The 144,179-nt window shown below is 46.0% G+C and overlaps 1 protein-coding gene and 1 pseudogene across 2 annotated transcripts; one reads left to right on the top strand and one right to left on the bottom strand.

The window, feature by feature from the left end:
* Positions 1 to 24,970: 24,970 nt before the first annotated feature.
* On the bottom strand, positions 24,971 to 25,566 carry LOC142586118 (uncharacterized; annotated as a pseudogene).
* Positions 25,567 to 74,895: 49,329 nt separating this feature from the next.
* On the top strand, positions 74,896 to 135,456 carry LOC142584157 (uncharacterized). Of its 2 annotated transcripts, none has more exons than XM_075694325.1 (5): positions 74,896 to 75,032; positions 114,484 to 114,635; positions 125,962 to 126,035; positions 133,438 to 133,524; positions 135,310 to 135,456. In XM_075694325.1, the coding sequence occupies exons 1-5, from the start codon at positions 74,910 to 74,912 to the stop codon at positions 135,429 to 135,431; spliced, it is 558 nt and encodes a 185-aa protein (XP_075550440.1). In that variant the 5' UTR covers positions 74,896 to 74,909; the 3' UTR covers positions 135,432 to 135,456. The 2 variants fall into 2 exon arrangements, with proteins under 2 accessions (XP_075550440.1, XP_075550441.1); XM_075694326.1 differs by lacking the exon at positions 74,896 to 75,032 and adding an exon at positions 108,188 to 108,301.
* The last annotated feature ends 8,723 nt before the right edge of the window (positions 135,457 to 144,179 follow it).

Raw genomic sequence — 144,179 nt, 5'->3', positions numbered from 1 at the left:
TATCTTCTTAGGATTGTTAATAGAACGCAGGAGCAAACATAATTAGCTGATGTGGTATTGCGCTGCTAAGCACGGGATCGCGGGATGAAATCCCAGCAGCGGCGGCCGCATTTCGATGGAGGCGAAATGCAAGCAGGGCGTGCCCATGCATTTGGGGCATGTAAAATATCACTTGGTGCTCAAAATTATTCCGGAGTACCCCAATTACGAAGTTTCTGATAATAAAATCGGGGTTGTGCCACTGAAAATCACAGAATTCAATCTAATTCACACGCGCGCACGCACGCACCAATTTACATACACAAATATATACGTACGCAAATACAACCAACGCAAACCTTCAAAACTTAAAATCTGAAGTTTAAAATGATTATTTTGAAGCGTACACGAATGCTTTCCGTATTAAAAAGGCTCATTTTTCTCATATGTTCGACCATTCGTCTTAGTCATGTAACGGATCTTTCCTTTTAGCACGCGTGGGTCTTAGTACTTAGTAAATATTGATGATAACGGACGGGAGGCAATGGGAGTTACTTTAGAAACAACGGAATTTTTTCGGAAAAAGGCAATGAGGAAGGTTTGGAAGCAGTTATGAGGTCCTTCCTTGGCGTTTAAATGGGCCGTCATCGGGCGATATAGCAAATTCCGCTTATACACTTGAAGTCATAATGTACCCTGTAGGGATCGCACTACCGCAAGAAGCTTTCAAATTGCTTTTCAAATTGGCCAATAACCCACGATTCAGGGGGGCGAGTGTCACCTCCAACATAGACACTCTCTTTGGTTGTCTCCGCGTAGTCTCCACAAACGAGATTCCTCCACTGAATTCACCCATGCCGGAGCTGACGAACGCGTTACGCAGACGACACATGACCCGCCTTCTTTTTTTTTTCTCGCTTTTTTGCCGTCTGCTGCGCGTCTGCTTACCGTCTCGCTCGCGAGATGTTGCGGTTGTCTCATTTCGTGCAGAGTACGATTTTGGGTGCCATGTACGAAAACACGTGACCAGCGGTACAGGAACGTGCTACACAAACATTGAGGCAGACACAAGTGGATCGCAGAGCAGGATCTCGCGCTGCAATATTGCAGAAAATTGCGTAACTATGCCCTGTGCGCGTGCGACTGCATTACGCGGGAATGAGGAGACAAACCATCTATCTTGCTACGCTACGAAGTAAACAAAAACATGCACAAATTCAGTTTGTATGTTTTTTTATTAATTTAAGCTTTATTCGTCTATTGAAACGACTGATAAAACAAATAACTGATGCTGCCGGGAATAATTATCGAGGGCACGTGTCACTGAGAGTGACGACAAAGCATGGCGACGTAAGTAGTGTACTTGTCCAATTGACGTCCCTCTACGGAGTGCGACGCCCGAGGAGGAGAAGGGTGAACGGTGTTGTGGTTGATATTTCGGCTCCTTCCGCGGCACCTAGCGATTTAATATTTAGCAGACACGATCGTTAGGGCGTTGTATGCACTGCTCTTGACAGCTCAAAATGGACTTTGTTGGTACAACAAAACAAGCGGCGAGAACTGCTAATGAATCACTCGATCATTCACGCGATCAGTAATTCTTCGTTCCATCACGGGGCACCGAGTCGTGCTCACCGAAGGGTTGGTTCAGAATCACTCACTGTCGCTCATGAGACGATAGGATGCCGATGACCGTGATCACAAAGCCAGAGTGCCGCGAGAATCGTCGCAGTCGGCAACTTGTACCATCGCCAACTTACAGAAAATGATTGCACCCGACATGCCGTCCGAGCACGCTCGTGCGCTCTACCGCGTTCTGATTTCCTACCAAGATATTTTTGACTTTAACGATCGTCCTTTGGCCCAAACAACAGCTGTTAAACATCGCATTGATACCGGCGATGCCCCTCCTATTCTTCGCCGTCCGTATCGAGTATCACCGGCTGAGCGTCAAGTTATTCACACCGAAGTTCGCAAAATGCTTGCCAAGAACATTATTGAACCGTTATGTAGTCCATGGGCGTCACCTGTTGTGCTGGTAAAAAAGAAGGATGGCTCATGGCGCTTTTGCGTGGATTATCGGCACCTTAACAGGGTAACCAAAAAGGACGTGTATCCCCTACCTCGGATTGATGACGCCCTTGACTGCCTCCACGGTGCTCGCCATTTCTCCTGTATTGACCTTCGCTCCGGCTACTGGCAGATTGCCGTGGACAATCTTCACCGCGAGAACACTGCCTTTGTAACAGCCGACGGTCTTTATCAATTCAAGGTGATGCCGTTCGGCCTATGTAACGCTCCTGCCACTTTTGAACGCATGATGGACTGCCTTCTTCACGGTTTCAAATTGTCCACGTGCCTGTGCTACTTGGACGACGTTATACTATTCTCCCCAACATTCGCTACGCACCTCGAGCGCCTCTCAGCATTCCTGGAAGTTTTTCGGCGAGCCGGTCTGCAACTCAATGCATCGAAGTGCCAATTCGGCCGTCGCCAGATTACCGTCCTTGGACATCTCGTTGATGCGAACGGAGTGCAACCGGACCGAGGCAAGATCCATGCTCTTACGCACTTCCCTGTTCCGAAGTGTGTCAAGGATGTGCGCAGCTTCATCGGCCTTTTCTCGTACTTTTTTTCTTTTTTCTCGTACTTCGTTTCGTGGGAAATTTCGTGGCCATAGCACGACCACTAACCGAGCTTTTGAAAAAAGACGCCCCTTTCCAGTGGGGCGATAACGAGGCCTCTGCATTCTCGCTTCTAATCGACCTTCTCACAACGCCTCCCGTTCTGGCCCATTTCGATCCTTCTGCGCCAACCGAAGTCCGTACTGATGCCAGCGGTCACGGAATTGGCGCAGTAATGGCACAACGCCAGCGTGGCCATGACCGTGTTATCGCTTACGCCAGCAGGCTCCTCTCTCCCGCGGAGCGCAACTATTCCATCACTGAACGTGAGTGTCTGGCCCTAGTTTGGGCGGTTGCGAAGTTCTGCCCATACTTATATGGCCGACCCTTTTCCGTTATCACAGACCATCACGCGCTTTGTTGGCTCTGCTCATTGAAAGATTCTACAACAACACTTGGTCGCTGGGCCTTACGCCTCCAAGAATATTCGTTCTGTCACCTACAAATCTGGCCGAATACACAAAGACGCTGACTGCCTGTCTCGCTACCCGGTAGACGAGCCTCACGACGCCGACAGTAGTAGCGCCAACGGCATTTTCTCTGTGTCTGCCTTCTCTAACATCGCCGTTGAGCAGTACCGAGACCTATCGCTGCGAGCACTCATCGAGCGTCTGCGCTCTAAACTTACCGACGCATCCATTCGCCGCTATGTCCTCCAGGGCGGCGTTCTGTACCGAAGGACCTTCCTCCTTGATGGCCCTGATCTTCTTCTTGTCGTGGCAAAACATCTACGACAGACTGTGCTCTTTGAGATGCATGACGCACCCACTGCAGGACATCTTGGGGTAACCCACACGTACGACCGCGTCCGCCGCCGCGTCTATTGGCCTGGTCTCGCTCGCGCCGTCCGACGCTATGCTGCTCCCTGTGATCCCTGCCAGCGTCGGAAAACACCTCAGGTGCTACCTTCTGGTCATCTCCAGCCGATCACCGTCCCTGTGGAACCGTTCTTTCGTGTTGGATTAGACCTCCTCGGTCCCTTTCCCACGTTATCCTCTGGGAACAAATGGGTAGCCGTCGCAACTGATTACGCCACCCGATACGCTATCACGCGGGCTCTCTCTACCAGTTGCGCCACTGACCTCGCGGACTTTCTTTTGCGTGACATTATCTTAGTGCATGGCGCCCCGCGACAGCTGCTTACTGACCGTGGTCGTAACTTCCTCTCGAAAGTTATCGCCGACATTATGCGTTCCTGCTCTATTCATCACAAGCTGACTACCTCATACCACCCTCAAGCCAATGGCCTGACAGAGCGGTTAAACCGTACTCTTGCCGACATGCTCTCCAAGTACGTTTCGGAGGACCACCACGACTAGGACGTTGCCCTTCCTTACGTGACATTTGCTTATAATTCTTCCCGGCACGACACCGCCGGATTTCCTCCATTTTATCTACTCTACGGTCGCGAACCGACCTTGCCCCTTGACACGGTACTTCCTCCTGCTGCGGCCTCAACAACCGAGTATGCGCGCGACGCCATCGCCCTCGCCGACCATGCATGCCAGCTTGCCCGTGCTCGACTGACGGACTCGCAAACCACACAGCAGCGTCTGTACAACGCCCGCCACCGTGACGTACAGTTTTCGCCTGGTGCACTCATGCTCCGGTGGTCGCCCTCTCGTCACGTCGGACTTTCAGAAAAGCTCCTTTCGCGATACACAGGGCCCTACCGCGGGCTGCGCCAGGTGACGCCTGTGACGTACGAAATGGCTCCTGTGAGCTCAACCTTGTCATCTACTCTGGCATCTAGTGATGTCGTGCACGTCAGTAGGCTAAAAGGCTACTACATTGCTTCAGAGTCCGGCCTTTAGTCGCTCCGGGACGGCGCTTTTGCCGCCGGGGGTTGTATTACGGGATAGTATTTCCAATGACGAAGAGCCGAGCAGTAAGAAGACGACGACGACGATTGGAAGCTAGCGCGGGCTGTTGCCTCTTGGCTAACTGCGGCGTATTGCCTTGTAAATATACATGTAAATAGCTTTTCGTCGGTGTCTTCCTACGTAACATTATTTACAAAATGGGAGATCTCGGTGCATAGCCTCTCCTTCTACTTCCAACACCAGAACTGCGGCATTGAAATCCCAGAATGACCTGCCCTTGCCGAGACTGTTTCCGCGATGTTGCCCCTCGCGTAGGAAAAGCCTGCCTTTGCCTTCAACACAGGCTTCCTTCTCGCAAAAGGGCGTTCATCACCCGAGCCCAGCGCAACCTCAAGACCAGCCACGTGAACGAGAACTACTCGTCATGCTCTTGTTCAACCACGTTTCAACGTTTCACATTTTTTCTACAGACTGCTGGACACTTAATGCTATCATGAAACCTCATCTAATTTCGTTTATTTCCAAATTCTTTTTAGATTAGCAAGCATTACGACGAAACCAACCTCTACCAGCGCCAGCCTCTTTTTGCAACCTTTGATTTATAGTGCTCGTAAAGTTAAACAGTCACAGTCCCGGCCATCGATTGCAATAACAAATAATTAGATAGATATACGAAGTAAGAAAAGTAGTTTTAACGGCCGCATCGACTTTAAACATTCGCTCAGTGACTAATTAACGAGCATGGTGTCACGCGTGCACAGGAAAACGGGAACGCATCTCATTTCAAACGTGGCTTCTGGCGTGAGGAAGAGCGGCAGCAGCAGTGAGCGACTTGACGTTCGTGCTGCCTCTCTCTTCAACGTGAAATAAGCGGTGAGAATCGCAAATACAATCAGGAACACCTTACACTTCTGTCAACCAAAGGCCAGGCAGGATTCCCTAAAGACTACTCAACAATAGACCATATTCACACTATCAATCAGGTCATAGAGAAATGTGCGGAATATAACCAACCTTTACATATATCATCATACCTTGCTGGTGAAGCAGCGCGCTGACGCGGCCACATAAAAGACACCCAAGACGACACTTGCTGCGTCTTGTGTGTCTTCTCTGTGTCCTTGTCCGTGCGCTGCTTCACCAGCAAGGTATGTTGATCGATCACTAACTAGCCCAACTTTCTGCATTACTCACCCTAGATATAGCTTTCATTGATTACCAGAAAGGGTTTGATTCAGTCGAAACCTCAGCAGTCATGGAAGCATTACGGAATCAGGGTGAATCAGGGAATTGCAATGGATGCTCACTGACCTGCAGAGGCAAAGCAGGAGAGTGGGTCTAAAAATTAATCTGCACTAAACTAATGTTTAACAGTCTCGGAAGAGAACAGCAATTTACAATAGGTAGCGAGGCACTGGAAGTAGAAAGGGAATTCATCTACTTAGGGCAGGTAGTGACGGCGGATCTGTATCATGAGACTGGAATAAGCAGAAGAATAAGAATGGGCTGGGGTGCGTTTGGCACACATTCTCAGATCATGAATAGCAGGTTCCCATTATCCCTCAAGAGAAAAGTGTATAACGGCTGTGTCTTACCAGTACTAACGTACGGGGCAGAAACCTGGAGGCTTAAAAAAGGGTTTTACTCAAATTGAGGACGACGCAACGAACTATCGAAAGAATGATGGGTGTAACGTTAAGGAATAATAAAAGAGCAGGTTGGGTGAGGGCACAAACGCTAGTTATAGACATCTTAGTTATAATCAAGAAAACGAAATGGGGGGGGGGCGCATGGGCGGGACATGTAAATAGGAGGAAAGATAACCGATGGTCATTAAAGGTTGCGGACTGGATTCCAAGGGAAAGGAAGCGTAGCAGGGGGCGGCAGAAAAATAGTTGGGCGGATGAGATTAAGAAGTTTGCGTGGACAACTTGGCCAGAATTAGTATATGACCGGGGTAGTTCGAGAAGTATGGGAGCGGCCTTTGCCCTGCAGCGGGCCTAACGAGGCTGATGATGATGAAGCGGCGAGAACACAGTGTGCACGATGCTATCAGCTATCGGCGCTCCTGGAGTTTTAACCCATCGCTGATCGCGTTCAACATAAGACGTGCGAGGATATGGTCAGCCACGCCATACGTCGCCATCGCCGGACCTGAACGGCCCCCACAAAGCCTTACGCGGGACGAAAGACGATGCGTTGCGCTGCCTAACCGCCTTCCTCTATTGCGCGCGCGAGATCGAGCCACCATCCTCGGCTCCCACTCGCACACTTTCACTCGCCCCTACAGTACAGGATTTGAGGCCACAATGTTTTAGCCCTTGGACTGTATACAAAACATCACCGCGACGCCGGCGACTCTGATGCACCTGGACTGTCCATATAATTTCTATCGCATTAAAATTATCCGCAGATAATTCATTGCAGATAAAAATAAGTTAAACATGTGTTGTAGGGTTGATGGGTCGGCGCTTAATTTGAATCTGCTTAAGGTCAATATAAAGGGCAAACGCAATCGTAGAAATCAGGTCCGGACGTATCGTGAAATGGTTTGATGGCACCCAGTCAAGCGCTGCCAAAGCATCCAGCATGTCTGTTACTCGTGGGGTGATTTGGTGCTTCTTGGCCACGTCGTGTTCACTCAGCTTACCGAATCAGAGATTCTCTCATCTGTGAGAATTTTGTTACCCAGTGATGCATATGGAAGCTTTCGTGGCTGCTACTGCGTTATTCTTTTTCCGTTATGGGTATGAACCATTCTAGGATTAAAAAAAATTGCGCTCGAATCCAAGCTGTAAAGGCTGTCGGCCAGCTAAGCCATGGTATCACCTGATCGGATAGGCCAATGTGACATTGCGTTGAACAATGCAAAAATACACGATATGAAATTATGGACAAAAAGACAATTGAATGTGCTTTGCCTAACTAATAGGTACACTGTGATAGGCGTCCTAACTGAGCGTGGTTTGATTTTGGTGGGAACAACGCGTCCAGCCTCGCCTGATCACGACGTTCTTCCGCATATTGACGTCGCGGTTTCCGACGCCGCTGATCATGTTTACGCTGCTCTTCGGGAGTTCTAACTATGCATGCCTTACCACAGAGCTATCACAACAAAGATGAAACCAATTTCAAGGCGTGTTCTTCTTTTACACATAAAGGCTTAGTGACCTCACTCACTAAGGTCCAGTTTACGCTTACTGGGAACTGCAGCTCACGCAACCGTAATCTCTACTCGTAAACGCATGCGGTGAAAACTACGTGCTTCACATCGTTGGAATGCGCCTTATCATAAATCATGTCGTTTTAACACTTGTTTCGCCCCTTATTGAAACGAATACTGGGGTGTATCAGGCATGCGTAATTTCAAAGGACATAAGCACGTTTCCCTTCTATTCATGGAATATTTTTCTGATGACGGAGACGAAGAGACTCCAGGATCAGATTCATATTCAGTTCCGTCAACAAGCCGTACATACATTTGTTTTTGGAAGCTTACCTGAATATTGGTCTAAAACGTTGTACAAAGATTATCCTCCAAAAAGCCTGTGGATATCTGAGGCAGTTAGTGGTGCAACCTTTACTTGCAGAGTAAGAGGCTGCCCTAGCCTGTCGTCAGAAAAGTTCTTTTTATGAAGGAAAGAAATTGGCTCACTTATAAAAAGTTGCATGCTAATCATGATAGATGTGTTTGAAACGATGGCGATTCTGTTGCCATAAAACGGTTTATTATTGACATGATTTTTGCACGCAGGGGTTCTTTCCATGTAAGATGGGTTCTACGAAGGAGACATCCTCACGGGAATACCTCAGGAGACTGGCGTGAGCCTATTTCTTAGAACAATTAGTAAGCAGCCGTACCAGGACGTTCGTCATTATTATTTCGCGTCCGTTAAATATTCATTCCATTGATTGGCTGCTCCAAGTTTCTTTTATGGCGAGACACAAAATAAACATGCACGTATATTACATAAGTAATATTCTCCAACCCACGCTGGGAAGGTGGTTGGGCCGTGGAGCTCTAAACGAGATGTAGAACGATTACCAACTGCGACATCAGCTGAAATTATTCCCGTGGAAATTCACCTAAGCATTAGCCTGAGACGTTTTGCCGGCCTGCGACTTGGTTTGCGCCGCTACTTTGAGCAGCCACAAAGAGTGGGCCAGAGAGAAGAGAAATTTGCTGCGCCTCGTACGCACGCTGTTCTTCAGGAGTCTTCACTACACGTGGCCTTCTCATAGAACTTTCACACTAATCCTTCACTGATTCATTTTAACGCACGCAGTCTACGAAAGAATCACGAGGGGATAAATAATTTTCTATCTTCGCTTGATCATAATTTCTCTTTCATTTGTGTTTCCGAAACGTGGCTTTCTAGCGATGATGGTAACATGTATGGGTTTCAGTCTTATAGTCCTGAATACTGTCACCGTTTAAACAGTAGGCATGGTGGGGCTGCCATCTTTGTTTCTCCGCGCATCAGCTACACTCGCCGAAATGATTTAAACTTTCACGTCGATTGCTGCGAAACGGTATGGGTGGAAACTAACGAGCCCATCGAGGCATGTAGCACTAAAAGGTTTGTTCTCGGTTGTGTTTATAGGTCACCAGGTTCTAACGTTTCAGATTTCATCTATGCTCTTGATAACGCACTTAGCAAACTACTATCAGAAAATAAGAGTGTAATGATTGTGGGAGATATAAACATCAACTTGCTGGATGTTAATTCTAGCTTGTATACAGCCTACACTGACTGCTTCAGTGGCTACGGCCTTGAATCCCTCATTAAATCACCTACAAGATGCGTTGGTGAGGGTTCTCATTCACTAATTGATCATGTTTTAACAAACCTAGACGTACCCATTTCGGCGGGCGTTCTCAACACTGACCTCACTGATCACTTTCCGGTTTTTGCAATCTTCGAAACACGTTTAGCCAACATTGCCACCTCTTACTTCGCTACAGTACTTGACACAGATAAATTAATTTCTACCATTAGTTCCACGGACTGGTCAGATATGAATTTTATTGAAGACCCTATAGAAGCTCTTAATTTCTTCTGCAATTTATTCACTAAAGCTATCAGTACTTGCTCTCGAACTGTGCGCTGTAAAAATAGATTTAAACGCCCCAATAATCCCTGGATGCCTGATGGTCTGCTGAAGAGTTTGCGCAAAAAAGATAATTTGTATAGGAAGACTAAAAGACAACCATTTAACTGTTCTCTGAGAAATCGGTACAAAATATACTGCAACGTTCTTAACAGGACTCTCAGAGAAGCCAAAAGGCTTTACTATGAAACAGCATTCTTGCAGAATAAAAACAACCCTAAAAAACAATGGCAGTTGCTGAATGACTTTTTCAACAATGAATCGCCTAAGTTTATCTCCAAAATTGTACGCGACAATCTTACTTTTTGTCAGCCTTCTCAGATAGCAAACGCTTTTTCTGATCATTTCGCCTTGCCCGAGGGAAACAAACTAACAACTTTTCAGCCTAAAATAGAACGCATGCGCCACTCATTTTTCCTTCATCCTGTCACGCCGCATGAAGTGCTTTCTATTATACGTAATCTTCGTAACCCAAGTCCAGGATTAGATGGTATTGCAGTGCGCCACCTAAAGCTAGTCGCTGGTGCCATATGTGAACCCTTGAGTGTAGTAATTAACCTGATCTTTAAATCTGGTGTATTTCCGCCATTGCTAAAGCGTGCGAAGGTTATCCCAGTTTTTAAAAAAGGTAGTAAAGAATTAATTTCAAATTACCGTCCTATCTCGATTCTTTCTTCCCTAAGTAAAATAATTGAAAAATTATTTTTGATGAGATTAAGCAAGTACTTGGATAAATTCCATATAACTAAATCCTGCCAGTTCGGTTTTCGGTCTGGAAGCTCCACCAACTTAGCTCTACTTTGCTTAACTGATTTTATTAAGAATAGTCTTGACAATAATGAATTCATTGGTTCAGTTTTCTTAGACCTTACTAAGGCATTTGATACTATTAATCACATAATTTTATTTCGCAAACTGGAAGCATATGGAATAACTGGCCCTGCCCTGGCCTTCTTAAAAAGTTATTTGTCTGATAGGGAATTTATTGTTCATGCGTGTGAAACTTTTTCCAGTTCTAAAAAACTTAACCAAGGGGTACCACAAGGCTCAATACTGGGGCCTGTGCTTTTTTCTCTTTATATTAATGATATGCCAGACGTCACTGACTTAAGTCATTATGTTCTATATGCTGACGATACAACTATATCTATAGCTGATAAGTGTGTCTCTTCTCTAGAAATCAAACTAAATAAAACTCTTGACCACCTAATGAATTGGTGTAATGACAACGATCTAGTCATTAATCCATCTAAAACGAAATTTTTAGTATTTCATTCGCACCAAAAATCACTTATTATTCCTCCTTCATTAACCTTAGGCAATCATTCTATTCCCATTAGCGACTCCGTTTCATTTCTAGGGGTTATCCTAGACAGCCATCTGAAGTTTCACCTGCACATCAATCACGTCAAGCTGAAGTGCGCTTTTGGTATCCGTGCACTTATCAAGGCACGACACTATTTTTCTCCTTCTGCTTTGCTTGCACTCTACTTTGCATTCATTCATTCACACATTAACTACGGATTAATCGTTTGGGGTAATACATATCTATGTCATCTGTCTTCAGTTCAGCATATACAAAATCGAGCAATACGTATCATCACCCACAGTTCACCGCGCTCTAATGCCATCGGCCTGCTTGAGCAGTACAAAATTTTATGTATAAAAAGATTATTCAACTACAATTTAGCAATAATGTTTTATAAATTGCTTGATTCCCAGCTGACCTTTCAATATATTCAAAACAGCTCCCTTAGAAATACAAACCCTACTAGGTTCGCTTCTAATTATAATTTTCTGTTACCATCAGTTCGTACTAACTATGGTAAAAAAACATCTACATTCGCTACCATTACACTTTGGAATCGTTTGCCTGCTTCGCTTAAAATACTACCTACATTTCAACGTTTCAAAGCTTCGCTAAAAGATTTTTTGCTAACCTCTGATAATTTTTCCTAATAAATATCTGTGTTTTCATAGTCAGCTAGCTGATAAGTATCACCCACTCTTTTTTTTTCCTTTTTTTGCAGTGTTCACATTGCGCCACATTTTTTCGTTCTCTTTGTTCGTACTTTCTTTTTCGCTTTTTGCCTTTAACAATTGTATAAATTTTGTCACTCCCGTTGTTATTTCTGTTACACTATATCGATTAGAGCATAGTTTGTTTGATTTTTTCTTTCTTCTTTCTTCTTTTTTTTCGTTATCATTTGCTTTTCTTGCAACTAATTTATTATTATACTATCCACTGTTACGCTGCCAACTATGTTACAATTCTGTTGTAGTTACTAACCGAGGGTCCCGTTTTCAGTATGATTACTTTGGGACCCTCGTCTGTATATTACATTTATGTACCTATGTTTTTTCATATGAATAAACTTCAACTCCAACTTCAACTTCAACAAAACGAATCACTTGCTAGACAGGTTCTTCTTCAACGCACGAAAATTTAATTAGGTCACTACCTGCTTTGTATGGTACAGTCAAGCTGCCGTCACGGCCGCGTCCGGCACAACGGTACTCTTTACCGGGAAATGTATGTGGAGAGCGCTACGTACTTCTCATTGCATGTAGGCGCAAGAGCACCTTATCATCAAATACGTGGTTCAGATGTTTGGTTTCACTTTGTCCTTTAGTTAAACGTACGCTGTTCTGTGTGTTGCATTAGTGAGGAGGAAGAATAAACTATATATGAGGACAGCAGATTTCAGACTTATGCCTGTCTGCCTAGGTGGCGGCCTCTAGCCCTTGGGGCCCGGCGGCATCTTCAGCATCCTTGATTGCCGTAAGCTGCTTATCCGGTGCACAGCTGAGCAACGCCGTCTCCCACTGCTCCCTGGTGTTGTGTGTTTTATTCTGTGTGGGTGTCAGAGGACAATCCCCAAACATATGTTGCAGGTCCGCCCTTTCTTGACAGAATTTACATCTATCCGTGTAAAGGTCCGGGTAGTAGGGCTGGTAGGCCACCGAGTTCGAATATTTATCTGTTTGCAAGAGGCGCCATGCCGTCGCTTGCCGTGTACTTAGCGAGGAGCGTGCCAGGGCGAAATGGGCCCTTTTCAATGCATAGTGTTTGGGGATCTCGTTAAAGCTGGTCGTTCGGGCTCCCTCCATTCCCAGTATTTGCATGTCACCTGTTTGGCCTGTCAGTTCTCGAGCTAGGTAGGCTCCAGTTCTGTGCCAGCACGGAGGACAAGTTCCCGTTCGCGTGTGTCCCGCTCTGTAGCTTTTTCAGGCTGCGGCTGCTTTATGTTAGTGGCCGTTTTCCTAACGCACATTGAACAAGATTTCATTACCGCCGACTAAGCAACATTACACGCAAGGATGTCTATCCGCTACCACATTTTGACGACGCCCTGGATTGCCTTCAAGGAGCCGAATATTTCTCATCTCTGGATCTGCGCTCCGGCTACTGGCAAGTTCCCGTGGCTGAATCCGACTGCCGAAAAACGGGTTTTGTCAAGTGTGACGGTTTGTATGAACTTAATGCGATGCCTTTCGGTCTTTGCCACGCGCCTGCAACTTTCGAAAAGATGATCGAATCTATTCTCAGAGGATTGAAATGGCAGACGCCTATGTGCTACTTAGACGATATAGTAGTATTTTTGCAGATTTTCCTCTCACATCACTCGCCTTGAACAAGTTCCCGAGTGTATGACTGCCGCCGGATTAGAGCTGAACTTGAAAAAATGTAATTTGGCACCCATAAACTTACCATCTTAGGCCACGTAGTCTGGAAAGAAGAAATGGCCGTTATAGCGTAAAACCGTTCTAAAATTTTCTATTTCAATTCTCCAATCAGCTCCCTGCGATTGGTGAAAATCTTTTTTCGACCGAAGCTACTTCACGTGTCTGTCACGCGACGTCACAAAAACCACGATGGCTTCTCATCTGATATGACGCGCACACTGATTATGCATGATTTGACCGAACAAAAGAAAATAGCTACTTGTGATTGGGCGCCATTTCACCATTAGCCCTCGGCTATTGGTCAAAAGTTTTCGGGCTGCACCCATTTCACCTGCCTGTCACTCGACGTCATAAAACCGCAAAAACTCACCGCTTCAAAGTGACGTGTACGTGTTAAAAATGCATTAATAAGCTAAACAAAACTGAATTTTCTTGTGCATAGCCGTAGGCTGCCCCATTCCAAAAGGAATAAAAGATGGCTGCCGCCGATCGCTCAGGCGCTGGCTACTCACACCTCGGTTTATTTCACACCTCGGATCGGTTTATTTGCGTGTAATAAAACTTTTTGCGTGGCCATGTAACGTTTTCGAGCACTTTCGGCACATTCACGACCTCGTTCTGCCAACTGTTGTTTGCTGAGGATCCGTTTTAGCGTGATTCTTAAGCTTCCGTTGCATACCGCCGCGATTGTCGACGAGCCACCTCAAGTTAAGCTAAAGCGCACGAATCGCAGACGCCGGCAGCACCCTCTTCATCCAGTTATCAATTTTCACAGCAGTGGCTCGGCGTCATCGAAACCCTCTCCACTTGAGCGCGCGGCTCGCCTCTTGTCTGCCAATTAGATAAGACAAGCCGCTCAGTGTAGGCAATGTTATTCGCTTTTCAATCAAACATAAAGACCAGCTATAAACGAGGAGAGCGTTTGATTGGTCTGTTCAGACAACCCTGCGGGTAACCACCCGATACTTTCGTCGGCGGTTACGCAAATTTGACGTCAGGCGATCGGAATAAAAACATATTAGAATAGTTTTACGTTATAGGGTCCTTGTTACGGGATCCGGCGAAGCTTCGTGTGGTTGCCGACTACCGTAGGCCCTGGCTTCTAAAGGAGCTCCCTAGCTTCTTCAGCTTGTGCGCGTCTTTCAGGTGTTTCATCCACAATTTCTCCTCCATTATCGGCCCCTTGGCGCAGCTTCTTGCCGGCACCACTGACCTCTCGACTTGCGATTCTGAGTGTGATGAGTCATATACAACGCTTCGCTGACTCTTCACTCCCCTGCACTACGGCTTCACTTTGACCATACTGCACCTACTGAAATACATCAGGACGCTAGTGGTACCGGACTTGGTGCCGTATTTGCTCAGCGCAAGCATGGAATTGACAAGTATGTTGTGGCATATGCCAGCTGTACACTAACAAAGTCAGAGTCCAATTGCTCCGTAACGGAAAAGGAAAGCTTGGCCATTGTTTGCGGAATCGGTAAATTTCGTACATACCTGTACGGTCGCCATTTTGACGTTGTCACCGACCGCCATGCTCTGTGTTGGTTATCGTCGTTGGAAGATCCCACTGCATGCCTTAAAGAATATGATGTTTGTGTCATTTATCGCTCAGCAAAAAAAAAAAAAAACACTCGGACGCTCACGCCCTGTCCCGTTCGGCACTGCCTTCTGAACATGTCTACTAAATAGCTGCTACCTGCGATTGGTCATCCCTTACTATCACCTACATACCGGCTGAAAAGCGCAAATATTCCTGGATTGCTTCGCTACTTGACCATATATCTCGATCTTCACCTGAATCACCCTCCCGCGCCCTTCGTCGCCAAGCTCCACGCGTTGCCGTTCGCGAAGACTTGTTGTACCGCCGCAATTAGTTAAACAACGGCCACAAGTGGCTCCTTGTTATGCCTAGTCATCCGCTCTCGGACATGTACCGCGTTTACTACGACGGCCCTCAATGCAGTCACGCTGGTCCAATCAAAACGTGCTACAATTTTCGCCTGCGGTACTCCTGGCGCGGCATGTATTGCTACCCAGAATGGTTTGGGTGCGAGCTAGTTGGTACGGATCATTCATATTTAAAACAGCGCCAAAATACACGGACAAGGGAGGACACAGGACGAGCGCTGACTGCCAACAACACCTTTATTGGAACCTGCGCAAATATATACAATTTGCAACAGGCATAAAGAGTGAAAGAAGGGGAGGGGAAGGCGAGTCATCGTCGGTCAACTACTGCTGCGCATGCGTCAAAAACAATAAACAATATAAAAGAAACCATAACATGGTGGACACGGCCAAACTGCTTAACTTCTAAGGAACTTAAGTTCTTTATCGCAAAGTGCTATGGAAGGAGACCTAACACAGGTTGCTATTAACGGACACATTGAAGATGCCTGTAAGGTCGCTCTGATTGTTCGTGTTCTTAAGTGTCACGAATCGGCCACGTGCTGTGTGTATAGAGAGGGGGTGCATTTCCCCCCCCCCATGTCAGTGGGGCAACCATTTCCGTGTTATGTGGGGTCACGGACCGCGCGGTGTTGGGTGACGCGTCGCGGCAGGCGCCAGGAGGGCGAGTGCCGATTCCGGGAAGTCGGTATTGTGCGCACGGTGTTGGCAGTCCGCCCACGGTCTCACGAGTCCACACAGACCAGCCTTGAAAGGGACCGCTGTACACGGTATTGTGGGTCTGGCGCCCGAGTACCTGACTAATTGGAGGCGCCGCCGAGGTCAAGAAGGGCTTAGCAACTCTGACCCCGTGCCGCATGCAGTGAGCATGGACCTAATCTTCTACGCGTCCGGAACGCAATCGCCAGCCTTGTTGTTGGGTGCGACTGCCTGCTCGGTGTCGAAGGCCAGCTTACAGTGCACGCTGTAGGAATGCGGTGCACACGTAAAGAGTGCATTCGGACGACGGCGTCTTGGAAACACGCACTTGGAGAACTTTGTCTTGTAGACAATAAGTTTGAAGGACAAGGAGGGCCATCAGTCTCCCACGCGGACAAACTTTGAGTACGGCCGCACTACGTGGTATCGATGCCCCTGCTTCCGAGACAGTTGCGGCCCAGAGACACCCTTGGGATTTGAGGCGGCCTAGCGATAACTTGTTCGGGCCTGGCGTGTTTTGCTGAGCCCGTCACTAACTACGAAGAAATGAGAGGGCATCGGAGCTTTAGGGAAGAAGGAAAAGAGCTTTGTTTTCCAATATGTTTATTTTGAAGAGTAAGCCCATCCCTGTGGTTTGTGGCTTAACAAACGGTTGACTCTGATTGGCAACTGAACCTGTGGGACGGGCCAACGGCCCTACCGCCTTTTTTTCTTTGTGTAATTGTGCTATAAAAATTGGGACGACATGCTGTCCCTCAGACTTGGCTGAAATCAGGATTGCTGATAGATCAGTGAGCCTCCGTACTATGTGCGTTAAAAGGAGTCTGGGCTCTAACAGTCATTGAGACAGTCGAAGAGTGAGACTTTGTTTCTCAATTGTTCAAGTTTGTAATGTATTTGTTTTACCTGCCATGTATATAGAAAAGTTTACCTATAAATATTTCTTGTACATCTGATCTCATCACTTCCTGCCTGCGTTTGATCAACAACTGCCGATCATCGTCCTAGAAGCTTCACGTTCCAGCGGTGAAGCGAGGACAGAGAACGAACGAAACTTTACTGGCGCAGCACGACAGGATCGGCAAGCCCCACAACGAGCAGCGAGCCAGGCGCAAGGCATCAGAGGGCCACCAGCCAATTCCGCAAGGGTTGCAATTCATCTGGACAAGGACGTCAGGCGGCGCCCCCAGCAGCAACGGGTGAGCGGGATTCCTTGCGTTTTGTCTAGTTTGGCATGGCTGTTGTTCAGTGAAGTTAATGGTGTTCACGCGCAGAACAGCAAATGTGATTGAGGCTAACGTAAACATCGATACTGCATCTGAACAAACAGAGGGTCAGAGACGGCAGGAGCTGCAACGCGTCGGAGAGACCGAGTCTGAGACGTCGGATACTGAAATGGATAGTGAGGCGCAAGGCGCTGCGCAGGCTCCGAGCACGACGGATCCAGAAGCCATGGCGGTGAGACGCCTGGAGCTGGAGTTGGAAAAGGTGCGCCTACAGCTAGAGTGCGAACGCATTGCTCTACGGAGAGTGGAGCTTGAGCAGTCGGGCAGGCCGCGTTCGGTGTCGGAAGGAAGCGATCGGCGCGGTGCCATCACGGATGGAATAGCACAATGTGCTAAAGTGCTTAAGGCATACCGGTTGCCGTGTGACGCTGACGTTCCGATATGGTTTGATGAGGTCGAAAAGTTGTTTGCATCTTTTCAAGTACCAGCACATAGCCGTGTACATTTGATCATGCCTGCGCTGGCCGAGCGGGTTCGTTATCTGTTGCGTGGCCTCAATGACGAGGAATGCACAGATTATGAGACTGTAAAGAAGGCAGTATTAGATGAACTTAAGCTCACGCCAGCTAAATACTTGGAGAGGTTTGAAAAGGCATCTAAACGAAAGGAGGAAACTTGGGCTCAGTTCGCGTCTCGCGGGAGAACTTATTTGGCCTATTACCTTCAATCTCGAAATGCAAACACCAAAGAAGCAATGACGGAGCTTATGGTCGCTGACCGTATGAAAGCCAGTCTAAGCTCAGAAGCCCTTGAATATGTTCTTTTGCGGGAGGGCGAAGATTGGTTTAAGCCAGTGGAGGTGGCGAAAGTGCTCGAGACTTTCGAGCAAGCTAAAGGGAAAGGACGAGCAACTAAGCCAGCCGCAACAGCATCACTGCTGCAGCACGTAAAACTAGCTAGCCCGCACAGGACACATTTAAAATGCCACATGGGTCATGTACAGGGTCACCTAGCCAGAGACTGCCCAAAAGCTTCAAATAAAGAACAGCAGGGGAAGGCGCCGACTGTGCAAAAACAAAGGGTACAGAAGGTTGCTGTAGTAAGTGAAGAACCTCCACCAGAGCAAGAAAGGGTGCTAAGCGCTAGAGTGCAAGTGTTAGCTCAAAATGCTAGTTCAGGGAGGTCAAAGCTGGACCTTATCCCTATCATGTGCGGGGGTATAGCAACAGTAGCTGTGTTGGACACAGGTAGTGAGATAACGGTGGTCCGTAAATGTATGTTGCCCGTCGTGTTACAGGAGCCATCACGAACAGTAAGACTCGAGTCGGCATTCGGAAACACCATTCGAGCTAACCTAGCTACGCTGCCCGTAGGCAAGCATCACCCGGGGGCTGTGATACAACCGCAGAGGATCGATCTGGTGTGCGCGGTTACAGACGAACTTGCAAACGGGGTTGACTGCCTGCTGTCAAAGGAAGATTGGGAACTACTACAGGCGCACGAAAAAGAGGAGTTTGGAGGAGAAAATATTCCGTGGGTAGCCAATTCCGTTGGGGTTCGATCAGTTGAAATGGTCGATAATACCGAGCCAGACTGCGGTCTAAGTTGCGAGGAAACGACAGATGAAATCCCTAAATTGCAAGGGAACAGTTTGATACAAGATGTCAATGAGGTGCCCAGTCAGCGGGAGGAATTTCGAGCTGCTCAGCTGGCCGATGAAAGCCTGGAAAAGGCCTGGAATAATGCTAGAAATGGCAAAGCTGACAAGTTCGTGTCAGACGTACTTTTGTGCCATTGGGATTCCCTAGTGGGAGTCAAAGTCAGACAACTGGTCCTACCAGAAGAAAGACGCAATGAGGCAGTGCCGCTCCGATCCCTGACAGCGAGGGCCACATGCGAGGCTTTACTGGAAATTTTCAGTCGTACTGGAGTGCCGGAAACGATCTGTTCAGACCAAGGAACTAACTTTAAATCTCTACTGACACATTTAATGTTAGAAAAACTGGGCTGTGCACCTAGGTTCTCCACTGCCGAACACCCTGAGAGCAACGGAGTGGTTGAGAGATGGAACAGAGTCCTCAAAAATATGTTGTATCATGTAATGGAACGGGACCGAAGAAAGTGGGACAAGCTGATCCCATTTGTTCTGTGGGCGTATCACGAAGTGCCGCATGATACCACCGGGGTGGCGCCGTTCAGGCCATTGTACGGTAGAAACCCAAATGGGTCCCTATCAATGTTGCAGCAAACTTGGACGGGTGAAATTGCGGTGCCGTCAACTCTGAGAGAGAACTACGCCGATGCGGGGAGCCCGCTTACAGCTTTGACAAGGCGAGGGGTTGCTAATTCAATTCCATGGTTGGAAGATGCACAGTGCGCGTTCGAAAGTCAAAAGTTAACTCTCTGTCTGGCTGTCGCCATGAACACTCCTGAGCCTCATCAGCCGTACCGGCTATTCACTGATGCGTCGGCGACGGTGGCTGGTGCCTGTTTAGCTCAAATGTCAGCGGACGGAAAAGAAAAGCCGATCGCTCTTGCTAACCATCGCTTTATCCCGACACAGGCGCGCTGGTCGACTATAGAGAGAGAAGCCTTTGCTATTATTTGGGCACTCAAGAAATTTGACTACTGGCTTTTCGGAGCAGTGGTGAATGTTGTCTCTGATCATAACCCATTGCCATATTTGACAACCAGCACCCCGCAGGGGGCCAAGTTAGCAAGATGGGCACTTTCACTACAGAGCTACAATGTAACGGTGCGTCACCGGAAAGGAACATGTAACGCCAATGCTGATGCATTGTCAAGGTTCTCAAACCGTTCATGGGAGCCAATCGAGTAAAGAGCAGAAAACAAAGGATAGACAGAAACAGCCATGCCAGCTGGGACAGGCGTGAATGTTCCCGTTCACCCGAAGGATGTGTGCGTGGAACTTTCTGTGGCTGTTGTTGTCCATGTGTGTGAGGGTTATAAGACTGTGGACATACTATGTATATAACCTGCATATGTTACTTTGCTGCTGTTGTGCCGTACAGTGCGTTGGAGTGTTCCTGTGCATACATGAGCGTTTCTTTTGCATGCTCACTGCCATGAATGTGTTGAGCTTTCGCCCTTTTCTTTTATCGCTGTGAGAAAAGTTTTTTTTTCGTGGTCCTTTCAGTTCATTTTCCTGTTCCTTACGGACTCCGCAGCACCCGTGTTGGGCAGCGTATGTCAATTTTCTTTGACGGAACTTTCAGAGCCTGAATTCTAGGATACAGCGCCCTTTGGCTCTTGTAGTATAGCTGGGCACATTGTGAGCCCAGTATACTCTTTAGGGGGGACGTGTAAGGTCGCTCTGATTGTTCGTGTTCTTAAGTGTCACGAATCGGCCACGTGCTGTGTGTATAGAGAGGGGGTGCATTTCCCCGCCCCCCCCATGTCAGCGGGGCAACCATTTCTGTGTTATGTGGGGTCACGGACCGCGCGACGGGTGACGCGTCGCGGCAGGCGCCAGGAGGGCGAGTGCCGATTCCGGGTAGTCGTATTGTGCGCACGGTGTTGGCAGTCCGCCGACGGTCTCACGAGTCCACACAGACCAGCCTTGAAACGACCACTGTACACGGTATTGTGAGTCTGGCGCCCGAGTACCTGACTAATTGGAGGCGCCGCCGAGGTCAAGAAGGGCTTAGCAACTCTGACCCCGTGCCGCATGCAGTGAGCATGGACCTAATCTTCTACGCGTCCGGAACGCAATCGCCAGCCTTGTTGTTGGGTGCGACTGCCTGCTCGGTGTCGAAGGCCAGCTTACATTGCACGCTGTAGGAATGCGTTGCACATGTAAAGAGTGCATTCGGACGACGGCGTCTTGGAAACACGCACTTGGAGAACTTTGTCTTGTAGACAATAAGTTTGAAGGACAAGGAGGGCCATCAGTCTCCCACGCGGACAAACTTTGGGTACGGCCGCACTACGTGGTATCGATGCCCCTGCTTCCGAGACAGTTGCGGCCCAGAGACGCCCTTGGGATTTGAGGCGGCCTAGCGATAACTTGTTTGGGCCTGGCGTGTTTTGCTGAGCCCGTCACTAACTACGAAGAAATGAGAGGGCATCGGAGTTTTAGGGAAGAAGGAAAAGAGCTTTGTTTTCCAATATGTTTATTTTCAAGAGTAAGTTATCCCTGTGGGTTGTGGCTTAACAAATGGTTGACTCTGATTGGCAACTGAACCTGTGGGACGGGCCAACGGCCCTACCGCCTTTTTTTCTTTGTGTAATTGTGCTATAAAAATCGGGACGACATGCTGTACCTCAGACTTGGCTGAAATCAGGATTACTGATAGATCAGTGAGGCTCCGTACCATGTACGTTAGACGTGGCTGAAATCAGGATTGCTGATAGATCAGTGAGCCTCCGTACTATGTACGTTAAAACGAGTCTGGGCTCTAACAGTCATTGAGACGGTCGAAGAGTGAGACTTTGTTTCTCAGTTGTTCAAGTTTGTAATGTATTTGTTTTGCCTGCCTTGTATATAGAAAAGTTTACGTATAAATATTTCTTGTACATCTGATCTGCATCGCTTCCTGTCTGCGTTTGATCAACAACTGCCGATCATCGTCCGAGAAGCTTCAAGTTCCAGCGGTGAAGCGAGGACAGAGAACGAACGAAACTTTACTATGCCTCAAAGATTTCTCTGGCCATGTGATTGCTGTACCTTTTCAACACACGTGTGTCGTCAAGGAGTAGAGAACAGCCACACTTGGCACAGTGAACAGCCATATTAATGCCAATCTTAATCTTGATACAGTGCGCATGCTCACGCAAACGTTCATTGATACAGCGTCCTGTTTGCCCGATGTAAGTGCAGCCGCAAGAGGTGGGAATGGAATACACCACATTGGTACGGCAATCCACAGGCTTGGCGACATGTTGCTTATTGCACGGTCCAGGTGTTCCGCGGCTTTCGTTTATTTTTTTGCACATCCTTCCCTACTTGTTAGGCGCAGTGAACACGACCTTTATACCAGCCCGGCTTGCGACTTTCTTGATGCGATGGGATACACCATGTATATACGGGATCGCAACAGTCTTGGTTAAGACATCACCCGCTTCGCGCTGTTTCTTGGGGGAACGAGCCTCTTGGAATAAAACTTCCGCCAAAGATGACAGCGGTTGTTCAGGATAGCCACTTGATTTAATCCGCTGGACTTGATTGGAGAGGCTGCTGGACATCGAGTGGTGGCAAGAGCAAACGACCGCATTTCTAAGTGCCCCTAGGGCGATGGAACGCGTCACCACATTACAATGGTTCTGCCGTTGACCACTTGACATGGCATGCTGAAACATCGGTGCTGCTTACTGCCACAGTGAAAGACGTTGCTTACTTCTTTGTTCCTCATGTCATTGTACCACATGCTCCACCACGTGAATTACTAAGCGACCGTGGCCAGGTGTTTCTCTCAAACGTCATCGAAGCCCTTTTAAAGGAATATGAGATTCTACATCGCGCGAGCTCAGCCCATCATCCTTAAACTAAGGGCATCACGGAACGTTTCAATCGTACCCTTGCCGACATGCTGGTGATGTACGAGCCCGACGATCCCACGAATTGGAACCGGGTGCTTCCACTCATGACTTACACTTATAACTCAGCGGCCCAAGCTACCCTTGGTTTCTCCCCTTTCTTTATTCTCTATGGACGTGAATCATCGTACTCCATAGATACAATTCTGTCATACCGACCTGACGTTTCTGAAGCGTAGAGCACGTGATAGTAGAAATTATACCGAAGAAGAAAAGAAAGAGGGGCAGTATCTTTATTGTAAATGCACACAGCCTCCCGAAACAAAGGAAAGCAAAATTTTACGAGCATTTCCACGGCGCACGCAAACTAGCGAAAGACAACACGCTAATCTCCCTAGGAGACTTTATCGCCATGGACAAAAGCTGGGGATGCCAAACAGCAAACCCAAAAGGCAAAACGCTAGCGGAGGCAGCAGAGAACACCGAGTGCAACCTCCTCACAGAACCAGACACTCCAACCAGAATTGGAAACAGCATTAGTACCGACACCTGCCCAACCGCACGTTCATACGAGGAGCGGAACAAGCAGTGTGGGAGAACCTGTTACAGAACCTGGGTGGTGGCCACTACATACTCAAGCCGCAAGTAACCTCGGACAGGCTAAACGTCAGCTGGTATCGGCAAAAGTTACGGACTGGAGCGCTTTTGGAGAGGCATGCGATGGGAATCTCGCCGAGAACGGCATCCAGTCGATATAAGAGAGGGGAAACATGCTCAATACAAAACAACGCAAGTACACCAACGACATCGTGCGAAAGACGCAGACACTCGAGATAAATCCCAGGCTGAACAAGCTGTGTGAAGCTAGACGCGAGCTCACCAAGAGGTGGGAGAAACGAAAATAGAACAAGAAGCTAAAGCTTCAGATCGCAGTAGTCAGAGCGAAAACAGAGGAGTACGTGACGCAATTGGCAAGGCAAAATGGGCCGCAATTCAGCGACTCCCTCAATGGAGCTTTGAGCACAGATAGGACGTGGCATATCCTCAAGGGTCTCATAGACCCGACCAAGATCAGGGCGGAAAACAATAAAGCGATCTACCCGTTCATCCACCAGTTCGAGCGACCAGATTCGGAATTCCCGGAGAAAGCACGCGTTAAGTGTTTCATGGACACAAACCCAGCAGCTTACGCATAGCGCTACCGGGGTAGAGGAAACGATAACCTGGACAGACCCATCACGCGAGAAGAGGTCTACTCAGCGATTCGAAACAGAACCAGAAACACGGCCGCGGGTGCAGACAAGATCAATAACGCATTCATCTGCAACCGCAGTGATTCGTTAGTCGCAGAATTAACCGACTTTCTCAACAAACACTGGGAAGCGGAGGCCATCCTGGAGGAGTGGAAGCATGCGGAGGTAGTTATGATTCCTAAACCGGGCAAGTAACTGCAATTTGAGAACTTCCTACCGATCTCGCTCACATCGTGCCTGGGAAAACTGTACGAACGAGTGGTGACGCTGCGACTACAACAGTACATGGAGGATGACGAACTGCATCCCCAACGCATGTTCGGCTTTTGAGCAAAATTATCGACTCAAGACGTACTGCTTCAAATCAGAAAAAGTACTCGGGAACGTCCCCAGGAGCAGGGATAATTTAATAATGACATTGGATATCAAAAGGGCTTTTGACAATGTAAGCCGCGAGGCTATCCTCACGGGTATGAAGGACCTGAACTGCGGGAGGAGAGTCTACGGCTACGTCAAAGCCTTCGTTTCAAACAGAACGGGAACGATTGGCCTGGGAGAGCTCCGATCAGAGAAGTTCCTTACTCCAAACAAAGGGATGCCTCAAGGGTCGGTCATCTCCCCCACGTTTTTCAACATAGCCATGATTGGCTTGGCAAAACAGTTAAACGAAGTCGACGGCATGCACCATGCCATGTATGCCAACGACATCACCATCTCGGTTAACAGAGGCTCGCTCACAGAGAAAGAGAAGTCACAAGAGGCAGCCACTTGCGTAGAAGACTACGTCAGAGCAAGAGGGCTAGTGTGCTCCACTGAGAAGTTCGAGCTCCGGACAGTTCGGAGAGGAAAGCAAAACCAGAGGACAGAGGACCTAAACAATTCCAGACGAGTATCGCAACACACTAAAAGTAGAACCCATACCCAGGAGCATGGATCCCAACCTACACAAAGCACGCAGAGAAGCGAGGGCTGAATGCCTTCAAAAGACGCGGCGCGTGGCACTTGCACTCCAGTAAAGTTTTTAAAACTTCCTTGCATGGAAAGCACGAACCAATTTTACGATGCACGTACTGCGTTTGGAAAATGTATTGTTACAAGACTTACAAAAATCGATGTGTTGCTAAAATCGGTGATGAGAGGTTTGTGAAGCCTGCAGCTATTATAACTGTGCTCGATGGGATTCTTGTTGACAGCACTTTGAATATTTTCATTTGCTGCATAGCAAGGTCTACATGAACTCTTGCTGAATCGATCTTTTGTGCTCTAAGTGCATCGCCCTTTGACATCTGATTTTGTTTTCTGAATGGAGGCCTGATTAACTCAATTAAGTTGTCCGCAGAAATGTCATTGATAAGAAAGCCATGGTCCACCATTATGGTATCTGATATCGGGTCTAGTTGCTTGATGAGGCAGCTTCGCAAAAAACGGCCTTGTCTGAGGTGCGGCCTCCAAATCCTTGGAATATATGGGCAATAAGACAACTTGGTGTCACAGTAACCATATACTTAACAGTGAAACCTCTCTTGTAGAAGGAGTAGGTCTGTAATGCACATCGCAAACCGTTCGGCTGGCAAATAGGAAGTTCGGTGCAATCTACAATGGCACGCACGTTACTGAAGTGTTTAAAACAGACAGGCAAATGTTCAACAACATTTTTTGGTGGCACAGCCACAGTTGCTTTTAAAAGTTCAGACATCAACTGAACAGTCTCTGCAACTATGTTGCTACATGTAGTTAGAAAATAGTTAAACAGGTGACTCAAGAATGCAGTGGAAACATTATGCTTCAATTTCACCAATGTCGATGCAATTTTTTCTTTTGAACAAAACTAGTGCCGTCCTGAAAGTGGATGAATTTTTTCTACAGCACGTCACAAGAGCATTCGGAACATCGACTGAACATATTTACTTGGCTACTACTTATCGTGTCCGCAAACTACTGTGGAGAAGAAGCCGATATCACTTAGCCTTGCTTTTTGTAAGCTTTGTTCCTGAAGCCATTTCTAGGAGGAAATTTGCCATATCTTTTGCTTCTCGTGAGTACTCTGCCATTAATATCCAGGGGCCAGGTTGGCAAGCACATTCCTGTCCCAAAACAAAAGCAAGAGTTATAATGTCTGACATAACTGATGCGAGATGCAGCTTCTTTTTGCCATTCAAATGATGCACATCAATGTGTTAAATTCATTGTTGGAAGTTGGAAACCCAGGGTTTGTGCATCAGATAATTTGCACCCATCACTCGCCCCAACGCTTTCGCGAAGTAAATCCAGAAAGCATGCCGCCGTCTTGGTAAAGACCGCTACCACAACACATACACCCCCCCCCCCCCCATATACAGCAAGAAATTACCATATTTTATTTGTCACTTATATAGTCCATGCTATTGCTTTCAGGGGATGGCAGATCGTCTTGCAATGTCAGACATTGTTTAATCCCGAGGAACTAGTGGTTAAGCAATCTGTGCAGAAGCTTCATGCAGCCAATTTACCATAGTGGTCGTGCTGACAGGTGCATGGGGCAACGACTTTGATTCTAAAGGGGAGGCTTCAGTTTCTTTGTTTGATTCATTCAGTAATCCATTAAAAAGTGTTGACACTATTTATTGCATGCTTGTAGCCATGGTGTAGGTACCATAAGCATATAAGTGTTGCACTATGCAGTCAAATTAACTTACTCTGGCTGACCAATACGCACGTCAGCGAAGTCTTGCCAGTGAAAGCTCTTTCATACTAGCATCGTTATTCTGATCATAACATGACGTCCTTGCCAGGTTTTTAGTTGGTATTGCATTTTTTTTCAGCGCCCGTCTTTGACTTGCAGCATCTGGTAAAATAAACGAATTTTTACGCGTTATTTTGTCTCAATATGTGCTGCACCCAGAATTTTTATCTTTTTACTTAAGAAACAAGGTCGCCATATTTATCTAAAAGCATTTGCAAGGAAATGAAGCACAGGTACGAGTGTGCATGGTTATGCAACGTTGTACACCGAATGTAGCATCTGCAAAATGTCGTTGCAAGCTGCTCATAACACAAAGTACCCAGGTGGAAGCACCACCACATGACCAAGCTATTTTTGCCACTGACTTGGGGGTGATTTAATAATCCAGATAATGCTAGTTTAGGTACTGATACTGCACACACATATATGGGACACGTCAGTAGAGGGCGGACGCCGTAAATTTCCCTCGCAACTAGCAAACGGGTGTAAAATTGACGTGTGGCTGTCGCGTAAGTGGCAAACTTCTGCAATGAACGTGACAGGCTCACCGTCGGTGCGAAATACCGATGCCATATGGGCACTTTTGAGTGCGACGGATATTCCCAAGTGCAAGAGACAAATTCGTAATCAGTCGCGCTGGGAAGTGCCCGTGTGCAGTGCGCCTGTGCTGCAAGTTCATCTGCGCCACGCATGATATTTATTGCGCTTTAGCGTGCCACATACGTACCACGTTTACACTCAACACTTCCCGAACTTGCTGGTACATCATTGGTAAACATTTGAATGTCTGACGCCCGTATAAGTTGCGCGAGACGTGCTTGGCATCAAAAGCCTCCCGAGTTACAGACAAGTGTAGTCAACGAGTGCAGAGGAGACGTTCGTCGAAGAACCCGCTGTGAAACGTCAAACATGAGTTCTAATTACAGCCAATGTGATGAACGAGTGCAGAGGTGACGTTCTTCAGAGAAATTACGTTGACAGGTCGAACCTCTCCTGTGCTCGAATTTCGCGTTGCAGCTAACGTATGCAGCAAATAATGTACAGCCCAATCGCAAGTCCTCGCAATGTTAAACGTGTTTACATAAGGTGCCGCAGCGACATGTATAATGGCCATGCACAATGGTCATGTATTAGGTTCGAGTTCACAAGTTCACAATAGTGTCTCACCTGGTAAATAGAAATTATCCCATGCAAAATGCCGTGAGCAAACAGTCATTGTCAGCATCAGAGTCTTGCCGATGCGGAGGTTAGCGATCCACCTGGTTCTTTTGCTTCGGTCTTTCGAGTCGGAGGCAAATGCGTTAAAGGAAATATCGCTGTCTTTCCATTTCACTGACACGCACTGAGGAACACAGCAGAACTGCTTGGCCGTTCGTTTTTTTTTTTTGCTAGCAGCTCCATTTTTCAGTCCGTGAAAGCAGCCTCTACGGCACACACGGTGGCTGGACCTATGTATGGCGTTTCTCCGTACTGCTGCTAGGTGTCGTAATATTTGCTGGAGTTGCGATTTACCCGTTTAAGGCAACCTCCTCCGCCACCTCCGCTTTTCTTGTTTTTATAGAGCAAATAACTGTGGACTCACCCTTTAGACTCGTACCAGCTATCAACACACTGTGTCTATTTGCGTACTCCACCGCGTTCACATAGACCACGTCTCTGGCACTACGGATAATTTTGTGGAGAGCTCTCGCTCTTGCGGTTCTTCTATCTTGGCGAAACTCCAGGTTCATGTTTCTGGGGACGGGGGTATTGAGAGATGTTCGCTCACTTTCCTTGGGATATCTCTCCGAAGACCGTGCTGTGCGTTGTAGGTTATTCCTATGTCGTCTAAAATGTGTCTCCCCGTCTAACTCTGTGTAAGGCTTTCATACTGCGCTACTCTCTGGGCATCAATAAATTCGTCTAGTATGTTGTGCACGCCGAGCGCAAGGAACTTCTCGTTTGACCTATTTGCCGGAAGTACCAATGCTTGCTCATACGGCCTTCTAATTCTGCATTCTATCTTGGCTTTCTGCGAAGCGTAGAGCTTGAATTAAGGGACCACATATAGAACACGACTGGTTACGAATGTTTCTATTAATCGCATGAGATCGTGCTCTTTTATGCCATAGTGCCCACTGAATATCTGCTCAATTGGTCCTATTGTTTGTTGAACACTATATTCTCAAGTAGTCGAATGGTGTCGCTATTATGGCCGTTACCGCATATCCGGAGTTCCAGTATTCTCAGGCTCTTCCCTATATGTATCCTGGTCACTTCTACGCTGACCACAGTGCCCGGCCTTTCCTTTATGCTTTTTAGGTCCTTGCATGTGGGTCTATTTAACCGAAGTTCTGATTTTCTGAGGAACCATATCAGTCCCTTTTCTCTGATGTAGTCTTCTACCGTGTTTACTGCTGTTTGGAGAATCTCTTCCACATGTCCATCGCTTTCAGCCGCCATGCAGCGGCTGTTTTCATACTCATATATGCTGTGTCCGAGACCTTCTACCTTTACGGGTCTCGCAGAAAGACCTATCATTGGCACGTTGAGCAGAAAGGGAGATAGGACTGAACCCTGTGGCGTGCGTTATGCAAAAAAGAAGTGAGGCGTGCAGACCGGACACAAGAGTAGAGAAGTGGACAACACGAACGCCTCTGCTCTCTACTCTTGTGTCCTGTCTGCACGCCTGACTTCTTTTTTGCATAATGAATCTTTACCAACTAGCTCAGCTTTCTGTCGTCCTGTGGGGTGCCACTATTACCTAGTGTGATGGCCTCCGATTTGGTTTCTCCATTTGAAATTTTCGCCGTACGATCCGTCAAGAAGTCTTTGATGCACGCGTATGTTTTACGTCCTAGATCTAACTCTTGGAGATTTTGTAGTGTTGCCTTGTCCCTGACAGTGTCAAAGGCCTTAGTTAGATCGAGAAGTAGTAACGCATTCATGAATAGAGTTTTCTCACGCGCATCTATGATGTGATGTTTTAGTTTGAACATAATATCCTGCGTCGATAACTTGGGTCAATATCCAACCATGGTATGTGGGTGAAGTCCTCCATCATCCATGTATCTCTTGAGGCGTCTGAGAACCACATGTTCCATGAGTTTACCGAGGCAGGACGTTCGCGATATGAGCCTTAAGTTCTTCAGTTATGGTTTCTTTCCAAGCTTCGGTATGAAATGATTTTATTAGGGGCGGGTGTGTTGATTTCCATTGACTTGAAATGCCTCCTTGCTACCAGTAGTTATTCATGTAGTCCGTGAGAGCTCGGATGGATACATTGTCGAGGTTCCTGATTGTTTTTTTTTGCTTATCCCATCAGGTCCTACTGCAGATTTAGGGTTGAACCTGGTTACTTCATATCTGACTTCTGCCTCCGTAATGCGGGTATCGAGATCAGGATTCTCACTACGTAGGTAATACGGGAGTCGTTCTTTATCCGCATCTCCAACGTACATCTTTGGGAGCTCTCGAAAGAGCTCTTCTTCTGTACCGTCGTAGCTGTGCATAACTTTCTGTAGGTTGCGTCTTTGTATCACATGTGTACTCTCTGGGTCCAAGAGGCATCGGAGAATGTTCCAGGTCCTGAAAATTTTCATCTGCCTTTCCTTCAAATTCCACGTGGATTACTACTTCTGTCGGGTTACCCTATTTCCATATATCGCGATTTCCTTGCTTATTCCGCTATTCCTTAATTTCCGATCATGTTTTTGCTTTTTCCATCATATCAGCATACTAACTTTCGCTTCCCACATGTGCATAAATCTGCTATTTATCTCCTATATTCCTGCCTCCTCTGGAACAATTTTGCTAGCTTGTTTAACGCTTTCTTGTTGTTTCTCTGCCCATTTCTCGGTTTCCGCTAGAGGGCCTTCCGCATGTGTTTGTTGGATTTTTCGAAAAGAGTCCTATTCTACAAGTTTTAGTTTTGTATACCCCTCTTTTTTCTTGGTTCTGCTTGTACCGTTTGCCGACGATGTAGTGGGCACTACCTAAGCTTTCCTGCATGTTTGTCTATTGAGAAGCCGCTACATTCTTCGCTAATGTGAGATCTGGTGTCGTGTCGTTGGTTACGCTGTTTCCTATTCTGGTTGGTGCCTTAGGGTCAGTTATGAGCGCTAGTCCTTCGTTCTAAGCAGCCGCCCATAGGATTCTGCCCTTAATCTTCTCTATGCTGTATCCCCAAGCCGCATGTGGCGCGATAAAATTGCCTACCATGACATACGGCTGTTTGTGCGCTACGCTCAACGCTTTGCGGAGAGTGGACCGAATTTGGCCTCTAGTCGCGGTGGACTGTATATATTAAGAGTAGATAGACTTCCCTCTTCTTTAAGGGAGAGGATTATTTCAACCAGCATGTGGTCTATGCCCCGCATGCCGGTATCGTGCCCGAAAGCTGAGAAGTATCCGTGTATCAGCGTCGTGACAGTTATCTTGTCGCCCGAAGTACTGTAAGATTTATACCTCGATAATTTTGCCATCCCTCCGGTCTCCTGCAGGGCGATCATGCCTGGCGTCTCCTTATTTGTTACGAGCTTCTGCAGCTTTCCTCGCTTCCTACGATACTCGCGCCGGTTCCATTGCCAAATCGCGTATTGGTTATGCGGCGCCATATTGATTTGTCTGTTCTTCCCCGGTGGCCTTGCTATTTTCTGCCACATTCGGTCTGCTATAAAGGTTCCTTTTAAGCGACCTTGCACCGGCTGGCCTAATATCCTTTGGTGTTCTTTCTAGTGAGGCTGCTCTATTCTCGAATCCATCGAATCGTTGTTTAATATCTACATGCATATTTGTAATTTGTAGCTGTAACCCATCGAACAGCTCTTTAAACCTTCCCATAACCTCCCTGATTGCAAAGGCAGTTTTTTCCTCAACGGTTTCTTGCGCGCTCCTTTGTTGTGGTAGTGTTTCCCTGTTCGCTCTTGTGAGAACGGGTGTTAGAGCTTGACTAGGCGTCGGCGTCATACTGGTGGCGTGTGTGTTGCTATTATTTCTTTGTTGCTGTGGCTTCATGCTTCCTGCATTAAGCTGCTTGATCTCACCTTTAAGCGTTGCATTCTCTCATGTAATCTGTTCTAACATGCTTCTTATCTGCGTCATTTCCTGTTCTTGGGCGCACCCCTTAGCTTTAGGCGATTGAGTAGCAGTACCGGTGACCATGCTTGCCCAGCTCACTTGTGCTTTGTCCAGTCTACCCCTTGATTAGTATGGTTAGTATGAGTGATTTAAAAGATTATATGCATCAGTCGCTTCACTCTGCTGAGTGCTTGTAGCCACTGCTACACGGGGGTATAAACTATTGATGATGACAGTTCTCCGTCGACGTTACGCCACGGATAAATCCCGGGATCCTATGGGCTGCTAAGCACGAGGTCGCGGGATCGAATCCCTGCCACGGCGGCTGCATTTCAATGTGGCCGAAATGCGGAAACAACCGTGTACATAGATTTGGGTGCATGTCAAAGAACCCCAGGCGGTCGAAATTTCCGAAGTCCCCCACTACGGCGTGCCTGATAATCAGAAATTGGTTATGGCATGTAAAACCGCATAATTTAATTTTTAATCCCGGGATCTTAACCCCTCCCCAATAGACAGCTTCACTTTAAAAATAAAAGGGGAGCCACTTTGTAGGCTGTACATGGTGTAAATGCTTTGTAACTTTATGTATGGCAACTTGGTGTACTTAGTTATTGCTACATAGATACTGAATTTCTTTTCACTGAGAAATCGGGGAATTTGAACGCCTATATTGAGATCTTCGATACCAGTGATAAATAGGCTGTTCGAGGCCGTATGAAACTATCTAATATGCGCAGCGATCTGCAACCTCTAACGGTACGAGACTGTGGCCTGAAAGAGTCATATCGTACACCACGGATTCGACACTTGGTGAGTTCCGCGAGCCCCTGTGCATGAGATAAAGTCTTAGCCACGTTTAGCATGCTGATGCAGCGACATCAGTATCGAGATTTTAAGGCACTAAGATATGTTTCAATATTGAGAAACGATATTACTTTTTCATTATATAAAATTTACATTTGAACTTTTGCATAATAACTGCTAGTCCAGTTACAAGAAAAAGTAGAACAGATGAAACGCAATGTTAAAATATAGATGGCGTGGCGTTTGCTTGAGTAAGTGGTGTATCAGCGATTAAGGATGACACGAGTGAGACCGTTCTTCACTATGTGCGACGAACGCCGTGAACCCAGGGACGTCCAGTCGAGAAAGCCGCATCGCCTCAGCAGCACGCGCAATTTCGGCCCACTTCCTAACTCTGTCACAAAGTGCGTTTGACTTCCTAATTCCGTCACAATGTACGTTCCAGTTCCGTTTATCTTAATGCAAAATTGCATGAGGGAAGGTTTTGTTAAGTCGGTGTTCCCTATATGGTGCCACTGCATTTCTGCGTATGTTTTAATTTACATACATGCATACATACATGCCCATACATATGTGTATGTATGTATGTATGTATGTATGTATGTATGTATGTATGTATGTATGTATGTATGTATGTATGTATGTATGTATGTATGTATGTATGTATGGATATGTATACATATATGTTGTGTATTTAGGTATGTATATTCTAAATAGAAGCTACCCAAAAGTACTTCCCTGAGGGAATCCTTATTCGATAGATATAGTTGTGTGTGTGTGTGCTATCGCAAGCCATAAGAGCATAAGATTAGAAAAGTAATTTTCTGCAAAATAGTACAGCAGGCTTCGGTGAAGTTGACCAGAAAACTGAAATCAACCTGTTAGTTTCAATTTATTTTTTCAATGAATTCTTTTCGCTTTAGTAGTGCTAGTTCTGCGAGAGGTGCGTATTAGTGAAAATGCCGTGTTTAACAGCAAAAAGCCTGGAGTATAGACAGAATATTTTTTTCCTTTACAGACAACAGCGAGTCTAGAAAGAGGGCGACAATTGCCAAGCCAATTTTTATTTCCTTGTTGGAATATAGAAAGAACTTAGGCAACCTGCTTGTGACAAGCGAAGGCTGCGTTCTCTAAGCCAAGATTAAAAATAAATGATAGAGCAGGCGCGATAAATATGAGGGCGTGTTATGCTTGCAGTATTTGTGTATCGTCCGGTTTGCATGCGGAACTATTCATTGAGTTGCTCTGCACATCTATCCCTTCATTGGTAGCAATAGAGTAAAGAAAGTTGGTGCAACAAATGTGGTTCTTGACGTATTCACAGTTATCTGAGTAGTCATCTATATCACATCTATTCAGAAAATGTTCGCTAGTGTAATGTCGGGGATGACATCGTTATTTGATGTTCTGGAGTAATCTGCATGGAATCGCGCATGATTTACTCGATTTAGAAACTGGTTTAAAAGAATCCATATTCAATCAATTTTCACCTCACGCGAAGATGTTATTGTAATTGCTATTTTATGCTTCTTCAGTTAGTTGTGAAGCTTGTATCCACGTTTTGAACTCGTGCATTGTGCTAGTACCTTTGGCAGAATTATAATTTCTGAACAGGCAATTTTATTTTGGTTTATCCGAAACTTTTAATAACGGATTCATATTTGCCTGTTTTTCTGCTGTCAGCTTTGTACGGACGTGATGAATTTGATAGACAGATCTTTGAAAATGTTAAAACCGCCATCTTTAGACATTCTGGGAAGCAATACTCGGATAAACGCATTACTAATCTGCCTCAGCATTCATTACGCTGTACGACGATAAGGCTCTTGTGTTATTTTGTCGACTAAGGGTCCATGGCATTCAATCAATTTCAGAGTTCGGCCATGATGTTTCAATGAAAATCAGTGTGGCTAGATGGTCGTTAATATTCGTGAAAAATGTGCCAGAGATTAGGAGAAAGCAATGCTTAAGCTATACTCAGTTCATACATAGCAGTCAACGGTGTGGTAGCTTGAGGGACTCCTTGCACTGGCTACGTTCGTACTAGGATGTAGACGGACGTTTTATAACCGCAATTGTTGGCAAGTGTTTTTTATATAGGCTCAGTATTCGATGAGACAATATTTATTCTTTAGAAAGAAAGACACTGTGGTATACGGCTCCTAATGGGTTGTTTTAGATCTTTTTTATTTTTGCTCTGCTTTTCGTGTTCTTTATTTGCAACTCGACGCGAGGAGCCTCCCCGTTAGCGAAAAGTGGACGGAAAGCGCGGAGTGATAACTTTTCTCCAACGAAGACATTGCTCGGCGTTCGCATGGAGCGGACGCCTCTCTCTCGAGCTCTGCCAAAGTTAGTTCTTATCCTGGTCGATGTGGTGTTCGACCTTCCATTTTGGGAAAGGGCATTTTAAACGCTGATCGACACCGGCTGAGCAAGAAACCCGACCATTCGCAGGAATCGAAATTCCTTTAATCACCACTTTCTGCGTCACCGACCTTGAGCCCCGCCGGCGGCTCCACCACGTCGGCGGCTGCGCACTACACCAAGGAGGCGATGCCAGCTGGGATTGAAGTTGAAGGAGACAAGCTCACGGTGGAGGAGATGGCACGCTGGAGCAAACAACGGATATTCTGCGCCGACAAGGCCTCCTCCGCAATTGCTTTATCTTTGCAGCCGAGACGACCTGGGAAGAGGGCGTGTCCCAGGAAGCCACTGCCGCCGGATGATTCCTACACCGTCGTCGTAAGAATACCAGGGGGCGTACACTACTCGAAATGTCACCTGATCTACCTGAACAGCCTGAAGAAAGCGGGTGCCCGACTTGCAGAAGACATCGACAGCGCACAGGTAATTACACTAAATAACACTTTATTGATCACCTCTACCAGCATGAACAGCACTGACGCCTACCTTTGCGTCAAAAGCCTAACCATCGCTGGCAAGACTCACAAAGTGCTGGTGCACCACACCTATCCACAAGGCTCCTCTGAAGCCATTTTCGTCTTACCCGTCGACATTAAGAAAGCCGAAATCTTGCCCCATCTTGGGCAAGCTAACCCGGAACCACCGGTGCTCTACGCCCTCCGAATAGGACATGCAAAAACAATATTACTGACTTTCCTCGGGAAGAAGGTATCTGTCTACGTCAACTGCACCCCTTTTCGACAGAAGGTAGAAGCTTGTGTCAAGACCAAGTAAATTTGACACCGACCGGATGTGTGCCCGGCCCTGTGTGTACCAACTTGTGAGAAGAGTTTAGAGGTTAGCCCCGACGCGAACCACATCTGCAACCCTAAATATGTGGTACCTGCGACAGAACACATCACGAGTTAGGCGCTGTGTCGTCAGTGCTACATGCCCAAGAGGACCCCTCCTCCTCCAAAGGAAAATACATTTGAAAATAAGCATTCAAACCAGAAGCCCTCGACGCCCCTGAAGGGAAATAACACTAGCCGGCAGTACGGTCACAATCGATCTCACCATGAGGTCCCCCCCCCCTGTGGTGTTTCCGCCCTAGCCGGGCGCCGAGCGCAGCCGGGCAGCGGGCAGGAAGGAACTGAGCCTGGCTCCGATCTCGCCACGATAACAACAACCCTTATTTCACGCAAGCAGCATAACTATATAACAAGCACTCATGTGACAAGTGACGTCACGGACAGACAACGTTTCAGACATCAGGGTGAGAGCGCGCGATAACGCGGGCACATGACACGCGACACAGGCGCTATCAGCCCACCCGCAAAGCCAGGTGAGCTGGGATGGAGTGGCTTCTCCCGCGTCCTAACTTCCCAGTTCCCCTCCAAACCTGACAAACGCCAATCAATCGTTCTTGCTTGCTCCAGAAAGCACAATGTTAAGATTCAAAGTAGCGCAGATTGAAGCTCAAATCAAATCGCTTAACTCCCCTATCCGTAGCACGTGCAATACATTAGAGGGCAAGAAGTTTCTAACAACATACAGAGGAATCCAGTGGTGGCACCTCCCACTCCAAATACGGGAGGACCTCCACCCGCCAAGCGCAGGAGCTCCGATGAATCTGAAATGCGTTTAGACACCGACGCCTACATGGTCCTGAACGACAAAATCACAACTCTAGAAACGAAAACTGATCAGATTTCAAGCCCTAGATGCGCGCTATACACACTTCGAGACTCGCATAATCAATATTGAGAGCAAAATTTATTAACTCAAAAGCAAGCTTGCTACGATCATCCCCCTCATTCCAGCACAGTATATTGTCCAGTACTAATAAAAAAGATTTCATTGTCTGGTAAAGGAAATGCCAGAAGTCCAAAAACATGCTAATTTCCCACGCAGTGTAGGCAATAGCCCAGCCCTACCACCAGTAATAGCATTACAAGAAGTGTACTGTCCAGTAAAACTAGCAGATTATAATACTCACCAATCGCATCGATCCGCTGCAGGGTCGTACACGGCAATCCTTTGACATCACCTCACAGTTACACACACCAAATTTGCCGAGGTTGACATAGAACACGACTTTTATTAAATTCTCCCACAATGTTAAAAATTTCCTGCCATATCGGTTCTCAATGTTTATAGCAAACCAAAGGACAAAAAACAAATTCGACATTGTTTTATTCCGTCCACAAACAAGGTGGCCACCACGCTTTAATTATCGTGACTGATTTCAAAGCGCCGCATCCAACTTCGGTCTACACAAACAGCTCTCCAAGGTTAGGAAAATGTGGGAACTCATCAAGACTCGCACCTTACCGTACATAATAACATAGATACAACGACGAGACTAGATAATAGTGTCGCCATGTATAGGACACCTCACCTTATGGCCTGCCGTCACGCCAAAACTGTAGATTGGCTGCAATTAGGCGAGAATCTAGGTAGGGATGATTAAGTTGTTCAAGCTTCCCTTAGCTTCTAAGAAAAATTATTTCGTAACAGTCAACTGAGTATCAGAGACACAGAATTCCGAGAATACAGGGGAGGGCAGCTTTCAGCCAACATTCTTGACATAGAACGATGGGTTCAGCAGTAATGGAAGACGCGCTCTAATATACCACTACCCTACCGGAGGAGGCACAGATGCAGGAAATTGACGCGAAACACCTGCACGTGTGGACGGCGAAGAGCCCGCTCTTACCAAGGTGGAGAGGACAACGCTATAATAGGAAGCTGCGGCGCCAGGTAGCGAAGCTTGACCTGGAAATCCAGCACTATGCTGAGCAACTGGCTAGACAGCAATGGGGACAAATATGTGAAAGGATAAGTGGGTGACTGAGCAATAGGTGAACGTGGCGTCTATTGAGGCACCTTGTTGATCCGAATTAATCCATAACTGTGTATGGTTATCAGATCAATGAATGAATGCACGAGCGAAAAGATGATCTTGCAAGCTGTTTCCAAGAGTTACACGATAAGCACCTCCCCTCAAAGACAAAAGCACGCCACGTAAATTACATACCATCTCGCAACCCAGATCTGGACGCCCCGATTACGAAGCTGAGGTAGCACACTCTATGGCCAACCTCAAAGCTACTTCGGCATCGGGGCTGTATAAGCTATCTAATAAAATGTTCCGTAACTGCGATAGACAAGCGCTTGCTGTGCTCACAAGATACTTTACCGCATGCTTGGAGACTGGAGCCCTCCCGAAGCAATGGCGTGACGCCAAGCTCATCTTTATTCCAAAACCAGGCAAACTAATGCACCCCAATAACTCACGCCCCATCTCCCTTACATCATGCCTATGCAACTTGCTAGGTATGACGTATGACGTGCTATGTACGACGTTATCCTCAACCTACTGACGGTATACGTAGATGAAACAGGGATCTTTCTAACCGAAATGATTGGTTTTCGTAACCGTTTATCTACCCTGGAAGTCATGCTCCCACTTGAGAAGGATATCTTTAAACAGCTGGCAGGTCTCGACACCAACTGACTTGACCCTCGTGGGGCCTACAATAACGTAAGCCATGCAGCCATATTGAAGGAACCTAATAGTCTAGTCATTGGAGAATGTACCTTTAAGTACATCTCCAATTTTCTCACAGATAGAACGGCCACCATTTGCATGAGTGCAGAGCACTCCTTGGAATTCAACCTGGACTGCTTTGGAACGCCCAAAGTGTTGGTGCTATCCCCCTTCATCTTTAACTGTACGATGCTAAACATCGCGCGCTAACTTCAGGCAATCTGAAGTATCTCCTTCGCCTTATACGCGGACGACATTACCATATGAATCAGGGCTGGTGGTTCGGACGCTGCGCTGCAGGTACTCCTGCTGAAAGCCACGGACCGGGTCAACGAATGCACACAGCAGCTCAAGCTGGCGTGCGCTTGAAGACAATCAGAGCTCCATCTTTTCACCGCACACAAACTAGCCGAAAAACATATGTCCTCAATTTATGTCACATTAGATGCCACTGCCATTCTTTCCGTTGATAAAATTCGGATGTTAGGTCTGACCATACAGAGAAGGGGCTTGCGAGAGCTAGAGCTTCTCCAATTTGTTCAACCCTACTTCATTACTCACATTAGATATACTGTGCATTACTTCACTCTCACTAAAGGGGAGGACGAGGAGATCAATTCACACATTCACAATGCTGATAAATTCGGCCTCCGTCTAACCATGATAACGTCCACGGAACGATTTCTTGCCCGTGGAGCACAAACACGGTCTCAGAGTTGATTGAAGCCTACCTGAATGCACAGTATTGTCGACTCGCAAAATCCACTAACGAAATATACATACTTGGCAGCCTTGTCTCTAACCCTAGCTTCCTACTTGCAAACAAACTTCGTCTGCGGAGTGAGGTCCGAGCCAAACTGTGTGTAGCACCGCTTCCCCGGAACATGCACAACCTGTATAACCATATGCGGACAGTGGTTCGGGTGTGAGCGCTACACCGCCATGACAACAAACTACCCGGTACATTATATGTAGACGCCGCATAATGCCCCTCACACCCCCATAAATTCGCGCTCACGACATTTACTCCACAAGGCCAGCTCGTGGCTGCGGCCTCTATATGCACTCTTGGCACACAGCAGGCAGAAGAAGTAGCCATAGCGCTGGCTTTCCCTATTCCCTCAGCCACCACTGTCATCAGCGATTCTAAACCATCCATGTACGACTATGACGCTGGGTTTATCGACGGGCTGGCTGGAATCATCACACGCAAAATCACAGTTCAATCAGACGTCACACTCATTTGGGCTCCTGCGCACAAGGGCCTGACAGACAGCGAAGCCGCCCATGCCTGTGCCCGATGTTTCACGAAACAGGCGCAGACAACACAAGGGCTGGCTGAGGCCAGCGCCTGGCGTGATAGGGTAATTACATACGACGACATATGTCAACATCATCTCGGCGCATTTGACCCGCTCTCATTCGTCCCCGCTCGAGAAAATTGGAAATCCTATGGGGGCAACTGCAGACGCAAGCAATCACCTCGGCATCATCATCAGCACTCCAGAACTCCGGCACTCCTGTATAAGTTAAACCCCGACTGATTTCTCGTTTCCGGCTGCTATCGTTGCGCTGCCCTTTATGATAACTACAACGGCATACTTCTAGAATTCCCACCCCACCGTCGTGTCCCACAACTTAAGATTTTGGAGCTTGGGAGGGGGGGCTACCCTTGGCAGCTCCGAGCCTCGCCTACAGGATGACCACTTGCGCTGTGCCATAGAGGTGGTCGAGCTCTACCGCGAGTAGATCTGTCCAACGCCTCCCACCCCGGCAGGTGCTGTTGGGTTTTAATCCTGTCAAATAAAGTTACGCATTCATTCTCTCTGGACCGAACTTCTTCCGTAGCTTCCACAGCGTTGACTGCTATATATGGAACGGGCTATAGTGATTAGAAGATCAATTTGTGGTTTGACGCGTTCGGAAGCGGAGAAGTAGAAATTTCCAACCGCGCCGGACGTATTCTCCATGATACGCGTATCCGGAGAGCAAGTGTTTCAACGCATCTGAAGGGAATATCGGTTCGTCTATGCTTAGACGTTGCTGCTCACGCAGGGGTTTATGCGCAATCTAGCGTACGAGAAGTTTAGAAAATAGACCCTAGATTCCTGATACACGCTGCAACAGCAAGTATGCCCTGCATTTATGGGCAAGTGTGGAAACGTGTCGCGCATTCCGAGAGGCGCGTTAGTGGCTGCGTTTGTGCTCTATGTGCTGTATAGTTCAAAGTAACAATGGGCGCCGCGCTTCCCACGAGTGATCGTTTAAGAGAGAACCGACCGATAAATGCGGAGGCTACGACATGAAGACGTGCAGCCGTCGTTCAAACAGGACATCAAGAAGCACCGCATGTTCGTTCAAGAGCTCGATGAAAGCGTCGACCTTTTTCGATATTAGTGGGTCCATCTCCACCGAGCTAAGCGCGCGCATCAACATGGTCTTTAACCAGTCTTCCATATATTCCGTAAAGTACATTACCTGCCATTAGGCCATGCTCGCGGCCCTGCCCAGAGACCCCCTTTCCAGAATCGGGAAAGCAGACGGCATATGGTCGTCCGATATGTCCGACACACTCCGCAAAAGGACCACGCAAGCATTGATTTCAAACCTTTAGTCAGTACATTTCTCATCACTCCGCACAAGACGGGAACGTACAATAGAGTCGACAAGGTGTAAATTCACGTTAACGCATTACTATCCTCATTGACCCCGTTAATTTTTACGCTGCATAGGAAAGTTCCTTTAATGTTTGTCGATCTACGTATGCAAATAATGTACAATAGAACAGTGAGATGGTTTACCTAGGCAATCGTGTCTTCGCCTTGGGTACATGCGTAATATCCCCACCTGATGCACACAAACCCGCATAAAGCCGTGTGAAACCAATTCTTAGTTATAAGCCGCCACGAGCATACTCTCCCTCCTTTCACAAGCACGGAGTTTAATGCCAACCTGATCAGCAATGCCATGAACTGGATCGAGAAGAAGACGTGTGTACGCTTTGTTAAACGGGCCAACCAGACAGACTACGTCCACCTAGTGTCCGGGGAAGGGTAAGCGCCGATGTCACTCGGCATTTCATTTTTCTTTAAGTAGATCCTTCTTGAAATAAAGCAAACAAAATACGCTTGCCGTGACTCTTTGCTATTTTCAAAACTGAACCTATAACATGAACTTTAGTAGTGATTCACCTATACTCATCGACCAAGGCGCAGCGATGAGTAAACGGCATTCCGTCTATATTGTTCATTCGTTATTCTTGCCACTCACACATGTTACCGTATGCCGTAGCAGGCCGTTGCCCAGTCAGATCCGAAGTTTCACAAATGTGCCTCAAGATAAGTGGTCAATTTATTGACGCGAAATCGCGGCATGTGCAGTTGAAAACTGTTTCCTGTACTTTCTAGGCTGTGTGTTGTATGGTGCTACTACGGGCTAGCGGAATTTTAGTGCCGGTTGCCCATAAACGTTTCGATTTCTCAATAGCCAGATGGCGCAGCAAGAAGCATGCATGCTACTTGTACCTTCTTGGTTCGGATCCGAGTACAACATTTACATATCTTTGCATAAGTGGGCTCAAACGTGAGGATATAACTGCACGGAGAAGAAAGCTGGCGTTAATGCAAGGAACAGAAGTAGAAGCAAGAAACCGGATTACGATGATGGCTGTGATGGTAATTATTATGATGATTATTATTGTTTCTATTGAAAACGCTGCGGTGACAAATAGTCACGAGCCTGCTTAAGCTATAATCAGGTATTTTATACAAGCCAAGCGGCCAAGCATTCTTCCTATCTCATTTAATATTTCTCTCTTAATTTGTACCTCTATCTCTAGAGCATATGCCTGTAACGGCTCCGGTTCTATCAATCTTATTCCTGCACCCCCCCCCCCCCCCCCCCCCCGCCCACAGTACTTAAACTCATACCTATTGAGACTGCTCAAGATTTAACGTTTTGAATCCCGGGGCTTCTAAAGCGTCCATATTCTGTATGTTCTTTGCTGAATGAATATCTTGGCAGTCAGTTGCGATGTGATAATTAGTTTCCTTACTTTTGCTGCAGCAGATGCATGCCTGACCTTGTTACGAATGGTTGCGGCAGTATGTTTTCGTCATCACCAGACAGCTCGAACCTCACATAGCGATGCACGGCCCGTTGTGTTATCGTACAGACATTCCCATTGATTTATTTTGGCCACATTTGTAAATTTCCAGTCTTTCTTGTTTCCGCCATTTGAAACCAATTTACGGTCTTTGTTTCTATCACTTTCTTTCTGACGACTCCGGGTAGTTCATTCACACTATGAATTGTCCTGCCCTTGATTGTAAACTTTCTTGACCACTGCTTTTCCTTTACCATCTTAAACTCTGCTGCTCTCACGACCCGTCGTGTACAACAAATTTTGTAGAACACATAATAAGCACGTCTCACTTCAAACGTAATATTTCATTTCCCAGCCACACTAAGAAGCTAGCATTCGGTGAAAAAATAAAGACAAAAGGACATTCAATAAAATTATCTGGAGGAAAACTTGAGGTAAAGAACGTTTCCTTTTTGTTTCTGTTAACCGCACGATAGAGAAATTTAGGCCGTGCATATAGGCATTACAATTTATGGTCTAAGACTACAGCAGGCGTCAGCGTGATCACCAGCACTCGTTGCTCGTCTTGCGACGCCGAGAGCAAGATGTTATTACAAACTCCATTTGCAAGAAGGAGTGCGATACATAGGCGCTGGTACAAAGACGTGGAAAGGATTAAATGAATTATGCAACAGTGGAGCTTCCTTTTGACGACAGCTTCCATTCAATAGAAAAATGTTTGTAACATATTGTCACGTGGTGGCTACGTTGAAGAACACAGTAGCAATACTGTGAACGACAAAACTAAATTTTATTGGGCGAACTTGTGTCCACAAGACAGGCTGCACTTATAGCACAATGATAGCGGCGAACACGGTCGGCGATCGTTGGAAATCTGATCAACGGGTCAAGCGCGTTGGCTTTTATACATCAATGGTCGGATGTTCCAGACTAATCATTGGGACCCGCGTGCATTCCACAAAGTTCTACACCATTCGCGTCAGGCGATGAAATCAAATAACATAAGGTTCGGCGACAACTGACAGCGGATAGAAGCACCGATAACTTTCCACAAACGTCAGATACATGCAGGCGCGTCCCGCGCTGTGCAATAACATTTGTTAGGCGGCGAAACGTGGTCGCCCGTTAAGGACAAGTACACGTGTAATTAACGCCCCTTAAAAAGCATCGACCCGATGCTGCAAACAAACGAAAGTAATAAACACAAGCACTCTTAGCAAAGAAAACAACAAAAGAAGGAAGTTCTTCAGTGTTCGTAAAAGGGTTTATGGCGCACCACGTGGACTACTTGAGATCGTGCGCAGTGCCGCTGTGAATGCGAAATGCCGTCTGACACGACCTCATTGTCCAGTGCGCCCATACGTCGGATAACCTTGTAGGGTCCGAAATAGCATCGCAGTAGCTTCTCACTGAGTCCTCGTCGGCGTATCGGGGTCCATACCCAAACACGGTCGCCGGGCTGGTACTCGACGAAGCGTCGTCGGAAGTTGTAGTGTCGGCTGTCGGTCCTGTGCTGGCTCTCGATCCGCAGGCGGGCTAGCTGTCGGGCTTCTTCGGCGCACTGGAGATAGGTAGCGACGTCAAGATTTTCCTCGTAAGTGATGTGTGCCACCATGGCATCGAGCGCCATCATCAGGTTCCTGCCATAAACCAGCTTAAATGGCGTGATCTTTGTTGTTTCTTGCATCGCCGTGTTGTATGCGAATGTTACGTACGGCAGGACCGCATGCCACGTCATGTGCTCGACGTCGACGTACACTGCTAGCATGTCGCCGAGGGTCTTGTTCAGGCACTCCGTGAGACCATTCGTCTGCGGATGGTAGGCAGTTGTCCTCCTGTGACTTGTCTGGCTCTTTTGCAGAATGGCTTGCGTGATATCTGCTGTAAAAGCCGTTCCTCTGTCGGTGATGAGGGCTTCTGGAGCACCACGTCGCAGCAGGATGTTCTCGACGAAAAATTTCACCACTTCGGCTGCACTGCCTTTCGGTAGAGCTTCAGTTTCAGCGAAGCGGGTGAGATAGTCTGTCGCCACGACGATCCACTTATTTCCGGAAGTTGATGTCGGAAACGGTCCCAACAAGTCTATCCCGATCTGCTGAAAAGATCGGTAAGGCGGCTTGATCGGCTGTAGTAATCCCGCTGGCCTTGTCGGTGGTGTCTTGCGTCGATGACACTCTCGGCTTGTCTTGACGTAACGGGCGACGTCGGTGGTTAGGTGTGGCCAGTAATACCTTTCGTGTATCCTCGACAGCGTCCGGCAGAAACCGAGGTGCCCAGCGGTCGGATCGTCATGTAGGGCGTGCAGTACTTCTGGACGCAGCGCCGACTGAACAACAAGAAGGTAGTTGGCAGAGACTGGTGAGAAGTTCTTCTTCACGAGTAGGTTGTTTTAAAGCGTGAACGAAGATAATACACGCTTAAATGCCCTCGGGACAACGTCGGTGTGCACTTCCAAATACTCGACTAGGGATTTTAGCTCCGGATCTCCTCGTTGCTGTTTCTCGAAGTCTTCCGCGCTTATTATGCCAAGGAAGGCGTCGTCATCTTCGTCATCTTGCGGCGGTGGGCCAATGTGGGCGCGCGATAGGCAATCGGCATCTGAGTTTTTTCGTCCCGACTTGTATGTTACAGTGATGTCGTATTCTTGCAGTTTGAGGCTCCACCGTGCCAGCCGTCCTGAAGGGTCCTTTAAGTTAGGTAGCCCACAGAACGCGTGATGGTCGCTGACTACTTTGAATGGCCTGTCATATGGGTAAGGGCGAAATTTCGCTGTAGCCCAAACAATGGCTGGGCATTCCTTTTCGGCTGTAGAATAATTGTCTTCCGCTTTTGAAAAAGACCGGCTAGGGTAAGCTATCATGCGTTCATGTCCATCTTTTCTCTGGACTAGGACGGCACCGAGGCCTAGGCTACAGGGGTCAGTGTGGATTTCGGTATCGGTGTGCTCATCGAAGTGCGCAAGAATGGGCGACGACTGCATGCGTCGTTTGAGTTCTTGAAATGCGTCGGCGTGCGGTGTTTCCGACCTAAACTCGACGTCACATTTAGTTAGCTGTGTCGGCGGCTCAGCGATGCGTGAAAAGTCCCTGACAAATCGCCCGTAGTAGGCACACATGCCAAGAAATCTACGCACTGTCTTCTTGTCGATGGGCTGCGGGAACTTTGCGATGGCAGCTCTTTTCTGAGGGTCGTTGTGGACTCCAGACTTGCTGATGATGTGGCCTAGGAACAGAAGCTCATCGTAATTGAAGGGGCACTTTTCTGGCTTCAGAGTGAGCCCTGATGACTTGATGGCCTTTAGTACTGTTGCAAGCCGCCTAAGGTGATAGTCGAAATTTCCGGCGAAGGCAACGACGTCATCCAAGTAAACGAGATGGGTATGCCATTTCAATCCTGCTGAAAATGTGTCCACCACGCACTGGAACGTTTCAGGTGCCGAGCACAGTCCAAATTACATAACCTTGAAGTCGTAGAGGCCGTCTGGGGTATGAAGGCGGTCTTTTTGCGATCTCTTCCGTCGACTTCTATTTGCGAATAGCCAGACTTGAGGTCCATCGACGAGATGTATTTAGCGTTGCAGAGCCGATCCAATGCGTCGTCTATTCGTGGGAAGGGGCATACATCCTTCTTCGTGATCTTGTTCAGACGACGGTAATCGACGCAGAAACGAAGGGTTCCGTCCTCTTTCTCCACCAGGGCAACAGGGGATGCCCACGGGCTTTTCGACGGCTGGATAATGTCGTCGCGCAGCATTTAGTCGAATTGTTCTCTTGTAGCTTCACGTTCTCGCGTCGAAACTCGGTAAGGGCTCTGGCGGAGTGGTCGAGCGCACTCCCCGGTGATTATGCGATGCTTGGCGACTGGTGTTTGTCGAATGCTCGATGACGTCGAAAAGCAGCCCTTGTATCGTTGGAGGAGACTTCTGAGCTGCTGTTGCTTAATCACCGGGAGATTTGGAATAATGTCGTAGTCTGGTTCTGGAAAAATGGTCGTTGGGATAGATGCAGCGGAGTCCGAGAGGACAAACGCATTGCTGGTTTCCAGAATTTCCTCGACGTACGCGATCGTCGTGCCCTTGTTGATGTTCTTGAACTCCTGGCTGAAATTTGTCAGCAACACTTCAGTTTTCCTTCCATGTAGTCGAGCGATTCCTCTTGCGACGCAAATTTCACGGTCTAGCAGTAGACATTGGTCGCCTTCGATGACGCCTTCTATGACAACGGGTGTTTCGGAGCCAACCTAAATAACAATGCTGCAACGAGGCGGGATGCCCACTTGATCTTCGAGCACATTCAAGGCATGGCGACTACGAGGGCTCTCTGGCGGTATCGCTTTATCTTCCCACAGCGTTATTCACTTCGACTTCAGGTCGAGGATTGCGCCGTGTTAGTCCAGGAAGTCCATACCGAGAATGACGTCTCGTGAGCACTGTTGGAGGATAACGAAGTTGGCAGGGTCAGTCCGGTCATGAATGGTTGTTCTCGCCGTGCAGATTCCAGTCGGGGTTATGAGGTGTCCTCCAGCGCTCCGAATTTGAGGGCCTTGCTATGCAGTATTAACTTTCATCAACTGTGGGGCGATGTGTCCACTCATGACAGAGTAATCGGCCCCTGTATCGACTAAGGTGGTGACTGCGTGGCCTTCGAGAAGCACGTCGAGGTCGGTGGTTCTTTGTCTGGCATTGCAGTTAGGTCTTGGCGTCGGATCATGGCTGTGTTGCATTGACCTGTGGCTGGTATGTGCCAACGTCAGGTTGTCTTTCGTCGTCGTATTCTTGGCTTCCTGACTTCGTCGGGATGGCGGCGTGTCGTTATTAGGTCGTCGAGATGCTTTCTTCGGCGTCTTCGGTGGCGGCGGAGGATCTTCGTCAGTTCGACGAACAGCAACCGTACCTCCACCAGTTGCTGCTTTTAGTTTTCCGGATATGGACTCGCTGACCGGCCCCGTGCTGGGCCAGTGTATGGGTGGCGCTGCGGCAACAGGTAGCGGCCTGGTGACGGCCACCGGGACGGCCGTCGAGGGCTCCACTGAGTAGCGGTGAGGTAGTCGGCGATGTCACGAGGGCGTTCACCTTCCCGAGGGCAAGGTGCGTTGACGGCGAACCCTCTCGATCTCAGGTCGCGGTATGGGCGTCGGCGGTACACATGGCCGGCTTCCCCGCAGTGGTAGCAGAGCGGGCGGTGGCCAGGAGCGCGCCAAACGTCTGTCTTCCTCGGGTAGCTGCACTAGCCGACGGGTGGGCGTGCTGGCGGCGGCGGCGGTGGTCGACGGTCTTGCGGCGGTATAGGGCCCAGGCGCAGTAGTGGAGGGGGACCTTGAGGGCGGGCGACGGCGGCGTAGGTCATCGCTTCTGGCTGGGGCTGCGATGATTGTGGTTGTACTTCGGTAACTCCGAGCGATTGCTGGTCTTCGTCTTTTACAATTTCGGCGATTGAGGCCACTCGAGGTTACGATGAAGGGAAGATTCTTTGAAGCTCCTCTCGTACGACTGCCCGGATGGTCTCGCGCAGGTCGTCGGTGGCCATTGATTGAACTCCGGCGTAGCTTGTTTGCTTGGTGCGTCAGTCGAATTGCCGGTTCTGCAATTCCAGTGGCTTTTCGATGCTCGTCGCCTCACGAAGAAACTCGTCGACGGTCTTCGGTGGGCTTCTTACCATTCCGGCGAAACGTTCCTCCTTTTCACCACGCATCACTAGGCGGACTTTCTTCTCCTCGGACATTTCCGGGTCGGCGTGGCGGAACAGACGGCTCATTTCCTCTGTGAAGATCGCGATCGTCTCATTCGGCAGCGGCGCTCTGGTCTCCAGTAGAGCTTGGGCTCGCTCTTTTCGCACGACGCTTGTAAATGTTTGCAGGAAGCAGCTTCAGAACAGGTCCCATGTAGTCAAGGTGGCTTCTCGATTCTCGAACCATTTCCTGGCAGCGTGCTCCAATGCGAAATAGACATGTCGCAGTTTGTCGTCGCTTGCCCAGCTGTTAAAGGTAGCGACCCTCTCATACGTTTCCAGTCAGCATTCCGGGTCCTCAAATGTGGAACCGCGGAATTTCGGTGGTTCCCTGGGCTGCTGCTGCACGATGGGGGACGCTGGAGCCGTCATTTGGGTTGCCTTGTCCGCAATCTTCTTGGTCTTCTCAGGTCTGTTGAAGACGGCGGCTTCCGCGTATCCTCCTTGAGCGCAATGCTCCTTTAGGAGCTTGTGAGGTAATTGAACAGACAAATAAATTAATTCACCTTGCGGTTGCAGTTATGGTAGATGCAGGGCTAGGGAAACAATACAGCTTCGACCTCAAGTTGGCCCCGCAGAAACGTTGCAAGAGAGGTCAGGTTTCCAGAAGACCATGTCTGGTACCGTGAACGCGTTGCTTTTAATGAAAGACTGGTGTGGATGGCTAGCATAAGGGAACGCATGAGTAAACTTAGCAAACACAAATAGCAGTGCTAAAAACTATTGAACGTGCGAGACTGGACGAATGACACAGAAAAATACAGAGACGAGATAATATGTATAGCGGCACGAAGATTCCTTATAGATATACACGGTATATTAAGCTAAAGAGCCAAGTGAAAGCAAGCATTGCTTTTCTGTACCTTCAATATTAAACAAAGGAATATGCGTAGCGATGTGATATGCCGGTTTCTTAGCATGCGACTTCACGAGATTTATTTTCTGCTTACAATGCAACATATAGTACAGAGAACCTTGTGCGTGCTCTAATGTTTTGACAGAACCACTTTTTCTCACAGTTGGGAATGATCGTACACACTTGTGAAGGAGTGTAAGAAATCCGAGTGACACTGGATATTAAGCACTCATCACCGTTGCAGTATAGGACGTAGTATTGCAACATGAGAGAGTTTATTGCACGAATGTGTTCCACGTATGCACATACGTCTGTGTGGTGGAATACATCAAGGCTATTGTCATTCCATCATTTATTTCCATTAGCTGCTACAAGAGTAAGAGAGAGAGAGAAAAAATGAAGAGAAACCAAAAAAAAAGATTTATTTGTGGCCTCAATGCCCTGATCTTGACTCCTCAGCTTCTTTGACGAGAATTGTCATGATGATCTCAAATTATTGTTCGTTGATGATGTTGGCTGATGAATTGCAGAAGTGGTGCTCCGTAATTGTGATTCGTCACCTCGCCGTTAGGTAATATAGAAAATAACGAAAAAAAGTGCTTTAGTATCAGAAAAAATGAACACCCAATTGAACGGCACGTAAGTACCTAATTTTAATATACAAACGTCAAAAAATGATAAAAAGGGCCGAATAGCACTGCTAGTGCTCTGCGAAAGTCACTGGTAAAGTACGTAAATGAGAAAAAAATGCTGCCTTTCGGAAACAACGCCGAGAAGCTGTAGTAGTTCTTCATAAACGTCTATGGATAATATACCGATTCCAACTACAATGTATTGGTGGAGAAATAAAAAAAGGAAATAGGAGAAAATAAAGAGATGAAAAGCAGCGAGAAAAATGGGTTAAAAACATAAATATTCATGATTTAGATAAACTCGTTTTTATTTAACAACGTGCACACCATGGTAGGATGTTATGAAGAAGGGCAGTGCAAAATTATACCAAAATTGCAAAGAAACAAAATATCGCGTCTTAGGAGTTCTCGTTGCGCCATTCAGGAAAATATCTCTGGCGACATGGCCGACACGCTTGAACCAAAACACGTAGAGGAAATAAGAACAGAAAGGAAGACTCACAGGACAGTCATGATATTTGTCCGGTCTGTTCTTATGTCTTGTATCTCTTTGGCCCTATTGTCCATTCACTGAAACAGAAAAAACTTTTTTTTCCTTTAGGCTGCAACTTTAGGAAAAGGAAAAATAAACTGAGGCACACTTCTACTAAGTCGGGGTGTTTCGCGATATTTCGTGTTAATATCGCGGCATTGCTAGTATCCAAAGATATTATTAAAGGAACGTGGATTCATTTGTATATTAGAAACGTTTTTCAAGTGAGCTCGAAACCGCGTCCTTTGGCAGGCGCTTTACTTTGTTGCCCAATTAATTTCCGGACTTCCTTTGCCTCGCAGAGTTCCTGCCAAACTTCAAGAAGGTGCCGCCTAGTGAGATCCGCTTGCTGAAAGGATTCGACTACGACTCGGTTATGCTGTATGGCTGGGATTGTTTTTCCCGTCGTTATGGTCTCCCCTCCATCCTGGCAAACAATGCCGACAGGCTCACGGATGTCTTAATGAAATACGGGCTAAGCAGGCAGGATGTTATTCGCACTAACACCTTGTACAATTGTACGCAAGGACAACTAATCTTGTGCGCCTGATGTCATATAACAATTAGTATATGTGGTCAAGCAACTAGAAATTGTTACGAAGAGGCCTCTCAAATGACACCACCATGAAATAAGCAACGAGAATATGTATGGAGAAGGAAGTGGCTGTCGGTAGAAAAAACTTGTGGGCCTCGCTCGACGATCGACACCTGAACGATGAGAGGCGCTATCCGGCAGTCTGAATGCAGTGTGATTAAGTGTTTTACTCTTCTACGAACACTTAATCGAGGAATAAATGTTCTTCGCTCGTCTGTTTCTGTTTTACCTGACTGAGGTTATATTTTTACGCACGTGTAGGATTTGCTTTCTGTTTGCTCATTCATGTGGTTATTTGAATCAACTCCACCCGCGTGAAGGAGTCAGCTCAGACTGAGAGCGCACGACCGGTACGGGCTGCACTGCTAGAACCAGGACTTTGGAGTGCACCACTTGGAGGCAGGATTATTAGGCACATTTATTACTTCAACGTCTAAACCGCTTGAGTGGACGCACAGCAAATGGCTACGGCTGGCCGCAGGAGCTCGTACTTCGAGTATTTCTTCAGCGATTGTCACATCGGCAACGCATGACCATCAATGAGCACTATGTGGTCACAGCAAAGCTGAATTGAAAACATTTCCGCCTATCAACTCTGGCATATCTTCTTAGAATTCTTAAACGAACGCAAGAGCAAACATACGCGCACACAAACGTACGCACGCACGCACGTACTACAAGCCACCGCGGTGGCTTAGGTGCTATGGTATTGCGCTGCTAAGCACCAGGTCGCGGGATGAAACCCAGCCGCGGCGGCCGCATTTTCATGGAGGCGAAATGCAAAGAAGCCGTTCCCCGTGCATTTGGGGCATGTTAAAGGTCACCTGGTGGTCAAAATTATGCCGCAGTCCCCCGATTACGAAGTTCCTCATAATAAAATCCGGTTTGTGCCGGTGAAAATCTCAGAATTCAATTCAGTTTACTTGCGCGCACGCACGCACAAATTTACACACACAAATCCCCAAAAAGTGAAATTTGAAGTATAAGATGATTATGTTGAAGCGCACGCGAATGCTCCTCATATTAAAAAGGCTCATTTTCTCATATGTTCGACCATTCGTCTTAGTCATGTAATGGAACTTTCCTTTTAGCACGCGTGGGTCATGTACTCCGTGGATGCGGTGGCAACATTGATAACGGTCGGTAGCCCCTGAACAACGTTTGTCAGTGCGTGCGCCGCTACATGCTGCATTGATTGGATCCTCGCGCTCGCCATAGCAGTTCCTGAGGCCAGCAGGTGCTAGCAGATGCAGCCATTGCGCAATCAAGCATAAATCGAAGCAGCCCACCAATGTGCTGGACCAAAGCTGACATTGTCAGCTGTCCTAGTTGCACGCCTTTGGCATGAGCTATTTCTGTTTTTTTTTTAGTTTTGCTGCTGGCTATGAATGTTTGCTTTCGAAATGACAACACAAATGATAAACATAAATAAATAATTGATATTAGTTAAGTGCACAATTCTTATACACAACATTCGCGTAAGTTGTGTCGGCTAAGCAGCCTAAATAATCTACGCAAGTCCCGTTTGCGCATTTAGCATCTACTGTTTCAAAAAATGCTAGTGAATGCTTAACCCCTCAGGCTCGGTGGACTATTTAATTCAATAACAAAAGACGCGCCATCTGCCCTAAGTAACTGTAACCTAGAAGCATTTGTAAGCTAGTATGTGATTATATAAACTAGAATTGCGGCATATGAATTAACTCTGCTGCAACCCAGTGCGGAAGCGGCCGGATATAGCGCAATGTCGCGATAGAACGCCGTTTGCACACACTTGGCATAATTGGGACTATGCTGCATCGAGCATAGTCTGTGATTTGAGCGCGGACACGCTCTAAGCCCACGGGAAAGATGTGTCCGCTACTGCAACTTTACTACACGGTATACAGCTCAGTCCGGTCATGATCACCGATGGTTAAAATACTTTTACGACACCTGGAACTTAGTAAATATTGACCTTAACTGAGGGGAGGCAATGGAAGTTACTTTAGAAACGAAGGAATTTCGCCTGGAAAAGTCAATGAGGAAGGTTTGAAGTAGTTACGAGGTGCTACTTAGACGTTTGAATGGGCCCTCATCGAGCCACATAGCAAATCCTGGTTATACACTGGAAGTCGGATGTACCCTGTGTGGAGCGTTCTACCGCAATAAGTTTTCAAAGTGGTTCATTGATAACTGAGATATAAATATTTCAGTGCCGAATACTCACGATTTAGGCGGGCGAGTGTCACCTCCAACACAGACACTCTTTTCAGTTGTCCCCGTGTAGTCTCCACAAACGAAATTACTCCACTGCATTCACCCATGCCGGACCTGACGAATGCGTTACGCAGACGTCACATGACGCGCGTTCTTTTTTTTCTCGATTTTTTGCCACCCTGTGTACTTCTGCTCACGCTCGCACTCGCGAGATGTTGCGGTTGTCTCGTTTCGTGCAGAGCACGATTTTGGGCGCTGTACACGAGAACACGTGAGCAGCGGTAGAGGACCGTGCTATACAAACATTGACGCAGACACAAGCGAATCGCAGAGCACGATCTCCAGCTGAAAGGCTGCAGTATGTTACGTAATTTTACTCTCTGCACGCGCGACTGCATTACGAGGTGGGACCAGACCAGCTATCTTGCTATGCTACGAAGTAAAGCAAGAACACGCACACATTCGATTAGTATGTTTTATTATACATTTAAACTTTCATTCGTCCACTGAAACAACCAATTAAACAAATAACTGATGTTGCCTGGAATAACTATTGAGGCCACGTGTTATTGAGCGTGACGTCAGAGCACGGCGACGTAGTACGTAGTGCACTTACCCAATTGACGTCACTCTACGGCTGGGATCGCGGTGCCCGCAAGGCGCAGGGCCAACAACGTTTTGTTGATATTTCGGCTCTTTTCGCAGCACGTAGCGATTTAATATTTAGCAGACACGATCGTTAGCGCGCAATGTATGCATTGCGCTTGTCAGCTCAAAATAGCCAGACCTGGTAAGCGGCCCTCTAAACAAAGAACTCAGGATTCAAGTTAACACATAGAGCGAAGTGGAACAGGGGTAAGAAAGAAAGGAGACGCTGCTATACGTAACTCAAATAATGGAGATATTCACAGGAATATCAAGGCTTCAACTAAGCAACATTAGTCGAACATGGGAACGTCGTCTGAGCCAACGCTTCGACAACTGGGCATCTGTCATGGCCAAGGAAAACAACCCTTGTCGGAACGCTGCCTTCAAGGCTATTCCCTTCTTCGACCGCAGTTCGTTGTAGGTTAAGTGTGACGTTGTTTGCGGGACACAACAAGCGACGAGAACGGCTAATGAATCACTCGCTCATTCCCTCGATGAATAATATTTCGTTCCATCACGGTGCACTGAGTCGTCCTCACTAAAGGGTTGGTGAAATTAGCGCATCTTCCTCTTAAGAATAACTCTGTCTCTCATGAGACGATAAGATGCTGATGACCGTGATCACAAAGGCAGGGTGCCGCGAGAATCGTCAGACTCCTTGCGACACACTATCCATGTGGCGAGCAGTTTCATGGGTTTACTCTAAAAAAATGCATCTTGAACGAGCCAAAAATTATATTTCTTTTGATATTAGTGTGAAATCAACGTGGATCTGGAAAGTAAAAACGCTGAATGGCTGGTTTAAACGGCAGACGTTGAACTCGGCCTACCAAGAATTCAGCCAGCACATCTCGCTCACCTTAAATAGAAATTCTTTAATATACATCGCTGTTAAATACATATTCAACTATCTTGGTGAAATGGGTGAAGTTCACCGTCTCGGTCACAGGAGGCTAATACCGCGTTCTTTTGATCCATTCCATTAACGGTTTTGCAAAGGCACATGAGCTGTCTGCCAAGAATAAGATAAATGCACATTTGCCTATGCACTGCTATTCCCGCATGTGTGAGCCATATCTTTTCCATATCCGCATTCGTGGTAAGAGCAAGGATTATTTGGCAAGGGAATTATCGGAGGCCTGTTTCATCAACATGAAACGTGACGTCTATGTCAGCGACACATCAGTGACTTGAACAGAACTGAACAACCTTATCTGCACTGTATTACTGAATAATAATGCAAACTTGTTTGATTATTGTATGCAAACATAGGTGCGCACATGTGCTCGCTCAGCTATAAATATGATCCTGTTTGCTTTCAATAAAGTAGTAGCAAGTGACACTCATTCCTGTCCTGCAGCTTTTTTCTGCCCTTGGTTGCTTCTTAACTTTGGGGAATAAGTTCATGGGAATTTAGTAAACAAATAAATGCATGCCATTTGGGCAATTCCACTAAGTAGAAATTAAAAAAATCCCCCTGATATTTTTATGTAACTGTGAAGCCCAAGTTCCACTTTTGTGGCAAGGCCAGTGTCCTTGTTAATTATTGGAATGCTCTGCTACTAATAGATATGACAATTGAGCTGCATCTATGAAAACGTAAAAGAAGCAGCAATACATTTGTAAAAAAATTTGTGTAGTCTAGAGAGCCCAAATATTACTGATGCTATATGATGAGCTTAAGAAGCACAATCATGTTCGTGACTCCTCAATCTTTCCATGTCACCTTTCAAAGTCTTACACAACCTTGACATTTGCATCTATCTCAGTAGCTAAGGTTTATGTAATTCTGAGAAAAAAGTTGTCTTCCTGTTTGAAATAATGGCCATGTTTCACAAAAAGAAACTTATAAGCAAAGGCACGAAGAAGTTATCTGAAAAATATACATTCATTGAAATATTCATTCTTTAGCCACCAGAAATGCGATAGGGAGTTAATAATGTTTGGATAAATACAAGCACTCTAATTTGTGTATTCGAGAACCAGATTGTTCTAGTATATTTCTCTGTTCTGATCTTTGTTTCTGTTTCTGTTCCCAAGACTTAATTCTAGTCTGGACTTGGCACTTTATGGCCCAGTTTTTGTGCTTAACAAAGCAATACTTCTGAAGACATGTAGCTAGAAACAAGTTTTCCTCAGAAGGAATGTTTGCAGGTGCATCACTGTGGTTGCTTTTTTAACCTTGCTGGGGGAGCTTTTTGCTCAGGGTACCCACGTGTGTGAAAGGACCAGTAATGCGCCTTTATTGCGTGTGGTACGACTGATAAAGGAGGGAGAGGGGTCATGGTGTGTTGGCAAGTAGGTATTTGTATAGAGGGCGGTAAAATTTCTCTCCAATTTTGGTTTTAACAACCCCTTAATGCTGTAATGAGTCGGTTGTCTCAGTCAGTGATTTTTGCTGTTTGTACATCATTATCCCTGAACACAATGGGCTCCATTTACCATTGCAAATGTGCCCATATTTATGAAGAGCCGTTCCTCTATTCTAAGCTCGTCACTAACTATAGTTGGTAAATTTGGCACATGTGGAGTGATAGTCTGTGATACTATATCTATCATTTTTCTAGCTCAGGATTTTGTTATTGATTTCAATGAATACTTCTCTTTTCAAGGCTCTCTGGTAGTGCAGTAGAACATGGGAAGAATGCGTCAAATGTCAGTACAAGGAATTGTCAACGTACACACTGCCTCCGATGCCTATTGACATTGCTCCACACCTCTTAAATGTCAAAGCAGGAGATGCCTGACAATCTTGGAGAGAAAATTTAATGGATTACCTGCAATTTGTCATCTCAGACAATGTAAGTCACAACAATTTCCTGGATGCATAAGTCGGCAAAATAATGAGAACTCACTCACACTCGCCAGAATTCTACTCAGCCGGGTTCATTGGAGCTAAGACTCACTGAAATTCGACTCAGTCGTACTCGCTGAGACTCACTTTCAAGATCAGTCTGAGTGAGTCGACTCATGCATCAGTTTGCCGACCTATTTCAGGTCTAAATAAAGTTGGGATCGAATGTACTTAATGAGAATTCATTCCACAATAAATCTCTCAATTGTGTCCGGTCACGCATTTTTCCCAACCTTGTATTGCAATATGAATATTAAGCAGAATATTAATTGGAAAGGGTATTGCCCTCCATTCTCATGCTGTTACGTCACTAAGGCAAGTGGGAGGTGTCTATAATCAAAACAAGTTTTTGCTGTTTAATTCATGATTATAACTTAGTTACTGCGTAGTTCCCCTTGAAAACTCTCGATAACCGAGGGGAAAAAGTGTTTTCCTAAAGCTTTGCATTGGGGAAGTGAGCAATGTCCAAATTGTCTAGTGCCTTTTTAGCTTTCAGCAGTGTATATGGCATTGTTGGTAGGAAATGGTTTTAATACTGATACATTGTTGACTAGTCCTAAATTACAGTTCACTCATTTTCTGACCTCGAAATTTATATATTCGATGGTAATGTCGACATTGCAGCCCTGAGCCCATTTTTTATTCTGGCTAACAACACGAACCCTAACACTCCCAGCGCTACATTTAATGCGTGTGCACAAATACCAAATGAATTGGACGGAAAGAGAGTTGTGGCTAGCTGAATTCGTACAGTGCTGCGTGTGTCATGTGAAATTTGGGGGTTTGGTTGCCGGGATGGAAAGACAGTCATGACTAGATGAATTGGTACAGCGCTGCATGTGTCACGTCAAATTTGTAGGTTCGGTTACCACCAGCAGCATTTCTTCTACTTCCATTCCTCTTTCTTCGCAAAAAACAGTCATGAAAGCTACAGAAAGGTGAACACTCAGTCATAACTAATGTCATGCTTCAATGGAGCAATATCTTCCGCGGTTTCCTTGCCATGAGTCTTAAGTTAATGAGTGGGCAAGGGTGCTAGAATGATGCGTTCAGTAAAGCTTCTTTAACTGCTGGTTGCATTTCTTATAGGTAGTGTACTGCACAAAGGTAAACGAGTACATAGAAGTGCCGACTGTCAACTGAGGTGTTAATATTCAATGTGCCCAATTAACACAAGGAAGTGAAAGAGCTATCTGAAAAACATTAACTTCTGAAGATAGAAACAAGAAAAGCAGACGATTGGGCAAAAAATGAACAACGCAGGAAATCGAGATGCAAAAAAATGTAAGGTTGCGTCACAAATGTGGGCCGTTCATGTGTCTTCCAGAAAAACTTTAGCTCTTCTTCTGATAGGGCAATCAGAAAGGCATCTGCAAGGTCAAGCGTAAAATTTGGCATGGTGGCTCCGCATAAAAGGTTGTGTACGAAATTTCTCTTTCGTGCGGCGCTTGTCACATGGGGCAGACTGCCGGATGCCTTCATGAGAGGTTCTGCGAACATGCATATAATGTGGGCAATGACAGAGAAAGCTTTTTTGGCACATCATACTAGCATGCGTGGCTGCACTCCTTGGTCTGAAAGAATGACAGTTACTCAAAAGCACAGGGATTGTCATAACCATATCATACTTGAAGTAGCACAATTGGCATGGGAACAGGTACATGAATGAACAAGCCATCCATAGCCTGTGGCATTACCAGTGACATTACTATGAATTTGTGAGCGCAATTATTTACTTAGCTGCCACAAAAAGGGGTGGCTTTTTGGTTGTATGCATATAACATGCGTTCTCTTGTTGAGGGTGGGCTAGATGTAGCGTCGTGCCTTCGCAACAGATGACACTGCCAACGTGATGCAGGTCACATGCGACAGATGGCGCCGCAGTGCTCTTGTATATAATTTGCGTTCACCGGAGTAAAGGTTGTTATCGGCATGCAACCGGCGGTGGTGTAGCCTCCGTGTCGCTGGGCTAGTGACACGACATTAAGCATTTCACCTTGAGATAATTTATGTGTGGAATAAAAGTTTGTTTAGAACCAAGTATGATGCCTAAGAACTTGTGCTCTTTGTGCACAGGTATTTGCTGACCATACATTTCGATATAGGGATCTTCAATGAGCCCTTTGTTTCTCGCGAAAAGCACCCAAGTGCTCTGGTACGGGTTCACTTTAAATCCATTTTCGTCCGCCCATTCGAACACTTTGTTCAAGTTTTGTTGTACTTGCCTCTCGCGCACTGCAAGGTTGAAGGATTTAAAACCTATTTGTATATCATGTACGTAAACATATTAAAAAATGCCGGCGATAATGTAGCACGAAGCATGCTCATCTTCACGATAAAGAGCGTGCAGCTAAGCACGCCTCCTTGGGCTACACCAGTTTCTTGTATAAAATGTCGCGACAGTACATTCCCGATCTTTACGCAGAAAGTACGTTTGGACAAATACCTTCTAGTATGTTTAACATATTTCCACCAATGCCATTACCGACAAGTCTCGCAAGATCCCGTATCGCCACGCCATGTTGTGTCATACGCCTTCTACATATCAAAGAATATCGATAAGAACTGTTTCTCTGCAAATGCTTCGCGGATATTTCCTTCAAAGCGCATAAGATGATCAGTCATGGACCGCCATTCTCTGAAGCCACGTTGATAGGGATGAAGCATATTGTTCTGTTCAAGGAAATGTATGAGTCTGCAATTAAACCTTTTTTCAAATAGCTTACACAGACAACTTATAAGAGCTATCGAGCGATAACTTGCTGCCAAGGAAGGGTCCTTGCGCAGCTTCAAGACGGCAATAACGATAGCTTCCCTTTGTGAGGATGGGAGGTATTCGACAGCACAGAGAGTTGAAAATTGCCAGAACTGTCATTTGTGTGTGTTAGTGCAATTTTTTAATCATGTCGTACATGATTCTATCAGCTCCCGGTGCAGAGCTTCTACATGTGCTCAATGCAACTTTAAGCTCGGCAATATTAAAAGGACGGTTGAATGGTTCATCCGGACGGCATTTACGACCCAGTGCCCTAAGTTAAGCTAATTGTTTGCATTTGAGGAAGGATTTTGTGTAATGTGCGGAGCTTGATACATGTTCGAAGTGTTCGCACAGAGCGTTGGCCTGGTCTTCCAAGGTATTCTCTGTGTCGCCCACTAAGGGCAAAGGGTGGATTTGTAGCCCCTTTAGCTTTCTTATGCAATTCCATGGTTTAGACTACGTCGTCTGCTGTGTACAAGCCGTCGTCTGCTTCATTACCTAGGATGGGTGTACCCGGTAAACGAAATGAGTCATCGTACGTTGGTGCCAACGCGCTTGTTTTCTACCTCGAGGCAACGTACGCGACCGACCAGTGGTGATGAGCACACGTTTTAGGCCGCGTTATAGATCGCAGCGCTGTCTCTGACTGCCGCTGACGCAACCACAATTCTGACCAATCTCGTGAGGGCAAGGGAACCGTTTTCCTTTCGGAACCATTACAAGATTTTGCCCCAGGAATCCTTCAGCGGAAAAGTCTAAAGCGTTCGTTCCTGAGGTAAAATGTTTTGACCCGCCACATTCGGAGGAACTGTGACCTTCCCGGTCCAGCACTTTTGTGACTGTCGTGTAGATGGCGCTAGGTGAAAATTTTGCATGAGGGTGCAAAAATGGCCTGAATTTGTTCCTCTCTTTGCAGTTTGTCGCTGTGATTATACCATATTACAATAACAAATGACCATAGCTGCTTATGTTTGAGGTATGACTCCTTAGATTGTGGTACGTTTTGAAGAATGCGTCGACTTTATCGATTTTACCAGGGGAAAAAATAGTAAAATTCACGCGTCCCCTACAGCGTTTTCTCTTGCTTTATTGGAAAAGTATGCGTTCTGATTTTCAATTCAGGCTTCTAATTGTCTCATCTGAAACGGCAGCTTCGTACCTTTAGTACCCTCCCGCAAAAATGGGCAAAAGTAGGACCAGAATTCTAAATATTGGCTAATTTCGGTCGCATTATTAGGAAAGCTAATAAAGATACATAATTGAAATTTTGCATCTGAAATGGAAATTCCCTGAACTCTAATTTTTCCAAAATTTAGCTTCCTTGAGTGTGTAGTTGCCGGGCTGTTCACAACAGAATTTGCGATATTTGGCAATCTTCAAAAGCAAATTATCCAAAAAGTAAAAATTCAACATTATCTTGCTGCGTCTAGGAAATAGATAAATATGTCATAAAGCTACAGAGCAAGCCGCAATTCAGTAAATGCAGTAGTTTCTTCTAAATATGGTCACAACTGAGATACAGCTCGCTAAAACCACGTATCTCATGCTTCTTCTTGAACAGTTATTTCTAAATCACAATAATCAATTTATATATATTATACATAGTTGGAATATACAAGAATTTTTTCCGACATGATTTCGTTTCATATAGTCGTTGGCAACAAGAGCTAAGTCCACTTAGCGAGCAAGCTCTTTGGGGTGGTGCTACAAAGGCGGTATGGTTGAGTCTAGCTCGTCCCATTATGGAACACAAGTCTTCGCTCTGGGGAGGCACGAGGAAGATCTCTCTGAAATGCTAGAATTGACCGGGAACGCCAGCGTAATTCGGAGAAGCTTAACAGCCTCGAGGAGGAGCGTGCTCACTTGCTCACCATCTTCTCTGGTTTTGACGCAATACAGTTCATTCGCTGCTGGGCAACGGTGAATTAAACGGTGAACGTCAATGAAGCACATTACAGATGATGCCTGAAACTGCATAGTCGTGATGACACAGCTTTCAAGCTGTCGTGTACAGACTTACAAGTACAAGTTAGGATCATGGCGCTTGAGGGGCGAAGGAGGCACGATCCCTAATGCAACCCCCCCCCCCTTAGTATATTTGTATGGGGAAGTTAATTAGTGAAACTACATCATGGGAGTCCGGAATATTGCCGTTGGTCGCGTAGCAACGTTCCTGTTTGGACCCAGTCCAGATCAACAGTGCCAAGAGTGCTTTGTGTTTCGGATAAATTTTTTAGATGTGTGAACTAAAAGAACACACGGAGTGAACAACTTGGGCTAGAAGAATTTGAGGAAAGGCTACAGAAAAATAGCCACTAAGGTTGCGCCGTATATTTCCAACAACAACGTCATTGTAAAAATGTAGACAGCTGAACAATACACAAGCAAAGGAAACAAAAATTAGATCGTTTTATTCAGACAAGCATGTCGCGTTGTTTTCCATGCCGTGCACATCCCTCCATTGCGTTTATTAACCGTAGTTGAATTTCTCGCTTTTGCGACGGATAGACAGGGACATGGCGGGGCATATGAACTCATGCATAGTCCAGAAAAATAATGTCTCTTCTGCTCGCCGCTGCAGACATGAGAGGAATCCTGTCAGCCATCGTAATTACAAAAGTAGCTGCTTTATCGCTAAATGATTTGCCTGTAGCTCTGAGTAGACGTATAATGCCATTTGTGCACTCTCAAGGACAGCACTTGCGAGGATATTGTCCAGTTTTGTAGCTGTAATTTGCTTACTTTTTTGTGATAAAGCGCTAATGTAATATGCAAGATTTCTAAACGAAGATTAAATTTGAAGTGTAAGTGCAATATGCGGTAAGCAGCACGCTCAGATCTTAACAAGAAGATGTGTTATACTCTGAAGATGAAAAGGGATGCGTCATTAAAATGGAGCAATTTTAACAGGCGAAATAAACTACATATACAATGGTGACATTCGATTCTCAGGTGTTTTACGATTAGTGGAATGCAAAACGTTGTACGATGTAATGTATTGTCAGCCTCTTAATTGATATCAGCTGAACTTCACTGCGAGAATCAGCTCGAGACCTTATCGCTTGCTTTGTTTATTTACAGTTCGGGCAAGGGACACACATGCATCGAACGGCCTTCTAATATTCTCTGGGATAATGTTATTCTTATTCTCAAGTAAAATTATGCAGAGATCTAAATTACTCACTTCCAAAACAAATATTCTTAGAGACTAAAAGCGCATTCAACCAGAGATAGACACACCGCTCCGGCCACAGTACGTTTCCCAGCTGGAATCTGTCACATTGCGAGCAAGCCTGGAAAAAGCATGCGCCAGCATGACGGGCCCACCTTGCTATTTTTTTTTGGTCGAGAGTCGAGTAACATTGTCTAGCATATCAGTCAACGTCAGGCGATTCCACTGTTGTTTGAAAATTACAGTAAAAAAGGAAAGAGAAGAAAAAAGGTTACCAGAGGGGCCTGATTTCTATCAGTCACGAACTAAGAAGCCAGCAAACAACGATACCTAGGACAGCATAGGGGAAATTATTTCTGCCTAATAAATGAAACAAAGAAACGATAAATAAATGGAAATGAAAGTGAATGAAAAGAAAAACAACTTGCTGCATGTGGGGAACCATCCCACAACCTTCGCATTAGGAGTCCGATGCTCTAGCAATTGAGCGACCGTGGGGCCGTTTCCCCATCCACTTTCTTGGGTTATAATGTTTCGTACTAGAACCGTGGGAGTGTTAGCCAGCGCCACTATTCAGAAACCTTGGCGGCGGATGTGCAACATTGCTTCTACCGCAGGCATCACGAGAACTTGATCGTTTTGGGTTAAGGCAACCGGCAAATAAACCCACGCATGCTACCTGAAGGCATCAATGTTGCTGGATTCGTTATATAACGAGGATCTCGATGGTCAGTTCTCACTGTATGTTCAAAAGATTTTCGAAGTCCTATCTGTGCATGCCTTAATTTTTGTACGAAACAAAATATAATCGCGCAGTGTCAATACTGCTTTCAAAAATAGTCAACAGAGCAAGCTCTACGGGATTTAAAGATCAAATAATTACACACATCGAACAGAGACAGTTAACTTACTGTCTGGTTTGGGGAATAATTACAAACATCGAACAGAGGAAGTTAACGTAATGCCTTTTTTCGGATCAGAGAAGGGCATTTGATCCAGTCGACCTATTTATTCTAAATGAAAAATTTGCAAGGGTACGAAGTGCGAGGAGTTGCTCTATATTTGATAAACATTTGCATACATAATATAAAATGGTATGTTCAGCTGGGAACTACTCCATCTGACACGCGTACACTAAAGCAAGGTGTCCCGCAATGTTCACAGTTGGGTCTGTTAGTATTTCTAATTTACGCGAATGATATTACACATTTACTAGGTTCCCGAAAGATGGCGATATATGCAGATGATACAAATATGTCCTGTACAGCCAATAACACAACTGAATCGCAGCAGTGTGTAAATGAATATACATCCTTGTTATCTGACTGGTTGATGACCAAAAAACTCCATCTAAACGCTAGTAAAACCACCTGTATTATGTTTAGGGCACTGAATAAAATATTGTGAGCATAAAACAAGTAAAATTTAGCAGCTTCCTTATCAAGCAGGTGAAGTAACAAAAATCTTTGGGAATAAATTTTATTGAACACTTATCGTGGAATATCTTACAATTATCGTAAACGCAGCAAAGGGGGCTAAGAATTTCTGGATCCGGGCAGGCCGCCGATGGAAATTGACCCTGTCATCCTTTCATTGCCGAACTCTGTCGAGTGAGGCTAGCTTAGCAAGACTCTTTGAGGAACTATCAGACATTGTTTAAAATATCATCGACCTTTGTGAGATTAGAAGACATGGTGAGGCTTACACATTGCTGCGCAACGGACATGACCTCTTCTATAGAGGCCTCCCAGATAAGATGCAATACGGGGTAGGATTCCTAATCCATAAGGACAGAACGGGCAACATTGACGAATTCTCCAGCATTATTGAAAGGGTATCAGTAGTAATAAAACCTAATAAGAGAAACGGAGTAAAGGTAGTACAAACCTACGCTCAAACCTCCTGACATGACCATGATTAAATTCATCAGTTTTATGAAGATGTTGAATTAGCGCTGAGAAAAGTACAAGCTCTGTATATTAGAGCAATGGGCGACTCAAGTGCAAAGTGGGCAATAAGAAGTCTGGTGAACAAGCAATTGGCAACTGCGGCTTTCATTCTAGGAAATGTATATAAGAGATGCTGTAAAAAATCGCTGAAAATATAAGCTCCGAACAATTAACATCTTTTTCAGGAAGTGCAGCAACAGAAGGTGGACGTGGAAAAGGCCTAATGGTGAAACAAGAACTGAAGAATATTCTATACTTTTTGCCGATCTCAGCACAGTGCGCGATGTAGAAGTGTTAGGCAGGGCAAAGTGCTGTGATCATGGGTTAGTGAGGGCTAGGATTCACCCCAATTTGAAGACAGAAAGAATAAAATTGGTCAAGAGGAAACAAGATCTCCTAGAGGCAGTAAGGGTAAGAGCAGACAAATTCAGGCTGTTACTCGCAAACAAATATGCAGCCGTAGAACAAAGAGATGAAAATAACATAGAGGTAATGAATGAAACCGTAACTAGGCTGGCTTCAGAGGCAGCAATTGAAGTGGGAGGCAAAGCAACAATGGAACCAGTAGGCAAGCTCTCCCAAGGAACTAAGAACCTAACAAAAAGTGACAAAGATTGAAAGTGTCCGAATCAATAGATGAGATAGAATACGCGAAACTGTCAAAACTGATAAACAAGACGAAAATAAGTGACCTTCGAAACTATAACGTGAGCAAGACTAAAGAAGCTGCAATAAACAGACGCAGCTTAAAATCAGTGAGAAAACAAACTTGGCATAAGACAAACTAAGATGTATGCGCTGAAATATAAACAGGGTAATATCATCAGCAATCTCGAAGATATAGTAGAAGCAACGGACGAATTCTCTGCTGTCCTGTAGAGTACGCAGAGGAGTCAGGATACCTCAATGAGAAACAGCAGTGAACCGGACAGAGAAACTCTTTCTATAACTAGCGAAGAGGTCCGAAGGGCCTTGCCAGACATGTAACGAGGAAGAGCGGCAGGAGAAGATGGAATAACAGTCGAGTTAATCAAAGATGGAGGGGGCATAATGCTTGGAAAACTGGCGGCTCTTCATACAAAGTGTCTATCGACTGCAAGGGTCCCAGAAACTGCAAGAATGCAAATGTTACACTAATTCACAAAAAGGGAGACGTTAAGGAATATAAACATTATATGCTCATTAGCTTACTGCCATCCAAGTGGTATATAAAATATTTATCAAAATATATTCTAATAGAAGATGGAAAACATTGGACTTCAGTCAACCAAGGGAACAGGCTGGCTTCAGGAAGGGATACTCTACTATGGATCACATCCAAGTCATTATTCAGGTTATGGAGAGATCCGCCGAGTACAATAAGAGTCTCTATATGGCTTTCATATATCACGAACTGGCATCACATCCATGTCATTATTCAGGTTATGGAGAACTCCGCAGAGTACAATAAGAGTCTCTGTATGGCTTTCATAGATTACGAAATGGCATTTTACTTAGTAGAGATACCAGCAGTCATAGAGGCACTACTTATGTAAGGTGTACAGAGCGCTCACGTAAATACCTTGGAAAATATCTACGGAGGCTCCACAGCTACCTTAATTCTACGAAAGGAAAGCAGCAAGATACCTGTAATGAAAGGGGTCAGACAGGGAGACACAATCTCTCCAATGTTATTCACTGCGTGTTTGGAAGAAGTATTCAAGCCATTAAATTTGGAAAGCTTAGGAGTAAGGATCGACGGCGAATATCTCAGCAACCTTCGGTTTGCCGATGACATTGTTCTATTCAGCAACAATGCAGACAAATTACAACAAATGATTGAGGACCGTAACAGAGAGAGCGTGAGATTGGGGTTGAAGATAAATATTCAGAAGACAAAGATAATGATGACTAGCCGGGCCAGGAAACAAGAGTTCATTATCGCCAGTCAGCCTTTGGAGTCTGTGAAGGAGTACGTTTACCTATGTGAAATAATCACAGGGAACCCTGATCATGAGAAGCAAATTCATAGAACAATAAAAGTGGTTTGTATAGCATACGGCAGACGTTCTCTGCTCCCAACTGGAAGCTTACCGTTATCATTCAAATGGAAGGTGTACAATCAGTGCATTTTACCAGTGCTGACATATGGGGCAGAGACTTGGAGAATGACAAAGAAGCTTGAAAACAAGTTAAGGAGCGCGAAAAGAGCGATGGAAGGAAGATTCCTAGGCATAGCGTTAAGAGACAGAAAGAGTGCAGTTTGGTTCAGGGAGCAAACGGGTATAGCCGATATTCGAATTGACATTAGGAGAAAACATGGAGCTGGGCAGGTCATGTAATAAACAGGTTTGACAACCGTTGGACCATTAGGGTTGTAGAATAGACACCAAGAGAATGGAAACGCAGTCCAGGACGGCAGAAGACTAGGTGGAGCGATGAAATTAGGAAATTCGCGGGCGCTTGTTGGAATCAGTTTGCGCGACAGGGCTAATTGGAGATCGCAGGGAAAGACCTTCTTCCTGCAGTGGACATAAAATAGCCTGATGATGATGAGAGCAGATCTGGAAGTGCGCTTATCACGAGTTATCACTGCAGCACATCTGCTCCCCCCTCCATCCCCGGATATTTTCGATATCCTGGCATTCCTGACAAAACCCGGGAAGTGGGGAGGTGACAGATTACCTATGGGTCCCGGTTACCAGACGACCTAGTTACGCCGCTCTATGTAAGCGGTTTGAAAATAAGAATAGTTGCTGTATGTTGCAATTTCTCGAATCGAATAATTTGCTGGACCCACAGCAATGGGGTTTCAGAGAAGGGCTGTCGCCAGCACACTACCTCGTAAGTGCTGCGGTTATTATTGGTGATGAATTTGCGCATCAACAGCAATTTTTGTCGCTTTTGGTACATTAAGAATCTATGCGAAACCATGTGAGGCCATGGAATTCTGCTGGATCTGTCGGGAATTAGTATCCGAGGAAACACGTTAGACTTTGCTGAAAGTTACTTAAAAAACCACACATTTCGTGTTCCGACTGGTAACGCTTTGTACAGGTCTTTTATTATTGAAACTGGGTGCCGCAGAGGGGCGTAGTTAGCTGTATCTCTTTTATTATTAAAATGAACTCTGTGTTCATCCGTGCCACAGACTGTGTTATCCCACATGTTTCGATGATGTGTAAACTGAATTTCAGTCATGTAACCTCAGTGTGCGAACAACACCTTCAGGTTTGCATTAACAATGTGTTCAAATGGGCTAACAAAAATTGTATTAAGTTATATCCTCAAAAAGCTCCTTTCTCGAATTTGCGAGGAAGAGCGCCCTCGTGACAGAGCTCACTATCGAAATCAATGGAAAGCGCTTACCTCTAAATGCGGAGCGCAAGTTCTTAGGTGTGGTAACTGACAATGAACTATCCTTCCTTCCCCACATTTGGTATCTCAAAGTTTAATGCCTCAAACAATGAACACTCCCGAAATACGCCAACACACAACGTGGGGCAGCGAAAGAAAGGGCTTATTCAACCTGTACAAGATTCTAATACGATCACACTTAGATTACGGCACCGCGGTGTATCACTCTGCGGCGCCAACGGTGTTGAAGATGCTGTGTACGATTAATCATTACGGCATCCTATTTGCCACAGGCGTCTCCAGAACAAGTCCTGCATAATGTTATTACCTGAAATCTTACGAATGGTCTCTTAATTTGTGGCGATGAAACTGAAGATTCACCTATTTTCTGGAAATACATTCCAACCCCTAACACCTCCATTACACGATAGTAAACAGCACTACAACTGCCACACTGTTGTGTAATTGACCAAGCGCAAGAGAGCCCATCTCACTGCGGCTAAAAAAACCTAAGTAATGAAAGGAGGTCCCATTGCTCGAACATTATCTAATGCCACAAGCAAAGCTACAACCTGCGTGGCAGTGGTGGGTGGTTGAATGTGACACGTCGTTTATCGAGGTTCCGAAACACGCTCCACACCCACAAATTCACAGGCAATTTTTAGAACTTCAGTAAAAGAATTTTTGCCCCGAATTTTACACGCATGCGTCAAAGTCACCTGCTGGCGTATAGTACACAGATTTCTGTCCGCCTTTCTTCAAGTCCGGCGTTTCGCACCTTCAGACAGGTATTTTTACACCAGAAACCTATAGAGTGCTGTATGCGTTAAAACATGTTGGTGCAGTGAAATCAAGAAATACAAACTACAGACAGTAAAACCATTCGAAGACTCTTTAACTGTTGTAAAGGATTTACCCTCTTTAAAAACGCAGAACAATCTTGTTTTTACTGAGCTTTATTCCCATCGTTAGCGGTAAGGGAGAAAATAGAGAAATTCCGGATCAAGCTACAGAACCGGTATTCGGATTTAACTCAGGAAGAGGACCTTAGTGTTGAAACAATGAACGACAATCTTATGGGCATCATTAAGTAGTGTGCAACATAAGTAGGTGGTAACTCAGTTAGACAGGATACCAGTAAGCTATCGCAGGAGACGAAAGATCTGATCAAGAAACGCCAATGTATGGAATCCTCTAACCCTACAGCTAGAATAGTACTGGCAGAACTTTCGAAGTTAATCAACAAGCGTAAGACAGCTGACATAAGGAAGTATAATATGGATATAATTGAACATGCTCTCAGAAATGAAGGAAGCTTAAAAGCAGTGAATAAGAAACTAGGAATAGGCAAGAATCAGATATATGCGCTAAGAGACAAAGCCGGGAATAGCATTAGTAATATGGATGAGATAGTTCATGCGGCTGAGGAGTTCTATAGAGATTTCTACAGTACCACTGGCACCCACGATGATAATGGAAGAGAGAATAGTGTAGAGGAACTTGAAATCCCACAAGTAACGCCGGAAGAAGTAAAGAAAGCCTTGGGAGCTATGCAAAGGGGGAAGGCACCTAGGGAGGATCAGGTAACAGCAGATTTGTTGAATGATGGTGCGCAGATTCTGCTAGAAAAACTGGGCACCCTGTATACGCAATACCTCATGACTTCGAGCGTACCGGAATCTTGGAAGAACACTAACATAATTCAAATCCATAAGAAAGGGGACGCGAAAGATTTGAAAAATTATAGACAGATCAGCTTACTGTCCGTTGCCTACAAAGTATTTACTAAGGTAATCGCAAATAGAATCAGGAACACCTTAGACTTCTGTCAACCAAAGGCCCAGGCAGGATGCCGTAAAGGGTACTCAACAATAGACCATATTCACACTATCAATCAGGTGATAGAGAAATGTGCAGAATATAACTAACGCTTATATATAGCTTTCAATGATTACGAGAAAGCGTTCGATTCAGTCGAAACCTCAGCAGTCATAAAAGCATTACCGAATCATGGTGTAGATGAGCCGTATGTAAAAATATTGAAAGATATATATAGCGGCTCCACAGCCACCGTAGTCCTCCATAAAGAAAGCAACTAAATCCCAATAAGGAAAGGCGTCAGGCAGGGATATACGATCTCTCCAATGCTATTGACAGCATGTTTACAAGAGGTATTCAGAGAACTGGATTAGGAAGAATTGGGGATAAGACTTAATGGAGAATACCTTAGTAACTTGCGATTCACTGATAATACTGCCTTGCTTAGTAACTCAGGAGACCGATTGCAATGCATGCTCACTTACCTGGAGAGGTAAAGCAGAAGGGTGGTACTAAACATTAATCTGCAGAAAACTAAATTAATGTTTAAAAATCTCGGAAGAGAACAGAAGTTAATAATAAGTAGCGAGGCACTGGGAGTGGTAAGGGAATACATCTACTTAGGGCAGGTAGTGACCACGGATCCGGATCATGAGACTGAAATAATCAGAAGGATAAGAACAGGCTGGGGTGCGTTTGGCCGCCATTCTCAGATCATGAACAGCAGGTTGCCATTATAACTCAAGAGAAAAGTGTATAACAGCTGTGTCTTACCAGTACTCACGTACGGGGAAGAAACCTGGAGGCTTACGAGAAGGGTTCTACTTAAATTGAGGATGACGCAACGAGCTATGGAAAGAATACTGATAGGTGTAAGGTTAAGGAATAAGAAAAGAGCAGATTGTGTGAGGGAACAAACTCGAATTAATGACATCTTAGGTGAAATCAGGAAAAAGAAATGAGGGCGTGGGCAGGACATATAATGAGGAGGGAAGATAACCGATGGTAATTAAGGGTTACGCACCGGATTGCAAGGGAAGGGAAGCGTAGCAGGGGGCGGCAGAAAGTTATGTGGGTGGATGAGATTAAGACGTTTGCAGGGACGACATGGCCACAATTAGTACATGACCGGGGTAGGTGGTGAAGTATGGGAGAGGCCTTTGCCCTGCAGTAAGCGTAACCAGGCTGATGATGATGATGATTCCCATCGTGCACTATTTATTCATCTCATCGGCATGTGATAGTATACTGGGTTCCTGGGAATAGACAAATAGAGTGTAATATGCTTGCCGGTGAAATGGTACATCATTGGCATCGCAACCTGTTATTTCTACCGTGGCTGTCTCTGCCGAAGATCTCAGATATTTTTTACGTAAGAAACTGAATAACCATTGACAACGCTTGTGGGATGCCGAAACAGAAAATAACCTCCGCGTAATACAACCAGACTTAGGCATTTGTACCTCCACAATGAAAACGCGACCCATTGATGTCTCTATCTGTCGATGAGTAGGGCATGCGTATGGTACTCACAATTATCTGATGACTGCTGATGAGCCTCAAACATGTGGCTGACGTGGTGAGAGGCTCACCGTTCATGTCATGCTTCAATGTCAGGAAGTAGAAATTTCGCGCAGAAAGTACTTCCCTTCATCTTACAGAGAGCATATTCCTCGTTAGCCGGCAATGTTCCTTAGACTAGGGCCATTTTTCCATAGCCATAAAGTTGTAAACATTATAAATGATTTGGTTCTATTCAAAGTCATAAGCACTAGACATTCGTTGTGCAACCTGTGGAAATGGGCTGCTGCTGCCATAGGATCGCATTTAAACGCATATGCTTGCAGGCCTTTGCGTTTGAAGTGCCCTTGAAGAGCAGTAGTGTTTTTTTTTAATTTTCATTTATATACTGTAGTTTGTTTTCTCCTCCCTTCTCAATGTATTTCTTGTGTGTTAGAGTACACTTCATTGGGAAATGCCGCAATATTATGACATATACATTTCATGGACTTCACAGCCAGTGTTTCTTTAGGCTCTTCTACATCCATATCACGACCAATTACAAAATTAATGACTCAATTGTCGACTCATTGCCTGTGGCCTGGCGCTAGTTGCTCATACTTAGCCCTTGCGCCACAAAACACCAAATTCATCAGCATCAATTCGGAAAATGCTTTTTCTTTAGAAACACTGAAACTGCTGCACGTTTATACACAAAATCAATACAGGGATAATAGCCGAACTTTCATTTGTGAAGATCGCCAAATTTTCAGGTGACTAAGAACAAAGTACTCATTTATTTTAGCGCTTTCTCAGAACAAATTATCAATAAATAAAAGAGAATTTATTCCCTAAGATAATTTTTGATAGCCTAAGCGAGTAATATGCAGCTTGTTCATTCGTGCCGTTAAAACATTTGCGTGATTGACCTGGTTTAGGCGAAAAAAAACTCACAAGGACCTGTGCTAGCCACCTATCATGGACATTGTTTTGGGTTTATGGGCCAATTAGACCTCTTACAGACACTGTGTTACAACGAGGTAGAGCACTTTATCAGTGTTAATCAGAGGGAAATGCTGCACAGCCTTTTTTCTTTAAATTATGGGGTTTTACATGCCAAAACCACTTTCTGAATATGAGGCGCGCCGTAGTGGAAGACTCCGAAGATTTAGACCACCTGGGATTCTTTCACGTGCACCTAAATCTAAGTACATGGGTGTTTTCTCATTTAGCCTCTAACGAAATGCGGCCGCCGTGGCCGGGATTCAATCCCGCGAGCTCGTGCTCAGCAGCCCAACACCATAGCCACTGAACAACAACGGCGCGTAGCCATCTTTCTTCAAAGAAGTTAACCATTTCGTTCATAAGTTCCATAAATTGAGGGTTCTTGTAGTATATGCCACTGTTATGTAGCGTTTTACCAATTGAAACAACGGGTTATGATTGTTGGTACTTCCGGGTGACGGAGCACAGGCGTTACACGCTACTCCCTGATGACATTTAAATGAATGGCCGCCAGTGCAGGTTAAGCCAAGAGTTGACATGCTATACAACAGTGTCGCAGTGTCGCGAAGACGGATACAAGGCGTTAGAGGCCTTGTGTTTCTCAAAAGTATTTCTTAATTGTGCTTCTTTTGTCAAAAATTATTGCTCGTAAAACGTAGAATTTTTTAGAAGTTGAGACTGTTGCGGCGCAATTAAGAGTTTTTCTGCGACCTCTCCGAAGGACATATCAATTACAGAAGTACTGCGCGAAAACAGTGAAGCTAATTGCTCTGAGAATATTACAAGACAAAAGACAAAAGCCTGCACAATTAGCGCTAGCTGAGACGTGTTGCGCTAAACGTGCATTTGCGCGATGGGAGCGAGCGCTAGCGCAGGGGTTAGGGTGCCTCAGTAGAGTGACGTCATCTTGATGAGCACTGTACGCGCCTGTGCCACTGACGCGCGCTGAGATAAGTGCAATGCTTTCATTTCCTTTACACAGCTCTCAGAAAATCATGTGATAATTCTGGGTGCGTGCATATTTCACGACGGCGCATTAAAGAGGATCCGTCTTGGTCGTGACACGACGAGCTTCGGTCAGCCTCTCTGGTAAGTAGCACCGCTTCTCGCTGTTTAGGGTCGTAACATGGTCCGCATTGGGATACACTGAAGGCGCACGCGTCATATAGCTGCACCATTGTGGGTAACTGCAAACGACTGGAATTGTCTCTACTTGAGCTTTCAAAGAGTGCCACGCCAGCTGGAAGCAGGTCACCATTTAACTCTTTTTTTCTCCGTCCACGTAAGCGCTGTCCAGCAGCCTCTAGCAGTGTTTAGAATTACTGTATTGACTCTCTTATGGAGCCAAACTTGCACTTCTGACTGAACTCGCCGCTCGAGACTCTGTTCGCAGAGCGTGATCACATGCGCTTAAAACATCCTCCTTGCTGGAAAGCGAAGCTCACAACTGCACCGCAGACGGTAATGCTGGCCGAATCGGCATTTAGCCGCCTGGTCAGTTGGCAGCGAAGCGGTATCATGCGCGTCTTTGAACCTGCTGTGTCCGTTGGTGTTACCTCGCTGTTGTGGTCATTTTTATAGATCGGTCAGTGCTTCCTAGCGCCAGTTAGTAGCCTCTATGAATAGGTGAAGCGAACCGAATTGCTCACACGCGTGGGAATTGCAAGGCATTCTTTGCAAATTCTCTACCACTTCTGACTCCTTCCTCCAGCTTGCGCAGAGGCACCAGCAACGATCGAAAGCGCGCCATGTAACACCCACGCAACTTCAACTGGCAAACTTATGCTAGAAAAGCAAGTGCCAAAATAGCGGTGAACATGTGTTGTCAGAATGTCACCTCCGCGTACATTGCTAGGGCTACTCATGCATGAGTTTTACTTGCCAGTAAGTTTGGAAATGTGTACAACCATTCCCGTCGAGCACAGAACCTCATTTTAATTCATTCGATGTAGAATCCGCAACAATACTGTAGAAACTTTCGATACATGCACGCTTTACGTAGGTCTTGAGCCAAGCGATTTCTTTATAATAGTCTTTACCCGGTGCAATATTACCATCAAAAAAGATAAGAACTTGACAATGTCGATATGCAAATATGCATCCAGTAAATCTACAATAGCAGCACATCATATTTACTCAAACTGCGAAGTGTAAACGTTGGCAGCCTTTCCCGCACCTATTGCGTGCGGTCAGCGTCAAACACATTACAATTCTCGTCGTTTTCATTGTTTTTAATATACAACCGATCGCACGTTATCAAAGCACGTGTCGTATTGTTGCTCTGTGTCCGCATGCTTTGCACGCATCAGACGCGTACAATCTTGGGAAACACTCATGTAAGACGGTGATGCAAACTTTTTTAACACTTTTACCACTGCAGGTGTGGTATTGTCGACCTTTGGTTACTGTTTTGTTCCGAATACTGTATGAACATTCTTGTTACAAAACTTTCAATTCAATTTTCTTTATTTTCTTTTACGGGAAATAAAGAAAGGCGTTCACTAAAACCTTAGTACCTTGACAAGGGGAGCTCTTTCTCTACATCACGGCATCGCACAGTTGGGCATGCAGAGCCATAATAAAGAACTACGGTGCAATGATGAAGCTGGAGAGCCACAATGAAAAAGAAACAAGTTACTGACATAATGAAATGGTGCGATTGCTCGTGTGATTTCGCTGTTGTAACATATTTCTCTGCTTTTTTGCTGCAATTTTCAAGCCACAATAGACGGGCCTGACTTTGGCTGATATGCTAGACAATATTACTTCTCTCTCGGCAATAAAAGCAAGGTAGGCATGTCATGCTCGCGCATGCTTTTTGCAATCTTGCTCGCAATGGCACGGATTGTAGATTGGAAATGTGCTTTGGCCGCAGCCGTGTGTCTGTCTTTCGTTGAAGGCGCTCTCAGTAGCGAAGAATATTTCTTTTGGAAAGTGAGTAATTTTGGATCTCTGCATACCTTTATTTGAGAATAACAGTACGTTTATGCCACAAGATATTAGAAGGCCGTTCTATGCACGAGTGTCTATTGCCCATGTCGTAAATAAACATAGCAATGAAGGAGGTCTCAAACTGGCTTTCGCAGTGAAGTTCAGCCGATCTTAGAGTTTGCTTTCATGTATGGGACCTGTTCATTAATAAGGAAATTGATAAACTGCACGAATTGAGCGTCTGGCTGCACGGTTTATCTGCTCCGATTACAAAACATCATCATCAATTCCTGGCATGTTAGGCCAACTTGGACTGGATCCGCTCCACGTGCGCCGTAAAATCGCCTGGCTGAAATATTTTTACTCGCTGTTTCATAACCAAACAGATTTAGCAAATGCCACATATATTACTCATGCTCCACACAGGCGATCGCGTATTTTTCATTCTAAAGTAGTCCAGTCATACTTTGCCTGCACTAGAATCTTTCAAGAATATTTTTCCACTTACGAGCGAAGAATGGAATCACACACCGGAACGTGTTGTTGAATGCACATCTTATGTTTCATTTGAAAAACTGTTGAAGAAGCATCTTTTGTAAACCCTCTCCTGCTTGGGCAGCATTGCTGCCTGTAGTATTGTGTAAATAATGAGAGTGACAATACATGACATCGTTTAACGTTTGGGATTCCATTAGTTGTAAAACACGGAATAATCGAATGTGACCATTCTACATGTAGTCTATTTCGCCCGTTAAAATTGCTCAATTTTACAGACGCATCCCTTTCCATCTCCAGAGTGTAATACATATTCTGTATGATGATCTGAGCAGGCTTCTTGACTGCGCACAGCATTGACACTGTAAAGCGAATCTTCCCTTAGAAAAGTTACACGCAACATTAGTGCATTATCACACACATAAAAAAGTGACCGAACTGCAGCAACAAAACAGGACATTTTGAGAGCAAGTGCTCTGCTTGAGAGTGTAGACATGCCATCTCACGTCTGCTCAGGGTGCAGAAAATCATTTAGATATATAGCGTACTACTGTTACTTCTCAGGCTGTGACTCATCTCCTGAGTGACATTCTTTTAACTGTAAGGCGATAGCCCCGTGTCACAGAAAATGCAGCGTCGTCATTGGCGTATTTTCCGTGAGCAGAAATTTCCGTATATATTTAGGTATATGTAGATGTAACATTTTCCTATATCACATACGGCATGTACGGGTTATATTGCCAGACCAATCGACCACGTAAGCTGCTCAAGCCTTGTCTTATATTCTTGAGAAACCTAGTCCTCGGCATTTTCGGAATAACACTGCATAAAGAAATGTCAATAATCAGCGGCAGCGCATGCGTTTTATTTTAAATATTTTCAGACTCAAATAACAAAAGTGCGAAACAACACGAGAAACTTGAAAACGATGTAACTTTTTTTTGGCGGGGCTGTGCACTACCTCCGGAATTGGCTCACGGAAGAGGCCGCGTTTCTACCAGAGAGCTCGCCTTCGGGCACAGCGTTCGCCACCAGCGTTGCCCCGTAGACATTACGGCTACACAAGCTGCAGCCTCTGCGGAGACATTCAATGCAATCGCGTTACATCCTTAAGAGGAAACCTTAGCTCGGGGTCTCCTATCTGAATACATGTAAAAGAACAATTCGTTTTTCTCGGTAACCATTGCACCAAATTTGACGTGTTTTGTTGCATTTACAAGTGAAAAAAAAAACTTAAAATATATTGACTGTTGGTTTCGACTTATTGATGCAGGTCTTCAATTTGTCATTAAAAATTAGCAAAAATAACAAATTCTCAGAGAACAGATCTATCAAGTTTACGACTCTAACTAAGCAAGAAAAAAATGGGGCTCTATGACGTAAAACTATTCCAGTACGTTTTATTCCATTCTCTCGATGTCAAATTTGCGTAACCACCGACACAAGCATCGGACGGTCACCCGCAGGTTGTCTGAACAGGCCAATCAAACGGTCTCCTCGTTTAAAGGAGGTCACAATTGTTTGCTTGAAAAATGAATAGCATTGCCTACACTGAGCGGCTTGTCTGATCTAATTGGTTGACAAGTGGCGAGGAGCACGCTCAGGTGGAGAGGGATTCGACGGGGCCGAGCCACTGCACTGAAAATGGATAACCGAATGAAGAGGGTGGTGTCGGCGACTGCTGATCCGCTTTCCCTTGCCGTGGCTGGTCGGAAATCGCGCGACATGCAACGGAAGCTTGCGGATGACGCTAAAACGGACCTCCAGCAAAGAAGAGTTGGCAGAACGGGGTCGTAAACGTGCCGAAGGTGCTCCAAAACATTACACGGCCACGTAAAAAAGCTTTATTATACGCAAATGAACCCATGCTCTCTCGCAGGTGCAAGTAGCCAGTGCCTGAGCAAACGGCGGCCGCCATCTTACTATTCCTTCCAGAACGGGGCAGCCTGCAGCTATTCAGAAAAGAATGCAGTTTTGTTCAGGCACTGGCACCTTTAACGCTTACTGGTCACTTTGACGCGATTACTTTTTGCGGTTTGGTGACGTCGCGTGAGAGGCGGATGAAGTGGGTGCAGCCCGAAAATGTTTGCTCAATAGTCGAGGGCTAACAGTGAAAAGGCGTCGAATTAGAAATAACTATTTTTCTTTTCTTCAGTTCAATCTTGCATAATCAGTGTGTACATGTCATATGAGATGGGGAGCTATTGCGGTTTTTGTCAAGTAGCGTGACAGACAGGTAATGTGGGGGTGGTCCAAAAAGTTTTTCAATAGTCTTTACCCGGTGCAATATGACCATCAAAAAAGATAAGAACTTGACAATGTCGATATGTAAATATGCATCCGGATGAAGTGGGTGCAGCCCGAAAACGTTTGATCAATAGTCGAGGGCTAAAAGTGAAAAGGCGTCAAATTAGAAATAACTATTTTTCTTTCTTCAGTTCAATCTTGCATAATCAGCATGTACATGTCATATGAGATGGGGAGCTATTGCGGTTTTTGTCAAGTAGCGTGACAGACAGGTAAAGTGGGGGTGGTCCAAAAAGTTTTACAATAGTTTTTACCCGGTGCAATATGACCATCAAAAAAGATAAGAACTTGACAATGTCGATATGCAAATATGCATCGACATTGTCGAATTAGAAATAACTATTTTTCTTTTCTTCAGTTCAATCTTGCATAATCATTGTGTACATGTCATTTGAGATGGGGAGCTATTGCGGTTTTTGTCAAGTAGCGTGACAGACAGCTAAAGTGGGGGTTGTCCAAAAAGTTTTTCACCATTCGCGGAGGGCTGATTGCTGAATTGGAATATAAAAGTTTGGAACAATTTTACGTTATAGCGCCCATGACGTCACAATTCTGTGAATGGCATGTGATAGTACATCAAAAGCGGAATGAAGTGGTATGTTAAACATGAATCTGAAAAATTCAGCAACATGGCAGTGCAGCTTATGCAGAACCCTGGTGCACAACGTAACGAATTCACGTAAGATATAAATTGACAAATCAATTGCTACGCTTTCAATTCTCTGATGGATGCCTGAAGAAAAGAGCGCTGCGAAGACGCGGGCTAAAACAGGAACATGTACGACGGACAAGCCTTGTCCGTCGTACATGTTCCTGTTTTAGTCCGCGTTTTCGTAGTGCTCTTTTCTTCCAGTATGCAAAACCAACTCGCCCACATCAAGCTTCTGCTGCTGATGGGTGCCGTTTACAGAACCGTGATGTCTGTTCTACATGAAGAGCTATTCATTTATAAACTTCCTGCATCTATGTTTTTAACTTGCGAATTTTTAAACTTTTTTTAAAGAAATTCCAGGCCCTAAAACGAAATCCCGCTTCCAAGAGTCACCAGAATTGCACTTTCATAAGCCAAGAAATACTTACACCAAGGACAACATAGGGGCAATAACTTGCCCCTAATAAACGAAATTAAGAAACGATAAATTAATGGAAAAAAAGTGGATGAAAAAACAACTTGCCGCAGGTGGGGAACCATGCCACAACCTTCGCATTTCGTGTGCGATGCTTTCTGCCGCAGGCGTCACGAGAACGTGATCTCTTTAAGTAAAGGCAACCGGTAAATAAACCCAACATGCTACCTGAAGGCATCAATGTTGCCAGATTCGATGCCCTCATTATGTAATAAGCAAGAATAAAGGTGGCTAGCTGAGAGGCCCCATTTTTATGAGTCATATCATAAGATGCCAACAAACACTCCAACCAAGGACAACATAGGGGAGATCACGTTCTTGTGACGCCTGCGGCAGAAAGACTGTTCCACGTCCACCGCCAAGGTCTGTGAATGGTGGCGCTGGCTAATACTCCCAGGGTTCTACAAGTAAACAAACACCCAAGGAAGTGGGCGGGGAAACGGCGCCGCGGTAGCTCAATCGGTAGAGCAGCGCACGCGAAATGCGAAGGTTGTGGGAGCGTTCCCCATCTACGGCACGTTTTTTTTTCATCCACTTTCATTTCCATTCATTTATCATTTCACTCTTTTGTTTATAAAGCACAAGTAATTCCCCATATATTGTCCTTGGTGTCAGCGTTGGTTGGCTTCTTATGATATGAATAATAAAATTCGGGCCCCTTGGTTAACCCCCTTTCTTCTCATTTATTACATAACGAGGGTCTCGAATCCGCCAACATTCATGCCTTCAGGTACCATGTGTGGGTTTATTGACCGGTCGCCTTCACCCAAAAAGATCACGTTGTCGTGACGCCTGGGACAAAGAGGATGTTCCACGTCCGCCGCCACGGTCCTTGGGTGGTGGCGCTGCTTAACACTCCCAGGGTTCTACAACAAAACAAGAATAACCAAGAAAGGGGCGGGGAAACGGCGCCGCGGTAGCACAATTGGTAAATCGTCGCACGTGAATTGAGAAGGTTGTGGAATCGTTCCCCACCTGCGGCAAGTTGTTTTTTTTATCTACTTTTGTGCTCATTGATTTATGATTTCACTATTTCGATTATTAAGCACAAGTGATTTCCCATATGTTGTCCTTGGTGTCAGTGTTTGTTGGCTTCTTATGATACGACTAATAAAAATCGGGCCCCTCGGTTAACCCCCTTTCCTCTCGTTTATTAGAATTGCACTTTGTCTCTCAAACGCACCAAGTTTAGTTAATATCGGTCTAGGAGTTTGTCAGGAGTTTGTCAGTTTGTCAGGCGTTTTTACGTTTTACATGTATTTGAATAGGTGGCATCGGAGTTCGACCCGAGATAAAGCGTTCTCTTGAAGGCGAAGCTTAAAGTCTCCACTTTTTTGAGCACGTCACTCTACAACCATCCACTACGTCAATTGTGCGTGGGCTTCTTTTTCTGGCATGCATGTGACCTATCAGGCGCATATCGTTTATTTAGTCACAGCTTTCTTCTGTTGATTCTTTCTTCTACGTTAGCCTCTTTGCTAGGAAGGCGAGCGCTCAAACAGAACAGGACACATTTCAGCTGTGTGAGCAAAGTCGTTGATTTTGGCCGGTGTTCGTTTTCTTCACCCGCGACGATATTTCTCGGGAAGAAACTAATGTAACATTTATAAACTCTAGTTTCCTGCCAGTGAAACGCTCTCGAAGCACCAACGCTTCCTTTGGACAACAAAAGGTGGCAGCACTTTTGTTTCAAGCGAACTTGGTCGTGTAGACTATGTTATGTGGTGTTTTAAAAGAAATCAATCTTACATTTTCACGCGTTGTGGAAGACGCGTAGTACGTTTCATCGGTTTTGTTGGTACAGCAAAAAACGTACCTCGTCTATGGTTATTTAAAATGGGGCGCATGCTGTTTGCTATACAGAATCGAAGTTGAAACTTTGCAGTCCATTTGCAATAATTGTAGAAAGTAGTTTCAAAATCCAAAGCGCATTTTACTAGTCGCATAAGAAGTTTTCCGAAGGTAAAAAAAAAGACAACGTTGCAAAAATTTTACATTTTGATGGAATTGGAGGAATATTACATGCGACCAATTAGTACAATTTGACGGGCGTTTGTTATAATTGCACTTCGTAGAAATTTCGATTATTCAGATGCACTCTAAAGCATTATACGTCCGTCAGCCGCGAAGTTTATTCGTGTACTAAAGGAAGGCTACTTGGCGGGCGTTCACATTTCGTGGATATTGTGTAGAGACGTCTGTAGCCTAATCGTGAGCTTTGGAAGAAATTTCTGAATGCAAGTTTCCACTGATTTTCATGCGTTCGGCGTTCACGAATTACGTTTCCCCGGTGTCTACGGTGAACCAAGTGAGGCGCGTTGTTTATATTTGGTGGAGGGAGGCGGGCTGCATGTTGCGGCAGATCTGTATGAAAAATGTAGAGTTTACTTCTTTATTACGACCTTTGCTGGATAGGGCGAAATGCGAAAGCACCCGTGTATTTCGATTTAGGTGCACATTAATGAAACCAGACTGGTTCAAGCTTCCGGAGTCCCCCACTACGCGTGCCTCATGATTCGATTGTGGTTTTGGCACATAACACCTCATACTTAATTTTTTAATATATTTTGCCTATGTTTGTACCGGACCTACTTGCGAATGTGTTTTACCTAATTCGTAATATACTCCGCACTGTTTTGCAAAAAATGAAATTGCCACAGTTCGAAGGAAACGAAGGCATATTGTAGCTTATGCGAAGTGCGAGAAGAAACCGAGCTACGCAAAAATTTCTTAAGGAAGGGCTTGAACATAATTTAAAACTTGGATCCACATGGGTTGCGCAGATTCTTCATGTTTTACTACAATGTAATTAAAGCTAGTAACATCGGCTGTTGTTATTTATGATCTATGGTTACAATTTTTTTACTACCTGTTTAAAACAGAAGTTATGGATGCATGTGCACGTAGGCTTAGGTCTAATGCCCCGTCTTTGCCACAGTTTGTTATTCCATTATCGTATGAAGTTACTGAATAATTAAGTAGGCTAAAGTCTTTCAATATGTTGAATTAACATTTGTGTGCTTCTTATCCGATAAAAAATGTGCCGACCGTACTTTATAAAAGTTAGGGTAATTAATTTCCTCATTTATCCTAATATATTGTCACGAACAAATCATCATCCCCACCAGCCTATTCATGTCCGCTGCAGGACGAAGGCCTCTCCCTGCGATCTCCAAATACCCCTGCCCTACGCCAACCGATTCCAGAGCACCCGCAAATTTCCTAATTTCGTCACTCCATCTAGTATTCCACCGTCCTCTACTGCGCTTCCCTTCTCTTGGTACCCATTCTGTTAACCTAATGGTCCAACGGTTATACAGTCTGCGCATCACATTACCTGCTCTGTGCCATTTCTTTCTCTTAATGTCTACTAGAATATCGTCTATGTCCGTTTGCTCTCTGATCCAAACTACTGTCTTTCTGTCTTTTGACGTTATGTATAGCATTCTTCGTTCCATTGCTCTTTCCGCGATCCTTAACTTGTTCTCAAGCTTCTTTGTCAGCCTCCAAGTGTCTGCGCCTTATGTCAGCACCGGTAAAATGCACTGACTGTATTCTTTTCTTTTCAATGGTAATGGTAAGCTCCCATTCAGGAGCTCACGATGTCTGCCGTATGCAATCCAACCTATTTTTATTCTTCTGTGAATTTCCTCCTCATGGTCCGGGTTCCTTGCAATTAGTTGACCTAGGTAAATGTACTCTTTCACAGACTATAAAGGCTGACTTGTGATCTTAAACTCTTGTTCCTTTGCCAGGTTATTTATCATTATCTTTGTCTTCTGCATATTAACCTTGAGTCCCACTCTTACACTGTCCCTGTTAAGGTCCTCAATCATTTGTTGTAACTCGTCTGCATTGTTGCTAAATAAAACAATGTCATCGGCAAACCGAACGTTGTTGAGGTATTCGCCGTCGATCTTTACTCCTAAGCCATCCCAGTTTAATAGCTTGAATGCTTCTTCTAAGCACGCAGTGCACAGCATAGGAGAGACTGTGCCTCCTTGTATGACCCCTTTATAGGTATCTTCCTACTTTTCATGTGCAGAATTAAGGTGGCTTTGAAATCTCTGTATAAATTATCTGGTGTATTTGCGTGAGCGGTATGTATACCTTGGTTATGCAATGCATCTATGACTGCTGGTATCTCTACGGAATCAAATGCTTTTACGCAATCTAAACAAGCCATATAGAGAGGTTTATTGCACTCTGCGGATTGCTCGATAACCTTGTTAATGACTGTTGGCAGGCCGTTGATCCGGAAACGAAAAGCGCTTTATTCATGGGAGAGAGCGCTATAAGTACACTTGAGAACTGGTGACGTAGACGTCACGTGTTAGCAGTCGGGGCGCTATCAGGATGACAGCGCGATATGGCCACATCTCCCCTTTAAGGATTAGAAGGTCTGGAAGTTTCATCTGGCAACGGGTATCGACAGGGTTCCCGACGCAATCTTGTGCTCCTGCTTAACTGCGGTTGTCCATGCTGGAGGTCGTCTTCTGAAGGCCCCAGCGAGGTTGATTCTGGCTCCGGTTGAGGTGCTGCCTACCGCAGGTGATCTCTTGTGCGACGGATTTCACGGCCGTCTTCGGCCTTCACAATCGTAGATCTTGGCGTTGCGGCTGGCCTTAGAACAATAGCTGGAGACCAGGTTCTCTGGAGAGCGTCGTGCGTCGTTACGCGTTGTCCCGGCGTTAGCGGGAAAAGGTTCCTGGCGATGCGGTCGTAGTGGATCTTTTGCCAACGCCGGACCGCCTGGAGACGGTCGTGGACATCCTTGCTGGGTGTGGCCTCGGGCTCCAGGTGAATTGTTGGTACCGGAAGGAGGGTCCGAGTCTGCCGCCTCATGAGCCTCTGCACAGGAGACTTCAGAACCGGGTCCCTGGGGGTATTACGCCACTCAAGCAGAGCAATTTCAAAATCTGGTGTGCGAAACGTGCGTTTCTTGAGCAGCTTCTTCGCCTCTTGAGCAGCTCTTTCCGTGATGCCATTAGAACGTGGGTGATATGGACTTGACGTGGCAGGTACAATGTCTAGATTTTTTAAAGAAAGCTCTGAAATCTGAGCTACTGAAGGGGGGCCCATTGTCACTATACAGCTTCTGCGGCAGCCCATGCACCAAAAAAACTTCTGCACGCTAAGCCTTGATCGCATTAGACGCGGTGTGGCGAAGCTCTCGGACTTCGAAGAAAATGAAATAGAAGTCAATCATGACGGCGAACTCCCGACCGCCATAGTGAAGCAAATCCACACCTACGGACTCCCATGGCAGGGTCGGAATATGACGGCTCAAAAGGGGCATTTTCTGGTTTCGCAGCTGGTGCACTTGCCATACCTTGCCGGTCTTGCAAAACTGTTTAATATTTGCGGACATATTTGGCCAAAACATTACACTGCTGGCCCTCGTTTTCATCTTATCTTCCCCAGCATGCGCCATGTGAAGGAGCTGCATGATCTCTGCCCGTTTCAATTTCGGTATAATTGCCTTGTTGCTTCGGAAGACTAGCCCATCTTGTGCGTGAACTTCTCGGCTGTAGGTCCACTATGGCCTTCCCGGCTCTGGGACTCTGTGCTTGTGGTTCGGCCACGCGGTCTCTACGTATTCACGAACGATGATAAGTGCCGGATCCTCGTTTGTAGCATTCCGCAAGGTTTTCAAGCGGTGTTCAGACGCTGAAACATAGTCAAGCACATTCACTTGAAACTGCTCGGTTTCTTCTTGCACAGGGACCTTCTTGGCAGGCACGATGGTTCCCGCGCTGCCGGGTTTCAGCTTCATCGAGTACTCCACGCCTTTCAGTTGTCCTAGCCCACTGAAAACACCTGCGAAATGTTGGGCTGGGGAATATAGTTCTTCACTGGCAACTTTCGGTACGCGGTATATAAACCCCACGCGTTCTGCGACTGCCCCGCTGAGCGTGACTGGAACATCATGCTCGGCGACGAAAAATTGTTCTTCGCATTTTTTGTTGCTTGCATAAAGCAGAAGCTTGATTTTTGCTTGTGCCGTAGCATTGTGACCAAAGAACGCTGTTAGAGCCACCTTGCAGGCTTCCTTTGGCTTAGCAGGTGATCTTTCCAGCTCGTTTTTTGGAGATAACGCAACAGTTTTCTCCTGTGTTCAGTGTGCACGTGAAAGGTTGGCCTTCAATGTAAACTGTTGCTGTCCATTTATCAACTTCAAGCCAGTTTATCGCTAGTCCTGCAAGAAAAAAAATCGTGTGTTTTGGCCCGTACCTCCCGCAGCTCTTTTCCTTGACGGCTGGCGCTTGACGGCTGATGGCTTGACGACTGATTTGCAACCCTAGGCAAAATGGTTCTGTGCGCCGCACTTCCTGCAATTCTTTCCTCTTGTTGGACACTTTCTATCACGATGCATCTCGTAGCCGCACCTAATGCACGACTTCCTTTCTGTCGCAACCGAGTTCACTATCGTAGTGTGCGCTCCGCCCGTTGCTGCGCTTGTCTCTCGGAAGTGCTGCTATCCTTGCTCTTCAATGCGGCAAATTTCTACTGTTTTTTCGGTAAGAAGGGTTTTCCGCTAACAGTTTCTGCTGCAAACGCTTGTCTTGGACACCTAGAACGATACGGCTGCGTAGCATGCGGTCTTCTAGAAGTCCAAATTCACAGTTCTTGGCTAAAATTTTCAATTCGATCAACCAGTCATTAAATGGTTCGCCTTCTTTCTTGTCCCTTGAACCAAAGCGGAATTCGTGGAGGGTTAAGTTGTTTGCTGGCTTGTAGTAGTCCAAGAATTTCTTGATCAAAACTATGACGTCATTTCTGTCCTCGTCCGCCTCAAACTTGTAAGTGCTGAATGCTTTCCTGCCTTCTTCGCCTATGCTTACGAGAAATGTTGCTGCCTGCACATCGGTTGGCTGCTTGGCCAATTGAGTACCAGTGGCAAACATTCGAACTCACTCTTCCATGTTCTCCAACCAAGCCAGGCGTCGTCTGACGTACCCAGGGGTTTCGGCGCCGGCAGTAGAGTCGATGGAACTGGCAGCGTCGTAGGCGGGGGCGGTGTCGTCGATATCTCAACTAGGCACCGCTGCCGCCATGTCGGCAGGCTGTCGATCCGGTAACGAAAAGCGCTTTATTCATGGGAGGGAGCGATATACGTACACTTGGGAATGGGTGACGTAGGCATCACGTGTTAGCAGTCGGCGCGCTATCAGGATGACAGCGTGATATGGCAACAACTACATGGATGTGATTTATTGTAAAGTAACCCTTCCTGAAGGCAGCCTGCAAACTTGGTTGACTGAATTCCAGTGTTGTCCTTATTCTATTGGAGATTATTTTGGCAAATATTTTATAGAACACTGGGAGCAAGGTAATGGGCTCATAATTTTTCAGTTCTTTAGCGTAGCCCTTTTTGTGGATTAGTATAATGTTTGCATTCTTCCAGTTTTCTGGGACCCTTGCAGTCGATAGACTCTTCGTATAGAGAGCCACCAGTTTTCCTAGCATTATGTCTCCCCCATGTTTGATTAAACCGACTGTTATTCCATCCTCTTCTGCCGCTCTTCCTCGTTACATGTCTGGCAAGGCCCTTCGGACGCCATCACTAGTTATAGAAAGAGTTTCTGTATCCGGTTGTTTTCTGTTTCTAATTCAGTTATCCTGAATCCTCTGCGTAGTGTACAGGTCAGCACAGAATTCGTACATTGCTTCTACTATATCTTTGAGATTTCTGATAATATTACCCTGGTTATATTTCAGTGCATACATCTTAGTTTGTCTTATGCGAAGTTTTTTTTCTCAGTGATTTTAGTCTGCGTCTGTTTATTACGGCTTCTTTAGTCTTGCTCGCGTTATAGTTTTGAAGGTCTCTTCTTTTTCTCTTGTTTATCAGTTTAGATGGTTGCGCGAATTCTACGTTATCTCTTGAGTTGGACACTTTCACTCTTTGTCCTTTCTTTATTAGGTCCTTTGTTACTTGGGAGAGCTTGCCTACTGGTTGCCGTTGGGCCTTTCCTCCCACTTCGATTGCTGCCTATGAAGCCAGCCTCGTTACGGTTTCATTCATTACCTCTGTGTCACCATCATCATCTCTCTGTTGTAAGGCTGCATAGTTGTTTGCAAGTACCAGCCTAAATTTGTATGCTTTTACCCTTACTGCCTCTAAGTTGACCTGTTCGTTCTTGACGAATTGTATTCTTTCTGTGTTTAAATTGAGGTGGGTCCTGGCCCTCACTAACCTACGATAACTACATTTTACCCTACCTATTATTTGAACATCGGCAGAAAGTACGAAATCATTTTCATTTCTTGTTTCACCATTAAGGCTTTTCCAGGTTCATCTTAAGTTGCTACGTTTCTTGACAAAAGTGTTCATTATTCTCAGCTTATTCCTGTCTCCGAATTGTACCAGCATCTCACCTCTAGCGTCTCTAGAATCGATACCGTAGATGCCACTTGACTGTTCACCCACCTGCCTTTCCCCCTCTTTTGCATTGAAGTCCGTCATTACTACTGTATACCGCCTTTGCACTTTTCTAATCGTTAATTTAACATCTTCCTAAAACTGATCTACTTTCTCGTCGTCGTGACTGGACGTTGGAGCGTAGGTTTGTACTATCTTTAATGTGTACCTTTTATTGAGTTTGATTACAACTACTACTACCCTCTCGCTGATGCTGCAGAATTCGTCAATGTAGCCCGCTATGTCTTTATGGATTAGGGATCCTACCCCGTATTACTTATTATCCGGGAGTCATCTATGGCAGAGGACATGGACGTTATTCAGCAATGTGTAAGCCTCAACAGGTCTTCTAATTCCACTAAAGCCGATAATATCCCAAATAATGTCTGATGTTTCTTCGAAGAGTCCTGCTACGCTTGCCTCACTCGAGAGGGTTCGGATGTTAAACGTTGCAAGGGTCAGTTTTCATTGGTGGCCTGTCCGGACCCAGATATTCTGAGCACCCTCTGTCGCGTTGCAAGTGTGACCACCGCCTTGGTCAGGTGCTCCGAAGCCACTGGGGACTGAGGGCCATTTCATTGACAAGATCATTTCATTAGGGAAGTTGTGGCCGAATACTATACCAGGGAGGCCAATTCCTGTTCTGGTGAGGGAGTGCCCTTGTTAAAGCTGATTGGGCCTTCCTAATTTGCTTGTACCTGGATTAGTATAGCCCCACTCACTCTCGGCATCTCTCGCCGGTGTCAGGCGCCACTCTTAGCTTGCAGATGTAGTGCACTGGAGGATGTCGTACGCACATACACCATCGGTAAACAAATGAAGCAATAGACGGCGGATTTGAACTTCCCACTGCCCCAACCTAGCTAGACATAGACACAGACATAGCTCAGTAAGATAATGCCGGAGGCGGCTAGGCAATTTGTCAGCTCTTTGCGGATTTTTACTGATCGGTATAGGTTGCACGACATAGTGTCAATTCTCGGTTGCCCTAGCCTCTTGTTTCCCGCATCTTACGCATGCACGCGGACTTGAGCGTGCCTAGGTACACGATAAATTTTTTGCTAAATTTGAAGAGCGCTTAACACTTGTGTGTAAATATAAAAAAGAGAAAAGCTTTTAGCGCTTACCAAGAGGCCCCGAGCGTCAGATGATCCACTCGTCGGGTCTGCTTGCATACTAATGACGGTGACGAAAGGAATAAAACTGTGAGCGACGAAACTATCGTTTTATTAGGTGACCTTGTGTCCTCAAAAAACAGGCTACACTAACAGAACAACCATAGCGGCAAGCACAGTCGGCGATCGTCGAAAATTTGATCTGCCTGTCGTGGGCGTTGGCTTTTAAGGACGAGCCATCAAACGTTCCAGAGAATTTGCTGGTGCCTGGGTGTCTTCCAGAAAGTACTACATAGTTCGTGTTGGATCTAAAATCATATTGCACAAGCTTCGGTGACAAAAGACAACGCATAGAACCATTGATAATATTCCAGTAAGTTCGAATCATGCATGCGCGTCTTGAGGCATGCAGTAACACTAAGTTGTTAGTGGGTGCAAGGCAATATCCGAAAAAAAAAAGATAAACAAGTAGACGTGTGAATCCCGCGCTCTTATTTTTTTATGATTATTTATTTCATACTGCAGACCAAAAATCGGTGAAAGCAGGACACGTGCAAGATGCAAGAAAAACAACACAAAAGATAACATGGGAGAATAATACACAAAATTGAAACATAACACCAATTAACAGTACATATAAAGGTCTAAGTGACAGAAAATTGGCTAAGGCCAGTCAGACGGTTCCATTCTAATACAGTACGCGGGAAAAGGAAAACTGAAAAACATTAGTTTCAGCAAAACACGGGGCTAAGAATGGGCTTGATTACGTCGCATATGTCTATTGGACAAAGGAGAGGAATATGTATGCAGGTCAAAGGCTAACTTATGATCAAGAAGTAGGTAAAGAAAGTTGAGGCGGTTTCTTTTTCGTCGTACTTCAAGATTTTCAGTGTAGTTAGCAGCTATGCGTTCAGACGGTAAGTCTGTAGTTTGATTTTTAGAATAAACAAACCTAATAACGTTCGCTTTTAGAGCTTCAAATTTTTACGTTAGATTTAGTGAGGGGGTCCCATACAACACAAGAATACTCTAGTTTGGGTCTAATTAAGCTAATGTAACTGAGCAGCTTAAGAGGAAGCTTTAGCTCGGGCCCAACTCCGACGCGGCCTATTCAAATACATGTAAAACGCAAGAACGTTGTTATGAGATTACCCCTGGACCTATTTTGATGAAATTTGTCGCATTTGAAAGAGAAAGTTAAATTCTAGTGACTGCTGCAAGCGGAATTTCGATTTAGGGTTTGAATTTTCTTAAAACAATTTTCAAATATTTGACCGTTTGAAAAAAATAGAAGCACGCAGTTTATAAATTCATAGCTGTGCATCAAGAACCGACATCGCGGTTCTGTAAACGGCATCCATTAGATGATTCGAAGCGGAAATATTCAATATGTCATTTTACATCTTACGTAAATTTGTTACGTTGGTTACAATGGTGTTGCAAAAGTTATTTCTTTATTATTAAATTTTTTGATATTCATGTGTAACATATCAATTTTGTCCGCTTTAGATGTACTATTAGATGCAATTCATAGAATTGTATTATAATTTTCAGCGGTTAAGTTACAGAGTTGTAAACTTGATAGTTTCATTTTTTGAAAATTTTCGACTTTTTGCCAATTTTTAACAAAAAATTGACAATCTAACTCAAAAATTCGAAACCAACAGTCACTAGATTTTAAGTTTGTCTTTTAAATGCAACAAACCTCGTCAAATTTGGTGCCGTGGTTGCCGAGAAAGACGAATTCTCCTTTTACATGTATTTAGATAGGAGCAATTGAGCTAAAGCTTCCTCTTAATGTTGGATGGAGAATTTCAAAGCTTGTGTTTTAGAAAGCGCAACCCACGAAAGGCGGCAGAACGTATGTTGTCAAATGTCGGCTCCATGGCAGGTCATTGGTTATTGTTAAGCCAAATATTTGTAGTCGGTCATCTGTTGTAGTGGCGTTGAGCCAAGGCAATACGTAAGATCAAGAGGTCTTTTCGCAGCAGTTACGCAAAGGTAAACACAGCCTTTGTGCGTCTAGAGCCATACTATGTTCATTACACCAGTTTAATATTGAAAGGTGCATGCAGAGCTTGCATAAAAAGGAAAACGAAGCCCAGATGGCTCGCGCAGAGTGCCGAGAACTGCACTCGATGAGCGATACCTTTGCATTCTTCATCTTGCAAACAAACGCGAACCATCGTCACAATTGTGTTGGAAGGTGTGGAGTAAGCCAGCTACTGCCTAGTGCTAGCTGAAGAATACCGTGAGTACAAGAGCCCATAAGCCCATGAGTACAAGATTCGCCGCAGCCGTCGACTGGCGGGCTTTAAACCACTACCTCAAGAAATGAGCTCGAACGGGGACATCCACGAACCGTCCCCGAGGGTATCTATGTACCACTGCAGGGAGTCGGAAACCTTCACGCGGAAACCCGGCGACGATGTGGATGAGTGGCTCAGCCGCTATCAGTGGGTGAGCCGATCCAATGGTTGGAATGCCGCTAGCCAGTTGTGTAACCTGCGGTTGTTCCTTCACTTTACTGCGTTGTTATGGTTTTAGAACCATGAAGACACTTTGGCAACATGGGAACTATTTGTGGAGCAAATGAAGAACTGCTTCGGAGGCCCAGCCACTAAGAAGAAACGTAAGTTGTCGCAGGGGGCTGAAGTGACTGGGGAGACTTGCAGAACGTACATTGAAGAGATACTGAAGTTGTGCAAGTCAGTGTACACCCACATGGTGGAAGAAGACAAGGTGGACCTTATTGTATTTAAGTGAGGCAGCTGTTAGACACAGCATTCGACAACTGGCGGCTAGCGGCATTCCAACCATTGGGTCGGTTCACTCACTGATAGTGGTTGAGCCACTCATCCATGTCGTCGCAGGGTTCTGACGCATCAGCGCACCAGGGAGACGACGATGAAGCGGGATGAGATCCGGCAGGGGCAAGTGCAGATGCGCAGGAACGAAGACGACTAGCGGTATCATTTGAATAGCTAGGCTTATTAACTCGGCGTTTACTTTAGGTTTACAATATAAACATATTTACATGCAAAACGATGTCATTCCCGTCGTCGACGGCCTGCCTGACTTGCCTGGTTTTCCGTGGTGAAGTTGCGCCGTGTACTGCTGTCTCCTTCCTCCCTTGATACGACTCCGACTCTTACTAAAATGAGTTTCTACAGCCTTGAAGAGACCCGCGGACTCGCTGGAGGCGCAGGCTTCTCCACCAATGGCCTACTCTGACAAATTAGGTAGGCCAACAGGATCACATAAGGGCTAGAGTTTATTAGGCCAAAAATAGCGCAAAAACAGCCTGCGCACACGATTAACTTGCCCATAACTCATCAATCTCTGCCCCCCCCCAGTTCCCGACACAGCCGAGCGTGAGAACAGCGCGCCACACGTGCGCGAAATGACAGTCAGGTATGGCGCCACGTACGGGGCGGGAGCACATGCCCGAAGCGCCGTTGAGGTCATTCCCGCCCAACGATTTCCCCCGCATCCACGTACCCAGAACATTCACGAAACAAAATGGGCCCGCAGTACACTCTCGTAGCGACAATATTCTCAAAGGTATTGCCGAAGTTGTTTATCACTTACTCATCGGCAAGGAGAGTCTGCAATAATTGAGTAACATGATTGAAGCGGTCTGCGCTGGACGCATGAAAGAAGACGCAGAAACGGGCTAGGGGAGAGGTGAGAAGGAAGAAGTTGGAATGAAATGGCGGTCGACACCCGTCTCACTTATATTATGTCATTTCTGTTGCCGTTCTAGTTAGGAACGCTACATTTTTGCGCAGCCGACAGTTTTCGAAGACCAGCGATGCAGGCGACGTTTTGCGTCGACCAGGCGTCATCGGAGTCGGTCGTGTTCACCCGATACCAAGTGCACGGTAAGCCAGCGACGGACCTTCCTCTCGAAGTTAGCTCTACCGCACTGATCAATGTGGCGCTGCAACAAGCTGCAATCACCCGCCAAGCCCTCGTGCAAACAGGATCGGGGACAGTGAATCTACAACTGCAGACACTGAGCGAACTCGTTCTGGAACCCATACGACGTGGCACCCTCAAAGAGAAAACGCCTACCGGGAAGGTAAGCCTAGACTTGAGTGTTATGGAACTGCAAAGGCACATTATACAACAGATCGAAATAATGAGAACTTTCGTCCAAGCGCTTAGTCGAGAGCAATCAGCACGAGGCATTGTTGAACCAGATGTTCTTGAAGGAAACTCGCAAAGTGCACACTACTGGCTGTGGTTTTTCGTATGCCTGTGACAAGAATAAGTGGCACTCCGACGACACAAAGATTTGGGTGGTATAGCCAGAAAATGGTATGGCGCGCAACTCATGGATCATGGAACAACATGTTGGGAACTGTGGAAGAGCAACTTTTTAGCGGCTTTCGAAGGCAACGCAGGAGAAAGATGGGATGCGGCACTACGGTTCAGTTGTACAGGTGGCTCTCTGCTTGATAAGCGTCGCCTATAGTATTATGCAGAACTGAAGCTGTCGCCTTCTGCTGTTGTAGCTTGTAGTGATAGCGCAAGGGTTTTGTATCGAGATCCGTAGTAATGTCCAGCTCAAACGTCCAAGAACATTTGATGACATTCAGAACTTTCTACAGACCTCAGTGCCAAGAATAACATCGAGAAGACAGCCAGGTGGTAGAACAGAGCAACTCGATTCTCGTAAGCTGAGTGAGCATCTAGAGTCGTTGGCTTCAACTGAATGTTAAGGCAGCTTCATAAACAAATCCCTGGGAAGCGTAAATCATGACTGTGGTGATGGTGAAGAACCAATTACCGCAGTTCACGGCAACCTACTTCCACATAATATGTCTACCATGCATCGCGAGCCCCAGAAAAAGAGCTTCAGTGAGAAAGTGTATTTGGGGCCGTCAATCTTATTGTACGCGCCCATTAAGATAGATGGCATTGAACTGAAGGCTCTCGTGGACAGTGGAGCTTCGGTATCAATTCTCAACAAAACTCGAATGGATGCCAGTCGTCTGCGCACTGGTAGAACATTGCCTGTCCAAGCCTACGATGGGTCAGTGACCATGCGCAGGGAATGGGTAACCCTGGCTATTGAATTTCAAAAACATGCTATTACCAGTGACGTATTGGCAATCCCCAATGTCACCTACAATTTTCTTTTCTCCCGTCCAGACATCAAAGAACTTAAGATAAACCTCTTGCGGGATTACAAGGTAATGGCCGAAGACACGATAAGAACAGAAGATCCTGGTGAAGAACCTAGTGTATCAAGGCTAATTTTTCAACAGGAAGACATCAAGACTAATTACCCAGAGCTTACATGCATGGGTAGCTACCCTCCAGCAATCAAATCACATGTCGTCTCTTTTGAACACGCACATAAAACAGTGGTTCGTAGATCCCCCTATATAATGTCCAGAGATAAAAAGGTGTGGCTGAAAAAGGAGTTGCAAGAAATGTTAGACGCAGGTATCACCTAGCCTTCTGTATCCCCATTTGCTTCTCCTTTAACTATTGCACCAAAAGAAGACGGACATTCTACCTCTGCACAGACTACCGAGCTTTCAATCGTCAAACTGAATTGATACCTTATCTAATGCCGAGAATCGACGACATCATTGACGAACCTGGTGGTTGCCATTATTTTTCATGAATAGACCTCTGCAAGGGCTTTTGGCAGATTCCACTAAGTGATGAAACGAACAAGTACACCGCGTTCATAACCCCATTTGACTTGTTTGAGTACAACCGCCTACCATTTCGTTGGAAAAACTCTCCTGCGCGGTTTGAGCAGATTACGATGGACATTGTGAAACCTAACCTGGGCATATTTTGCAATGTGTACATCGACGACATCATCATCTACTCAGACAAAGACAAAGGAAGAACACCATAGTCATCTTTCAAAAGTTCTTCATGCCCTCAGTCTTGCCCAACTCAAAGTCAAATTCAAGAAAAGGGCGTTCTTTCAAGATACCATAGTATATTTTGGCAGGGTGTTTGATGGAAACACTAAAAGCACTAAGCGAGAATCGGTAGAGAGAATCTCCAAGCTGTTAAAGCCTTATGATGTGTACAGCCTGCGCGTTTTTCTTGGCCTTCCAGGACACTTCCGGGCGTTATTCAAAGACTATGCACTGAGGACAAGGTGCCTCACACGTTTAACTCAGAAAGACGTGCCTTTTCAATGGGACGAGAAGTGCGAAGCTGTCTGTTATGAGCTTGTAAAACTAATATCGTCGGACCTCATCTTGCGAATACCGAATTTTTCTCTGCCTTTCGCGCTGAACACAGACGCATCACATTATGCTACCGGTGCAGTTTTATACCAGAAGCCCTTCAAACAAGCTGATCAAACCAAACACTACGTTGGGGGGTACTACAGCTTTACCCTGAAACCCGCCGAAATCAATTACTCTACCACAAAAAAGGAAGCTCTGGCCGCTTTAAAAGCTGAGCAGACCTTTCGTACTTACCTGGAAGGTGCCAAATTCATACTTTTCACTGACCATCAAGCCCTGACTCAACGTCTGAGCATGGCCCAGCCAAGAGGCTGCATTGCTAGATGGGTGAACTATCTGCAACAATTTGATTTTGTAATTTCGCACCGTCCTGGCCCACTCCTCAGTGACGCTGACACACTATCAAGATCCCTTGTAAAGGAATCAAGCAAGAATCCAGAGGCAATCAATCATATTAAGCTATGGGAAGGTACAGAAGAGCTCCAGTTTATCAGTAGAAGGTATCACGTACCACCAACTATGATTCCAAGGATTCTTCTTCTATACCACGACACCCCTTGGTCTGGTGGACATGATGGCTTCTGGTGCACTTATAAGAAAATGCTCATGAGATCCACATGGCCGGGCATGAAAAACGACATCAGCCATTACAAAAGCACATGCCACCTCTGCCAGGTGAGCAAAGTTAAATTCAAGCAATCGACAGACGTTATGACAAACCATGAATATTCAAGCATCCCATTCGAAGTAATTCATTTGGACTTCGCGGAGCTCAAAAAGAAGGGGGAAGGAGTCAAGCGAACGCAAGCTTTCTTGCTCTCCTTAAATAGGAGCACAAGGACGATTGCGGCTAAAGCTGGCAAAGAAGACGCAAACAGCGTAATAGATCTCCTCAAAGCTGAATGTTTCAAACACACAAAGACGCTCGTCTGCGACAACGGGCCGGCTTTCCGGAGTGCCAAATTGTCAAAGTGGGCACAGGAGTACGGCATAATGATAAAGTAATCTTCTCTATACGACCCGGCAGCAAACGGCCTAGCGAAACGTGCCATACGAGACATCAAACAGTATCTGAAGATTTATCCAGACTTTGCCGGTGGTTGGAAGTGCTGTCTCGAGGCCGCTGCGAAACATCACAACAGATCTTACACCACTGGTTTAGACTGCAGCCCTCATTTTGCAACTTCGGATACAGCGCCAATACTTCCTGCATATCGTGACCTAGGCCTCCTAGAGAACCTCAAACTCGCGCAAGTAAGGAAAACTGTCAAAGAACAGGAGGTCTACAAGCGCCGCACGAAGCAAAATTTTGATAAAAGGCACAGTAGCGAGATACCGGACATACAGCCTGGAGACTATGTCCTTGTAAGGAAAGGAGCTGTGCCTTCGAATTCAAAATTTTGCGGACCAGTGCAAGTTAAGACTGCATGCCAGCATGGAATATTGAAGAATGTCTGGTACGCCGGAGCCTCGAGCCAGACAGAGTGCGCCGCTGTCGGAAACATATTCAAATATTACCCCAGGCGGTCTAATTAAAAGAAATCCCGAAGAGTGAAGCGGTCTGCGCTGGACGCATGAAAGAAGACGAAGAAATGGGCTAGGGGAGAGGTGAGAAGGAAGAAGTTGGAATAAAATGGCGGACGTCACCCGTCTCACATAGATTATGTCATTTCTGTTGCCCTTCTAGTTAGGAACGCAACTCATGGGCAAGGAGAGTCTGCAATAATTGAGTAACATGATTAATCACTGTCGAACCACGGAGGTCCCTTGAACACTTCGCATCGCTCCGAAGTTTTGACGTCTGGCCAACGTCCCGATGGTAGCCACCGTTGAAGGATTCCCTCATTCACTACCTGCTGACCTTTCCTCCACTATTCGTGTCATTGTACGCGAGGAACTATGTTGGAAGTTTTTTGTTCCTGTGCAAGCTAGAGAAACACAGTGGGATATACCATGCACAACTATGAATGCTGAATAGTTCGACGAACGCAGCTACTCCAACTGAGGGCTCCACTAGCAATGGCCGCCAAGGTCGAGCCGCCTCATGCAGCCCGTGAGAGTTACAGCTGCAACAGCCTATCGCCTCCTTTCGTCCCAGAGTGGCGGAGAGTGTGCCGAGTACACTAAGAGTACCGCGACGTTTAGTAGGCCGCGCGAACGCCCCTAGTGGTACCAGTGCAGTGTTCGTGGACACATCGCCCGGTTATGCCCTATGCGGCGTCGCCGACAAACGGGATTTCCCTGAGCAATGTGCGACATTCCCCCGGAAAGGCCAACAGCCCGATTACACCTACTGGCCTTCGCAGCCAACTTCCTCGCAGTACGTGTACCGGAAGAACATCCGTAGGGACTCAATGGATGTTCTACGCAAGCCTGGCACCGCCTACTACTCGCCAGCGACGGTCACCATCTCCACGGCCACCACCTCGGCTTTCATCTCCGCCACTGGGAAACTAGCCTGCGAGACAAATGAAGGTGAGGTCGGTGGACGCACCGCATTCTACACAACTAGTCCTCCACCAGTTTAGATGCTGCAAAACAAGGTTTATGTGCTTGTTGAAGACGTCCCTGCGATGAGTTTAGTTTTTGAAGAACGACTTCTCCATACAGTTACGTTTTATTGGGACAAACCTACTAGATTTCGGGCAGTGCCCAGTCGGTATATGCAACGTGATTGTTTGTGTCGCTGGCAACACCTTCAAGGGAGAATTTGCAGCTTTTGGCAATAGTCGTGCAACTGTGCACTGCGGAGCAGGCGACTTTCTGTGGCCGGCTCTCGCCCAGCAGGCGCCTCAGTCGAAGCGACCACTTCGTTGCAGCAAAACATTCTGTTCTTCCTGCTTTGTCCACGTCTAGCGTGCTAGTTAATGCTTTGACAACCAACGCAAGTACAGGTTCATCTAAGATTTGTGAATGAGCCGTTGCCTTTGCCTAGTGTGAAGAAAAACATATTTGTGCCTCGGTGCCTCGTATCATTTACTGGCGAAAAAGCGCACTTATGGGTGGTGAACTATACAGCCGAGCCAGTTCTGCTCGCTGAGGGTGTTCGCGCTGCTCTGTTTCAGAAGGAATGTGGCATCTGCATTGGAGCCCTAAATTGGTGCACTAAGGTTTATGTCTCTCACAGAATCAGAGTACTGAAAAATGATCAGCAAGTCCCTTCCCTCGGGGAAGCGCAGAGCCTTAGTTCCACTGTTGGCCAGAAGCGCTTAAGTACTTGATTTTGCACAGAAGGCGCACGGCACCCAAGTACTGCGCTCACGCACTCGTCACAAGCTTGACACCAGATCTGCGCATCCTCTCCGACAGACGCCTTACCGAGTTGCCGCATTGGAGCACAAAGTCATTTCGGAACAAGTTGCGAAATGCTATCCACCGGCGTTATTCAAGAATCGCTGAGTTACTGGGCTGCGCCTGTTATCTTCGTTAAGAAAAAGTATAAGCCATGGAGGTTCTGCGTTGACTATCGATGTCTCAACTCCATAACCGAGAAAGACGTCTGCCCACTTCCTGGCATCGATGACGTTATCGGTTACTTACATTCGGTGTCTTATTTTTCCTTGGTTACTTGCAATCCGGATATTGGCAAATTCCCATGGATCCGACTCCCAAAGAAAGGAGAGCTTTTGTAGCGCCAGACGGTTGGTTTGAATGCATAGTTATGCCCTTTTATCTGTAATTTCCAAACGCGACGTTCAAAATGCAGATACACGGCCCTATAAGCTCGATTGTCATCTGTTGACGCTGCGCGCTCTCTTCAACGCCATTGGTCCGAAAGTTCCGCCGCGCGTTCGGCGCCCCACGGACCATTTCACGGAGAAAATACCTGCAATGAGGTTCTGTTTGTGACACGAAACTACTTCGTCTTTATGGACCAGTGCGCAGTACGGCGTGGTGTTATGTCATGTGGTACGCTGTGACGTACCACATGACATACCACATACCACGATTGTGGCTGGTATCATCTCCGAGCAATCTGCTTTTCCGGTAGTGATTTCATACTTACATCTACCCTAGAATATGAGAAAGCCAGTTATTTTTTCCGTGCGCATTCTATGTCTATACAAGCTCCCGCCGGCGTTTTGACTGTGCCTCGGTAAAGCAAAATAAACGCGTTCGCTTGCTAGCGAAGGGTTCATAACTCAAAGTAGCCCTCAGCAACATTCAATCGGTAATCATTCCTATTTTTTTTACATGCTCACTCATGATGTGGCGCCACCTTCTACCACTGGCTGCGCCGTCACATGGCCAACAAGACAGTGGCGATGGATGTGCTTTTCAGGCCTCCATGTTGTTGGCGAAATCATACGTTATTGTGGATGCTTTGAGCTTTCTTCTGTTTTTGATTTGCTGATTTTTTAGCCTTTATAATATAGTTGGGTGTTTTACTTTTTTCTTTCTTTTTTATCCCACTTTCTTTCGCGTGCTCGGGTATGTTTCGTGTGCATTTGGTTTTGCAGGGTAGTAAGAGCGTCCTTCCACGCCACGTACTTCAACACAGGCAACCGGGTGAGACGTGAAGCCTTTGTAGCCTTTAAATGGCACCTTGGAAAAGGCAAGATTAATAGCTATTATTGGTTTTACTGTGTGTGTGTGTTGGTAGAAAAGTTAGAGCGTGGCTGCGTGGTAGAACCCGTGCAAAAACGTTTCATACCTTAAATCTGTGCGGCATTGATTAAATTTACATGGTCGGTGAGAATTACTTTGCAACATTTTTGAGGATTTAGATTCTGTGCGTATCGGTTTTTGCTAGAAGGCACGTGCTCTGCATTATTATAGTAAATAGCATTATTGTATTTGCAACCATTGTAGCGTGGACGCCATCAGAGCTGTTCAAACACAAATTCGTTTTAACAAGGGATTTCGACGTCTACGGCGGCTGTGATGTGCCGACGCGACGATTGAATAGTTATTTTTGCCGTCTATATTCTTGGACGTTTCAATATTACTTATAAAGTGGCGTTGCACTGTGTGAAGTCAGAGGGCGATTTCGCACTGCTTCGTTTTTGTAATTCAGTGCCTTAATTCATAACACAAACATGACCATATGCCATGTCTTTAATGTGCTTCCAACCACTCCCTTCCCATTACAGTGAACTTGCCAGTGTCTAACATCAACCAGTTCATAGACCAAGCTGTCGTGACATTAGCCGGGCAGGGAGTGCAGGCTAAAGCCTCAGTGCGCGTTTTCCGCTACTCAGCGAACATCGCAGTCCCCGCGCCGTACCAGAAATATTCCTCGTGTCTGTGCTTGCTGCATACCCGATTTGTAGCCGATGGCTTTTTGCCGGTTCTAAGTTTCATGAACCAAGCTTCACGGAGCTTCTTGTCCTGCGGCTACGTGTGAATAAGGCTGACAACGGGCTCCGTTGGGTAGGTCCGGCAGTGCGGGATCGAGCATTAGCCTACCAGGCTGCACGCCTCCAATGGCAGCCACTACATATGATAATGATTTCAAGTGTTGTCAAGGAGACAGCCAAGGCGGGAAAGCCTCCCCACTTAATCGGAACCGCCGCGCAGGTAGCACTTTAAACTTTCGTTTTCAGCTCGCTTCGGCCTTTCGGAAACAGACAATGCGGCCGCTGAGTCCTCGTGATCCCACATGCCACGTCACGCTGACGGTGGCGCCAGCTCTTCCAGTGGAGGAGCTCGCCCACAAAACCGAGAACGACGGGAAGTCAATGTGAGCAACGTAACCTCCTTATCGTGAATACAGGGCCTAACTGCGAAGGGAAGATCACGTGGGAAGTGGGAAATCGGCAATGCACCATTGATTACTGTCTGATGACAGAATTCATGATAAGTTGAGAGAAATTGTCATTGATGAGGAATGGTATAGCAACATAGGGAGTTCCCACAAACGCATCATTTCGAAGATGGGATATGTAGTTGGAAAAGAGATGAAGTAGTGCAAGATGGCCAATCCAAATTCGAACGCGGAACAAATGACAAATGTAGTCACTAGAGTAAACGAAAAACTTGGCAAATAGCCAAGAGTGGGAATATAGTGAGCTTCTAAGTGTAACAGCGACAGAAATACGGAAAGAGAAACAAGATGTTCGTTGCAAAGTAAAAAAGAAACCGAAAAGTTGGTGGAACAGGGAGATACGAGAAGCAGTCGCCGAATGACAGAAAGCATCCCGAAACAGCACGCATGCAAAAAAGGCGCACTTGCCGCCGGATGACGTAGCCAGTAAATGGGAATTGTACCGGAAAAAAAGTCTATGGTTCAAATAGTGGTGCAAGCAAAGATAAAGGGTAAAAGTTAACGTTGATTGCCAGAAATACGTGAGAAAAAGAAGGCCGCACCTAGATTATTTCGGAACGAGATAAAATTATTAGGCATGAGGCCAACAACGATATAACAACATATCCTAGACGAAGATGGAAACAAATTGGAAGGGAAAGCGGCAATAAACTACATCCGAAAAATAATAGCCGAATCTTTCCAAGGCAATGACGAGGTTGCACTTGAAGAAAAAGAGCATGACATAGAACCAGATGGAAGTGGAGCTAGTGCTGAGAAATTTCAAGTGGAAGAAAGCCGAAGAGAAAATTGCTAAGCGCACAGCCACAGGGGTAGACGAGGTTCGTTACGCTGATTAATGAACTAGGACCAAAAAGTAAGGAAGCTCTGGTGAAAGCTGTGGAAAAAAGCTTAAAAGATAGCCGAATACCAGACAGCGAAAAATTAAATTTAATTTATAAAGGTAAGGAGAATAAAGATGGAATTCACTCATGCAGACCGTTGACCATTACATCGGAAATATATAGGCTAGTAGTGCAGGCAATCAAATTAAAGCTGCAAGCATGCGCAGAGAATAATGTCATTTTGGGAGAATTTCAGAATGACTTCAGAATAGGCAGAAATTTTGATAACTTATTTGTTCTTACTCAGTATATTGAAATATCAAGAGTATAAAGCACACCGATATATGTGACCTTTTAGACATTACAGGAGCGAATCACAACGTAAACCGCAACATGTTGTGGGATATTCTGGAAGTGGAAAGCTATAGCTTTTGAGAGTGGTTTACCATGAAAATACCATTTGCGTTGAATGGGAAGGGATGAGGAGAGAGAAGAAAGTTGATATCGACAAAGTACTGAGACAGGGTTGCCCTTTATTCCCGCTGCTGTTTATGATGTACATGGTGAGGATGGAGAGGGCGCTAGAAGGAAGCTATATAAGGTTTAATCTCACATACAAACAAGTGGGTGTAGTAGTAGAGCAGCAGCTTCTAGGCTTATTTTATGCGGACGACATTGTGCTTGTAGCTAACAAGCAAAGGCATTTGCAACGTCTGGCTATTATCTGTGGACAGGAAGGCAACTATCAAGGTTGGAAATTGTGCGTTAGAAAATCAGGTGTTATGGTATTCAATGGAATCAGTCAACAGACAGTGGCAATACAGGGTAAGGAAATACCTCGGGTAAGAGAATGTAAATACCTTGGTATACGGATAAACGAACACATCAGATATATAGAAACACAGGAAAAAGCAATAACAGTGAAGGGGGAGAGAAATGCACACATAATGATGCACAGAGCGCTATGGGGATACAATAGGTACGAGTTGCTCTGGGGTATGTGGAAATGTGTAATGGGTCCAGGACTTACTTTAGGGAACGCGGTTGTTTGCTTTAAATCAAGGGTACAATCAGGACTGGATGGGAGCCAAAAGTCAATGGGGCGCCTCGCATTGGGAACTCGCGGGAAGACTACAAATGAAGCTGTGTGTGGACTTGTTTTCAATAGGGCCTGTAAATGAATATGGCCTGGATTTGTTTTGAAGTGACGGAAACTCGCACTAAAATTGATTATGAAGAACAACTGAGGAATATCGAAGAAAGTAAATGTGCTGGGAAAGGGTTGAGGTATCTGTACAGGAAAAATATTGATTCATTGTGGAGGAAAAGAACGACGAAGCTTGCGAACAAGTATGCGGCCTGTAGGGTGGGCAACACAGCAACAAAAAACGTCAAGTGGAAAGTCAGAGATGCTGAAATAATCTCATCAATAGAAAAAAAACCTGCCATGAGCAACCACTTAAGAGGAAAAAATGAAACCAGGAAAGTAAGAATTTATGATAACTCAAAGGAAACTCATTACTTTTGGAAGTGAGATCGGGATGTCTTTGAACATGCACCTATAAAGCGACATATAAGAAGGAAGAAGAAGCATGTGCTTGCGGCGGTAAAGCTAGGGGAACGATAGAGCATGTTTTAATAGAATGTGACGATGTCTGCCCAGCACTCGATTTAGGCACCACTGGCCTCCTTGAAGCCCTTGGGCTCAGCGAGAGCAGTGGAAAAGGAAACATGTCCGCAATAGATTAGTAAGAGAAGATTGGAAGATTGGTTGAAGAAATGTAGGAAAACGACAAAAAACGGAGGCGTACAAAAGCAAAGTTCGCAATAGGGGTTCAGAAAATTTGTTTTTGGTCGTTCATAGGTCTCTTTTTCCTTTTCTTTTTTTTCTTTTTTAACCTAGGTAGGATATTAGGCAGTATAATAGCAAGAGCTTGGCGGCGCCACCAGCCACCCCGTTCCAAAGGGTGCGTTCATAACATCCGTGCATCCATCCAACGCGCGCACTAAGCCACATGTTTAGCTAGCTGTGACATGACGTGCGCGATGACTCACTCACTAGGTACAAATTTAGTCAATCACAACCATGGAGCCGCCATTGTGTCAGGGAAGCTTTCTTGTCTCGCACCTCGGAGACGCCGGTCGGATTCCCGCTCAAGCCGAAATTTGCATGATATTCTGTTCAAAGGTATCACTTTATTTTGTTTAGAGGAATCTACGTGACAAATTTGATGCCAGTTTGAGTATTTTTGAAGTCGTTTTACTCTTTGTTATAGGCAGTGTTCGTTACCACCATTCGGTCACACCCCCAACTACAACGCTGGATTTTCACGTATTGGGATGTATAATGCTTTCGCATTAAACAGGGACCACTGCTTGAGCTGGCTCAGTCCGACCAACGACGTACGCGCTGGCTACTATCGCTGTCGTGGAGTTGTTCGCTCGCTTGTTTTCGGGCCCAAGCTCACCGAATAAACTTTCTTTAAGTTTTTGCCGACGTAGTGTCCCTGCTCTCTGGCTGCGTGCGAGCAAGCTCGCCTTTACATTCGTGATTTGCCCGCATTCATGGAATAACGGAAAATTTAGCTAGCTTCGTATTTTTTTTTCTGGGGGGGGGGGGAAGTGGTTGGGTGCGTTATGTCTCATGGCATAGCAATGTTTCTACTGTACACGTGGGTTTATTATGAGATTACGGAAATGTTATACGCAAGTTCTCATAGGGCGCTTGAAACAAGCAATCGCGGCCGCGGGCTAAAGTTTGCATGAAATTGAGGTCATGCGATCAGCATTGGCAGGAAACATTTTAGTGTAAGTAATTTATTTTCAGGCAGTTGAAATTCTAAGTGCAATGTCTAGGAATAAACGCACTCAGAAACGAATTATGTGTGGATGCGCAAGGCAGTTTCTTTATTATCTCTATTATGTGCTTGAATGCTTTTGGAGCATGTTTGTGGTTTCATATACGAATATATATAACGCCGCCCGTTACACGGCTAACAGATAGGGGCCTCTAATATGCTCGAATGAAATAGAATAGCATTGAGTATACTATGACATACGGTTCCTTCATGCTAGGGATTTTCATCTACTTTATATTTTGTTATTATTGCTAAGGTAGTGTTACTTACTATTTAAATTATAAACTAAAGAGTCGCCACTCCTGAATGACCTCACTTGGAATCTTTTTCAGGTTTACAACATTATGGTGATTAGGCCGCAAGATCATTTTAAACGCAAACGCGGAGCAAATGCTAATCTCAATGTCATCTTGTTTATAAGGGGTTTGCGAGGAAGCTGTCATCTGCTGTAATCTATAGCATTGAACGATAGCCTAAAAAGCTTTGTGGCTGTGCAAATAAACACCAGTCTACTACTGATGACTGAATAACCGATACACCATGGCTTCTAGTGACTGTCCTTTGAGCAATGGGCTCACTTCGCTTAGGACATGAAGAGCTTTGCATGAAACCTTTATTCTAGTTTCTGAAAATGTGAAAGCTGAGGACGTCTTGAAGTGCACCGTGTTGTACGTTGCGGCTGAAGCCATTAATGCTTCTCTGTAGCAGGCACCGCGTCCAAGCTTTTAAAAGAAATCCAACGTGTTTTATATAGGAACAATCTTAGTTATGCTCAGGCCTTACGCTCTGCTGCCGTGATAAGAGCTCTATACTTTAGCGAGATGTCCGCGATCCTTTTTCATATGCCACCGGTGGTCCAGCATTGCAGTGGCGGAGGTGAGAGGCTTTGTGAAGGCATTGCACGCTTTGGTAGTGCGCTTTGACCAGGCACACTGTCCTTTCATCTACTCTCGCCACATTTCTAGCACTCTTGTACGCACCTAGTCACTTCCCTCCTTAAAATGTCAAGGTAGGCTGAAAACAATCTACAGCATTTCGCATAAAAGTACATACCTATTAGTGAGAAAGCCTCAACATGGCATAAGCTGATTCATGTTAAAGGCGAATGAAACTATCAAAGCTGCATAAAGGGCGGACACCGCAATGCGGAAAAGCAGGTTTTTGATGTTTCCGATAGACTATGACCTTACAGTTCCCTGTCAAACACAGGCCGCGCTGTCAATCAAGGGAGAAACATGGCTGCGCAGACCTAAACAAGTAGATCTTCGTCCTTCGTTTCCTGGCCTGTGCTTACTTACCAAATCTCTATAATGGGAACCATAAAGCGACCCATTTCCTAAAAAAATATTGTCATGTGATTATCAGAACCAAAGACCACCTCAATAATAATTTATAAACGAAACTGACTTTCAAAGGTGCAAATAAGATCAAAGACATCTGGACGGTTTGCCCCCTCCGCTGCATTAGTGGATGAATGGGCATGTACGTTGCGTCATGCCCAAATTCCGCCCCGATAGGTCGAAACAAATGCGTGATCAATGCTCCTGGAGCCAAGAGTTTTAACGAACCTTTCGAAATTATGGATGCTGGCCACAAGGGCGTCATTCTTCTTCACCAGACATGGTCGCATGATTGGACAGCGGGTTGCCAAATTTCGGCAATCTAACTGGCTCTTCGGCTACAAATGTCAAATCTTTATTTGCTGACTTTACATTATAAGCATATTTTACATAGAATTGATCATTGCTTGGCTTTCATATCGCGTCTTTTTAAAAACTTCAATAATTACGGTATTTGTAATGCTGCAAACTCCCATAAAATCTGCAGATAAACTATTCTTTCGAGCTTGCGAACCATACTTAAATGAAACCTTGCCATCAAGTCCCTGCACCGCCTACTACGACGTTGCCGCTGCAGTTTCTTTCGCTGAAAACGTCTCAAATGGAGCCGATCGCGAGACGACTTTGCAGCTTCTTTCGAGGAAGAATAGCTGTATTGCAAGAAGAAAGCTTCTTGGTTTTGACATCTCTTTGTAAGAACGTGGGATGGTGCTCGGAAAGGTTCGCCTGCAGGCTGGGCTAGCAATACCAAATATTTCGCAGTTCATTTCATTCTCGCAGCGCTATTTTGATCAGTTTTTCCAGATCGGCCACTTAGTTGTGAGTCAGTTGGCGCTACCTTTTTGTCCCCGTTTTTCGTGCCCTTTTCTGTTAGAAAAGAATTGGGTCTCGAGATATTTTGCTTGAAATAAATTAACCATATGGTATTTTTTCTAAATTTTTTGCTGTTTTCACAAGTCATGCCTATTGCCACGAGAAAACCAAAACCAGGCATGAGCTGCTTCATGTACAAGGCAAATAAAATTAGGCTCCTAGTAAGGGCAGTCACCGCAAAGCGGAAATAATACGTGCGTTATTTCTCCGCCAAAGTTATGACCTTCAACTTTTTTGTGAAGCATACAGCTCAATGTCAATGAAGAGAAGAACATGACGGAGGAGGTACAAACAAATACGTCTTCGCCCATTCTTTCAGGCAGCAGTGTTTTAAGCGTTCCTTGTTAACCGCTTGCATTTACAACCATGCATGTTCCGAAAAATGTAGTTGTTATTGAATATATTGTAAGATTGAATTATGATATTGTGGACATAAAGAGTCGGGCCCGATGGCTGTTGGCCTTGTGGAATATTAGCGTTCAATGTTATGGGGGAGTGAAGTTTATAATATGGGGTATCACAGTTCAATTCAACTAAATTGAGATTAATTTTTTTTACTACAAGGAGGGAGCGGCCAAATAAAAGCTACGACACAGAGCAGCTTGACGTACGCAGCTGCCCCTTTCTTTCACACGAATGAAGAACAAAGAAACGGGAAGCAGGAGCATGAAAATACACCTGCTTCCTGTTCTGTTGATAAAGTATGCCTCCGAAATTTCTCTGGCCAGAACATCCCTGCTTTGTTCAAGAATATTATGAGTTACGTTGCTAAAATTGACAAAGTGCTGGCAGACTCCAACATACCTGTCTTTTCATCAATCTTATATCTGCGACAGCTCTATAGTCTATGTATTGACCAATCGGCCTTACTTAAAATGACAATTTCACAAAGCTTGAAATCTCTCAGAATATGTGGTAAAAGTTATTCACAACGTTGCAACATCTGCAGTTGTGCTCTGAAACGGCATCTGTAAGCGAAGACACTGGACTAATGATTTATTGCGAAAACTTAGAACAATTTTCTTGGTCAACAAAGTTGGAGTATTTCTCCAATCTCAGAAACCGATCAAAATATGTCGCATTGTGTGCACTGCTCAATTGCTAGAGATCGGTATAAAATTGGAGTTTTGCATTAAACTAACGGTCACATTGTGTGCACTGCTCAATTGCTAGAGATCGGTATAAAATTGGAGTTTTGCATTAAACTAACTTGAAGGGCTTGCGGGTTTTCTGTTGCAGCATTTATTTAGAAATCAAAGGCCGGGAAACACTTTTCGGATAAGTCGCTTGTGTAGCCCAAGTAAAGTCACACATTATTTCTGGAGCTCATAATATTTGGCGTTAGAAGATTTCTAGATCGTTCACGACAAGACTTAACGTCTTATGAGCAATATACGCCTAAAACATTAATTTGACTACATATATAGTGGCTATAAAGCAGCCCTATTTGGCCGTCCTTCCGGCAAAGCACTCGTCAAATAATTTCTGTGAAAATCCTGGAGTTGAATGCTTCACGAAAAGGAGAAAGTGCCGTCTGTCTGAGAATACCATAAGAGCACAGAGATAACAGACAGACATTTCTCGGAGAGAAAACGTTACAGTTTATCGAATATTTATACATGCATATTGCGTGTTTCTAGTGGCCGATGCACGCGGGCGCCCCGACGAAGACGACGAACGCTCTCTGGCTCTCGAGCTGTCGGCTGAACTGGCCAGCGCTGCAGTTACCCCTTCTAAATATATTTTGTATATAGCCCCCCGTCTCAATTCTTCGTTCGCAGAACAATATAATATTTGGTGGAGGGTGCCGTTCCCCGTATTCGCCACAGAGCTCCGCAGCGGCCGCAACGTCCGGCTTTCCGCCATGGCTCCCAATGACGACACCTCATCTCCCTGCGACCCCGACACAACGTACGTTAGGGTTACAAATTCCCGCGATCCTTTCATATTCTCCGGCCAAAGTAATGTTGACGTTGAGGACTGTCTCAGCCTGTATGAGCGTGTTAGCTGAAACAATCGCTGGGACCCTACCATTATGCTAGCGAAAGTGCTATTCTACTTGGGCGGCACTCCGCCTGTCTTGTAACGCACACGCCAAGACAAGATCTCTAGCTGGGATGCTTTCAAGTAGAAGCTCAGCGACCTCCTTGGATATACCACCGGTCTGCAGCTGGGTGCTAGAAAAGAGCTTGCTACCCGATTTGAGTCTTCTGCTGAATTGTATGTCTCGTACATACAACACGGGCTTGCTCTTTGCCGGAAAGTTGACCAAAAATGGGCAAGGTCGATAAAGTCGGCACCGCACTCAAAGGGGTCGTGGACAACACGTTCAACTTGTTAGTTTTCAACGATGTGTCCACCCCCGACGTCATTGTCAATCAATGCCACACTTTGAACTCGCCAAAAGCCGCCGCGTCATTCCACAGTTCTCTCGGCTCCCTAAAGCTGGAACCGAATGGCGCGTTTTTTGCGAGCGAAAAACGCGACGCTCAACAAACGCCCGCATTGCCGCCGACGCGCGAGCACCCGTACGAGAAAAAGGAGCGGCGCTTTCGCGCCGCGTTTTACGGGTTGCCAGACAACATAACTCTCAACGACATGCATTGTCTCTGTTACCTCTGTTATATATAATATGCCCTTAAACTTACAGAATACTACAATAAAAATAATCTTAGTGTAATTAGACAGCGACATTTTTTCCGAAGTGTATTTATCAAGCTTAATTTCAAGCAGCAATATTGTGTGCGAAACTGCGACTATGTACCTTCCGCATCCTGAGAGGCCGCTGCGTGTTTACAACTTCATATATAAAAAGTAGTGTCGGCCGCTTACTACCGAGCAGAAGAGGCGATTGCTGTTTTTAAGGGGGATGCTGATACTGAAGCAAGAAAGAAATGCGGGTCAGGAGGTATATGTGGGTGCGGCCTGCATGGTTGACAAGAGAGCGACTACCATGCACTGGTAATATTATTAGCAAATTGTCTTGCCAGCATTAGCGATGAGGCGCGACGCTTCTCCACTTCATTTATTAGGGCCTGGTTGAAAGTTGCTTTGTCCATTTTAGGTGAAAACGATTCGCTAACCAACACGATGCGCGAACGAAATCACGGTAGCACGTATTCTCTAATGCGCGCGCCAGTTTTGCCGACAAAAAAAATTGCTCCAAGGAGGTCCGTCGAGGAGCGCAGAGAGCAGGGCCATCTGGTGGCAAAAAAAATGCCACGTGACCAAATGCCACGTGACTTACCTGAACTCTGACTGGTGGACACGCCGCGCGAGGCGTTTTTTCTACTCCGAGCAGCATCACGATGCGGCGCGATTTCGTCACGGATCATGCTGGGCACGCCTCGAAATGACGCGCGCGTCCCACCATCCGCGCGTCAATCGCGCCTGAAATCGCGCCATGCGGTTCCGCCTTAACACGACTGCGACGTTGTCTTGCGCCGGCCTTACCGCTTCACCATCCTTAAACGAGCACGTCACACGCATTGTTCGCCGCGAGCTCGAGGCTACAAGTCCTGAGTCGTTCCATCCACGCCCACCTGACCCCGCAACCGACCAACCAGCCCCAGTGATCTCTCTTATTCAAGCAGTTGTGCGGTAAGAATTCGCAAACCTAAGTTTTCCTGCTGCCTGTTCCGTCTCCCGACCTGACGCCTGATCGGTGCTGACTGCTACGCCTCACGACGATCTGTATTCCCCTCCCAGATACCGCAACCCTACCGAGTGGAGAACTGCGGACGACAAGCCCATTTGCTTCCATTGCCTCCGCATTGCCCACCTCGCTTGCCACTGCCGCAGCTCCTGGACGTCACCGTATTCAAGCTTTTTTTACCCATCTCCTCGCCCAATACCGACCTGCGCAGTTAATCGGCTCGCCGTATGCCTCCTACCTCTGACGTATTCGTCGATGTCAGTCATCCTGCTTGCTCGCCGTCACCTCAGCACCGTCGGTTCCCCTCACCTCAACCACGCTGCTATACGTCGCCGACCAATTATGGACCCCTCCCAGACGGAGAACTAGACCATGCAGCTCCTGGAGGCAGTGCTGCATTATCTTAGTCGTGTCGAAAGCATCCATCGACGCTCCCAACGAACCAGAACTAACTTGATGTTCACGTCGACGGCGTTAATCGATACTGGAGCGCAGGTGTCCACAATGAGTTGTAAGCTTCGTCATCGACTGCGGAAGGTTCTCACGCCTCCTACTACTCAAGCCGTACGCGTGGCCGATGGCAACACTCTTGACGTCACTGGAATGTGTACTTCCCGTATAAGTATCGCCGACCGCCACGTTCCTTTTAGTAAAGCAATGAAGGGGGCTAGTTTATGAACGTTCATGGTTATATTGCGCGCAGTTTTACACAAACGATATTAAGTGAAGGACAGGACGTGGACGGACGTAGCGCAAGGATGGACGTAGGACGTTGCGCTACGTCCGCCACGTCCTGTCCTTCACTGTTATCGTCTGTGTAAAACTGAGCGCAATATAGCCATGAACGCCACGTTCCTGTTCTTATTACAGTGCTGACCAATCGTCCCTATGGTCTAATCCTCAGACTCGACTTTCTAACGGCGCGTTCAGCTATGATCGACTGTTCTGCCGGTACCCTTTGCCTCGAACTTCCTCTACTCGCGCATATTCGTGCCAAACTGCCGAACAACTTTAGTACTACCGCCTTCGTCCGCCTGCCGCCTAAAGCCTTGAATTTCGTCGATTTGCTATGTTTTCCTGAGCTCGATTGTGATTACATTGCCACCGCTGCTCCTGATGTCCTTTTTATGCGCAATATCACTGTGCCCCACTCCGTTGTCACCGTCGCCGATAACCGGACATGCCTCCCTGTCATCAATTTCGGCCTGACAAAGGAACTTCTACCCAAAGGCATATCGGTTGCATCGCTCCGTGCTATCGGAAATGAGCACGTCACAACGTTTTCCGTAGTCGTCTGCTCAGATTCTTCACCATGTCCACAGGATGCCATTTGCTGTGACGCGACATTTTTTTCTCACGATTTCTGTGGACCTATTGCCTGAACAAGCAGCAGCTCCTTATCGCATTTTGGTTTCCTACCACGACATCTTCGACCCCAGCAATCGCCAATGGACCAGATTTCAATTGTTAAGCATCACATAAATACTCGTGATGACAGTCCTATTCATCACCGGTCATATAGAGTTTAAGGTTATTCAAGATGAAGTGAACAAGATGCTTGCCAAAGGCATTGTTGTACCTTCGTCGATCCCTTGGGCGTCGCCGGTGGTGCTTGTTAAAAAGAAAGATGGCACATGGCATTTCTGCGTAGATTATCATTTAAACCGCTTTATCTAGAAATACACCTACCCCTTGCCTTGCATTGACAAGGCCCTCCATTGTCTCCACGGTGCCAGCTACTTTTCATCACTAGACCTGCGGTCTGGTTATCGGCAGATTCCTGCAGATGAAAAAGACCAAGAGAAGACCGCGTTCATAACTTCTGATGGTCTATCGCAATCCAAAGTTTTGCCATTCGGTCAATGCAACGCCCCAGCCTGGTTCGAACGTATGACGGACTGTTTACTACAAGGGTTCAAATGGTCAACATGGCTCTGCTGCCTAGATGATGTTCTCATATTTTGGCCTATATTTGAGACACATCTTGAGCGCATCTTGAGCGCATCTCGAGCTGTTCTTCCATTCTTCCGCGAGGCTGGGCTTCGACTCAATGTCTCGAGTTGTCACTTCGGTCGTCGGCAGATTACAGTACTGGGCCACCTCGTCGACACCTCCGGTATTCAACCAGACCCGGAGAAAATTCTTGCTGTCACGTTTTTTCCTGCACCTCTATCTTTCAAAGACGTCCGAACTTTTCTAGATCTCTGCTCCTACTTCCGACTCTTCGTTAAAGACTTCGCCGCAATTTCCCGACCTCTTACTGATTTTCTGAAGAAGGACGTGCCGTTTATGTGGGGTCCCGCTAAAACTTCCGTGTTTGCCCACCTCACCAACATTCTGACCGCGCCACCTCTGCTGGCCCCACTTTGACCTGTCCTCTCCTACAGAGGTGCGTACCGATGCCAGTGGTCTCGGTATTGGAGCGCCAACAGGGTCAAGATCGCGTTATCGCATACTCTAGCCGCCTCCTCACAGCAGCGGAGTGCAACTATTCGATTACAGATCGTGAATGACTGGCGCTGCTCTGGGCGGTTTCCGAATTCCGCCCATACTTGTATGGCATGCACTTCTCTGTAATCACGGACCTCTGCTGGCTTTCCTCACTCAAGGATCCTACCAGACGGCTTGGTCGCTGGGCTCTGCGGCTGCAAGAATATTCGTCTGCAGTAGTGTACAAGTTGGGCCGGGGACATCAAGACGCAGACTGTCACGTTATGCAGCGGACGAACCACTCGCCGACCCTGAACTCTATAGAGGCGCTTGTGTTTTCGTCGTTTCTCAGCTGCTACACGCTGCCGACGAGCAATGTCGTGATGCCACTTTACGCGCTATCATTGATGTCTTGGAATCTTCGCCTTCTGATTCGTTCCTTCACCTGTTTGTTCTCCGCGATGGTGCATTATACCGCCAAAATGTACGCCCCGATGGTCCTGCCCTACTCCTCGTCATTAACAAACACCTCCGGTCAGCTGTTCTCCATCAAACTTTACTATTTACGAACGACAGGTCACTTTGGCGTCTCCCGCCCCTACAACCGGATTCGCCGACGCTTCTCTTGGCCAGACTGGCCCGCTCTGCCCGGAGATACGTTGCGGTGTGTTCCGAAATTCGGAAAATGCCAGTGCCGGAAAACACCATCGACGCTCCCTGCTGGGTGTCTTCAACCGCTCGACATCCCTTCGGAGCCTTTCCTTCGCGTTGCCCTGGACTTACTTGGCCCGTCCCCTCTGTCCAAGTCTGGCAACAAGTGTGTCGCTGTGGCGACAGATTACGACACATATTCCGCCATCACCAGAGCCCTTCCAACAAGTGGAACCACAGGTGTCGCCGATTTTCTTTAACTACGACGTGATTCCGTAACATGGTGATCCCCGCCAATTCCTCAGTGACGGTAGTTGGACATTTCTTTCTCAAGTCATCGCCCGCGTCCTGCAATCCTGCTCCACCAAGCAAAAGCTGACTCGTCTTACCATCCACAGGCCAATGGGCTCACTGAGCGTCTGAATCGCACCCGAAAAGACATACTTGCAAAGTAGGTCTCGTCCGACTATACTGATTGGGACCTTGCCCTACCCTATGTCACTTTTGCACGTAATTCTTCGCGTCACGATACTGCCGCTTATTCCCCGTTCTTTCTGCTGCTCGGCCGAGAACGTACATTGCCACTGGACGCATCCTTTCCATCCGCCGCAGCAGAGACCAGCGAGTATGCACTTGACGCCATCACTAGGGCATTCCAAGCACGCGAATTTTCCCGCACGCGCCTCCTAACTTCTCAAGAGAAGCAATGGCGCTTGTAGGATCGCCAACAAATAGATGTATACTTTTCGCCTGGATCTCTGGTACTCCTGTGATCCGCGATTCGTCACTTTTGCCTGTCAGAAAAAACTCCTGTCTCGGTACACAGGCCCATGTCGAGTGCTGCGGGCCGTGACTCCAGTTACCTAGGAAATTGGCCCAGTCAGTACCAGTGCCTCATCTGCCCCAAATTCCAGTGACGTTGTGCATGTCGCACGCCTCAAGCCATATTACTCGCCCGTTATCCCCGATATTTAGACGCCCCGGAAAGGTGCTTCTGCAGCCGGGGGTAACGATACGTGTATATTGACTGCTTCTTATGGCCGATGCACGCGGGCACCACGACGAAGACGACGAACGCTCTCCGGCTCTCGAGCTGTCGGCTGAACTGGCCAGCGCTGCAGTTACCCCTTGTCCATATACTTTGTAAATAGTCTCCAGTCTCAATCCTTCGTTCGCGGAACAATATATGCCCTCTTCCGGTGACAAAACGCGACACCAAGGACTGTTTTGGATGTTTCCTACCATATGAGAAAACCATAGGTCTAGAAGGTCGCAAAAAATTGTATAAGGAATATTACTGAGAGAAAACGAAAGATGACGAGTCTTATCAGAATTCTTACTGTTCTTTTTTTTTCAGATGATAGATGCCCTACCTCACACAGCCATTGTGTATGACTCCACGTACGATTCTTCACTCATGTGCGCGACGGCTCTCAGAGTCGCCTTGAACATGTCAGAAGAGACAGCAACATATATGGTGCACCTTAAAGGCCTCAACGGGACCCAAGAGTAAGACAATATCAAGCGATCTGTATTTTTTCTTTTACTTGTTTCTGAACCCTATCTAACTTGGCAATTTGTCGTTATTTTGCTGATTAAAAGTGCCAAAGAAAGAGTATGCGATAATTTGAGTTATTTTTTTTGCCGGTATCTATAATTGTATTCGTTTCGCACAACAGTGCTAACTGCCTTGCAAGAAATGCAGCGACGTACTCATTCACGAACCATTATGAAGTTTGTCAGGAACCTGTACATCTGTTCACATAAAATCCAGTCGCTCATATATTGTGGGTCGTCGCCGCAAAGCTTGATGATCAAGAGATTGGCATGCGCTGCGCGTGCCCATTATGTTCGTCTTTTGCACTGCAGCCGGCAAACCTAAACTGTGCAGCACCCACTACAAAACCCAATCCCTAGTGAGGAAGACACGAAAGGGCTGAGCGATGATTCTGCAACCAATCACACGTATTGTTCACCGCGAACTCGAGGCTACAAGTCCTGCTCCGTTCCATTCACGTTCCCTTGAACCCCTCATTGACTAACCAGCCCCCGCAATCTCCCCCACTAAGGCAGTTGTATGGCGAGAATTTGCAACCTTAGGTTTTGCTGCTGCCTGTTGTGTCTTCCGACTCCAGATACACGGCGATCTGTATTCACATCCCAGATACCGCAACCCTGCCGAATGAAGAACTCCGGACGACAAGACCATTTGATTGAGTTGCCAGAGCATTGGCCACGCGCTCGCCGTAGCCACACTTCCTGGACGTCGTCGTATTCGAGCTCCCTTTCCCCGTCTCCTCACCCATATGCCCACCCGCGCCATTACTCGCCTCGCCGTATGCCTCCTACCTCGGACGTATCCGTAGATGTTAGTCTTCCTGTTCGCTCGCCGTCACCTCAGCGCCGTCGGACCCCGTCACCCCAGCCATGCCGCTATTCGTTGCCGACGAATTATGGACCATCCCGGACGGAAAACTACGCCATGCAGCTCTTGGAGGTGGTGCTGCATCACGTTCGTCCTGTCCAAATCCTCCATTGACACTCCTCACAAACACAAACCTAATTGAAGTAGACGTAGATGGTGTTACGTTGACGTCATTAATTTATACTGGAGCCCAAGTGTCCATAATGAGCGCTAACCTATGTCGTCACCACAAAAAAGTTCTTACGCCTGCCATCACTCGAGCCGTATGCGTCGCCAATGGCGCCACTGTTGCCGTCAGGGGTGTGTGCACTGCTCGCATAGGAATTGCTGGCTGTCGAGTTCCTGTTCACGGTGCTGACCAGTTGCCCTCATGACCTCATCTTCGGTCTCGACTTTTGGACGGCACATTCTGCCCTCATCGTCTGTTCCACTGGTACGCTGTGCCTCGAGCTTCCCCTTCTTTCAGACGTTCTCCCCGAACAGCCGAAAACCCTCCGCACTATAGCGTTTGTTCACTTACCTCCTAAAGCCCTAACCTTCGTCGAATTGGCCTCAACGGCAACTGTGCCTGATGGCGCCTTTCATCGCACCTATTCGTGATGTCCTCCTGCGCGCTACATCTCTGTGCTACACTCCGTCTTAACCCTTGCCGCTAATCGCATGTGTCTCCCCGTTATCAATTTTGGCTTGATGAAGCAAGTGTTAACTGAAGGCATAGCAGTGGTCACGCACCGGTCAGTGACAGACGACCACGTCACTGCTTTTACAGCCGACGCGTCTCCAGATCCTCCTGATTACCTGAAGGATTCCTTGAACCTCGACGGCCCATTACGTCCCATGGTCGCTCCGGACCTTGCACCTCACCAAATAGCCGCCTATGCAGACTTTTGCTTTCTTACCGCGACATATTTGACACTGACAATCTACCTCTTGTTCAGACGTCCCTCATTTAGCATCGAATAAACACTGGTGATGCAGTTCCCATTCACCGCCGACCATATCACGTGTCCCCGGCTGAGCGGCAAGTTATTCAGCAGGAAGTAAACAAGATGCTCTCCAGAGGTATTGTTGAGCCCTCGCCAAGTCCTTGGGCGTCACCGGTCGTGCTCGTCAAAAATGAAGATGGCTCGTGGTGTTCCTGTGTTGATTAGCGCCGCCTCAACCGAATTACTAAAAAAGGACCTTTACCCTTTACCACGAACCAACGATGCTCTTGATTGTCTTCACGGTGCCAAATACTTTTCGTCCATCGACCTTCGATATGGTTATTCGCAGATTTCCGTCGATGAGCAAGACCAAGAAAAGGCCGATTTCGTCACTCCAGATGGCCTCTACCAATTCAAGGTTATGCCGTTCGGTTTATGCAATGCCCCCGCGACGTTCGAACGGATGATGCACTCTCTGCTTCAAGGTTTCAAATGGTCAACTTGCCTTTGTTACCGCGACGATGTTCTTGTGTTTTCTCCTACATTTGAGACGCACCTTGAGCTATCCTTGAAGTCTTCCGGAAGGCTGGGCTCCAGTTAAACTCATCGAAGTGTCAATTCGGGCGCCCGCAGATTACAGTGCTACGCCATCTCGTCGATGCTTCCGGAGTACAACCCGACCTGGACAAGGTTCGAGCAGTAACGGCTTTTCCTGTACCTCATTCTGTCAAAGACGTCGGGAGTTTTGTGGGGCGGTATTCTTATTTCCCACGGTTCGTGAAAGATGTCACAGCAATCGCTAGACCACTCACTCAACTTGTGAAGATGTGCCTTTCACGTGGGGTTCCCCTCATGCTGCCGCATTTGTACGGCTTGTCACGATTCTCACCAGTCCACCGGTATTGGCCCCACTTTGGCCCGTCCTCACCCATATATGTCTGAACCGATGCCACTGCCTATGGGATCGGCGCCGTCTTATCGGTACGCCAACACGGACACGACCGCGTTATAGCCTATGCTAGCCGGCTCCTGACAGCTGCAGAGGTAACTATTTGATTACCGAGCGCGAAGGTCTTGCTCTCGTTTGCACTGTTTCGAAGTTCCACCCATACTACTATGGCAAGCCCTTCGTATTAATCACAGACCATGAAGCGCTCCGTTGGCTTTTGTCACTCAAGGATCCTACCGGCCGGCTCGGTTGTTGGGCCCTGCGACTACAAGAATATCCCTACACAGTGACTCACAAGTCGGCACGCCAACACCAGGTCGCAGATTACCTCTCTCGCTACCCAGTAGAAGACGCGACCTCTACATCTGATACTGACACCGACGCATATATTCGCTCTGTTTTTCCACTGCTCCATGTCGCCGACGAGCAGCGCCATGACCCGTCCTTGCATATTATCATTGACCCCCTGGAATCGCCACTTGCCGAAATTTCCCTTCACTCATGCACACTTCAAGAAGGCGTATTCTACCGCCACAACGTTCACCCAGACGGCCTGCATTACTCCTTGTGATCCCTAAACACCTCCGCTCGGCTGTTCTCCACGAACTTCACGACCTCACCACTGCCGGTCACCTAGTTTTGTCACATACCTGCGATCAGATCCGCCGACGCTTCTTTTGGCCAGGGGGCTTGCCCGCTCCGTCCGAAGATATGTAGCTGCGTGTGAGAAATGCCAGCGATGCAAGACGCCATCGACGCTCCTGCTGGGTACCTTCAACGGCTCGACATTCCTCCGCAACCATTCTTTCAGGTTGGTTTGGGATTACTTGGCCCTTTCCGCTTTCTACCTCTGGGAACAGGTGGATCGCGGTGGCCACGGATTACGCCACGCGCTGTGCCATCACCCGAACGCTTTTTACAAGCTGCGCCACATATGTCACCTATTTTCTTCTACTCGACGTAATTTTATTACATGGAGCTTCGTGACGACTCACAGACCGTGGCCGGAGATTCCTATCAAAAGGTATCGCGGACATCCTGCAGTCCTGTGCCACGAGGCACAAGCTGTCCACACTTCATACCATCCGCAAACAAGTGACCTCACGGAGCGTCTCAATCGGACTCTCAAAAACATGCTCGCGAAATATGTCTCTTCAGGCCACACTGACTCATACCTCGTTTTACTGTTTCTCACATTTGCTTATAATTCCTCGCGCCACGACACCGCCAGTTCTTTTGCATTTTCCCTTCTGTTCGGACGAGAACCAGCACCGCCTCTCGAAACGACCCTCCCTGCTCACGCGGCACCGGCCAGTGAATATGCACATGATGCCATCGCTTGCTGTACCCACGCAAGGGAAATTGCACGTGACCGCCTTCAGAAATCCCAAGAGAGTCAAGAGTGTTTGTACGGCCGGCGACACCGAGGCGTGCAATTCCCGCCTGGCTTTTTGTGCTTCTATGGTCTCCGTCGCGTCAGGTCGGCATGTCAGAAAAACTACTGTCTCGTTACACAGGCCCATACCAAGTGCCTCGTGCCGTCAGTTCCGTGACCTACGAATCACCACTGAGACCCCATCTGCTTCCCAGTCCAGTGGTATCGTTCACGTTACACGACTGAAGGGTGCGCTTGAAAAGCACAAACCTCATGACCCACTACAAACGGGCCCAACTGGGGTAGTGTAGATTAGGGTATAACTCCGGGTTGACGCTTGGCGAGCGTCACGACGAGTTAAACCGTCGTTTGCCGGCACGTTATTAAAGTTATCTCTATCCTGAAACAGTATCAGCCTCCCAGTGTCGATATTTAGACGCGCCGGGACGTCGCTTCTGCCACCGGCGGATTATGCTACACGCGTATGATATTTGATTGTTTGAACGGGACGCGTGGGCGCCATAATCATCATCCTCAGCATGGTTACGCCCACTGCAGGGCAAAGGCCTCTCCCATGCTTCTCTCGGTCATCTACTAATTGTGGCCATGTAGTCCCTACAAACTTCTTAATCTCATCCACCCACCTAACTTTCTGCCGGCCCCTGCTACGATTCCCTTCCTTTGGAATCTATTCTGTAACCGTTAATGACCATCGGTTATCTTCTCTCCTCATTACATGTCCTGCACATGCCCATTTCTTTTTCTTCATTTCAACTGAGATATCATTAAGCCACGTTTGTTCCCTCATAAAATCTGCTCTTTTCTTATCCCTTAACGTTACACCCATGATTCTTCTTTGCATAGCTCGTGGCGTCGTCCTTAATTTAAGTAGAACCCTTTCCGTAAGCCTCTAGGTTTCTGCCCCGTAGGTGAGTACTGGCAAGACACAGCTATTATACACTTTGCTCTTGAGGGATAATGGCAACCTGCTCTTCATAATCTGAAAATGCCTGCCAAGCGCCCCCCAGCCCATTCTTATTCTTCTGATTATTTCAGTCTCATGAGCCGAATCCGCCGTAACTTCCTGCCCTAACTAGATGTATTCCCTTACGACTTCCAGTGCCTCGCTACCTATCGTAAATTGCTTTTTTCTTCCGAGACTGTTAAACATTACTTTAGTCTTCTGCAGATTAATTTTTACACCCACTGTTCTGCTTTGCCTCTCCAGGTCAGTGAGCATCCATTGCAATTGGCCCCCTCAGTTACTAAAAAAGGTAATGTCATCAGCGAACCGCAAGTTATTAATGTGTTCTTCATTAACTCTTATCCCCAATTCTTCCCAAGCCAGGTCACTGAACACCTCCTGTAAACATACTGTGAATAGCATTGGAGAGATCGTATCTTCCTGCCTGACGCATTTTATTGCGATTTTATTGCTTTCTTTATGTAGGACTACGGTGGTTGTGGAGCCGCTATAGGTATCTTTCAGCATTATTAAAAACGGCTTCTCTAGACCCTGATTCCGTAATGCCTCAATGACTGCTGAGGTTTCGACAGGATCAAATGCTTTCTCGGAATCAATGAAAGCTATATATAAGGGTTGGCTATATTGCGCACATTTCTCTACCACCTGATTGATAGTGTGAATATGGTCTATTGTTGAGTAGCCTTTACGGAATCCGGCCTGGTCCTTTGCTTGACGGATGTTGAAGGTGTTCCTGATTCTATTTGCGATTACGTTACTAAATAGTTTGTCGCAACGAACAGTAAGCTGATCGGTCTATAATTTTTCAAGTTTTTGCATCCCCTTTCTTATGGATTAGGATTATGTTGGCGTTCTTCCAAAATTCTGGTACGCTCGAGGTCACGAGACATTACGTGGGTGCCATTCCTCTATAAAAGAGGAGGAAGAACGAACTGGGCTCGCGCTGTGAATCTAACCGGTCAGCGCTGCAACCACTGTTGTATATATAACATGTAAATAGTTCCTCCTGTTACTGACTCGTCCTTTGCGCAACAGTATTTCCGCTGGAGGAATAAAAGAAAACAAAAACAAGAAATTGGCCGGGACTGAGTACCGGATGCGCAGTCAGGGCCATCATCAACGTTGCATGTCCGTCCGCCTGGAGTATCGTAGGCGAAGTAATTTATTAGGTTTTCGCAAATACTGTAAGGACCACAAAAGGAATCAAGAAGCAAGATGTCATGTAGCATGAATCAGCACGTGAATAAAACCAGGAGGAACTGTGTTGTAATCCGGAAAAAGAAACTTGACTTCGAAGGGTAAATAAAGTTTTCTTAGAATATTAATATTAAGCCCGTAACAGTCATTTAGCACTGATAAAGAAATAAACGCAGCAAAACCAACTTGAGCAGTCAGCCTCGTGGAATAGACGGTTAGACATTGAGCCCTAATGACGCGGTGTCCTCAGGGCATGGCCCGGCCATCTTTCAGCAAACACACAAAGCGGTTGGCATAGGTGGACGCCTGATTCGTGACGAGTGTGGAACCAGTATATGGTAGAAAAGCCAGGAGGTGCAGGGGAAACACCATAGTCCCGCACCTAACTTGACAATCGGAGGAAGGACGAGTTAAGTCATATCTGTTGTCAGCTTGTCGGTTTTGGCGCACGAAGTTTGCACTGGACTTAGAAATAGGCTCCGGATGGTCATTTGGAGACAACGTGGCGGAGGAAACGGGAGGAAACACTCGGCGGCAATGAAGCTTGAAATATGAACTTCCATATTTTTATCCACCTTCTCAGGTAACCCTTCCAGGTACTCTGAAAACCATGTGCACCTGGTGAGGCAGGCGCAGAAGAAACAGTTCTCGGAAAATGCTGGTGTCGGCTGAAGCAGAAGAAGAAAAGAGAATCTTTACCCTAAATTTAAAAGGCTTAAGTGCTTGGAGCTCTTAGTCTAAAGCTCCAATGGCTGCCGTCAATGCTCGTTCTCGCCGAATCAGCACGAGCCAGACAAGAAGCTCGGAGCAATGGTGGATCGCCTCCTACTACGCATACTTTGCTTGGGGTGATCTTATAATGGAGAAATCCGTTGGTGCTTTTTGACACTCAGTCTTGACATGAAACGTCCTCCGTGGTGCACCACATCATGGTCAAGTGGTGGGGTGTAGTGTTTGGGAGTCATTGCCAAGAAAGGAGGGCATGCGACGTAGTAGCTGAGTCGGTTTTCGAAGACAAGGTCTTTTTAGCCGACTTCACATGGATCTGGCGTATCTGAGACCTCTTTATCTTGTTTCCGAGCAAGAATGGTCACTTTAGTAACTTCTACGTGTATGAACATGCCAATGATATGAAATGATACATCTCCATGTCAAAAACACGTAATAATATTCTCCAAATAAGGATATAACAAAATGAGTATAAATAACCCTAGAAGTGGTAGGTTGTGAGAATAGACTTATTCTACACAACTCTAGAGGCAGAGCTTTTAATGGAATGGACGGAATAACTTTAATGAAAGGTCCTGCGAGCTACGGGGCGCAAGGTCCCATAGAGCGGGCTACTCCCACGTTGGGACTGGGAGTTGTAACTCCCTGGCCGCATCGTGGGCTCGCTGGACAGCCCAGAGCTGCTCCGCCTTGTCCGTGCTGCGTAATGCTTCTTGTAGCCTGGCGGGGTCTTGATCCTTGTTTGCGTGGGTCCGACCACACGGCCAGAGCAACTGATGTACGTCGAGTGTGCTATGGCAATTTTCGCAATATGATGTCTTGTATAGGTCAGGCATGTATAGTGATGTAGTCAGTTCTGCGTGGGGTACTTGTTTGTTTGAAGCATTCTGAACGTGAGTGCTTGAGGCCTGGTGAGCTTACTGTGAGATGTGCTGTATATTCTGGGGTCTAGATAGAAGTGCTTTGTGATCTCGTTGTATGTGGAGGTAAGGTCCCGATTCTCGCTGGGATGGTCACGACCAGAATAGGTGGCGTCGCGGAGGGTTAGATCTCGCGCGCTCCTGTGAGCCATCTCATTGAGATTGCTAGGGGCGTCCTCGATCTCTCTGAGGTGTGCTGGTAACCAGCAGATGGTGTGATGCTGCAGCGGTGCGGATCTATTGATTATTTGTAGTGCTTGGCTTGAAACTGCTCCTTTCTGAAAGGCTTTGACGGCCGAGCGTGAATCACTGTAGACGTGGGTGGTGGTCGGCTCTGTGAGTGCGAGTGCGATGGTGACCTGTTCTGCTATCTCGGACTTCTGGGTCTTGACTGTGAGAGCGTTTGTGACTTGACGTTGCTTATTGATCGTGGGGGCAACGAAGGCCTTCTTGGTTGGGTATTGTGCCGCGTCTACGAAACAGGCTAGGATCTTCTTATCGCGTCTTTAGCGCAGTATGAACGATCCGCGTGCCAGCCTTCTGGGTTGATGGTGCGCGGGGTTCATGTTCCGCGGGAGTGGGCTTTTAATAACAGCTATACATTAAAATAGAGTACTACAAGGGAGCCGCCATGTTGCTACGCAAGGCAGGAGCGCAAGCGTTGATGACGAGATGCATTCAGAGGAGACGAAATCACACGCGCGATCATGAGCCTCCCTCGGTATGGTGACGTCATCCAGTTCAGGTGTCCTTAAGCGTACCCTTTCACGCACCGTAAATTTTACAAAGAAATTTTACAAAGAACCATCGGATCTTCCTTAAAAAATATGTTAAATGAACTTGACACATTGTTGATACATACGTGCTACGCAAGAATGCTCGCTTTTGCATCATATTTTGACTAGCACTAGCACTATAGCGGGGCCCTCAACCACATTTTATGGAAGTCAAAAAAATGCATTCGAAGGTGAATTATACTATTGCAGAAATACTTTGCCCAAAACATTCCTTCGATGCAGTCAGCAGGAGCAAAGTTTTTTGGCCATCAAACACACCGGGTTCAGGGCCCCTTTACAGAAATGAGAGGTAGCAACATGGCGGCGTCTTTTAGGATGACAGTATTTGGGGGGGGGGCAGCTCTTAGGCGCCCATTCCTCAAGCGAACGTTGGCGTCTCTCGTAACCGGGCGAACGAGCACAGCGACTGATGAAAGAATGACGCGGAGCGCAGCGGGGAATGAAGGACGGTGATATAAAAGTGAGCGCGAAGACGAAAGCGGAGCAGGAGGGTCCAGCAGAACCATAAGCGGAGTGGAGAAGGAGTGGAGAAGGAGTGTATGGTGAAAGCGTGAGAAGGAAAGCGTAGTGCCACGCAAGACGGGCTCTGCGACAATGATGGCTACGATATAACGCCAGAGTAGCGCGCATAGTCTATTCTCCAATGACGCTACTGATACCATTTATGAAAACAGAGGGCTGCATGAGGGGAGGTCTGTCTGCGACGAGTGTTGTGAATCAGGCCCGCGCCTCGGCAGTAGTGAGGCAATCGCTCCACACTTTGCTGCATTTGCGATGTGCCGAACGAGACAGATTATCCGTGCCAGGCAATATATCGCCAAACGAAAACACATAGAGGTCGGCGCTCAAAATTAGCATCAGAGAGTACGTAATCGTGAGTGCATTTTTAGCTCAGATATTATTTTGAGTCTATAGAAATGAGTGTCTGTGTAACGGTCACGCGCAGTCGTGCAGCCGTCTAGCGGTCTTTATACTAAAATTGCTACGATCTCCATTAGAAAGTGCAAAGTGCCCGACTCTGGGACGGAGAACAGTGGGGTTCAAAAAGCAGGGAAAGCCACTGCCGACGCGAATGCGGCGCCTGAGCCTTTGGCGTATGTTTTTAACACTCCGGACTCATATGCGCAACACCTACGCCTCGCTCTATCGCAAAATAGAAATAAGAAAAGCTAAGCCAGCGGTACATTGCAGTGTGTCAAACGGTGGCAGCATGAAAGATACACCGAGTGTCGACGCTAAACAAGATGAACTCGACCTTAGTGCGCGTGGAATACGATAGGTGAATAGCTACCATAAAAAGAGCAGAAAGGAGAGACTAGACTGATATGCTCAACATAGGTTCGTGAAATGATTTGAACGACTGCGTAGGTCGACCTTTTCTTTAGCGTCGGGACTTGTTCGACCAGTATTTCTATGACGTAGTAGTTCTGCGGAAACCCGCAAGGTGGAGAGAAGTAATGAATAAAGGGAAAATCGGACATCCACCCGTTCGTAGCAATTTCTACAAAGGAAACCCATACGGGTTCGTCGAAATAAAACGCCTCATAGTTTAAGAAAAAAAACTATGAGGCGTTTTCTTTCGAGGAGCCCGTATGGGTTTTCTTTGTAGCAATTGCTACGAACGGGTGGATGTCCGATTTTCCCTTTATTCAGTTCTTTCTATTAACGAATTTTTTGTGTGGGTACCAGAAGTTGCATCCGGCGCATGTCAAATTGCATTGTGCAGCGAAGAAGCGCTGTCTTCCGCGCGTTATAAGGATGATAATTTTGCAGATACAGGGTGTGGCGAACGATGGAGGTCTCCGAAGGAGTCAGGACGCCGGTAACAATTTTAAACTTTGACTTATTAGAGATCACGCAATTTCTACTGAGAACTCTAGCAAGTGTGGCAAAGCGAAACACAGGGCCCACCTAGCGAAAATTTTAGGGATTCGCAGTGGTGACGGACAGTGTGGCTGAGCAACTGAGAAGATGGTGTCGTCCTTTGGTTGCGACATGACATGCCAGTAGGAATTGACGGCTGCTGTTGCTGAACCGAGGGGGGCATAACTGAGTTGTGGAAGGCTGCGATTGGGGCCCACCTAGCGAGAAATTTTAGGGATTCGCAGTGGTGACGCACAGTGTGGCTGGGCAACTGAGAAGGTGGTGTCGTCCTTTGGTTGCGACATGACATGCCAGTAGGAATTGACGGCTGCTGTTTCTGAATCGAGGGGGGCGTAACTGAGTTGTGGAAGGATGCGATTCGGGTAGCTTGCAAAGTCGCCACCTGTTTAAAACTGAGACACATACCTCGGTCACAATAGATGTTAAATGTGTTCTGGATATGTGCATCAGTTGGCGGCAGTTAGACTCATTAGCAAATCGTAGACTGCCCCGCCCCCCCAAAAATTAAAGAAATGGGAGAGTTGAGACAACGGCGCACACTGGCGCAGCTACTGACTGTCTTATTTGCTGAAGCCGGTACGTCTGTGCATATGCGCCTGCTATAGGTTTTTGTTTTATTAACAGTCGGTATGTGAATTGTACTTCCAGGGAATACCTAACCTATGATTATTCAGTGGCAGTTCCAGACGACCCAACAAAGGCCACTCTTGTGATCGACAAAGGTAAAATCCACACAGCAGCAGCCCTTTTGCTCAATAAATTTTTGAGATGATCACCTTCACGATTGTTTCTTCGTGTACATTGCAGTTAAAAAAATGTAGTATAACCGAACGCTATTTAACGAAGTGATTGGGACAATCGAAATACTTTGTTACAAAGATCATTCTGTTTAAAGATAGCACGCCACACTACTCAACATAAAGTATTTCCAACAATTTCTACAAGAGACAGCCATGATTTAACATGAATTCAACGGTGACTTAGTGAAACAGCTCGCACAATAATTTTTTTTCTTCGAGGGATGGGGCGCATTTACTCTGGCAGAATGTGCTACTGCAATAGACCTCCCTGAGCCGGAGATTCGAGGCAGACTACAATGAAGCTCCGCTAGGTCATGCTGCAGATCACTGATTGGCGATAACGTCTTTCTTGGCGTCAAAGTTTTTGGTTTGCAATTGAACTTCGCGTCACTTCTGCCACACATGACTTCTAATACGTCATGCGTCGTCAGTGAGGATTAAGTAATCGCATCGTCATCAAATTCATCGCAGGCGTTAGTCGTCCAACCCGCTGCTGCTTTAGAACAGGCAGCGCACTAGTTACCTTGGAGCAGTGCAGCAGAACTTAACACACGCTCAGATCTGCCCGCTCACAAAATCTGTCGCTAGCGCTGCTTTTCTTGATAGCTCAGGTAGCTTAGTGACGTCTGCGGAGCGTAGTGCAGGCATCTCGTCGTGCTGTGTTGTTGTAAAGCAACAATTCAGCCGCTGGGGGCGTCTAAATTCGTTCGTTGTACAAGTGAAACTGTTATAGGTATTTTCGCTGTAGAGGCATCCACAATACATTGAAGAGGTAGGAATCCCTCCAGGATATCATCTATCCTTCCTTATGCAGGTCATTTTGTTGTAGATCCATTTGTTGTGAAGCTGGTAGACTGTATATTAATGTGTGTCCCAGAGTCGAAGAACTATAATGTGATATGCTACGCAGCACTATTTACACGAATCAATTAGGCGTTATAATAGCAAAATAATAAAACAGCACATCAGAATCAGAGAAGCGAGAGTTCAACCTCTAAAAGTGATTGGCGACACAGAGATAAGACAGTGCTGTATGCCGAAAGGAATGCCGAATTCGGAAGAAATTAAAAAAAGAAATTGTTTATGTGCATGAATAATAATTGCACTAAAGTGAACGAGCACGGCTCGCATTAAAGCTAGAGCAATCGAAACTTTTAAGGGGCTACATTGATATTTTTCGTCGGGTTTAAACGAAATACAATTCAGTTCATTTTCGATCTGGTAGAATAATTGTGTACTGCATTGGATCCACAGTAAGGAAGCCAAGTTTCTCAAAGTTATTCCACCGAGCACCACTAAAGCCCACCTCTTAACCTGGTAATGGTTTTGGCACGAAAACACTCCAGAATTGTTTGTACGGTTAATATGATTACGGCCAGCAGAGTATGACACAGACTGAAGTAGAAAGCACTTAAGCAAGATAGCCAATAAGCTTCCAAGAATTATTTGCGACGAAATGCGCTTGAATAAAAAAAACACACAGGGCATGATTACCCTACACGCGACGAGCACAGCAGATAGCAAACAGAATGCGAAATATAAAGGTAAATACGGGCGGAAAACAGATGCAGGCAAGCAGGGACCTCCGACACTGAAATAACTGGTGGAAGAAGCGTTGTAAAAGACAAGTTCATATATAGCCCATATTATGTGTGGCTATCTTAATTTTTGAGGGCGAAACGACATCGAACACCCTCTGATCTAGATGCTCGATAAAAGCAGAAGGATGTCTAAAGACCGCAAACAAGCATACACTAGTTCGATTGTTTTTTTTTAACGTTTACGAATTTTCTATGACGATTGAACGCTTGTTACACTGAAATATCGAAGTAAATTGCATGTGCTGTTCGGTATAATGTGTATAGACAGCAAAACGACTTGTCAAATCAGCCTTGAATATATGATAAAAATTTCAGCGCAACCCATCTGACGATGACTGCCAACAGTAATGAGTTAGAATTGAATCAATGCGGCGGCCCAACAAATTGCCATTGTGGAAACGAATTACGTATGAGGTGTGTACAGTAGCTAGATGGCTGCTCGGTACTTTCCTAATAACTATTAAGGGCAGGGACTTGGGAATGCGGGTAGTTCCTGTTAAATTAAGAGCAGTGCGATGGACAAGGATAAATGAACAGAGACACACAGAGCGCTGACTTCCAACAACTTTATCTACGAAACGAAGACCATGTATATATTGCATGGAGGCATGCGCAAATACAAGGGCGACTGTCAATCCTCTCATATCAATGACTAGGAAGAATACATCACTTGCCAGGTATTGACAATGCGCGAGGCATATGTGCACATGTGTAATCTGCACATGTTTAAATTGCACGTGTGTAAGCACGTGTAAACTGCACTTGTGCAAGGTTTAAAAGTGATTGCGATGCGTAATCTGCCTTTGTGTTAACGCCATTGACCAGGACTAATACAGAGCTTTCAAACAATTTAATGTGTTCCGCTTCAATAATTTCGTGCGTCAGCTGTGAGCTTTGCAACGCTCGCAGAGGAGCACACAACCACGGTCATGGCAGTGAATTCCAAGTTGTTCTTGAACCATGTTGTACACCTGGTTGTGATACTCCCTTAAATGATCGTTCAGGCAGCTGTCTGTTTGTCCTATATATTTCTTCCCGCTGAACAGCAGATTCAGGTTAACCACGCTAGCGGCACGGGGCACAAAGCCCATTCTATGTTTAACAGGGCATTGAACTCGGCTGGGTGCTGGAACATCCACAAGCTTACAATGTTTGGATAGCCTTTTGCAGAGCTAAAAGAAAACATGCCAGTGCGCTGCGAAATCATCTTTAGCCTGTGCGATACGTTCTGTAAATAAGACGACAGCAGCGCAATTCCTTTGTGTTGGCGCGTCGTGGGTGAGCTTGCGCACCACATTTCAACTGCTGAAGGACGTTTTCTGGTATAGGAGATATTAAAGCCTTATTATATATCATTACAGATATTAAAACAAATATTAAATATGTTAGCACCTGACCTCAACCAGGAAACTTCGTTGCATTGAGTGGAGACAAGACTTCCTAATAGCACTAATAAGGACACCATTAGTGTTACCCATTTTCACCACTTTTCAGTGTGTTTAGTGAAAAGACAAAAGATCTTTTCGACATTTTCGATCAAAGTACCAGCACAAATCACTGCTCGAAAAGCATAGCTTTAGGTCTAAAAATCTCAAACCGTAATGAGAAGTTATCTCTTGCGTAACTTTCAGTGGATGCAAGTGTTCTCTAAACCTACCCAGAAGTTTAAGCCCGACCTATTCAAATTTGGTACCCGAACAATCCATACCCACTCAAAAATCGCCAACGAACATAAAAACTTCAGTAACGAGAGACTTATCAAAACTAAGTTTTGATGTTGTGCCCCTGTGTATGAGATAAATGTCATTCAGGACCGCTGCTAAGCATGAAGCGATGCAAACAGTACTTTTTTTAATGGAATCTCGCTCATTCCAAGAAGAAAACGTTGACTTTAAATAGAACGTCAGCAGTTCAAGAATACCGCTGACCGGAACACCTGATGTGTTCTCGAACTTATGCGACCCAAAGGTCTCAATACATTATTCTACGTACTGAAGCAGCTGGTCTTGCGGAGTAGAGTAATATACATGTTAACCATCAGTCAACAAAGCTTTCGATCCCCTATTGTTGCCTTGTAAAAAATAATGACAGCGTCAGCGCCTCTTACTAGCAAGGCATCGTCAATCGTTAGCAGGTTAAACTTGTGTTATAAGAACTTGGCGACCAGATTCCTTGGTGGCGACAAAGGGTGGCAATTTGTAGCAATTGTAGGAATTGCCACAAGCGGGCGGATGCCTTATGTTCCATTTATTCATTACGTCTCTCCACCTTGCGGGTTTCCACAGAACTACTACGTCAAACACTTGCCATTGCTTCGTGTTGTCGACAAACTTCACGTCGCTCTGCAATCTGCTAGCCGCCTGGTTAGCTAATATAGACGAGCGGCTGCCCCGGAAAGGCGGTGGTCCCGGGTTCGAGTCCCGGACCAGGACGAATTTTTTTTTCAACTTTGAGGCTTTTCTTTCGAGGTACCCGTATGGGTTTCCTTTGTAGCCATTGTCACGAACGGGTGGATGTCTTCTTTTCCAGTTATTTTTCGAACCGTTTGTTTTGATGGCCTAGTAGCTCCTCTCTCCTTCTTTCCCTCAAATCTCCGGCATCGTGAAATAGGAGTCCTTTCATGTCATTGTTCATCCGAGAAAACAAAACATGTCACTCGGGACGAGGTCCGGTGCCAGCGCCGCTTACTGACGTGACCTCGCTCCATCAGACTCTTTTTGTTTCCTCGACATGACATGACAGGACTGCTATTTCATGACGTAGGAGATGTGATGGAAAAATAGAGAGAGGAGCTAGTAGGTCATCTAAACAGACGAGCTTGGAAAATGTTTTCAAGAATGCAATGACAGATCGGACACACATATTAAGTGTAACGAAGAGTACCTTCAAGGTGATAAGGTTTTCTAATAAATAAACAAATAAATACATAGCTATTAAAAAATAATTCCAGTTACTTTTGGGTACCCCGTCGTACATGTTAAAACAAGTTGACATATTATAGGGTAATTGAAGAGCGGCACACGCCTAGCGCACATAACCGGAGACCCAAGTTGGCACCAAGACTTTCATTGCAGAGCAGCACAGCTGAAGCAGAACATAACCAGTGCTCCAAGTCAGTGTGGGTTTCCACGAACAGCGGTAGCTACCTAGCCCCGCATGTACACGGACCAATTTCAGAGGGTCAGAGGTTCGTTGAAGAGCAGCACGTATGTACGTCTTGCCTCATACTGTGTGACCCAAGTTCGTGCGATATTTGGTATTGAATCCTGTTTTCTAAGCAAAACCGCCCGACGCACACTACACATTCGACCACCGATTACCCAGTGAACCAAATATGCGGCAAAAGGATTACATACATAGATGGATACACACATGGATAGACAGATAGCCCCATTAAGGTGTGCGAAGAACTATGAGAACGTTTATGCATGAAAGATTAGTGAATTGGTACCTTACCCTGGTATACAGCGTTGCAATCGAACGTTGTTGAGGCTGCGCTGCATACTAATAAAAGGCCTGCATGCAATAGTTTCCGTTCCGAAAATAAAACATTACTGACTGCGAAGTGTTCAGCGTACGTACTGTCGGGAAAACTTTATCTTGATTTCACCTTTTATAAAGACCAGTTTCTGCAATATACAAGTGAGGCGTACAGACAGGATATAAGAGTAGAGAAGTGGACAACACAAACGCCGACTATCAACTGAAGGGAGCACTGAGGCGAAAAAAGAAAGAACACACAAAACTCATCTGCGCATGCTCAGGAATGGTAACACCACGTGTCAATCGGGTACACGTGCCGGTCTACGTGAGAGATAACTGTTAAGACACTTAATCTCTTCCTTAAGTAAAGTAATCGAAGGCTGACCCACGCACGCACTTCCACCATTATAGATATGCCATGCCTCTACCATAAGACGCGTATCTTCATTCTTATGCCTGTACAATATCGCGCATTCATCTGACTCTGGCGTGCAGTTACAATCTCGGCAACGTAGCGAAAGATTAGAAGGCGATCCACCGGTTACCGACCTTTTATGTTCCATTAGCCTCTGATTAATACACCGTCCCGTTTGGCCTACGTAGAACTGGCCACAGCTAAGGGGAATTTTAGACACCACACCCATACGACAGTCAGTAAAACTGTTGTTCTTATTGTGCTTTACTGGACAAATATCTCTTCGTTATGGAACAGAGTTCTAAATCAACCATCGGCCAGATTGGGTCAATGAGTATGTTCCAATGTGTACACATGTGCCGCTCTTCAACGAACCTCTTTCACGCCATCATATGTAGCTGTACATGCCGTACTGCGTAGGTAGCAATGTGAAAAAGAAATCTTTGAAGCCGACTTGGAGCACTGGGTGCCACTTTGTTTGTCCTGGTCTTCAATGAACCTCTTTTATGTCAACATTGGAAACTTGGTATATGCGTCTGGCAACATGGCCAGCTACGCTGACTAAAAAAAGTTCACTTGAACTTTACGTGTGCTGAGCTGAGCCAACCGTGTCATAAGGTTTCATAAGAGTCAAATTACGTCATGGGTGCGCCGTAAATGCACTGGGTGCTCGCAACTTTTCAATGAACGTATTTCTTGCCAATGCTTGAGCGTCATGAATGAATGGTGTTATGGGCCGTTCTTCAATGAACCTCTTGCCTACTTGGTTTACTGTGTATGTGCCAGAAAGTGTGCGGCAATCAAATGAGCAAATCTCAACGTTCGCTGGTAGCGTAGTGCCATGCTTCTTGTATCTGAGGCTACGCTTGGACTTTTCGGCAGCATCACCATATGCTGCAGCATGTCCAGAAACAGAGAGGAACCCCCTTGTCGCATGACGCGTTTCTAAGCGTTCGCATGCACCGGTTCACCATGCATTTGAGAGGCGACACGCGGACTTCACGGTTGCGGCGCTAGATGGCGCCAAGTCATCATAGGAAAGTGCGAAATATAGGTGTGGGTGCAGCAAATGGCTCACACTTCCTTCAATGGTGACAAACCTTCGTGTCACGATATTGGTTGAACGACAAACGCATCAAGAATGTTAGTGTTCGTGAGATCGGTTCTGCCGAAAATTTCCTGCCGCTACCCTTGCAAAATTTCGACACGTACCCTACTTTTTCTCTTTGTCTGTTAATTCTTATGGCTATTTATGTATGTGTCTATGTCAATGCGTGCTATATATAAACGTTGGCGGCTGCGCTCGTTGAAGTGTTTTTCTTTTTCTGATATCAGAACCGGTCGCCCCTCTGCTACCCTGCTAAATATTCTTGCTTTCGCGCTTTTTCGGAATGTAACGTGAGAAATCATGTATGACCTGTTTAGGCATTTTAACCGATGAAAATTCCACAATTACGATATGTCAGTTGGTGTCACCCTAAGCGCTTATAAACATTGCTCTTGTACCTTTACTTGTTTCTATTTGAACGGGTTTAGGCACGCTTTGTGAACCGTTGGGTGCCCTATGGTAATTAAACAAATCAATGCATCTGATTCATTGCAGAGGCTTTATTTCATAATGATGAATGGGTTGTTTTCGTCAAAAATGTATTTCAATAACACAACTTGCTTTAGGGCTGGGTAAAAGCTGTTTGCCTTGTCCAAACGTCTGTTTTTACAAAAGAAGCAGTGCAGAGATAAACCAATGTACGAACGTAGAGGCCCCAAACCTGTACCATGGCTAGTTTAGGTACATAATTAAACCACCTTTTTAATGATCTTTCAGATATAAGCAATCCACTTGTTATAGTACTTCGTTACACTGACTACAGGACCTGCTTTGCGGGCACAATTCCTACCAGCGACACAGAACGTAAGACCTTCCGCCATTTTTATTCTGCCTGTGGCTCGACAGCTTGCTCTCAGTACGAAATGCGACAATGTTTGTTTAACATTGAGCGCACTGAACTTTGATAACAGCGTGACTTGTTGGCATAAGTTGTTGACTCATAAATGCATAACGACGCCACTACTGAAACAAAAAGAAAGTTACTCCATGTTTGCCAGTTCTATCTTACCCGGCCTAATTTCAGGCGAGACAATAATGTTCGAATCCACAAACACTGAAAGGGAATCAATAGCCTTAATCAAATTACTTGTCTTTATCACATCATACCTAATAAGCCTGAATTGTCAGTAGGCGAGTCAATGTGAAACTTGCAATTTTTTTTATATCTATTGCTAGGGAAAATAGAATGCTGCCAGCCCTGCAAGGTTAAGATATGTGGATACGTTACAAAGGCATGTTTTTATGTGAGCAGTTTGAATATTTTGATGACATCCAGTCCAGTTCTCTTCGACGCAAGAACTCTCATTTCTTGTATCTGTGGCATATTTTATATCGTTGTTTAACACGCAAAGTTTTGGTGTAGGCTTCGACCACATTTGAGTATTTCTCAGTTATCTGTCCCTATAGCTTCCTAATATATGCGAAAACGAATTCTGTGCAACCTGGGCATACCTAGGTGAATAAAGAGAAGGAACGTTGAGAGTGCGCTCATTTACATTTTAGGCATTCATTTGGTCGCCATATTACGTTTTCAACCGTCTTTCAGAACCATGTTTTAGGCCGTAGTAATCAGTCATTAGATTAACTCTGTCAGCACGCTTGTTTCGGCTACCAAATTTAGTGAAATCTACCCATCGACTCAAAATTTTCATTTTTCTTTGTAATTATACTTTGTAATTATATAATAATTTTTCTTTGTAATTATACGAGAGATGTCCTACGATCAACATGAAGGCGGAGCACTGTCGTTTGAAGACGCCATTCTGAAAGCTCTTCTGCGCTATGAGAGATGGTAGCATAGTAAAATGTCCATAGAGCGTTCTGCTACCACTTGGCGTTCTTGAGCGGAAGTGCCCAAGTACACCCTAATAGATGAATGTATTAACACAGTAAAAGCCACGTTGACACGATTCGCAAGCTGCTCTAGTAAAACGACCGAACTCAGCGGACACCGTGCACACTGTCACATACATCTTTAAGAGCACTATACAAGGACGCTCGGTGATCAGCAACACTGTAAGGATGTACTAGTTCGTCGCAAGAGCATTCCTCACGGATACGTATGAAGGCCAGTTTTAGTATGATGAGCTTATTCCGTTACAATATAAGCATTGCAGACGCTACAAGCTTTTGACGCGGCATAAAGAAAATAGAAATGTAGGCGCAGTAGAAATCAGATATAAGATCGTTCATAAATTCGGAGGCAGCATTAAATTCATGCGTTCTATATTTCCCTTATTCACGCCACCATTATCGATAGGTAGTCTTTGCAGGTTGAGCGAGACTGCAAGGTGCTCCCTGAGTAAAGTATAAGCAGTCATGCTTGGTCACTTCGTGTGTTACAGCAGAGGCTACAAAGTTTGGTTTTAGTTGAAAGGGCTGAGCGCAAACTGTGATCTTTATGGATTATACTGTGCTTTGTATTTTCGTTTCATAATAGCTTGTTTTTATTGTCTGTAAAAAGTTTGCTTTTCCCCACGTCTATCTGTGTTCAACCCTGACTACACTATCGAATTTGTGCAATGCATTATCTGTACCGTACAACCTAGAGTCAACAATAACTTTAAACAATGCCGTTTTTTTTTTCAGAGTGCATGCTTTGGGTCGAACTCGGATTCCTCGACCCTGTTCCACAACGCTGCAAAGATGGTTTCAAGAAAGCCTGTGGAGCAGGGTATACATTCTACAACAAGGACGTTTGCAGTTTTTAAGCACTTAATAAAAAATAACACTGAGTGCCTTGTTAGAAAAGAAGGATCACCTCTTTACAGGATACTTCAACTTAGTTAGTTCTGTACCGTCGCATTTTGCGGTATGTACTAAAATAATGTTACGGTGCATCTGGACAGGACCATGGGCGAAAGAGGGAGACGAAGAGAAAGTGGTACACTGTCTACTGGAGCTGTGAGCTTCTTACCAGCCCTCGGGTTTACCAGTAACTTTTTAACATGTCAATAGTTTTACATACTTTTGAGCGTCGGGCTACCACTTTGTAACAATATTTACAAATGTGTTCCTAGAATACTGGAAAAGTAGAGGTATTACTATTTTTATTTGACTTTAGCGCTTTTTTCATTACTTTGTTCACTCGATTGATTCGTTCAATAGTTCTGTTAGCGTGTAAACACCGCCACATACTAACATTCTTCAGTTTTGTGTAAAAAAATCCAGCGATGAGGTATGAGAGAGAGAGAGAGAGAGAGAGAAATTTATTTACAGAATGGCAGAGAGGTCGGCCTGAGCTATACCTTGCTCTGGTCTGCTACTGTACACTGGGGAAAAGGGACGTGGAGGGAAAGGGCTGATGAATGATGATGGTATAAGAGATGCGTATACACAGTCACAGAGTTGTGGCATCTCTAAAGCCGTGCGTCCAGCCGGGTGGCTTGGAGTAAAGCTATAGCGGCACTTGTTACCAGGGCTGGGCTGTTTGCATTAGGCCAAGGACCTGAAAGAAACGCGTCTGATAGCGGTCCCTCATGGATCGTTGCACTGGAAGAGACAAGTTGCTGTCGTTCTTGCGATACGCGAAACACACGCAAAATATATGTTCAAGTGTTTCTGGCACCTCACACAGTATCCACAGTTTGGGTTAGTATCACTGGCACTTATCGTATGTATATACCGGTTGGTGAATGCGACACCAAGGCGAATTCGGTCCGCCATGCTCGTGTGGCTTCTTTTGAACTTGTCAGGCATACGAAATTTGGTTTCTTGGTCCTATTTATACAATCGCTTGTGTCGTCAAGCTGGTTGGGTCCAGTGTTCCAACGTACCGTTGCGTACTACGCGACGAAGTAGGGCGTTTGTGTCTGTTTGTGAAAACGGAATGCGTACTTCACAAGCATAATATAAAGCATTTTTCGCTTCTGCGTCTGCCTGTTTGTTCACGATCACGCCACAGTGTGACATTGTGGCCATTTCTAGTTGCGTGTTCGAGACGCTCTGTCATTTTTATAGCCATGGAATAATACGGGCCCCGTCTGAGGACACAGTCAATCGTTTGAAGGAGTGGCTTGTAATCGCAGAATATCGTCCATACGTGAGGAGGCTCCTCAGAGAGAAATCGAAGTGCCTCCCGGATAGCAACAAGTTCTGCGGCAGCTGATGTTGAGCTATGGTCTAGTTTAAACCGCCGAGTGATGATCACGTGAGGAATTACGAAGGCTGCAGTGGAGGCATATGGTGTGACAGAGCCATCGCTGTACACATGTACAGTATCTCCGTACTCTGCAGAAATGAGCAACAGGGTGAGTTGCCTGAGGCCAATAGATGCAATGGATGACTTTTTAGTAATTCCAGGTATCTGCAATGCAACAACAGGTTTAGGCAGAACCCATGGGGGTATTCTCGCAATACAGGCGGGAAAAAATCTTGATGGCAGAACATTCTGATGGCGCGATATAGTTCTTGAAAAGCAGGAACATGGGTGGCTGGCAGAGAGCGAAGACAGAGGATAGTACCTGCGTCGGGTCAACACACGAAGGTACATTCGAAGAGGCTCGCAGGGCAAGTATAAGGCAATAGGACAAGCACGAGCTTCCACTATTGTTCCATTGGTTGACGTGCATCGTGGGAGGCCCAAACATGTGCGCAGTGCTTGAGCTTGAATGCTTTCCAGCGAGCGAATCCAGCTAAGTCCCTTGAGAGCGCCGGCATACTGCACCGTACATACCCTCGAATAGTGCTTGGTACAATTGGAGTAATGACGACTCCGAGGGGTCCCATCTTGTTCCTGCAACGATGCGAAGGATGTGAACAAAACTCTTCAGCTTTGACTTGAGTGCGGTGACATTTCTTGACCAAGATAATCCGCGGTCTGTGATTAAGCCAAGGAATCTATGGTGTGTAACCTTAGGTATCGCTACTCCGCTAACAATTATGGGATACCTGGTCATTTATTTTTGCGTGAATGTGACCATGGAACATTTTTCTGTTGAGAGTTGGAGGGCTTGACGCCGCAGATACTTAGTTGTGATTGTCACTGCACGTTGAAGCCTAGCCCGCATTTGGGGATGGGTGGCTCCAGATGCCTATATGCACATGTCCTCCGCATATGTGCTAATCTTCACCGTGCTAGGAAGTTGATACGCAAGGCCAATCAATGCAAAATCAAAAAGAGCTGCACTGAGAACTCGCTCTTGCAGAACACCTCGATGTATATGGTACTGTCCGGTGTCGCCATCACTTGTCGACATATATACCGTGCGGCCACTGAGGTAGCTTACAATCCATGCATGTAGCCGGCCACCGACGCCTAAATCTTCCAGTGCATCAAGGATTGCATAATGCAGTACATTGTCGTATGCACCCTTAATATCCAGAAAAACAGCTCTAACTAACCGGCGGCGACTTCTTTCCTGTTCAGCAGTGGATACCAAGTCGATACCACCGTCAATAAAAGAACGGCTTCTTCTAAATCCGTGCATAAAATCAGGAAAGCAACTATTGCTCTCTAGAAACCATTCCAGCTTTAACAAGCCCATTCTTTCCATTACTTTGCCGACGCAAGTGGCTAAGCCGATCGGTCTGTAGGAGGAAAGCTCCTTAGGGCGCTTCCCCGGTTTAAGCAGCGCTACAACGCGACTGCATTTCCAATTATCTGTAACATTTCCTGTCTCCCATGTCGTATTTTAAAAAGATCGAAGAACACGTCGTGAATCTGTGCCAAGATGGCAGAGTGCAGCGTACGTGATTCCGTATGGTCCTGGTGCCGATGAGCGTCGTAAAAACGAAATCGCAGCGTCAAGCTCTTGCGTCGTAAATGGTACATCGAATCGCTCATCAGGTGACGGGGGTGCATTGGTGGCACAGGATGGAGTCACTGCATTAGATGCGTCCACAATGAGTTTACAGTAGTCCTCTGTTACCTCCAATTCAGTCCGGCGTTGATGTAGAGCCACCGCACGGAATGGGTGTCTTTGTTGTCGAGTTGCCTGGAGAATTCGTATGACCCGCCAGATCTTATTAGAGGCTGTCTTGGATCTAGGGATCCACAGAAAGTCCTCCAACGCTGTCTGTCAAGCTTCTCCAGATGTCACAGTACATGTTGTTGAGCTCGGCGACTGCTCGAAAGACCTGATGGTGACTTTTTTCTTCTGTATCGCCGTTCCTCGCGCCGACGGATTGCACGAAGGGCTTCATATTGTATGACGACCGATGATCTGTGCCTCGGTATGCTGACTTCTCTGGTTTTGTCCTGCAGGGTAGAGGCAATGATGTCCTCTATTTCGGATACAGATGTCATACTCTGGCAGGCGGTGTCGACAGAGGTATTAAATAAGATCCAGTCTGTTTGACGAATGCAACGCGAGGCTGAACGGCGAAACCAGCCAAAGTGAACGTAAGTGTGGAAATGGTAACTACCATAATTCTCTAGATCCGTGGACCAGCATTCTAAAGACAAAAGACTCCTTGATACAAACGTTAGGTCAAGACAGCTGCTGTAAGACATGCCACGAATAAATGTAGGAGACCCGTCATTGGGCACATTTAATCCCTGACTACACATGAAGTCGGCCAAATATCTACAACAAGAATTCTTCGAAGTGCTACCCCACAAGGGATGGTGCACACTAAAGTCACTAATAACGATATGAGGACCTTGCGGTGCTTGCAGCAGAGTCAGTAGGTGCGAGCAATCAATCCTCGCTCTTGGGTGGATGTATCCTCCAATCACTGCAACCGTGCGACATTTGTGTGTTATGGTAATGCATACGTAATCATTAGTAGCGTGCGATGGGAGGTCATGTCTGAAATGCACCAGATCGTGACGTATACAAACTAACACTTTGCTTGAGGTTTGATCGTTACGAGACCACATCTGAACATATCCAGTAATACGTAAATAAGAATCCATATTAGGTTCAGACATAACAATAACTTGAGATTGGTACTTTAATACCCGCTGTCGGAAATCCGACAAATGACAGCCACTTGAAGTGTAACCAATGCTAGTGGTTCTTCACTAAGCAAGCACGGCGATGATGTTTGAAGAACGGATGCGTCAATCACTTGTTATGCAATGGAATGCTCGATGATGTATGAGGTTCTCGCCTTAATCAGCTGGGATAAGTTCAGCGCAGTTTGGGCTTATTTCAATTATTAGAAGAGGTACTGCGGCAGTAAGGCTGCTGCTGGATGCAAATTGCAGTCAAAATCCATCGCAAATAGAAGTTTTTTTTTAAAAGATTTACCTAACAATGGCATCATCAAGGATAGGTGAAAATATCAATAATCAGTCAAGCAATCAATAGACAAGGTGATATTTTTGATACCGTCACACTTGAGAAATTGTATTAGATACATACGCGGATATATTTACATCACCAAACACGGCATGCTAACATCGTGGAAATAAGTTAATTGCGTGCTTGTCAATAAGCCCTACTACATTTCGTTTGCAAATTTAGCGATCAGAGCGATACTTTAAAATTTTAATATATATATATATATATATATATATATATATATATATATATATATATATATATATATATATATATACACCGAAGTTCGGAGTAATAAAAACATGCTTTAAGCTGCTCAAGCGGGCAGTGAACAATGCTAAGTTGGTTACGCTCTTGTGATAAACACGTACTTCATTTACGGCTGGTTACGAGCTAGGAGACATACCTTGTAAAGCGGGAATACAACAGAAGTGGCACTATGGGAAGTTATCACGTGGTTGAAGATACAATATAGGATACTTTTGAAATGATGGAGGTTTCTGCAGTTACATGCCTTTATACTTGAGAGTAGGAGAAAAGTATTTTGCACATGCGCATAGTCTGTTATTGCTCCAATTTCGCACAACGTGTTCGCGGACACAGGTGCATCCCGTAAGCAAACGCTAAGGACCTGAGTCTTCGCTACAAAGACAATTTTCTTCTCCTATATTGAATAACGCTTGAAATTTAGGACAGCGGGAAAAATCTGACATTCCCCACTTTCCAGTGCACTCATCAATTTCAGTTTTTATACTTATATGCAAATAAAGTACATTTTTGGCTGAGCCTGGAGTACATTGAATTTTCCACCATGGGTGTAAGCAGTGCGCCAGTAGTGTGCTCCTGGAAGAGCCGTTTGTGAATTTCCAGTACGCCAGCGTGAGATTGTTGTTAGTCTATGGGCCGTACGCGCAGACGAAGGAAGCCAAAGGGCGAGGGGTTAATGGCCATCATTTTTGAAAGCCCTCTCACAGTTGTAATGTTCCAACATCACGCCGAATGGGCTGCGTGACGGTGAAGTGTTTCAGGATATGCGATAGTTGCGCAAGTAGACTGCGCATGTTAAAAAAACAAAAAAGCGATATGCAACTCCGGCTCCCTTCTAAACATCCCAGCGACAGTAAATATAACCGCGGGGACAGTCAGCGGTCAACCGTGGTGCTTCAGCAGAATGCTTCTGCACCAGAATGCTCACGCCTGGAACAACAGACGACTAAAGTGATGATGTAATGCGAAGAATGGTTCATATACGCCAACAAGATCGTTGCGGTAGGTTATGACGCTAAAGGATATTCAGGTAAATGAAGCTAAATTAACGGACTTTGCGGGCTAAAATCAGAATCTGAGCATGTCAATTCTAGCTGTATAACATGTAGGTGACAAAGTTTGAATATTTCTAGCACTTTTCTTTCCATAATTTCCTGTCCAAGGGTCGCGCTGCAGGTTTCTATATTACAACTTTCTTTGATACGTGTACTATATGAAAACGAGTTCTGGGAGAAACAAGCTAAAGCTGAGAGATAGTTTGTTTCTTTTTATATTGCCTTTTATAGGGTAAACACAGACGGTATGGATGTATCTCAGTAACTTTCATAATTTCCAAGTTTTCAAACAAACGCAGAGATCAGCGATCTCGAGAAACTGCGATAATGTGGCGCAGATTTTTTGGCAATGTGAGAATTTTACGCACATTTCTGACATTCGTATTTCCCCAAACTAATTGTGCGTAACAAATATGACAGTGGGTGGCACAATATGATGATGATGATATGCAGTGTTTATTGGCGCCAGGGCCAAGTGAGGCCAAAGAACGCCAAGGCAGTGGCGATGAGTGCTTGAGGTCAGCCCAAGCCGCCTACGACAATGTAGAAGTGACAGAAGAGAAGACATGACAGCTGAGAAAGTATACAGGAAAGAAAAAGTTCGGAGAGGGGGACAGGAAAAGGCAACCAGCCGATTTCTCCTGGGTCGCTCAACCCAGGGGTGCCGTCTACCTGAAGCAGAGGCCAAAGATGTGTGTTGCCTGCACCGGGGGGCCTTAAAGGTCCGAACAACCGGCATTGGCTCAACTCCAAGGATCCCACTCAACTCCCAGGACCCTCCCGCATGGCTACACGCGGGCGGGTCCAACCCTCGTGTGCTCGGGTACGTTGTGCCGCAACACACAAAGCACCTGCACACGCAGACGCCCCTGCGGGGGTGAGATATGAGCTGATCTATTGCAAAGAACAACCTTGACATACGCAGGCAGCACCTGTTTAATAATGTACGAAAGTCCGACGACAATTACTACTGTCCCCGTGTCCACTCCTACGAGTGGACACGGGGATAGTAGCCTTGACAGAGCGCTGAACTGCTTTCCGTTTGCTATGCAGGCCCTGCTTGCATTCTTCATGCCCTGGCTATCGGCCCCGTCATGTGACCTGATATGCCAGCTTCCGTCACCCGTAACCATGGATCATCGCTACGCCCGCGCGATTGACGAGGTGCCTTCATCGCATCTTGCTTTCGCACCCTTCGACGACTCATTCTGCCCGGTACAACTCGACCTTAAAACATCCCTCGGATCGACAGCAACACCATCCTCGGCCCAGTACTTAAGGACCCGGCCCTGGAACAGCTGCCTCAGTGAACACGGGGACAGTAGCCTTGACAGAGCGCTGAACTGCTTTCCGTTTGATATGCAGGTGCGTACAAACCTTCCCTTGTATGCTAAGAAGAGCAATAACGTCTGCTTGTTGCTGTTCCCGTGTCCACAAGTGTTGAGCGAAATTTGTTGTGAATTTTTCTCTATGATCCTTTTATTGTTGCGCGCGGGTGATGTTCAGAGCAACCCTGGGCCCAACACCACCCGCTTGGAAGCTTTCTTAGACATTGAATCTTTACCTTTGGATCCCACTGAACAGATTAAAGTTATTTTTCACTTGCTAAAGGACGTACACACCCGTTCGCTGCATAGTTCTAAAACACAAACGGAATTGGCTGCTGACGTTAAAGCTATTAAAACTGGACAGAAATCAATTGAAACCAAAAGCACAGCGATTCAAAACCGTTTAGATGAGCTAGAGGAAAATTATAAAAGGTTAGATGAACTCAGCCAGGATATTGCCACCATTCACACTCAAACAGACGAACTTTCTGCACTGGCCACCACTTTGCAATCACGGCAGGATGATCTTGACGACCGGTCACGGCGTAACAATTTAATTTTCTATGGCATCCCAGATTCCGATGAAACCTGGCAGGCGACTGAGGAAAAGTTGACTTCTATCCTTAGTGAGTGCCTAAGTGACCCCCTTTCCCCTCATGAAATTGAACGCGCACACCGTTTAGGAAGATTCGCACCTAACAAATGTCGCCCTATCATTGCAAAATTTTCGAACTTCAAAACTAAAGACCTAATACTCGCCAAACGCAACAGCCTGAAGGAAAGTAAGGTCACCATTAGTGAAGATTACTCGGTCGCAACACGTCTAGCCCGAAAAAAGTTGCTCGACTTTGCGAAAATGCAACCTGGATCCCCAACCCATAAGTTGCGCCACAACAAGTTACTTGTGAACAAGGAATCTTACATGTACGACCCCGTCACTGCCACTGTCATTTCCACTGATACGAAAAGCGCACATGCCAGCTCGCCCTCTGCTACTATCTCTGCTAATACTTCCTGGGGACGAGTGAGGGGTAGTGGCCAGACATCCTCGGCTTCAGTATCGGTTCTTTTGACTAATATCAGAAGCGTCCTTAACAAGTACAACTCACTCACATCAGCAATCGATACATGTTCTGCTAAAATAATCGCGCTAACCGAAACATGGCTCACTGCGCGTGTCTGCGACGCTGATATCTTCGTCAATGCTCACCGCTTCTCATTCTATCGCTGTGATCGTAGCACGCAGAGAGGCGGCGGTGTGCCTCTCGCAATTTCCAATGATATACCATCATCATGCATACACGTGCAGACTGAACTAGAATTAGTATGGTCAGCAATAACACTTAATCATGAAAAAGTTGTAATAGGGGTATGCTACCGTCCACCTTCATCATCACCAAGCTTTAGTAACGAACTTTATGACGCTGTTAACACCGTTGCAACAAGTTTTCCTTCATCACCGCTGTTCCTACTTGGTGATTTTAATTTACCAAACATCACATGGAATACCGACCCCCCTTTAATATCCCCACCCTCACCTCACGCTCGTGATTTTTTGGATGTGTGTTCAGTATTCTCAC

This window comes from Dermacentor variabilis, chromosome 6 (assembly GCF_050947875.1).
Source record: "Dermacentor variabilis isolate Ectoservices chromosome 6, ASM5094787v1, whole genome shotgun sequence".
In the NCBI taxonomy this organism is placed as follows: Eukaryota; Metazoa; Arthropoda; class Arachnida; order Ixodida; family Ixodidae; genus Dermacentor; species Dermacentor variabilis.
The sequence above is the reverse complement of the archived record's forward strand: the minus strand, read 5'-3'. Positions and strand labels throughout refer to the sequence as shown.

Bases quoted from the DNA above. Each gene is read 5' to 3' on its own strand.
- LOC142584157 (XM_075694325.1), top strand. From the start codon at position 74,910: ATGCTTTTTGCAATCTTGCTCGCAATGGCACGGATTGTAGATTGGAAA. The intron at 114,636-125,961 runs GTAAGACAATAT...TTGTACTTCCAG, and splicing joins GGCCTCAACGGGACCCAAGA to GGAATACCTAACCTATGATT. The intron at 126,036-133,437 runs GTAAAATCCACA...ATGATCTTTCAG, and splicing joins CACTCTTGTGATCGACAAAG to ATATAAGCAATCCACTTGTT.